The sequence below is a fragment of the Simochromis diagramma genome, unplaced genomic scaffold, assembly GCF_900408965.1.
Source record: "Simochromis diagramma unplaced genomic scaffold, fSimDia1.1 OVJJ01000822.1, whole genome shotgun sequence".
NCBI lineage: Eukaryota > Metazoa > Chordata > Actinopteri > Cichliformes > Cichlidae > Simochromis > Simochromis diagramma.
This window is the reverse complement of record NW_024387520.1, coordinates 6,973,590-7,093,221: the sequence shown is the minus strand read 5'-3', so window position 1 is coordinate 7,093,221 and position 119,632 is coordinate 6,973,590. Positions and strand designations below refer to the sequence as shown.

The 119,632-nt window shown below is 41.1% G+C and overlaps 11 protein-coding genes, 1 long non-coding RNA gene and 1 other non-coding gene across 24 annotated transcripts; 7 read left to right on the top strand and 6 right to left on the bottom strand.

Moving 5' to 3' along the window:
• Positions 1-4,508: 4,508 nt before the first annotated feature.
• elmod3 (ELMO/CED-12 domain containing 3) lies at positions 4,509-13,097 on the bottom strand. Of its 4 annotated transcripts, none has more exons than XM_040019465.1 (13): positions 12,677-13,097; positions 10,840-11,556; positions 10,004-10,075; positions 9,807-9,881; positions 9,655-9,736; positions 9,209-9,277; positions 9,017-9,105; positions 8,686-8,809; positions 6,418-6,540; positions 6,170-6,300; positions 5,961-6,037; positions 5,729-5,856; positions 4,509-5,214 (listed from the first exon to the last, which is right to left on the bottom strand). In XM_040019465.1, the coding sequence occupies exons 2-13, from the start codon at positions 10,939-10,941 to the stop codon at positions 4,964-4,966; spliced, it is 1,323 nt and encodes a 440-aa protein (XP_039875399.1). In that variant the 5' UTR covers positions 10,942-11,556; positions 12,677-13,097; the 3' UTR covers positions 4,509-4,963. The 4 variants fall into 4 exon arrangements, with proteins under 4 accessions (XP_039875399.1, XP_039875398.1, XP_039875401.1 ...); XM_040019464.1 differs by lacking the exon at positions 12,677-13,097 and adding an exon at positions 12,428-12,670; XM_040019467.1 differs by lacking the exon at positions 12,677-13,097 and adding an exon at positions 12,428-12,670 and having other exon boundaries at positions 9,655-9,721.
• Positions 13,098-16,492: 3,395 nt separating this feature from the next.
• star (steroidogenic acute regulatory protein) lies at positions 16,493-19,067 on the bottom strand. The gene is made up of 7 exons (XM_040019474.1): positions 18,930-19,067; positions 18,667-18,774; positions 18,414-18,541; positions 18,150-18,308; positions 17,835-18,019; positions 17,632-17,725; positions 16,493-17,528 (listed from the first exon to the last, which is right to left on the bottom strand). Exons 1-7 carry the CDS (start codon positions 18,991-18,993, stop codon positions 17,409-17,411), a joined length of 858 nt encoding a protein of 285 aa, XP_039875408.1. The 5' UTR covers positions 18,994-19,067; the 3' UTR covers positions 16,493-17,408.
• Positions 19,068-25,131: 6,064 nt separating this feature from the next.
• Positions 25,132-51,467, bottom strand: grk5l (G protein-coupled receptor kinase 5 like). Its single transcript, XM_040019459.1, has 16 exons — positions 50,933-51,467; positions 34,537-34,632; positions 34,303-34,415; positions 29,811-29,888; positions 29,428-29,525; positions 29,191-29,283; positions 27,488-27,551; positions 27,254-27,394; positions 26,984-27,174; positions 26,786-26,823; positions 26,505-26,594; positions 26,214-26,422; positions 25,991-26,128; positions 25,579-25,716; positions 25,336-25,467; positions 25,132-25,248 (listed from the first exon to the last, which is right to left on the bottom strand). The coding sequence occupies exons 1-16, from the start codon at positions 50,982-50,984 to the stop codon at positions 25,165-25,167; spliced, it is 1,755 nt and encodes a 584-aa protein (XP_039875393.1). The 5' UTR covers positions 50,985-51,467; the 3' UTR covers positions 25,132-25,164.
• Positions 51,468-52,540: 1,073 nt separating this feature from the next.
• On the bottom strand, positions 52,541-55,684 carry lsm1 (LSM1, U6 small nuclear RNA associated). Its single transcript, XM_040019479.1, is given in 5 exon segments — positions 52,541-53,647; positions 55,034-55,149; positions 55,294-55,362; positions 55,515-55,539; positions 55,541-55,684. Coding segments are annotated over 5 exon segments (402 nt in total). The 5' UTR covers positions 55,562-55,684; the 3' UTR covers positions 52,541-53,476.
• A 470-nt stretch (positions 55,685-56,154) lies between these two features.
• bag4 (BCL2 associated athanogene 4) lies at positions 56,155-59,842 on the top strand. Of its 2 annotated transcripts, none has more exons than XM_040019473.1 (5): positions 56,155-56,446; positions 56,957-57,076; positions 57,247-57,477; positions 57,667-57,936; positions 58,231-59,842. In XM_040019473.1, exons 1-5 carry the CDS (start codon positions 56,369-56,371, stop codon positions 58,675-58,677), a joined length of 1,146 nt encoding a protein of 381 aa, XP_039875407.1. In that variant the 5' UTR covers positions 56,155-56,368; the 3' UTR covers positions 58,678-59,842. The 2 variants fall into 2 exon arrangements, with proteins under 2 accessions (XP_039875407.1, XP_039875406.1); XM_040019472.1 differs by having other exon boundaries at positions 56,156-56,446; positions 58,222-59,842.
• On the bottom strand, positions 59,302-61,715 carry LOC120726132. The gene is made up of 2 exons (XR_005694280.1): positions 61,625-61,715; positions 59,302-61,459 (listed from the first exon to the last, which is right to left on the bottom strand). It is a non-coding gene; the product is annotated as an uncharacterized LOC120726132 (long non-coding RNA).
• Positions 60,371-62,226, top strand: LOC120726130 (dual specificity protein phosphatase 26-like). Of its 3 annotated transcripts, XM_040019476.1 has the most exons (4): positions 60,371-60,482; positions 60,580-60,766; positions 61,261-61,472; positions 61,563-62,226. In XM_040019476.1, exons 2-4 carry the CDS (start codon positions 60,588-60,590, stop codon positions 61,757-61,759), a joined length of 588 nt encoding a protein of 195 aa, XP_039875410.1. In that variant the 5' UTR covers positions 60,371-60,482; positions 60,580-60,587; the 3' UTR covers positions 61,760-62,226. The 3 variants fall into 3 exon arrangements, with proteins under 3 accessions (XP_039875410.1, XP_039875409.1, XP_039875412.1); XM_040019475.1 differs by lacking the exon at positions 60,371-60,482 and having other exon boundaries at positions 60,539-60,766; XM_040019478.1 differs by lacking the exons at positions 60,371-60,482; positions 60,580-60,766 and adding an exon at positions 61,015-61,104.
• A 1,195-nt stretch (positions 62,227-63,421) lies between these two features.
• Positions 63,422-66,770, top strand: LOC120726126 (serine protease inhibitor A3M-like). The gene is made up of 6 exons (XM_040019471.1): positions 63,422-63,550; positions 63,992-64,607; positions 64,719-64,786; positions 64,883-65,076; positions 66,273-66,420; positions 66,500-66,770. The coding sequence occupies exons 2-6, from the start codon at positions 63,998-64,000 to the stop codon at positions 66,692-66,694; spliced, it is 1,215 nt and encodes a 404-aa protein (XP_039875405.1). The 5' UTR covers positions 63,422-63,550; positions 63,992-63,997; the 3' UTR covers positions 66,695-66,770.
• Positions 66,771-66,897: 127 nt separating this feature from the next.
• On the top strand, positions 66,898-72,106 carry carnmt1 (carnosine N-methyltransferase 1). 3 transcript variants are annotated; one of them, XM_040019469.1, is made up of 9 exons: positions 66,898-67,232; positions 67,514-67,655; positions 68,001-68,196; positions 69,543-69,712; positions 69,895-70,035; positions 70,148-70,326; positions 70,684-70,797; positions 71,186-71,289; positions 71,381-72,106. In XM_040019469.1, exons 2-9 carry the CDS (start codon positions 67,516-67,518, stop codon positions 71,576-71,578), a joined length of 1,242 nt encoding a protein of 413 aa, XP_039875403.1. In that variant the 5' UTR covers positions 66,898-67,232; positions 67,514-67,515; the 3' UTR covers positions 71,579-72,106. The 3 variants fall into 3 exon arrangements, with proteins under 3 accessions (XP_039875403.1, XP_039875404.1, XP_039875402.1); XM_040019470.1 differs by lacking the exon at positions 66,898-67,232 and having other exon boundaries at positions 67,361-67,655; positions 69,546-69,712; XM_040019468.1 differs by lacking the exon at positions 66,898-67,232 and having other exon boundaries at positions 67,362-67,655.
• Positions 72,107-73,187: 1,081 nt separating this feature from the next.
• Positions 73,188-74,757, top strand: wu:fa19b12 (uncharacterized protein LOC560551 homolog). Its single transcript, XM_040019723.1, has 2 exons — positions 73,188-73,724; positions 73,972-74,757. Exons 1-2 carry the CDS (start codon positions 73,356-73,358, stop codon positions 74,131-74,133), a joined length of 531 nt encoding a protein of 176 aa, XP_039875657.1. The 5' UTR covers positions 73,188-73,355; the 3' UTR covers positions 74,134-74,757.
• A 1,512-nt stretch (positions 74,758-76,269) lies between these two features.
• trpm6 (transient receptor potential cation channel, subfamily M, member 6) lies at positions 76,270-96,819 on the top strand. 3 transcript variants are annotated; one of them, XM_040019453.1, is made up of 40 exons: positions 76,270-76,554; positions 77,314-77,393; positions 77,584-77,622; positions 78,242-78,497; positions 78,737-78,950; positions 79,207-79,331; positions 79,463-79,634; positions 79,730-79,904; positions 81,235-81,358; positions 81,440-81,512; positions 81,651-81,751; positions 82,408-82,542; positions 83,178-83,231; positions 83,540-83,674; positions 83,794-83,919; positions 84,069-84,337; positions 85,332-85,560; positions 86,742-86,894; positions 86,995-87,150; positions 87,277-87,405; positions 87,506-87,757; positions 87,869-88,043; positions 89,408-89,522; positions 89,601-89,797; positions 89,898-90,030; positions 91,226-91,664; positions 91,975-92,632; positions 92,937-93,028; positions 93,199-93,301; positions 93,548-93,594; positions 93,712-93,776; positions 93,873-93,898; positions 94,015-94,065; positions 94,208-94,273; positions 94,381-94,679; positions 94,802-94,884; positions 94,959-95,164; positions 95,263-95,314; positions 95,433-95,545; positions 96,225-96,819. In XM_040019453.1, the coding sequence occupies exons 1-40, from the start codon at positions 76,537-76,539 to the stop codon at positions 96,317-96,319; spliced, it is 6,030 nt and encodes a 2,009-aa protein (XP_039875387.1). In that variant the 5' UTR covers positions 76,270-76,536; the 3' UTR covers positions 96,320-96,819. The 3 variants fall into 3 exon arrangements, with proteins under 3 accessions (XP_039875387.1, XP_039875389.1, XP_039875388.1); XM_040019455.1 differs by having other exon boundaries at positions 76,271-76,554; positions 78,242-78,431; XM_040019454.1 differs by lacking the exon at positions 76,270-76,554 and adding an exon at positions 77,114-77,170.
• On the top strand, positions 86,193-86,275 carry trnal-cag. Its single transcript has one exon. It is a non-coding gene; the product is annotated as a tRNA-Leu (tRNA).
• Positions 96,820-98,537: 1,718 nt separating the features above from the next.
• On the bottom strand, positions 98,538-118,879 carry rorb (RAR-related orphan receptor B). Of its 2 annotated transcripts, XM_040019457.1 has the most exons (10): positions 118,573-118,879; positions 104,515-104,600; positions 104,263-104,404; positions 103,638-104,069; positions 103,061-103,182; positions 102,528-102,660; positions 102,272-102,379; positions 102,027-102,137; positions 101,667-101,779; positions 98,538-101,412 (listed from the first exon to the last, which is right to left on the bottom strand). In XM_040019457.1, the coding sequence occupies exons 1-10, from the start codon at positions 118,577-118,579 to the stop codon at positions 101,248-101,250; spliced, it is 1,419 nt and encodes a 472-aa protein (XP_039875391.1). In that variant the 5' UTR covers positions 118,580-118,879; the 3' UTR covers positions 98,538-101,247. The 2 variants fall into 2 exon arrangements, with proteins under 2 accessions (XP_039875391.1, XP_039875390.1); XM_040019456.1 differs by lacking the exon at positions 118,573-118,879 and having other exon boundaries at positions 104,515-105,666.
• Between the last annotated feature and the right edge of the window lie 753 nt (positions 118,880-119,632).

Here is a 119,632-nt window from a genome sequence, read left to right as displayed (position 1 = left end):
TGTGTCTGCTGTGATTCAGCAGATCCACCACATCCCAGTCATCTGGGACTGTGGGACTGGAGCCACAAGTCTGATTAGGCGCAGATGTAGAGCATCCAGTATCAAGATTCCATTGAGGCATCTTTGTTAACTCAGTACAAAAGTCTCTTTCGTTTGATTTACATTTTCAACACACCAGCATGTAAACAAGCCAGTAATTTGCTTATCTTATGAAAGATGAGGGGCCTGCCAATACTGCCGATTCCACCCCACTGAAGGAGCGCTGGGACTTATGAGGCTCACTAAAAACTAAACACTGGAAAGGCAAAATGAATCAAGATCAGGTTTAATTTTAATAGGAGTTCACCGATGTTGTTTTGAAAACTAAAAACACTGACAAGGAATTGGAAAAACAGATCAAACTTCAGCTTATGCAACTGAACAGATTAGTCTTGGCAGACTCGCTCTGTGCGTGAGATTATTTTTGCAGCGCCACAATAAATGAAACACCATGTGAGTCATGTAGCTCTATGGCAGCATGTTAAAAGTGTGCACTCTAGTGGCTGAACTGCAGAAAATGTACTGACGCACTGCAGAGTACAGATAAGAACAGAGTTAAAAACCTCTGCAAAAGAGGAAAAAGTTGCAGGAAAAAATGTGGGAAGAAAATATCCCCTACACCCTTACACCTCCACCACCGTAAGTACTGTAAATGTTAGATATAAAGCAGGATGGCTCCATGCTTTTTCTAACATGTTATCAGTCTTCTGTTGTCCGCTTTTGGTGAGCCTGTGTAATTTGTAGTTTCAATTTCCTGTTCTTGGTTAACAGAAGCAGCCCCTGGTATGGTCTTCTGCTGATGAAGCCCCTCTGCTTCAATGTGCTGCACATTAAGAGTTGCTCTTCTGCATACTTTGGTTGTATCGAGTGGTTATTTCAGTCACTGTTGCCTTCCTCTCAGCTTGAAACACTCTGGCCATTCTTCTCTAACCTCTAGTATCAACAAAGCATTTTCCCTGAGAGCACTGCCACTTACTGGATGTTTTCTCTTGTTCAGACCACTCTTAGTAAACTCCAGATAGTTGTGTTGGGAAAATCCCAGCAGTTTCACAAATATTCAGACCAGCCTGTCTGCCACCAACAAACACACCACACTCAAAGACACTTAAACCAGCTTTCTTCCTCATTCTAATGCTCACTTTGAACTTTAGCAGGTTATCTTTACTGAAAGTTAAGCTTTCCACATACTTGATGGCCACCTTTTTATTTAATTTATAAGATTTAAGAGGAAGTTATGATGACTCAATGATTTCCCAGAGAAACAGTTTTTAAACAGCATTTATTTAGCTTTCTCCATACAATACATTTAATGTACAACAGCACATACTGTATTCTCAAATAACTCTCAGTATAAAATAGGGCTTCTACAATCAAGGTACAGTCATAAAATGCTCTGAGGGACATGATGACAGCAACAGTAAAACACCTTCATATAAAGCGCAGGATATTGAGAGAAGTGATTGTATTTGCCAAGCTGCTGCTGTAGGAAGCAGAACTTCAGACCCCACCTCTCAGAGCATCTGACATCCTGCAAGAACCCGTTTTATGTTTCTCTTGGTTCTGGTTTGTCAACTGAAGCGGCTCCAAATGATGATCAAATCATAAGAACATGATCTATTACTGCTGAAAATACAACTTTTGTTAACATGGGAGGATAAAATCAGGCCTTGTTTGGCTATTATATACACATAGGTGATAATACACCAAAGTCAAAGCGCACTCAGCATTATGACTGATGATCAAGCTTATCTTAACAATCATTTATTGAACTGTTTGTGACTGGAGCTGTAAAAACAGGATTGTTTCTGAGTGTTTCCTGACACAAAACACTGAATTACAGCAAAAGTATACCATACTATCACTGAAGCCACAAGAAAGCGATCTTATTTCAACATTATAAGTAAACATCAGCCAATTATAGAATGTCTTTAAAAGGAATTTTATCTGCAGATGTGCATCGGAGTGCGCGTGGGCCTATATAGCGTCGATAAATGTGTCTTTAAATAGAATACACGTAACACTGACCAGCTTTTGTGTTAGTTTGCTATTACGTAGTGCTTCTGGTGGAGGATATACATTACATATCATATCCAATTAGTATGAGAGAAGGCCTAGATACAAGGAAACGTAAAAATAGAGAGAAAGGAGAGATTTGTCTCAAGTCTTGAGGTAAGCAGTGTGTTTCGATATAATGCCCTACAGACAATCATACAGTTACAATCATTAATTCTCTATATACAAACTTCCTGATTTACATACACTGTACTGCTCCTCAGTTTGTAATTGAATAAAACTAAATATGAGACCATGGTGCAAACTTTTTCAAGCGAGGAGGGGAGTCTGACTTCACAAAGCCCGTTTTCATGATGTGGGTGATAATGAACGTTACAATATGGCTATTGAAGATGGCCTGCTTCCTCTTGCATACGTCACACATACTATCAAATATCTACAACAGTGCAAATTTTCCTGATCGATCAAAACACTTGCAAACAATTGGCAAAACTACATCAGCTCACTTTTGAAGTTGTACGGTGGACGAGAAGAATGCAAGTTGGCGATGGACAATTGTCTGAATAGATGCCGACATCGAAAACTCACATGCCTGTGCATTTAACAGTATATATTAATTAATATGGCATGTTTTAAGGGTAACATTAACTCTGCGTACTGTGTCACACAAATGAATAAAGTCTACCGTGGCACGATGGCTCGAATGAAAGACAAAAGTAAGAGGACAAACCTGCACTCTGCCCCGCATAGCTCTGCTTGGATGTAGGCACCGGGTTTACTATCACCTTCTTAGAAGACAAGTTTGAGCTCAGAAACATATCGAGCCTAGCCCACATCTCTACAAAACACACGCTGTGCCACCTAAATGTGCATCTACTCGAGGAGGCTTTGCAAAAAAAAAAGGGGGAAAAAAAGAAATGTATGTGCTATAGTAATAACAGTTTACGCACTCATTAACACTACAGACTGTAACTGAGACGCGACATCAACAAGCTTTTACGAAGAGGAGGAGGCTATAGGATGCTACAGTACTAGTGCTACCTGAACATGCTACAGATTGAGACTACAAAGATGGAGGACTGTTTCACATTAGCACAAAGCAGGAACCAGCTTTGCTGAGGAGCTCTACCCATTTCAGCCCACAGAGCTGCTTGCAACCAGCTGTGCCTGGAACCAACATTTGATTATTTAAAAACGCAAACCAAAGGTTGTGTGTGTCTGTGTGTCGTTTGTTTTAGGAGAAATATTGTCTTCACAAATGTTATGTACCATTTTTAAAATGACAGAAGTACCATCTATGCAGCTTGATGGATCAAGTACTTAGTAAAGCTGGCTTATTGTGTGCAGAGGAAAGCACCCCATCTGTAGTCAGTTCCTGTCATATGAAACACACATACAAACATACTCACACACATTCGCTTGCACAAGTGCACAAACCCTGAAGTTAGGAACGATTTCTATCATCACACGGCACTAGCGTTTTGATTATCTTAGAGTAAGAGCTGGGATTGCATACTGTAGCATACATCTCCTGGGAGAGGCGCCCTTCATCAATATCAGCTCATTTGTTTTTAACCACACATGCATCCACACCCACAGACAGACACACACACACTCATACACACTGGAATAAATTTTCAAACTAGTCAAAAAAAAAAAAAAAAAAAAAAAAAAAAATTACAATCGCATGCTTTTTAACGGAATGTAAGAAAGCTCAAACCAGACCTTCGGCTACAGCTGGGACCAAGCTGAAGCCAAAGTGTCTCCTTTGCTTTAACCATGAAAAGCAGAGACTTAAGAATTTTGTTCTGGTGGAATTTCATAGTGTTCAAACCGTTCTCACCGTCACCAAGCCATCAGTCTGGTAACACAATTCTGAAGTGCTTTGACACACAACTGTAACGTTATGATTAAAGGGACAGCTGTCCCTTAATAAAGGACTAATATATAGTTTATCTATTTATATAGATAAACACACACATACACTTTATATGTTTTTATATATTATTTAAAATATATTCCCCCATATTAAGTGGGAGCTCTGGACCTAGTCTATTAGACCTCTGGCAACAGACACCCACTTAAAACTGACTACAACCTCACATTTCGACTGATGTCCAAATGACATATGCCATTCACACCAACAGCAAATGCAAGGTGATCAGACCTTTAAAGTAAGCTGCATTCAAAGCCTACAGTGTAGCTGTGAAACCAGTATCTATTAACATTTTCCATCTTCCTATTCCCACTCAAACTAATGGAAAACCTGCTATTGTATTCTCTAAAGCAGGGATTCAGACTAGTTCATTTTATCTTGTATTACCATAATTTCAACAGACCCTTTAACAACATACCAATCATCGCTGCTCTTCAGTTACATTGCATGTGACGGAGCAGTATTTTGGTGCAAAGGAGAATGCCAAGCCTTTGGGGAAAGAAAATAAAAAAAAGACACTCTCTGCCATGCTTCTCTATAACATTTAGATAACCTGGATAAGAGATCCTTGGAGCAAAATTGTGTATATTTTGTACTTTTAGACAGGTAGACTTCAACCACAATAATTTGGCAGCTATTGATTTGGCTACAAAATCCACAGAAAAGTGCAAATATTCACTTTATTTTGTTTTTGTGACATCTTGAGTTTCTGACCTCTTTATATCTGTTCTATGCACCCATGCTTAATAAATAAGTTAATAACAAAACTCAAACATAACTCTGAAAGATCCCCTAGCATAATCTGATCAAAGTGCAGCACCCCAGCAACAACGGAAGGAGTGGAAGTGTTTGATAAGGTTCAGATAGCAGGTTCTAGATCATGGTCTTGTGGGGCTCTTCTTCTAGCTCCGAGTAAGCCACTCGCACATAAAGTAATAGACTCACACACACAGAAACACTCGCATAGAGCCTAGCTTAGATCAGTCTGGCCTCTCCCTCCATGTCTGGCGGTAGATCACACACTCCTGTGAAGTGCATCTCCTTTCCCTTGCGTGCCTGTGCAGTGCCAGCTTTGGCCCCTCGCTCCCCCAGGCTGGGAGAAGGCTGTTGAGCCACAGGGTCTGGCGACGTCCCACGGGGGATTCCACCTGCCCGCCTCTCTTTCAGGAAGACCTCTAGCCGGCGCAGCATCTGCTTGGGGTTCTTTTTGGCAAACAGCTCCACCTCTGAAGGTTACGAAACACAGAAAATGTGAGATTTGCGGAGGAATGGTAATATGTGTTTTTTCCAGTGTGGAATTCAATGGATAGACCCCTAACTTAGACTAAAGGAAGACCCTTGACATTTTGGGAAATCCCATATTTGCTTGGATGCTGAGTGTTGCTTTCAAACAATGATACCAATCACATATTTGTCTCTAAATATGAAGCCAAAAGCTGCAGCTTAGGTAAGAGGAAAACTATCAACGGTGTGTGAAACAGTTCACTAACCAATAACCAATTATTGAAAAAGTTCAATAATCTCAGCTGTGTTAAGGATATGAAAGCAGAAATGTAAAAATCACAGGTTGCCATCTGACAAAAGGCTTTGCAACAGGCTGACCTTGGACCTGTATTTTGTTTTTTTTACTTTGCCCTTTAAAGCAGATTAATTTTCTGATGTTTCCAGTCTTTGTGCCAATTGGCTTCTGACTGCAGCATCACAAGTAAGAGGTAGCATTAGCGTGATTATAAGCACAACCTTTCAGAACAAAGCCAGAGTCAGCGATGGTCTTCTGCTGGGTCTTCCACAGTTGATAAAGGTGCAGATACGTGGCAACGTAGAATTCGTTCAGCACGCCGACCACTTGCTGACGACGATTACACTCCCTGGTATGAACAAAACACAAAGAACAGAGGGTATCGTGACACCCATCAAACACACTTCTGAAAATGGGATAATTAAAAAAAACAAAAACAAATATGAGTCTCACTTGGACAAGGCCTCCTCTCTTAGTACTTGCAGAGCGATGCGGGTCATGTTGATTGACATCACACTAAATGGAAAGTTCTAAAACAGACAAAAACACAAGGAATTATTGTTAAAGCAGTAAGGGACAATCATTAAATCAAATGAACACATTTTCCCACTTTGGCTTGAACAAGCTGCCTTGTGAGAGTAAATTTTACTGCCAGGTAACACCTGTGTCGGGTGTTGTGATAATTTGTAGATGTCTCTGGCCAAGGGTAGAGTCTCTGGGTCCATCACAAAATATAGAGTATGCATCAGTCCCAGGAATCCAGTGCCACGTAGGTCAGTGGCAGGGTCTGTACCTGCAGTAAAGAAAGTAAATAAAGGCAAAGCAGCATGATGTTAGCACAGGAGTGATGTCATATTATTAATTATGAATTGAGAACTACCTTTTTACAACAAAATAGAGAGTGTCTTACCCTGAAAGCCAATGTTTTCCCAGTGTACGCCATACCGTGGACAGTCCAACTTGCTGCCAATCAGCTTCTTATAAATGGTCTGGAGGACACGCATGTGGACCGTTTGGCTGTTGTCAACAGGGCCTGTGTAAAGAAAAGTAAAACACACATGTGCAAAAGACCTAATTTTTGTTTTTGGAAACACTTAAGGAGTTTTAACTACCGTATTTACCGCACTATAAGGCGCACGTAAAATCCTTAAATCTTCACAAAAATCGACAGTGCGCCTTATAATCTGGTGCGCCTTATGTATGAATTTTGGTTTGTGCTTACTGACCTCGAACCGGTTTTATGTGGCACACTATGCTCAAAAATCTGTCAAAAAAAGATTTTTAGTGCCACTTTTTGGAGCATTACAGTTACCGTTGCCAGAATCCTCGCGGAGTAATACGTACTGTGCTCCAACACAACATTACCGTGTTGTGTGTGTATAACGACTCCAAAATGGCACCCGCGAAGAGACACGCTTACGAAGCTGATTTTAAACTTCGAGCAATTAGTTTTGCAGAAGAGAATGGAAATAGAGCAGCTGCCAGACAATTCAGCATTAATGAGTCCATGGTGCACAAGTGGAGGAAGCAAAAAGATGACCTAAAACAAGTAAAGAAGACCAAAAGGAGTTTCCGAGGGAACAAGGCGCGATGGCCGCAGTTAGAGGACAAAATTGAACAGTGGGTTATTGAACAGAGAACAGCAGGTAGAAGTGTCTCTACAATCTCTATTCGACTCAAGGCAACAGCGGTAGCACGTGACATGCAGATCAACGACTTTCGAGGGGGACATTCTTGGTGCTTCCGTTTTATGAAAAGGCATAATCTCTCAATCCGCACAAGAACTACTGTCTCACAGCAACTGCCAAACGATTACAAAGAAAAGTTGGCCATTTTCCGCACGTACTGCCAGAATAAGATCACTGAAAAGAAGATCCGGCCAGAACACATCACTAACATGGACGAGGTCCCCCTCACCTTTGACATCCCCGTGAACCGTACTGTCGAGAAAACAGGGACCAGTACGGTATCTATACGCACCACAGGGAACGAGAAGTCATCCTTCACTAGTTCTGGGCTGCCAAGCTAATGGCCAGAAACTACCACCCATGGTCATTTTCAAGAGGAAGACTTTGCCAAAAGAAAAGTTTCCGGCTGGCGTCATCGTCAAGGCTAACTCAAAGGGCTGGATGGACGAAGAGAAAATGAGCGAGTGGCTGAGGGAAGTTTATGTCAAGAGACCGGATGGCTTTTTCCACAAATCTCCGTCTCTTTTGATCTACGACTCCATGCGCGCCCATCTCACCGAGGCTGTCAAAACCCAAGTGAAGCAAACTAATTCGGAGCTTGCCGTCATTCCGGGTGGATTAACCAAAGAACTCCAACCACTAGATATTGGTATCAACAGGTCGTTCAAAGTTAAATTACGAGCTGCGTGGGAGCATTGGATGACAGAAGGCGAACACACATTCACCAAGACAGGGAGGCAACGCCGAGCGAGTTACGCCACTATCTGCCAATGGATCGTGGCTGCTTGGGCTAAGGTATCAGTCTCAAGTGTCGTCCGAGCTTTCACGAAGGCTGGAATAATCACTGAACAGCTAAGTAACAGCAACGAGACTGATTCGGATAATGATGAGAGGGATCCGGGCATGCTTGATGCCGAAATTGCCCAGCTGTTTAACTCAGACACTGAAGGTGAAGAGTTTGATGGATTTGTGGAAGTTGAATGTACTGGAAATGTAAGTGTATTGTTCAATATTTGATGTTTAACAGCTTAACAATGTTAATAGTTACTGTGAATGAGTTGGTTAAATTTTAACTCATCCGATTGTTTTATTCTGCTGAATGCACTTTAAACTCCTTTTAATCCGGTGTGAGAGGGATCCGGGCATGCTTGATGCCGAAATTGCCCAGCTGTTTACCGTAACTCGGACACGGAAGGTGAAGAGTTTGAGGGAATTGTGGAAGTTGAATGTACCGTACTGGAAAAAGTGTGTATTTTTCAATATTTAATGTGTTACAGCTTAACAGTGTTAAGAGTTACTGTGAATGAGCTTAATAAAGGTCGAGTTATTTTTTGTTTGTCTTAATGCGTCTTATAATATGATGCGCCTTATGTATGAAAACAGAGCCAGTCTTCAACAGTGCGCCTTATAATCTGGTGAGCCTTATAGTGCGGTAAATACGGTACTTGTGTGATGTTTAGACCAAACAGACCCTTCTAACACACACTCACACTGTGCAATGGCAAAGACGAGATCTCTCTCCTCCAGGAGCTCCCTGTGAAGTCGCGGAGGTCCAAAGAGGAAGTGTGTGATCGCAGCCAGACCAGTCCTGCGAATGGTTGGCTGGATGTTCTTCTGCAGGTGGACATTGAGGAAAAATTAAAAAAGTGTACTCATTAAAACAATGTATTTATTTGTTTTCAAATGCATTATCATTCTCATACTTTACAATTCTTTATTTACTACACTAAAGACTAGTGATTTTTATGAATAAGACCTAATTCAGATTTCCTCTGTTTGTCATTCTACTTTCTTTGCAGTTTTGTTTTTAGCATTCCTTACCAGCAAATCCCCAAGGTCTGTGGTCTGAAAGTACTGCAGGGCTTCATTGAAGGAGATAAGTGGGGTTGGGTTAAAGTCCTCAGTGAGAGCTGGAAGATCAATATTACAGTTATATTATTATACCATCAACTAACAGACCAAAAATCAGCAAAGTCATTATCATTCTCCTACAAACAGCAAGATTTATCTGACCTGGCTGGGTGTGCTCTAGAGCCTCCCACTCCTGCCTGGCCTTTTCCAACTCCACATTTTCCTTATCATCTGTAAACAAAACAAAGTTGAAGAAAGAAAACGTGCTAATTCAACAAACAGCTTCATTTGGTTCACAGCTTTAACTTAGCACTCCAACAGGGTGAGCTATTTTGCTATGGTGACGTCCACCCAGTCAATCCCCTGTCATGAATCCTTCTTGTCTAACAGACCTGCACCCTTCAGGGTGTCTCCTGTGCTTCCTAAACCCAGGCAACCATAACTCCTGGGTCAGGTGTTACCTGCAATAATTGCTCTGTATCTAGGACGCACACGCACGCACGCACGCACGCACGCACGCACGCACGCACGCACGCACGCACGCACGCACGCACGCACGCACGCACGAGAAGAGGATGTGAGACAAAAATCAAGGTTTTTCATGTTACCTTCAGGCTTGGGCTGGTCTCCAGCTGCCAGGGTTTGCAGAAGACCATTCTGTTTTAATGCTGAAATCTGGAAAATAAAATACTTGGAGACATTAAATTCAAGGAAGTGGTGTGCTGTTTGAAGTCAGACAGTAACAATAGGCTTTAATTACCGGCAGAGATCTGAGTGGTGCGCTGCCATTGGTGTGGTCTTTGACATTATGACCAATAACCAGTCCATTCATGATCTATAAAGCAAAAAAAAAAAAAAAAAAAAAGAAGACAATATGTAGATTTTTTTAAAAGGACACAACACAAGCAAAATCTAATGAGAATGAATCAATGAGAAGTGATTTTTAAGTGTACTCACAGGCTTATGATTGGAGTGTCCATTGGTTATCTCCTCTAATGGTTTACATTCATGAGACAAACCATTCAGACCCTAACAGCAGAGCAGCAGCAGCAGCACAGAACAGATGCATCAGAAAAACACAATGTAAAAACAGTGCAGCATTCACCCCCTCCATGACAGAGCAACACGTTATTACTGGAGGCCATATGCAATTCCTGAAAACTAATACACATGTGATTAAAAAAAAATTTAAACAGTGAAATATTTAGTATAATAGGCCAAATTAAATAACAGGTATCCTTTTGAAAGTGGCCTGCTTGGAAACATGCCACTTTTACTGGGATGCTTCTTGTGTGAGGCACACTTATGCTTAAAAACTATGAAAATAATTTAAGGGTGCACATCCATTGGGGAAAATGGCAATAACCTGACTTATGTTGCACCGAAATTGCAAACACACTTACTGATCCAACCGTTTACAAATGAAACTGTACACAAGGACAGCAAAGAGGCCAGGGAGTTAGAGGTAATGTTTTGGCTAGGAAACCAAGCTGGGGATAAAGGAAATGCGCTGTCAGCTGCCACTGATAACAGAAAGGACCTTGACCTTAGACCTTAGGTTAAACACATAAGGACTTAAAGCACATCATGTGACATTAAACAAAAGTGCAGGGCAGGAAGGGAAAAATGATTCCTCTGAGAACAATAAAAATCTCCGTAGCAACAATGGTCAGACGGCAGTAGTTCTGTTTTGTTGACCAACACGGCAGGTGCTGCTTTCGGTTTTAATGGTTTTAAGTTCCTGTAAATCTAAACACTGGAATGAGATTAAAACAAAGGTCAAATAAGGTTACCTCAATGCGGGAGGCGACATCAATGTCTTCTTCCATTGCATGTGAGCGCGTTGTCTGCTGAACTTGTTTCTGATCCTGGCCTCTAAAGACTTCTGAAGTCATAAACTGAGATTGGCTGATGAGTTGATGCAAGGGCCACCATGGCTTCAGCTGCACACACTTGTAGCTACTGCAAGTATCTATGTGTTTATCATTTTCCCCTCATATATGTAGACAACACGACATCCACAGTCACCAGGTCGATTTTAGAAAGGAGTCGCCGGCAGGAAAAAAAAGTGTTGTTTGAACATCATATTCACGCAAGAGCAATAGTTGTGTGGTTTTCGATGCCAGTCTAACCACGAGTATGGATGCTGACAGGAATCTACAGATATCAGTCCACGAGAGCTGACTGGAGGAAATGGCTACCCATCAATACACAAGTTGCCTGGAAACCTGCCTCTTTTCTCTCCACCACTGACCAGCCCTGCTCTCTTTAGCCCCTCCAGAGGTGCCCGAAACCTGAATAATGACATTCCTGTTCAGGGCTGGGCTCTCCCTGTCCGAGACACTTCATCACTTTGGCACTTAAGATAAATCCAAAGTATCCCAGGCAGTATTCACAAGCACCGAAGCAGCCCTACGTCTCTGGCCTCACGTGAAATGGCATCAAACATCCGAACTCCAGCTGTGCAACGAGATGTGGGGTCATGAAGAGTTGTTGTATGGCAGGAGACACTGTGTGAAAGGCAGTGGTTTAAAAACGCAAAGTTAATAAATGGCTACACAAAAGTAACAGAAAAACCAACCAACAGGCGACAAAGACACAGAATTATGGGTTCTTCCCAGCACGTTTGGCTCAACATATCAAAAACAATAAAACAAGCAAAGGTTCATCACGTATCCTTTAAGTCACAATACATCACAACACCTGGAACAAAAATAGTTCCCTTATGCGTTTACCTGTTAGGATGGGCCAAATTATTTTGCTGTGAAAAAAAAATCTAATACCTGAACTGAAGACCCTGTTTCTTCCAATGTTGTCTCGGTGTGGGAGGGTCAGAGTATATTGCGTGGTGTAAAATAAATACCTCCTCCCAAGCACTGGTTTTCATACTTATATCTCAAGAACATTTTCAATGCATGACTTTAACTAGTCTTTTCTTTTTTCCTTCCTTCTTTTTGTTTTCTTTTTTACAACGTAATATTGCTACTTTTACTAAAGCAAAAGCTCTGCACACTTTCCCATCCGTTTAAAAAAAAAAAAAAAAAAAAAAAAAAAAAATCACAGCAATTTTAAAATAAAAGGATAGTACTACAGAAATCAAACACACAGCCGCGACAAAAAACAAACAAACAAAAAACTAGCGAATAAGTTCAGCTTAGTGAGGTGACAGCTGCCTACAGTAACGCTCCGCCGCTCTGACAGCTACCATTATCTGTAGCAACCGAAAAGCTAGCATTATGTCAGCTAGCAACCCCGCAGGCACAAAGACGCAGCTACAGCTTCACCTCAAACGGAGAATGCCACGGCGCATATACTGCATGCAAGTCCGCCGAAATTTACAGCAAACACCACAACATTTTAATTCGTATATAAAACAATCACCTGCATTTAAGGACTCCAGTCCTAGTTAGGTTTTGACACACGAAAAGCCAGCTGCCAGGCTAACTAACGGGCTAGCAGTAGCTCTGCTGAACTGTAACAGGGATGAAGGGGGGGGGGTCTGTCCCCAAATCCAACAGCAACACGCGAATAAATCTGCTTTTGTCTCCAAGTTCGGGCAAATGCAGCAGAAACATTGCGTCCCGCGGCCTGTCTGAAAATATTACGTGATATGAAGCATTTTAAAAGTACCTCAGTTTATGATTGTTTCTCCCTCCAATCTCAGCTTCCCTTCCCCCTGTTGTGCCCAAAAGTGATTGTCTGCCAGAAAGTGATTGCCGTCCGCGGGAGCGCGCGCAGCTGCTTAAAGCTGCAGCGCCCGGATTACTTGCGTTGCCAGCTACTTCCGTGCAACTGATATAAGGTGGGGGAAAAACCCCCAAACACATTTATGCCTTTGTTATTAGGCAAAGGTATGCAATTATGGAGCTTTAACGTTTCTTGTAACCGAATTGTGACGCTTATCAGAAGGTTGCTTTCAGTGTGTAGCGCAGTCACGAATGACTACACGCATCACGATGGAATAATTAATGCCTACAGGTTTAGTATGTCTACTCTCGTTGTTCATATTTGTTATAAGACCGTCGAATAGTAGTTAAAACAATAAAGACCTATTGTGCCAGTATCACCATGACTCTTTCTTGTTTGTTCAGAATAACGACTGAACATGGCATTTTAGCGCTACCAAAAGTGATTGTGGCCTATAACTTGTCACTGAAACAATATTTCGGCTTCAAACTTGTTGGATATATTCCAGAAGGGTTACATGTGATATATTATATCCCAAAAACTCTCCAAGAACTGCTGAATAACTTGTACAGGAACAATAAAACTGATAATATGCAATCTCCAAGCTGCCAAAAAGTGATTGTGGCCTATATCTTGTCACTGAAACAATGTTTCTGCTTCAAACTTGGTGGATGTCATTCAGAAGGGTTACATGTGATATATTATATCCCAAACACTCTCCAAGAACTGCTGAATAACTTTTAAAAGAACATTAATACCGATAATATGCCATTTCCAGCCTGCCAAAAAGTGATTGTGGACTATATCTTGTCACTGAAAAAATGTTTCTGCTTCAAAATTGTTGGGTATCATCCAGAAGGGTTACATGTGATATATTATATCCCAAACACTCTCCAAGAACTGCTGAATAACTTTTAAAAGAACATTAATACCGATAATATGTCATTTTCAACCTGCCAAAAAGTGATTGTGGCCTATAACTTGTCACTGAAATACTATTTCTGCTTCAAACTTGCTGCATGTCATTCAGAAGGGTCCTATGTGACATATTATATCTCAAACAGTCCCTTAGAACTGCTGAATAACCATTAAGGGAACGATAAAACTGATAATATGCAATTTCCAAACTGCCAAAAAGTGATTGCCGCCTATCCAAAAATTCTGAAGCAGAAACATTGTTTCAGTGACAAGATATAGGTGGCAATCACTTTTTGGCATGCTGAAAATGGCATATTATGGGTATTAATGATCCTTTAAAAGTTATTCAGCATTTCTTAGAGACTGTTTGGGATATGATGTGCCACATATCATCCTTTTGGATGATACCCAACAAGTTTGAAGCAGAAATATTGTTTCAGTGACAAGATATAGGCCACAATCGCTTTTTGGCAGGCTGAAAATGGCATATTATCAATGTTAATGTTCCTTTACAGGTTATCCAGCAGTTCTAAGGGACTGTTTGAGATGTAATATTTGACATATGACCCTTCTGAATGACATCTACCAAGTTTGAAGCAGAAATATTGTTTCAGTGACAAGTTATAGACCACAATCACTTTTTGGCAGCTTGGAAATTGCATATTATCAGTTTTATTGTTCCTGTACAAGTTATTCAGCAGTTCTTGGAGAGTTTTTGGGATATAATATATCACATGTAACCCTTCTGGAATATATCCAACAAGTTTGAAGCCGAAATATTGTTTCAGTGACAAGTTATAGGCCACAATCACGTTTGGTAGCGCTAAAATGCCATGTTCAGTCGTTATTCTGAACAAACAAGAAAGAGTCATGGTGATACTGGCACAATAGGTCTTTATTGTTTTAACTACTATTCGACGGTCTTATAACAAATATGAACAACGAGAGTAGACATACTAAACCTGTAGGCATTAATTATTCCATCGTGATGCGTGTAGTCATTCGTGACTGCGCTACACACTGAAAGCAACCTTCTGATAAGCGTCATAATTCGGTTACAAGAAACGTTAAAGCTCCATAATTGCATACCTTTGCCTAATAACAAAGGCATAAATGTGTTTGGGGTTGTTTTTCCCCCCACGTTATATCAGTTGCACGGAAGTAGCTGGCAACGCAAGTAATCCGGGCGCTGCAGCTTTAAGCAGATGCGCGCGCTCCCGCGGACGGCAATCACTTTCTGGCAGACAATCACTTTTGGGCACAACACCCCGTCCAGTGGCCACGGTAATTTCGAGTGCATCTTGGGAATTGTGGTTTCCTGTCCGACTCTATCTTCATTACGTCATCGGATTCTCGAGCTCAGGTATACAGGAGCTGTGGGAGATCGAGACGCCTTCCGTTACCTTTGATTCTCTCTCCTTTTTCTTGCTAAATATGTAGTAAAAAATAAAAATAAAAATCTATTCCGAAAAGAAATAAAAAGGAAAAACGAAAACAGAAATAATAAAATAAGGTTCTGAAAAATTCTAATTTACTTTTGACTTGGCACTTTCTCCCTTTCTATAAGATCAAAGAATGCGCCTAAAATTCAGACTTCAATTTAGACCATACGAGGGCACACAGATGGAAATGGGTTTGAAAAAAAAAATCAAGGCTGTCAGTGCCAAGGAGATATTTTTTTCTTTTTTTAGTCTTCCTGGTTACACAGCTTATCTGCACTGGATAATTTCCTCTTTCCTATCCAAGAATCCAAGAATTTTTTCTTTTTAGTGAAAGACTATCTCTAAATGGCTACAACTCACATTACATCTACTTACCCCCGGAAAATCCTTTGGTATGCGTTAAACAAGCTGCACTTGGGGATGCTATGCTTTAAAAATTTAAGTGCATGCAGTTATATGCAACCAAACTGGACCCCCGGATTTCTCAAAAAGCCCTATGGGGGAATTTGAAAATGGCTTCCATTTGACCTCACACTCTAGACTAAGGCTTTAGTGGCATGACATAACTGCATCATCCCGAGTAGCACAGGTTAATATATTTATTATTAGAAATGGGAAGTCAGACCTATACTCTGCAATTAAACTAATCCAGGTCCCTGCTATCTGCCCTGCCAAGAAAATGAGCAGTTACAAAACATTTTGGATCAACTAAAACTACACAGAATAGGCAAAATGTTACACAACTGGCAGTAATGGAGGAGAGATTTCCTGTTTGGGCTGAAATCCACTGTTACTTGATCTTGGGGAATGTGCTGCTGGCTCGCATAGGACTGCTAGCTGCTGGACTCCTTACATTTCGGAGTGGCCAAACACCTGCTTGTTCTGGCAATCGCTCAGCCTGAAAACTCATCAAGGGATAGGAAGACATTTTTCATGAGCTACATTCATCACGGGTTTAAAAAGAGCCTCTAAATCCATCCATCGCCTCCCCGTCAAAGAGGAATAATTCTTATCATTATTGCTGTGCTATTTAAAAGAGGAGTTTTAGTTTCATGTTGAGCTTGGTGTTTTACTTGTGTGTGTTTTTTCCGTCACTGGGATTTGAATTTCTGTCATTTTTTAAAAATCTCTGTGATCAAATAAAAAAGTCAAGCAAATGGCACTTAAAATGTTTAATGTTATCTGTTTTTTCCCAACAGGAAAGAGCAGAGAAATCATTCATCAACAGCATAATAAAAAGCACAAAAACACACACACTAATGATTCTGCTGTCATTTATTCAACACCGCTTTATGTTACAATAGCTCATAGCCAAATACATCTGCAAAATATCAATAAATAAAACAATGAAATGTGTGCAATTTCGCAGCAGACGTAGGGGCAATAAATGACTGTTTTCTGCCAAAGTGGGATGATGATGATGATGTATGAATATGTCAGAAAGCATACACTGACTTTTGCAGAAGGTCTTACCAGGACGGTGAGTCATTGAGGCCAGTGAAATTGTGACATGATTATTATTTTTCTATTTCCTTTTACAGTTTTAAATTGTTTTAATATTCATTTTTTACAAGCTTGCTGATGAGTACCTGAATCAGACTTAAAACATTCTGTTCAAGGGGAAATGACTAAATCGTGTTTTCCCAAAAGAGAATTCCAATCTCTGTGACTTTTCAAATTTAACAGATAAATTCTCCAAGCTTGGCCTGATCAAATTTAGAAAAGAAAACAACAAGGAGTGAACAACACCGGAGCCACAGGTGAAAGGTCCAACCCAGACTCTTAAGATCAGTAATCCACAAACCCAACATTGCAGTTTATAGTGGTGTGGTGCTGGATATACATTTTAAATGGCATTCAGTTTCTCTTCACTTTGCAGTTTAGTGTTCACTTTGTGATCAGAACTCTTAAAGGTGTTATTATGTGCTCTAAAAACCCCACAATTTTATTATATGACTGTCGCCTGCCTTTAATCAGTAGCATTATATTTACAGGGCACTTGTTTGAGACTGAATCTCTCTGAAGGATTTTAGCCTAGTTGTTTTAAAACACCCAAACAGGGACCTGAGACACTAAAAGCCAAAGGCGATTCCTAACCTGGTTAAAAACAATGAAAGCACACAGTCTGTAAGACTGGTGTTAGAGACAATCATGGCAGATTTTCTATTTTTTAGGGAAAGAAAAACACACATTTACCGACTGCAGCAGTTTAAGCAGATAAATATGAGTTTTGTTTTGGGTTTTTTCTTTTGTAAATGAGCAGAGGCTACTTTTCTGCCACGTCTCTGGTGCCAAAGCTCAATAGACATCCAGTGTCACCAGGCAGGAGACATCTCCACGGAAACATTGTTAGCCATCCTTTTCCTGAGGTGGCTGGCAAAGTCCACCTGCGTCTGAGCGAGCACTTTGTTTATGATTGTCTTTGGGATCCAGCCCTGCCAATAACAGAGACAAAACCAGTGTCAGTTTGAATCAAATGACGCTTTTACACAAATCTAATACCAGTGAAAGGGAAGATGCAAACTTGATCCTTCATACCTTTAGATCTATACTTAGTAACCAGGTGAATTTGGTCTTATTTGGGTCTTCAGCGCAGGGCTTCATAACTATGCAGGTTGGCCCGTTTTCCGCTCTGAGAAATGTAATGATTAACAGACAGTGTCACTTTAAAATAATCTGCACGCAAACAGTCTGTGCATCCATAAAGTAATGCCCCGGAGTGATGGCTCCCCATTGCTTACCTGACAACACCCCTCTGCTCAGGCATTTTTGGGTGCTGAGTGGACATTCCTGCCAGGAAGCAGGTGGAGCCTCGCCGCTTGGCACATCGGACACTGACAAAGTCCCTGGGTCCCACCACATTGCCGGGGGTCTCTGCAGATACCTCATGGGTGATCATCGTGTCCTGGCCGATCTTTTGGAGAATCTGGAGAATTCCGAAGTAAAGCATCATTAATTAACATTTCTGGATATATTTGTGTAACATGTTGTAAGTGTACGCTTTTAAAATAACAGAATAAAAGAAGCAATAACCATTAATTTTTCAACTTTCTTACTTTGACTTCTTTCACATTTGGGTTCCACTCCCCCATTTGCTCCATATTTCCAACTAGCTCTTTGTAAAGATCATCAGGATGTTGCTCCAGCATCACTTCTAGCTTGAACACCTTCCCGACATGAGGTAGCACTTTGCTCAGGACCTTGTCTCCATTCGCCTGCAGAAGAGAGGGAATGGGGACGAGAAGTGTTAAAATGTGAAGTTTCATAGCGGAGCTAATACAAAAACACTTGACTTTGATGCCAATAATGTATGCACGCACAGCAACAGTTTCAGTGGTCCAGCCGTCCTGCTCGCTGAGGATTCTGATGGCCTTTTGCAGTGCATCTTCACCTTGTTTCAAATAAGACATCTCCTCCTCATTGTAACCCTCTTCTTTAATCTGAGAACCTTAAAACCAAATTGCAATTATCCGAATTATACCTGTTTATGTCTTATTCTATGATTAAAAAAATCTGATCATGCATGACCTTTTTTTTCGCATTACAGTGACTGAAACAATCACAACAACTCACTGAGAAGAGAGCTTCGACGGTGGACTTGGCTGATCCAGTTACTGGGGCCTGGACCTGCCAGCCTGTACAGCTCATGATGAATGGCCACCATGGCATTCTTCCTCAAACCTGGAAAGCGCAGACAGAAAATACTCCGTCATTGTACCAGAACTTCCAGAAGGATTATCGAACAACATCTGTCTTCATTTTTTCTTTACTCATCAGGCTGGCATGTAGACTGAAACTTGGAATTTGTGGATGAATTTGTGGATTCGTTCACTCACCTGTCATATTCCTCATGTGCCGATAGGAGATGCCAGCACACAGTTTAAAAGTAGCAGGCAGCATTTTCAGTTTCGAAGAGCGCTGAGAAAAAACTGGATAAAGGCAAGAAGATTGCGGAGATTCAAACTCTCTCTGAGCTGTGAATGTTCTAAATGGCCCAGCTCCTGGGTCCATATATATAGGAGCACTGCCCACAAGGCCGCCTTGCTATCACTGGGTAGATAAACACACACACATTTCACTGTACAAATGGCCATGCCACCAAGGTTGCATCGCGCACGCAACAAGAATGCCCCACACTCTCACAAACACTCTGTGGGATCGTGTCCAGCATCCAGGCCTCCTCCTCGCTCACTTAAGCAGATGCAGACATTAGTATATCAGTGGGTGACACTGGGAAAAAACAGCCTTTCGTCAGCAATGAAAACACCCAAAAGAGAGGTCAGTGTGAGAGACCCTGAGTGACTCATGCATCCCTTCATGGCCCATTACATGCTAAACACTCTCTGGAATTTGAGGGCAAAAATTTTCCATTCAGTTAGGCTTGTTTCTTCTCCCAGTATGACTGAACCCTGAATGGTACTTGGAAATATAAGTGAGTGAAATGATCAGACATTAACTTTAATGTTGTGCTTGGAGACTTTGGGCTCCCTTTAACAAAAACAACAGCAAAATGTGTTTGAAGATGGCTTTAAATGGACAATGTTCGTAAGACATCTGCTGTAAAGGGTTTTGCTCGTGTTTTTAAGTCTCAGAGACCTTAACTGCAAAGGTTTCAGCTATGGATAAATAGGGTGGATTTTCATAAACTATCTCAGTGGCTATTTCTGAGAATCTTTTTAAGGTTTTTAGGATTTATTGTTGCATATTTTTTCTACAGAAAATGTATATCCCACATTTAGCTATGTCACCATGTGGGGCAGCATTGTTCCTTATCAGTGAGCAAATAAAAGGAAGATGCACAGGCCACGGCCCTGTGTTTCTTCACACTCTACATTACATATTAAATGATTTCCCTTTGGGAATTTTTATTTACGTTAGGGCAAAAGATTAAAAAAAACAACTTTTAAGAACAAAAATGGTTGATTTTGCAACAATATGTGTAAAAAGCAAGCATTAAAACCACATCTATGCACTGAGCTGTAGTTATCCGGAGCAAAAAGTAACCCTGAGGTCGAAGGAAGTACGTAACTGTGGGTGATTCTGCCAAAAATGCATATTCTGAGTGTTTTGACTGTGAAGAAACAGGGAGAGAGTCAAAATGTTTTGTTTTGTTCAAGTGCAAACTGACAGGAAGTATGAATAACAATTTGCTGCTGAGAACTGAACATCCTTAAACATCTTTTTTACATTTACAGTATTTACCACAGCCGATATTCTGACAACAGCTCATACAAAACAGACGTACAGAAGCGTTCCTTATACTAGGAAAACTGACTTTGTATAACATACTTTAGGATTAAACAATAATAAGAGAGCAATAAAATTTTAATGCAAGCAACCAAACTTCACTATGAATCTTTTGCCGCCTGCCCATTACATCACACTTTTCTTGAAAGTTCTTCCTGAAGGCTTGGTTAATCATCAGATGCTGCACCACCATCTGTGAAAAACATATTTTATCAAGCTGCTCACGTGTTTTGTGAACCTTGCTTGCTTCTTCCAAGAAAAACCCTGGCTATCTAACAGAAATATTGCCTCAGTGGGCCCCGCACGTCAAGCATGTGCTCAGAGTCACGGGAACAGAAAGCTGTCAAGTGAGTTGCAGGTCATCTGATTAGTGAACAGGAATGCATGCAGAAAAACACCCCTAAAAAAATCACCACTATCGAATAAATAAATTACCACAAAAGCCTTAACCTACAACCTTGTGTCCCTCTGGCTTGATGACAGGAATCATCTATCAGTCCATTTGGCCTTCTGCAGGGTGACTTCTTTAATTTACCATGGGAACACACACTCCTAGCGTCTTAACCATTTCTGAGCCACAGTGGACACAGTGCAGATTCTAGGCTGGTAAAGGTTAAGGGGTCAGACTCTATGTCTTAAAAGAAGGTACATTTCTGTAAGTGAAATGGTAAATGGCCTGTATTTGTATAGCGCTTTACACTACATTCAGTCATTCACACACATTGATGGCAAGCTACATTGTAGCCACAGCTGCCCTGGGATGCACTGACAGAGGTAAGGCTGCTGGACACTGGTGCCACCGGGCCCTCTGACCACCACCATTAGGCAACAGGTGAAGTGTCTTGCCCAAGGACACAACGACCAAGACTGTCCGAGCCGGGGCTCGAACCGGCAACCTTCCGATTACAAGATGAACTGCCAACTGCCACGATCGCTCCGGTGCTCTAGCTTTTGATCCTGGAACAGGGAGTCATTACTAACTGATGAGGTGTAATGCAGTTTTAACATTTCGGCTTAATATCCTCAACATTTGTTTGACTTGACACTAGGACAATTTTTTCTTCCTTTTCTTTAACTTTCATATCATATGGATTGAATACTTCTGCATAAATAAAGGTATATGAGATACATAAAAGGCTATGCGAAAAGATGTTGTGCTCATTACTCAACCTCCAGCATTAAATTTCTGTTCTTGTGAATTCACAATACTGAATAAAATCAGGACCAAAGTGGTGAATAAAGTAAATATGTGACATGTACTGGATGTACAGTTATTCCCCTAATAGTCTTGGAAAAAATAAAGTTTTCATAGAACATTGTTTATCATTATTACTTGCTTTTATTTAGTTTAATCTCTTTATGCTATTTTAACTTGAATTTTGTTCTTCAAAAGTGTCATATAAATAAACCTTACTTACTCAGTGCTTCTATAGGAATTAAGAGGGAAAGTAACAGCCAGGTGCTGCAAATCAATAAACTTGATTAGCTGGGTATCACAAAGTATGTTACAAGGCTACATCTAAGACTCTGCAGTCCTGAGTAAGCATGTTAAAAATGAAGGTTTATTATTGTACAATTAGAGAAAGATTAAACAAGTATGCTTTTGTCTTGTTTTTTCAGAGGGAAGAACACCGTAGTGTGTAGGGACGGTACCTTGCTCAGGGGTACCTCAGGGTAGCCGTTCAGTGGATTCAAACCCCCGACCACTCTACCTACTGAGATCTCAAGAGAGCTGTGCATAAACAGTTACCTGCAAACCTCAATGAACTGAAGCAATGCTTTAAAGATTGAGCCAAAATGCCTCCACAGTGGAAAATGGAGGCATCCGCAAGGAAATGAAGCTATGATAGAGTGATATTAACACAATGTACGCACTTAAAAACACAAACTCTGGCTATGGATGAGGCCTCATAATGGTTTACAAAATATACTTTTACACATTTTGCCCCTTCATTTTGTACTCACATTTAAACATCTACATGGCCTATGAGAACTTAGTTACTGCACAATGATTCGCTGCATTTATTTGCCTGTAAAATATTACACTATGGGAATGCAATATTGCTGATCATCTGTTTGTAAAGGAAACATTAAAAACAAACCTCAATCAGGGTTGTCAAGCTCATACAGCTGCTTTTATCTTAAGGGGGGCCAGACCATTGAAACTACACGATGAAAGCATAAAATTACAGTCTTTATTATATTTAATATAAACAGTTTTTGTTAATTTACTGTAGACTCACATTGATCTTGTGGAAGAAAAAACAAGAACTTTCCCAGTATTTGATTGTTTACCTGTTAGTTAATTACTGCGCTGGGCAGTCTTAATCAATAACGCACTAAAGCTATAAAAGTTAAAAATCTATGTACTACTTTCCAGCAGTGTCCAGTTGACCAGGTTTGGAGTCTTCGCCTGGCTGATTCTGACCCCTGGCCTTATATTTGACACTGGTGCCCTAAATGACAACATTCTTACAGCATAGTAAAGTTGTACGAATGCAGTATATATCACAAAAAGAAAAAGTCTTTGCAACCAGCACAGAGCAGGCAGGGAAATAAATAGACAAACTGTAGAGTACTCAAACTATAATACAGAGTTTATTGGGAATTGAAGGACACAGTGGGTTTGGCTTTCACATGCACTCAGCACTTTGCTGTATATCACATTTAAGAAGGAAAATTCCCTCATTGATTCACTCCTCTCCATCCTTTTGCTCCTCCTTCCCTTCACTTCCAACAAACCATGTGAGTTTGTGTGTATTGGTGTTGACACGTTCCCCCAGCGAAGCAAACAGAGCTTGACAGTCAGAGAATAAACAAAGTGCTGATATTTGTGTGGGCATTGTCTGAGAGCTCATGCTAACAAGGAGGCACTTCAGTCTGATTCAGATTTTTTTTTTCATATCAAGTACGCAGAGGGGAAAAAAAAGGCTTGTGTGAGATTGGTAAGGACGATTAAAAAGTATTGCATGGACCAGCTTTCACTACCTCAAACAGGGAAAATACTACATTCTTAAATTAACAAGAGCCTGAACTCTTCCTCCCTTTTAACTGGCGGTGCTGCTGCGAGAAGGCCACTTCTATGCGCGGAGATCCTCTGGTGTCTCCCTCTCCTCCTCCTGGCTCTAGCATGACTGAACTGGACTCATTAAGGGAAAAAAAAATCAAAAGGCAAACCTTTCACATAGCTGTGTGTCCAACTGTAATCGAAGACACAGGGTATCAAGAGGAAGACCCTTTAGATTTGTGAGGCATTTTTGAAGAGCGAGTTGAGGGTAGGTGTAAGAGGGCTAAAACATAACATAACCTGAACAGCAAATGTCTATGCAGCAGTATCTTTTTACATGGACAAACAAAAAGGCATAGGGAGAACAAGAACACTTTAGTTTTGGATGTAGAAAAACAAACGTCATGTGACAATATCACGACAATAATGTGCCTTAATGATCAGAGGTAAAACATTTTCATTTGGTAACAAAACAGCATGACATTATTTGAAATTGTGCAACTTGGTCAGGCTGAGTGCATGTGTTCCTCTCCACTCTGTGGGGACTGTGCAGAAAATCTGAGCAAAACCGAACAAAACAAAAACAACAAAAAGAAAAAAAGAAAAAGAAAAGAAGTAGAGTTCTGTTTCTGTACAGCATGTTAATTAGTTTGTCAAACTCCACATAATCTCAAATATAAAGTGACACTGTAAACCGAGGGAGGGGGGGACGTTTGCGTGTATATGATGGTAACATCAGTGGAATGAGGTATGCAAAAGCGAAAGGGATACAGCTGTCCATACTTACACTTGTCCATGCAATGAAAACACAACACGAGTCTCACAATTCTGAGGGTGCGCGTCAATCTGATTGTGTATGTACTGTATGCATGTATGTGTGCTTTAAGCGGTATGATATGTCTGCAGGCTCATATTTAGAGAAAGAAAAGTGTCGAAAAGGGATCACGCATTGTGATCCTCCTGTTGTTCCAAACAACGGCTAAAAAGAAACTAAACAAAAAACCTTCAATAAAACCCCAAAATTCAACAATGACAACAGTATCACAAAACTAAACCGTAATCTTTGGCCTGAGTGTACGCAAGGCAATGTACATTTATGTGTTGAGGTTGTTGAGGTGATGTGTTCTGAATGTTTAGGAGTGATCTGAGGTATGGCAGGTGAAAAAACATGTTAAAGTTGTGCAGATGGCGACACCTGGGGAGGCGGGGGCGGGTGCTGTCGATAGATGGAGAGATATCGGTACGAGATACAGGCCAGAAAGAAAGTACACGACTGAAAGTGACTGGAAAAAAAGATAATCTTTTCTTCTTTTTTTTGTCTCGAAAAACAAATAAACAAATAAACCAAAAAAAAAAAAAAAAAAATTCACCAAGACCCCATCTTCGATTCCCTGTGGTGGTCTTTATTATACAGTGGATCCCCTGAATATTAGCTTGTTTTCTATCCTTTTTTTTGTTGTTTAATTTCATTACTATCAGTGGCTCTGTTCTACAGTCCAACAATCCTGAGGGTAGGTAAGGTTTGTCTAAATATTTCCAAAAGTCTCTGCAACACTGACCATCCTACTTCAAATGCCCAGGACATTAGGGCATGGTCATCCCCCCTCCCCTCCCCATCCCACCCCCCCCTCCCACCCAATGGACTGGCCATCAAGGCTTTTTAGACCGGCTGTCTCCGGCTGCTGCTCAGGGCCCAGCAGTGGACCAGTCAGCAGGAGGGAAGCCCTCGGTAGCTCCTTCCCTTTGCACGGTACATGTGTGTGTGTGTATGTGTTCTGTGTTTGTGTGTGTGGGGAGCCCACACAGCCACGATGCCACTAGGGGGCAGAGTTGGACATGGAGTCCACAGAGTTTACGCTGGAAGACTGCACACGGCTGTTGGAAATGGACACCTCTGGGTGCTGCGGCAGAAAAAGAGAGATAGATTTGCGTGGGTTAATCGAAATTGGCTTTGCCTGCTTTCCAAATGCGCCTGTCCGTTCACTTACATGCCTCCTGAAGATCCTGTCCAGCAGGCTGCGTCGAGGTGGCTCTGGCGGCTGGTTCCAGTCCAAATCTGGAGATCTCATCCCATGTGGCCCAAACACATTCAAATCTCTGAAACACTCGGTTTCTATCATCTGGATAAGATGAGAATAAGAAGCAGAAAGAGGAAAATGTGTGAGCTTTCCCAGCAAGTTACGAGAAGCGCACTGAGCGTTTAAAATGCCGTATGACATGAACGCGCTTACCTCATTCTGCCACGGGATGGAAACGCTGCCTGTAGAGAATTTGGAGTAGAAGTCATTGTCTGTTTGGTCCAAATTGACTCCCTTGACTGTGGAGAACTGCTCTATGTCCAAAACATCCTTACAGTACACTGCCCGAGGCTGAGAGAGGGCAATGACCATGAAAAAGATTGGGTTGAAGGGAAAAACAGAAAACAAGTTTATCTTAATAGATAATTTATCATCATGGAATTTTGCTTGCTGTTTCTGATTTTTTATTTTATTTTTTATGCTGGCTATTTTTGAATATTTCCACTGATATAACAAACTTTAAAAAAAAATGTCCTTACTGACGCAGGAAGTGTCAGTAAGGATACTTGGTTTTAGCAGTGAGTTTGATTTAAACCTCCAGTGCAGAATAATATCAACAACTCACATCAGGCACAAAGGGAGGCTCCACCATTCCAGCCTCCATCCTCTTGAAGTTGATGTTTTTGAAGAACGAGTGGGCCTTGACGCCTGCTGCTCCATCCGCCTTGCACCCCAGCCTCTGCTTAGGGTCTTTGGTGAGCAGCTGGGTGAAGTAGAAGCAGAGATGAATCACTCAATTGTTCATCATTCATCTCTCGCTATACAAACATCTCTCCATCAAGCCTCACCATTCTACAGATGGCCTTGGCGTCCTCTGTAAACTTGTCGTTGTACTCCTCCTCTTCGTCCTGCACCCTCCTCTCCACTTCCTCCCGTTTCACTCGCTCTTTGCGGGCGCGGAAGGGCGATCGCCCGGCGGTCATCTCGTAAATGAGGCAGCCCAGTCCCCACCAATCAGGACTCATGGCGTACTTTTCGTTATTTATCACCTCCGGAGCTGTAGACCCAAGGGAGAAACTTAATGAAACTTGCACATTTTACCCTTCTCCTTTAAAAATGTTGACTACAGTGCTTCTTACCCATGTAGCCTACTGTCCCCACTCTGCCTCTAATGAGTTCTCCATCAGGCACTTTGATAGCCAGCCCCAAGTCAGAAATGCGAATGTGTCCTGCAACACAGAGTGTTAGTGAGGTGAGGTGAGGTAAGGTAGAACTGCTGATGTTATCCACATGTACCTGACAGGATCTTTGTGCAAAACTAGCTGGCTGTAATTTATCATAAGGTAAATGTGCAATTTAACATGCAAAATGCTGCATCGCAATATTTACGAATAAGAACTGCTGAAATTTCAAGACTCACCATTGTCATCTAATAGGATATTCTCAGGTTTCAAATCCCTAAAGATGACACAGCATGCAAGTGTGTTAAAGCATAAAGTATCAGTTCACAACACACATTATTAAACAAAATTTAAAAAAAAAAACATTAACATTCAAAGGCTTTTCTCCTCTGACTGAATTACACCTTAAAATGCATTTAAGATTGTGTGAGATTTACCTGTAGACGATCGATTCCCTGTGCAAATGCTCGAGACCGCAGCAAATTTGAGCAGCGTAAAACTGGACCCTGTCTTTGTCGAAGCCAGGCGTGCCCATGTTGTAGATGTGAAACTTCAGGTCGCCGCCGTTCATGATGGTCAGCACCAGACACAGGGCGTCTTTGGTCTCGTACGCGTACGCTAAGCTCACCTGGTTGAAGACAAGAACATTCATGAAGAAGCCGCAAGGCATCAACACTGCACTTTATTCCTCTTAATTTTCTACTTACGACAAATCTACTGTTGACTTTCTCTAAAATCTGCTTCTCGTTGAGAGCCATGGACTCTCCTTTCCTCTTCTTTATCCTCTTCTTCTCAAGCTTCTTGCAGGCGTACATCTTCCCCGTTGCTCGAACCTGGCAGGCACATACCTGTGGATTAAAGACACCGTGTTATCTCACATTTCACTGTGAAATGGCAATACTTTTAATGTCAACATCAAAATTTATCTCCGGGTCTCTCACCTCTCCAAATCCCCCCTTTCCCAGCACTCGGTACTGTCTGAACGTGTCCTTAGTGATTGGTTGCCTGGAAAAACACAGGCACAGCAAAACCCATTAACAGATGTTCATAGTATTGATTAAGACAGGCATTATGTGCAGAACTCAATACCATTCTGAGTCTGTTTCCTGTATAGATGATGGAACCTCTTGTACATAATTTCACTTTCCAGACACGGATACAATCAAGGCTGCTCTGAAAGCCTGCTGTTTACTTCCAACTGCTGTTTATTTACATGCTATCTGCATAAAATATTATACTGTTTAGAATGAGGTGTAATTCTATCCAAGTCATTTCTTATCTGGAAAATTTACCTTCTTAACTTTTTAAATTATGGTTGTTGGGGCTGTCATGACATCTGACTTTCATTTCATGATTATCACAGAAAGTTCTAGATACAATATTATTGCAATATCATTGTATTCAATTCATGTCTCATTTTATTCATTGTGAAATGACTTTAAAGAAAAAAAATAACAACCCCAAAACCCAAAAGGTTGGGATTTTGTGCAAAATGTAAATAAAAACAGAATGCCACCATTTGGAATTCGGATAAAGCCAAATTTTATTCACAACAGAACACAGAAAACCTATTTGATGGTTAAAATGGAGAAAAAATGGAGCTCGTTTTCAATTTTACTGCAGCAACACGTCATTTTGCAACTAATTAGGTGATGTGGCAACAGGCCAGTAATATGATTGGGTATAAAAAGAGCATCAGTTTCTCAGTAAGTATATATAGGCAGAGGTTCGTTTTTTTGACGATGCTGTTCCCTCATCAGACAATATTCCTCTCTAAAAAGTCCAGCAGCTGCTCTCCTCAACTCCTGAACGTTTACAGGCTGTTGTTAAAAGAAGAGGGGGTGCTACACAGTGGTGAACACGGCCCTGTCCCAACTACATCAACATCAAAAGGAGCCAATAATTTTTCAGTTACATTCAGTTAGAGTTTTTCATTATTTGATATAATTTCTGTGTTCTATTGTCAATAAATTATGGAGTCATGATTTGCTAATCATTTTGTTTTATTTAGATTTTACACAGGATCCCAACTTTTCCCGAATGGTTGCTGCAAAAATACCAAGTCCATAAGCGGTGATGACACAGTTATTTCCCAGACTATCAAATGTCCATTACTAACATAATAGTGATATTTCATTTGCAAATATCACAGTTATAGTCAATACAGACTTTGCATAATGCGGACTTTACTTATGTTGGGTTTTTCATTATTTACCTGTCGCTGGAGTCTATGTTTGTCTCTTTTTAGGTTGTTTCTTTCACTCACTGAATCTTTACCACAACGTGATCTGGAGAACAGACAGCGGCTAATTTTTGTTTTAAAACTGTCAAACTCCACGCCAAAAATAATCAGACAAAAGAAGCACTGAATGAATGTGAGCTTATTTACCGTTATACACATCAACTTTTATCTCGACTTTAATTTTAACCTTGCTGTATTTATAGGACAGTGATCTTTACTAGTCATTTTACAAATAAATGATGTGTAATCCATATTATCCTGATTAATGATTATTCCCCACATTCATATCCCTGACTACAACTACTAAATTACATTTGATAAATGTCTGCATTCAGAATTTCAATGTGGTTTTTTTTTTTACACAGATGAGAAATGGATATAAGCAAACAAAACCCAGCCAACCTCTCCAGCATCTTCCACTGTAGAAAGCGGTCAAAGTACATGCTGTTCTGGTAGTCTGCAAACGGAGCTCCACTCAGGTAGTCATGGACAGCCCTGGTGCAGCGCAAAAAAATAAAAATAAAATTAAAAAAATCAGTTACCAAAACGCACGTTGTGGGATGAAAATGCAGAGACAAGGCAGAGACAAATTAGAGAGAGTCCTGCAAACAGGTGAGCGTGAATGAATGAGGAACTCACTTGCGGCAGTTGCTGAAGATCTCCTTACATGGACTCAGCTCGAGGTTCTCTCTGCACTGGTCTGCAAAAACCTCCGCTATGTCTACACGCTGAGGTGACTACATCAACACATGTAAACAGTAGCACACATACAGGAATGCGTCACTCTTTATTACACACACTACAAATTAAAGAGATAACATAAACGCCTGATCTAATTGACGATGAAGTAACAATACACTGACTTTTTAATGCGTACACTTGATTACTAAACCCATGCAGGCATCTTGGCGAACTTTAATTCTGCCGTCTGCTTGTCTGTTTACAAAGTTTTCTTTTGCAGCAAAGTGTGAAAAAAAAGAAGGCTCGAAAAATTTTAAAATGCATCAAATGAGGAAACTTACATTTTCTGATAGAAAGGCCTTGATGATCTGGCACCCTCTGCTTTTTCTTTTTTCATCAGGTGTTACCTCATAGTCTTCCTAAACAAGAGAACAACTCAGTGTTGTTAACAAAACTCCTGTTGTAGATTTGTGTTACATACTTTTATAGATGTGACAAAAGTATTAACGTGCACTTGATCGTCTGCAGTCAAGTAGTTATTTATCAGTGCCAATTTCAAACAAGGCAACTTATGTAATGAATATTTTCTAGACTATAAACAGTGGCATTTACATCACTTGATCAATTATTGGCTAATTTCAAAGTTCAGATGTAAAAGATGATCTTTAGTTTGTTGTGAAGTTGTGAAACATTTCTTTAGACTTCTATAGATCTCAAATCTACAACAACAGACAGCATTTAGTAATGCAATGATTTATTGGATGGGGTCTTGTGAAACTGTCTTTCAATCTGACCTTTTATTAATTACTTCACTGACATTTGTAACAGCTTGATTGTTGACTTTCTGTAGCAGCAAACCATGACTACATGTTTTATTAACCACAAAGTCCCAGTGGACTTGGAAGACACCCACTATTCTTTTGCAGTTGTTGAATAACAGAATTTATTGGAATGAAAATAATAACTTCTCCCTTCCAGTCAAGCCAAGTCAAACCGGTTTTTATCTCAAGCATCCCAAATCCCAAATTTACATCGACGAGATCTATAATCTGCGCAGGAGATTTGTTTAAAACAAGGAAATAAATTTCCCCTCAAACAAGTGCAGGAGGAAATGATGATAATAGAAAAACTAAACACAACTAAAGTGTTTTATAATCTTTCAACCAGAGAAAGTCAGCTGTGATAAATGACATGTTACTAAAATCCTTTTAAATTACACTGACGATGATTTAGAACTCGGACTAGAAGGCATTCAAACTGGATGCATAACTCCAATAGTGGAAGAAAAAAAAAGCCCCCCCAAAAAACCAAATGTCTCTCGAATTTTTCCTGCTTTTTTCCTTTGAAAGACGAAACAGCTGCTGTGCGGTTACAGAAACACACACCTCTCACTCTCTGTATATCTGTGTTTCCCTGTCACTCTCACATAAACATATGCTGCTCTTGGCTCCGTGTTTGCACACATGCGGCTGATGACACTAACAGGTTGGGTCGTTACGCGGCGGACACACTGGACTTCTCGCAGGGGCAGTGACATGAAAAGCTCGCTGACGCATTTGGAAGCCGGCACTTTTAACCTCTCAAAAACGGGAGGGGGAGGGCAACATGGCATCCATGCGGCACGCTGGCATGGCTGTTTCTATTAGTGGGCTTTTTCCAACATGGCCCTGTGTTGCCTGGCAACCACACAGTAAACACGGTGGGATTCCTTGAGGTCCTGCAGTGTCACAGTGTGTCACACCAGCGTCACCAGCTTTCCACTACAACACACATCAACGTATATATGATATGCACCGCGGAAGCACACATGAGCTCGAAGCTTAAGGAAAAAACTGGCTTTAAAAAACCACAGCATCACAGACACTACAGAATGAAACACGAAGAAGCCAACACTGTACGTAAACATGTAAGATTATGACTAAAAGTCACAGAGAACACAAGAGAGAGCGCTGTGATTGCTGCCAAGTGTTGATTAACTGAGGCTTTGTTATCAGAGGTTTCAGAGAAACACACACACACAGTAAATGAGCTGTCTGACTCCCACCGCTTGCTGGAGGAGCAGGAAAAGGGGGGAGGGGGGTTCAGCCAAAGGGGAAAGAAGACGCCTCCTTAGCCTTTTGGAAGCAGAGTTGATCCAACACATACAAACACCTTCTCATGATGTAAGAGGAACCATTGGAACCACTTAAGTTGCACACACCGAAAAAACACATGCACAAACACTCCCTCCTCCTTTTGAACCGCTGTGCTCATACTTTCACACGGCTTACACGTTTAAAAAAACCATACATAAAAGAACAACAATTACTGTAAATTGTAGATCACACTAATTACTGCACACTAGATTACACAATAACACTGTCTGTTAAACCTCATACCAGCAATGGACTGCAATGTTGTTTAATCACTTGTAATACAACCACCTGCCTGGTTGTAAACACCCTCAGACCTGAGTAATTGTCAAATGGGGTTCATAAAGCTGAGTTTGTCACATGGACTGTAGAATTAGCTCCAACACGTGTTTGGCTTGAGTGTAAGTGCTTTCCCTCTACACAGAGTGGGGGTAGCATGGAGGGGGTGATGGTCACTTTTAGGGCTGGGCAGTTAAAAGTGGGCAGAAAAGTGGAGAGACGGGGGTGTGCTGGGACTGGAAGGGGCTGGCGAGGGAAACAATACGTCCTTTCTGCCCGTCACATGTCCGCTAAGATATTCTGGGCATAGATAGATAAAGACTTAAATGTGTCATGTGGGAGGTATTTTGTCTAGACGTGGACATGGGGTGGTAGGAGGCAAAAAGCTGGATAGATTGGGGATCTGGACGGTTGAATAATCACTACTCCATTTAATTGTGTCCTCTTGCTGTGTGACCCAGCAACACCGGCGTTTTTGCAGCCTGCGCTCTAATCAGAGTGAGTACACTAAAAAAGTTGATGAGTGTGTTTCCAGGACTGCATTTATCCAGCAATAAACACAATTTTTTTCCTCCAGATACTCGCATCTGAGAACATGCTGTCCATTACATAATTGATCACACGCAGGTTACAATAAAAGGGAACTGTACAACTTAACATTTTTAGTCTTTTATTTTAGATGAGCCTTTAATTCCATGCAAAATAATTAAATAAAGGGTGGCGACCAGAAATAACCATTGATTTTTTGGGCTGAAAGATGAATTCAAAATTATAGGTGATTATTTACTTGTAATGACGATTTGTAAGCACAAATCGTCATTACAAGATGATATAAAGTCGAAGTGCAAACTACTTCTCTCAAAACGTCACCTATAAAGTAGATGTAATATAATGCCTTTGACATCCTTTCATGTTTAATAGAGATCTTCTAGGAAGAGAGCGGAATCGGCCATTTTCCAGCATTCCTGACCATGTCCGGTGATACACAGCATGTGGACAGGGTTGCAGGCAAATAGTCAGGTACACACTGTTAGCCGCATGTCGTTAGCGTGAAAGCTCCACTTCCTGTGAGCGGTTATAAAGAGTTTGCCAAAGTAAACTGCAGGAGGACCACAACAAAATTCTAACAAACCTAAACAGAAACTTACCCAGCTGAGCTTGGACATTTTAAAGAAGCTAACAAAATAAAAATGGCTATCCAGCAATCCAGAGCTCAAAGCTAGCCACAAGCTAGCACCCTCAGCATGAGCAAAAGATTAAAGAAGTTACTGGGAAGATTATAGAGACAAGTGAAAAAGGGAAAAAGGTCATTCTCCTGTTATTTGGTGAAGTTAAAAACACAAAGAATTATATGAGCAACTGACATTGGTTTTGTTGCACCTGCTTTTGTTTGGTAAGGTAAAATATATCAGGTAAAGATGGATGTACAACATCTGATTTTTGTTTATTTGTACATCTGTCCAGTAGCAGAGCACTTCACTTTCAGTTGTTTCAGTTTAAGATGATCCTGCAGCTTACCGTGGATTGAGTTATATTGTAAAGTTCAATGATTTCTTCACACTTTCTTCACAATATTGCAATCCGTGCATTTGTAGTTTATGTTTCTGAAAACTTTGTTTTACCTTTACCCATGAAAAGGATGTGACTGATTAGTTTGTCAAATCTAAAATGATCTGAAATGCAGAGACACTTTTCTTATTCTACTCTAATATGAGCTTCCACAAGACTGACTTTTAAAGGCCGGAGTGGATTATTCAAATGTAATTTCATGAAATAACGTAGCACACTAACATTTCACATTATGCTGTTTATTCAGTTCTGTGCAAATTCACACTTTTGAAAAGTTTAAAACTTGCTGTTTGAGAATCCCTCTAGTAAGCACTCCACTCCTAGAAAACTCAAACAACAAAATCATTATTAACATCCTCTGTAGGTGTCATGATGCGTGCTTCTGCCTGGGAAAAAAACAACCAAATAAAACTTGGATTTAACTAGGCAAATAAGTAAGAGCCCTAATGTGTTTCAGATGGCTACAGGCTAAATCTGTAAAACATTGAATGGTGAATGAAGTTCTCCAAAAAAAGTCTTTAAAGCAAAATATTTCTAGGTGGGATCCTAGTGTTGGAATTCAGATCCCAACTGTATCAATGCAATGACACTGGATGTGTAAGTCAAAGCTTTAAATTGTGTTTCAAAGACACTCTGTGCAGCGGTAAGATGACAAAAACAACAAAAGCACACGTCAGACTGAAATCCTGTTGCGATCAGGTTCAGTTACAATCACTGGTTGAGGGTTGGTGTGATCTGTCACAAGGAGTTGATGGTTGACTTTTCTATTCCTTAGTTTAAAAAAAAAAGAAGACATTTTTAATGCAAATATAAAAAAGGGGTCGATGTAAGTCGTGTGTGCGTGCATGTTTACCATTGCATCCAGCAGCTGGATGCATCGCTGGAGTTTCGGTCTGGTCTCGCAGAAAAGACGGAAGAGAAGTCGTCCGATAGGCTGTTTCTCACAGATGCTGAAATATTCCCTGTCTGCAAAAGAAAAACAAACAAACAAAAAAAACATAAAATAAACACAGACTTTAAATCGCAGCCTTGCCAACAAACAGTCAAACACACTCTCTTTAGATGAAGGAAGTGCACAAACACGTACCGATGCTGTTTCCCAGTTCAGTACACTGGCTTATATGGGGAAAACGAAGGATCTCCTTCCATTTTTTGCTCCTTCCTTTCCTTTTCCCTCCTCCACCTGTGGTGACAGGTAAAACAAGAGGTAAAAATGTTCAACTGAAAGAAATTAATAAAGTTGTCCACATTTATTTTCGTCAGTGAGGAGAAAATGAAGGCCCAATGGCTAAAAGAGAGGGGGAAGAGGGGGGGTTGTGTGTGGGCTCTCCCCTGAATGAAATCATAGTCTCAGCGTGTATATATAATTCATAGATTACGTCTCACTTCCTCCGTAACGCTCTCCTCTCTCCACTGACTTTCTTGCTCACTTTTCATGTGAGTGGCTTCGCTGGAAGTGGAACAGTGTGTGTGTGTGTTTAATATGAGTGTGTGTGTTTTTGTGTCCACACAGACAGAAAGCCTATTCTGACCGGCTCAGTTCCCATCAGAACCCAGACTGGATTCCACTGCACTGAATAATCATGCATCAGCTTCCTGCAGCTACGTAACACCATCACGAACAAAAACCACTTAGATCTACATCGCCTACTTAGATTTCTGAAGAAATTTTACTGTGCAGTCATCGACGGAGCTGATTATTTTGCCTCTTAACTTTGACCGCTTTCCCATTATTCATCAAAGCCATGTCTAAATCACCTTTGGCGTTTTCTCACAGTATCCACCAGATGCGATTAAACGCAACTTTTAACCTCATACTTCTACCACAGCCCGCTTTGCCCTTACACCATGTTCGTCTCAAAGTTATTTTTTCTTAATATGTTACGACTGCTCTAATGAAATGACAGGGATTTCCTTTAACCACTCTGTGCAGTGGAAATTTGCTGCAAGCAGCTCACCCAATGTGAGAGGCATTGAGAGCAATGACAAGCAGACATCTTTAAGTAATAACACAGGAATGCGAGAGGCCCTACGTCATTGTGGAGGCTCTGAGTGAAAGCTTTTAGCAGTTTTCCCATCAATCCTGCTGCATTACTGTCTCATCCTTTCCTCCTGCTCTGCAGTCTGTTCTGCGTCTCACTGTTGCCTTTGCAATATTATATAATTTACTTGCCAAGAAAATTAAATTGCACTCAACAAGGGGAAGATTAGTCTCAAATTAGAATGTTTTGGTGTGATATTAGACCATAGCTGGGAAACTTTCTTCCCCAGAAAGCCATAAACTGACTAAGATAAAGTAAGCCAACGGTCAAACAAGTGAACCATAGCAGACTTAGTGCTGACTGCTGAATTACGTTACACATGAATGTTGGTATAGACAGAACATACATACATACATACATCACTGACTAAGGAAATGTTTACTCTGTATTTACTATATGTAATATTTAATCTAACAGCAAATACATTATCTTATACATGAATACATTCATTCATGTTTTTGTCACTCTCTCTGCAAGATCATAAGTGTGCTACAATGTCTGATACTGAAATATCGTGCACCCAGAATGGATGTTCTGCTCTATATTAGTGTGCAAAAGTCTTAATCCACGCCTCAGTTCTTTTCCATTTTGCTGGGAAAACAGGAAATAGATGCAGTCATCTGCTGAAACATTTGCAAATATATACGGAAACACAGCATATAATTACCGTACCATTCTTCTTGCCCTTTAGATGGATCAACTGAGGGACAACATACATCTCTCGGGTCCTGTATGAGGTCTACTCAAATTTTTCACATGACTTTCAGATACTCTCCACGTGCTGTAGGCCTGCTACTTTTCCCCCCTCCGCTTGTCTGGTTTCCTCAGGTTTTTAAGGACGCTCTGCACAACATGCTGAGATATGAAGTTTTGAGCTCATAGGTTTTTGGGAACCACTTTGTTGGTGGAAAAATTGATGCCTGTCAGACTGTGTAACCTTTGATAACTTTTAACTATTTTTTGTTGTGAAGCTCTTTGTGATATTTATCTTAAAATGTGCTCTATGAATATTTTTTTATAAAAAAAACGTATTTACTTAATTTACTTACTTTTCACATATTGAACTAAAGAAATGGGAAGAAATTATATGTTTTTGTGACAGGCTGCTGATAACAAAAACAACTCAATTCCAGATTTGTTCTTTGCTAAATTGTCTGTTGTGTGTATGGACAACAGGTACAATTTTACAGCATGAATGATTCATAGGTCAGTGTTAAGTGGCTTAAGAAAAATGATCAGGCTCAAAGACTGGACTAAAAATGATTAACAAAGCAGCCAATGTTGAAAGAAACACTTTGAAAGACCTTCAGAAAGCCTGGAGAACTATTGCTTAAGACCAGTTTCCACTTTTTAAAAAATTACTACAAAATATGAAGAAATGAGGGGTGGCTCAAGACTTTTGCATGGTACAGGTTATTTTGCCCACATAGTACAAAAGTCTCATTTTACACACTTATGCTTATTATTCACTTACCAAGTATGACCCTCGTGTGTCATACTTTCAGGATTACATTGCAACAGCCAGCCATAGCCATACATTATACAGGCACAAAGGGATTTAATTAGAGATCATTTCCATCATTACAAGCTGACATAACATTTTTGAACAGATGATTTCACAGCAAAGTATACAAAAGTCTTTCAATCCACTTCTTACATATTTGAGTCATAAAAAGTTTTACAGGGTTGTACTGACTCTTATTAGAACTGCAGTATTTTTCTTTTTAGGAGGAGGGGTGTTAAAGATAAGGGACCCTACGTCAGCAAAGCTCACATACGGTATTCAGAATGATACTCGTATCACCAAAGACAAACACGAAGCATGAATGTATTAATAACCCGAATAAAAATATCCCCAAAGACAATCATTAACTTCGAGCACCTGCGCCTCATTAACATTACTGTAGATGAAACTATGCTATAAACAGGCGCACTTCCTTATTTGATCGCTTCTGTAAACAGTTCATATGTAAACTTATGCTCCCCACACAAAAATCCAGTGCGTTGCTGTGTGCTCCAGTTTTTGAATCTCCTTTAATGAAAATATGACATCTGCCAAAAAGGCAAAAGAATACAGCGAATGAAGAAGGTCATTCCCCATGGGAGGGACGCCATGCTAAAAATGTATGCACTTGTGCTAGTGTGAGGCATTTGTGGATACAAGCGTCCAACCAAATGGCATAAATTTCCTGTGAAGGGTCAACGCCATGTCAAATAATTGTACCAAACATGGGTGCTCCACCCAGGCATTCAACTTCTACACAATGCTGAGACAACCACAAATAATGCAGTTCCTTCTTTTTCTTTCTGTGTCCTGTTTTCTTTGCCTCTCATTGCTCTCCAAGCCTATTTATTTTTCATTCTCTCTCCCTCCCTGCCTCCCCCCCTTTCCTTTCCTGCTTTTTGGAACTCCTGGCATCACCTTCTGCTCTTCTGCTGCTTCCCTGTGATCCAGTATCTTTTTCCCTTTTCTTCTGACACACTGCTGAAGATTTCCTGTCATCATCACATCAATGTCACCAAGTTTGCTGCCAGCCAATCACTGACCTCATTTGCTATTTCAAGTCTATCAACCCCCTTTTGTTTTAGGACTTTTTTTTAAGGACGTCTACAGCTCCTTGGCCATAAAAATAGAACAGTGCTATAGATGAGTGGTTTGCCTCCTTTTTGGGCTTTTCTACGTGTGGTCTCTTGTCATGCTGTTCATGTTATTTTTATAACCCCTCGATTTCTCTCATTCATCACTGCAAATAAAGCTGCTCGAAAGCATATTTATAATTCGTCCCACTGTAACATTCGAGGCCCGTGTGGTGCAAAGACCAGAACACAGAGCACACCCAAACACTCCCACAAACATGCAAATACAACGAATCAATTATTCCTCATCTGAATGTAACAACAAATAAAGTTCTGTTTAGCCTTAGTGCCCTTTGGCTTCTTTTGTCTGTGGGCTCAAGAAAGCACAGCCTAACAGAGGTTAAAAAAATTGTCTGACACGTTGCTGTTACACGGCTTTACGAAATGTTCTGGCAGGATTTGAGGAAAGTTTACAACAGTATTAGATATACAAAGATGAAAGCAAGTGCTAACTTTTTGAAATCATGTTTTGAAGAAGAGAAAAACATTCACATGTTTCGTTTTACGTCCAGATTTGTAACTCTAGGTTCCTGTTTAACAAAACTTGGCTCTTAAAAGTATGAATATCCTCATAAATATCCTCCATAAACCATCTTGTTCACGGCCGTCTGTTTATTTCTTTCGCTATTAAAGCGTTCTCACTCTTATGTGGTCTGTCACTTACACACGAGCTGAAATATGTGCTGTGGCGTGGATTTGCTGCACACAGGAACTTGTCAGTCTAATTTGTTCCATGTGGGCAGTGTGGTCGCCACCCTTTATTTATGCTCATGCTTAGGAGCTCTGACATCATCAAGGCATGTCAAGTAAAGCAAAAAGAAGGTCAGAGACGAAACGTCAACCGTCTGGCGTAACACCAGGGGGTTACCCGAATCCCAAACATTTGTGTGTGTGTGTGTGTGTGTGTGTGCACGCACAATGTCACTACTGTGAGCTCTCTCTAGTGTTGTCCTCATGCTCAATTTAATCAACTCGTGGCAATCCTGCAGGCCCCATCCATCCACACCTTCGAAAACAGCCCTGCTTAGATTTGAGGTTATACGCACAAAGTGCTGACACTCAAAAGAACCCAAGCCATTAACATCTAGTGCCTGACACACACACACACGTGCACACACATCATCTCTGAGGTCTCGAACACCTCCACTTACAATCTCACTCCAAACATGAAGTTAGATGTGCTGTGGACAACCAGCTGAAACCACATCCTGACTGTCACACTGTGCATCTGGCATATATGCAATAACATCTGCAACAGAATGTGATGTTAAGAGCACGAGTGTGAGCAGAGCCGAGCGTTCTGAATATGTGCTATTTTCTACACCTACACTGTGTAAAAAAGTGTGCAAGATTTGAGTAGGTTTCAGTGACTCTTCACTCTCATCTCCTGGCTGCACTGACCCTCTTTGTTCACAAACAACTCACTATCCCTTTCTGATTATCTAACTCTCGCTTATTCCCACATCACCTCCTTTGTCTGATCTGTTAAATGTCGGCCTCGCGGTTGAGTCATACTGTGGTGGTCAGCGAGTTACAAATACATTGTGGCCGACCAGCACCAGACTATGATGCAAATGCCTTTGTTCCCCTCGGTCCATCCCTCCCGGCACATCCAACCGTTCGGTGATCGGGATTTATTTGCATGAGAGCTCCAGGTAAGGGCCAATGGTCTTGTGCATGCAAAACACAAGTGGTAAACACCCAGCAAGCATATTATTGAAGGAAGACGGGAGCTTTGCATTTGCAAAACATCCTCTTTGTGCTTCTTCGGGCGCTGTAAAGTGATTCGTAGCAACGTACGGGTTTGCTTTATCACGGGAAATGTGATTAAATCATACTAGATATCTATCTGCTGCAAAGACAGAAGAGGAGCAAAAAGAGCAAAAAACATACCTTGGCACACTGCTTTTTTTGGGGGGGGGGGGGCATCACGCCATGTGTGAATGTTGCTCCTATATATGCAGTATAAACAGGAATGTAGACATAAATAAAGATTTAAGGTACTACACTGCATACCAGTTTATTAAAAATATAAGCATATATGCATGCGCATGCCTATCAGGTCAAGCCAGCAGCACTGAAAGCAAACCAAAACAAGATGTGAAAGACTCATTATTGAAGATTTAATCCACATATTAAAAGTGCGTGTGTGTGTGTGTGTGTATGCCACAGGAAGGCAGGGGAAACACTGCCCAGACCTGAGCAGCAGGGGTGGACTATAGCAGGAAGACGGTCTTTGTTGGTCTGTTCCACCATGATGTCATGTCGGTGCCTCTGTTCTTATTACCATCCTAAATGAGCTCCCGTGTCCACATATATCACAATAATAACAACTGGATGGTCCGTCTGTAACATCTGCTGAAATGCTCGAAGCAAACATTGATGACGTGCACCTTTTTACCTGGCAACACACTCGGCTTCTTTTGGCCGCTGTGAGGGTCACATGTTGAACCGCTTAATGAGGGGTCATAAACTCAAAATCAGTCATAGACAATAAAACAGAGATCTTATCAGCAACAGTATTGGCGTTCTATTCAGCTGTGTCCCAACAACCTAGCGAGCTGTGTGCTGAAAACAACAACCAAATCTAGCTTGACCTAAGGAAGTAGCTGCATTCGACACGCGTTTAAGATTGAGACATAAATTCCAGGTTTAACCTTTTGCCAACAGCTACTTTTGCACAAAGAGTTGAGGGGAAAAAACACACACAACACTGCCCATTTCCCCGTCTTTATGTCCTTGTAAACATTACTGCTATTAATAGAGACCAGCCCAAGGGCAGCAGCAATGTGTTAATACAAACTGAGATGGTCAAACCAGTCCATGACCTCAGAGCTAGGGCGCTGTGGCAGTTGTCACTAGAGAAGCGGCGCCTGTTAAAGTTCATGTGTTCACGAGCAAAACAGCCACGGTGTAGGAAGACACTCAGTGTCAAAACTTGCATGCAAGGACAGAAATCTGACAAGCGCAGCAGAAGGCAGGGTACATATCCTGTCTGGGAACAGTCAGGTGCCACAAGTTTCCTGTTCTATAAATATATAAAGTATGGAATGTGACGGGGGGGAAAAAGCACGAAAAAACCCTGAAATTATATAACCCACCGTGCTGTCCGATCAAAGGACCACACACAGCGCAGGGCACGCTGGGTAATACTTGCTGTTTGCTCATCCATAAAGATCCAAGAGGACAGAGCATAGTCCACATGAAGCTAGCCGTATAAGGATGCTACTGTGCTCTGACGAGGTATTATAGCATCTGTTTACCTCGATAAATGTTTTGGTAGTGTGAACAGTGTCGCGATACAGTCCTACATCTCTACGAGGAATGATTTTTAGTTTATTCAGAGTAAAAATCAGCAGTTAAGTGAGCAAACACTGAGGAAAGCGCTTGAAAGGCACAGAGCCGACTCATCAGTGTGATAGAACTCATGGGGCACTGTGGACTGACATTACTGGGTGGGTGCTTTCTTTCCTTCTGCGTGAAACACACAGTCTCTTCATAAAGATATTTGTTCCTTGTCCTGCTCCTGTGATGTCCTACCACGAAAACATGCCTCGATTAAAATCTGCTTTGGCCTTAAATGAGCCAAACTCCTTAATGAACTCTTTCAACCTCATTTATAACTCTCTGGAGCTTTACTCAAGATTTATGTTTTTCCAAATATACAAATAAATTAGCTGATTTTACTCTAATGCACTCTAAAGAATCCCCGTGTCATAGGTTCCTATAAATAACAATATGTTATGTATAAATACAAAGCCACACCTCATTTCTTAATATTTTGCTGCCAAGCAGCCAGATTGTTTTGTATTGTTTTTTAAAGTGGTCTTGAGCAATAGTTCTCCAGGCTTTCATTGGACACTGGATGCCTTTTCACTCCAGTCCTTCTACCTGACCATTTTTGTTTGTTTGTTAAGCCACTGACCTATGAATCATTCAAGCATAATAAAGGCAACTAACTCAAGGGACGAACCAGTGTTGTGTCCACACATAACAGACAACTTTGCAAAGAACCAGTTTTAAATTGCAGTCACTTTGTTACTAGCATCATTTGCTCCCATGTCTTTAATTTAATCTGGGAAAAATGCCAAAATACTATTTTGACACCAACAAACTGATTCCTAAAAGGCTACTAGTGGGAAACCTGGCATGGTGTGCCGTGTGTCCTTAAAAATTATAAAGAAACTGGACAAGTCAAGAAAGAAGTGTTAGCACAGATCCATCTGCTGTTCACTGTTCAGAGACATTGATCAGTGAGTCTCTGCAGCCATCCGTAAAACACAGTGGAGGCTCTGTCATGGTTTGGAGTTGCATTTGGAGATTTTGTCAAAATTGATTAGATTACGAATGTAGAACAGTACTGTTAGATTTTGATCTATCATGCACTCCCATCTGGAAAGCATCTGATTGGCAACAGCTTCAGCATGTCAATAATTTTAAACATGCTGCCAATGCAGTAAAAACATGGATCAGTCATGATCGGCCTCCACAGACCTCAACATCCTCACCGACATCCAAAAACATGTTTTAATAAATCCCTGTGCCTTTTTTCCCCCAATTTTTTTTGAATCCGAAGGCTGGATCAGCACTTTTTTACAGTTGTGTATTTCCTCAAACATAAAAGATCCCTCATTTCTTCTTTATGTTTAATTGTCCTGACATTAAAGGAAATAAACAGCCTCATTTAACATCATGTAGGTTCTGAGTGTGTTTGCATTGATGTATACAGTCTGGCATTTAGCTCTTCATCCAGCAGGAGATATCAGAGAGAAAGGTTCAGAAGTTACTGTATAGATTATTGGATTAATGCACATCAAAAATTCATCAGCTGTTCCATTAAAGCAATATGGCAGCAGTGCAGAGCGCAGGAAGCACATGGAGACACGATGAAACAGTACTTAAGTAATCACCTGTGTGTCTGAGAGGCTTCTGACTGCATTCCTGGAATACTTTAATGACAAGCGCTTAAAATTCACATTTTTTCCTCCATCCACTTTCACTCGGCTTACCGAGTCTACTTTTACTTTAGAAAATCATCTCCTGTATTTCCCAGAATTCCACTCAACAACCCCTGGAGAACAGGCGTGAACTTGTTGCATCCAGCTGAGTTACGTATACTGTATGTGTGGGTAGAGGCAGCAATAACAATAGAGATAGTAGGAGCCAGAGAGCTGAATTTTTTTCTACTCAAGAAAAAATGAGTCACACTCCTACTCAAAACACAGCGAGCCTTGTGGCGTGTTGTCGGTGGAGATATGGTATCTCTGCTTCGTCTTTGCTTTATAATCTCAGTGCAAAACTGCTGTTAGAGAATGAAGAGCCAATAAAGGAACCCCTATCCTTGAATTTACAGACAAAAAACAAACTTAAACAGCAAAAACGTTCCAATAATATTAATTGAAATGGTGTGAACTGTACATGCAGGGTCATATATAATACCCCAAATGTAAATGAAGACATGCCGTGCAAGCAGCTCTGCCAGGCTAACAGCGATCTAACTGTCGCTAAAATTTATTTGTCTGGGAATTTACAGACAAATGAAAATGAAAAAAAAAAACAAATGAAAAATTCCTCCTTTAAAATACCTAATGTATCATATTTGACACATGAGGTTTTGTGAGTTGTTGTGACTACATCATCATTGTGATTTTCACCCCTTGGAAAAACCTGGATAAACTGAGCAATGCATTTTAAAGTAATAAATTACAAAATAATAATATTAATATGCTGGATGTAGCAAATATTGTATAAATTAAGACTCATATATGCAAATGGATATTTAATTACTTTTAAAATATTGTCATATGGTTTAGTTAATACTCAATTTAAACAATTGTTTTGTGGTTCAGGCTTTAAAGGGTTCAAATCTGCACACCTGGAGCGCAACAAAAAGTTTTCGAAAGATTTCAAAGAGCTCAAAAAATCACAATTCCCAGCCTGGCACGGCACTAAAGAATAACTAGAGTCAGCAGGCTCCATCTTATGAGGACCGAGAATTTTTTCAAGCTATCTGTAATATACTTTTAACAACATTAGCAGTGATCTCACTTCCAGAAAACACATGATGGAATTCAATGGGATAGTCGGGCATTGCCAGTGTGGTCCCATCCATGTCGTATTCAAATGAATCACCTTTTGTTAATAACACCATAAACAGTCCTGCATGTATACGCAATATATTCTTTTCAGGTCCTCTTTTAAAAAAAAATCTTTTACTTCTTTCCTGTCAGGAGGACCCGATGAGGAAATGAGAGGCTGGTTTCCCTCCAATAAGAGTCTCTACTAAATAAAAGCTGACAGTTTTATTCCTCGGTTCCGTCCTTTCAGACAGGTCCTGAGAGAGGAGCACTCCAGGCAAATGTTTTTGTTTATATGAAAACGGGGCAGAAAGTGCGTAATAGAGACTACAGAGTCTGCAATATAGTGCTCATACTCAGATTACCATTAGCTGGCAGGTGCAAACAACAAAGATCAGTGTTGTGCATTTGATAGTGGAGGGTGCAGCTCATTTCACTACATTTTGCAAGTTGTAACGACAGCAGCTGGACTTGCTTAGGTTTGCTGTTCTATGGAACGCTGAAGCACCCACCCCCGACATCCCTCCAACCTCCTCTCCCACACACACAACCCTCTGTAAATCTCTTGCAAAGACAATAGGCTAACTGTAACTCTCCTAGCAGCAATGACTAATCAGTTCTTATCAGCCAGTAATCTATGTAGAAATAAAATGTCTTCTTAAGAGAACAACTGCAGGAAAAAAACATAAAAAATGTGTAGGGCTGGTTTCAAACGCAATATGCTCCAATCAGAGCTTAGTGCAGGCTGAATCCGGGACTCTGACAAACTTTTGGAGACTTCCAGATATTTAAGACACAGCCATGTTGAGTTAATAATCAAAATAATCAGCGACTGTATATTTAGGGCAATGCAATTTCATACCTGGAATGGTAATTTACACTATATTTTTCTGCTGCTATTATTACTATGCAATATAGTCATTTTTCCTAATATATATAGCAGTTTTTTCCTAACAGCAGTGAATACACACAAATGTCTCTTATATTCTTACGTGTGCATATCCTAGATTCCTTTTTTATACCTTTAGATTTATATTGTACAGTCTGACGGCGAGTAAATGCACAGAAATTTCGTTGTGATGTGCACTAAACTGGATGACACTTAAGTGGCTATTCTATTCTATTCTATTCTATTCTATATCTATCTACACACGCTGTAAATGCTTATTTTTGGTTTAGTTAAGACGATTGTTCTAATGTTTCTTTTTGTAGATTCATTGAGTAAATCTAAAAAAAAAAAGCAATTTTTTTGGTGTTTGCCTAAAAATGTCACAAAAGATTAAATAATTATGTAAATAGCTGATAATGGTAAATGGTCTGTTGTGGTCCTAAGGACCCCAAAGCACTTTACACAATCATCCACCCATTCACACACTGGTGATGGCAAGCTACAGTGTAGCCACAGCCACCCTGGGGCGCACTGACAGAGGCGAGGCTGCCGGACACTGACCAGTAGGCAGCGGGTGAAGTGTCTTGCCTAAGGACACAACAACCGAGACTGTCGGAGCCGGGGCTCGAACTGGCAACCTTCCGATTACAAGACGAACGTCCAACTCTTGAGCCACGATCGCCCGAGAATATCATAACCCTTTTCCTTTCACTCCACCGATTACATATTATTTACTGGCAATTATACGGTAAATTCTAGTGTATTCTAGGGTAATTACCACTGATGATCAGTAGGTAAATACAGTAAATGTACAGCTGAAACACTAAGAAAAAAGAAAAGGTATTACTAACTTTAACTATGATGTATTTGTGACTCTGTTTGCTTTGTAATAAGTCATGTATAATTAGGTACTGTGTAAAAAAGGAGGTCCTCTGACAGACGTCCATTCAAATTACAGCTGTAAATATCCAAATTTTGTCCAACCCAAATTTAACTGTGTACTATCTAGGAATGAAAACAGTACTTTCCAATGAACTGCTTTTTTGTTATGTTGTTTTTCATGGTTATACTTCCTTACAAAAACGTTTCAAACATTTACATTTTTGACAAGGGACTTTTTTTTATACTTAGGTTGAAAAATAACATCAGCACATCTGGTAACACTCTTCAGGAAGTTTTGTGTTACCGGCAGTAGGTCCCCGGGACTGTTTCGCAATCTACTCAGTAAAGCTGTTTTCACACGTTAAATCTAGAAAATTTGAGGTGAATCATGTTTGTCTACTCACTTATGCACAAGCACGATCTATTTTAACCTGCTTATCAAAGTAGGGTCATGGGAGGGGGCTGGAGCCTATCCCAGCTGACACTGGGCAAGAGGCACAGTACACCACAATCACACACCAGTCCATCACAGGCCTAACACCGACAAACGACAACACACTCTCTCACATCCACACCTGCAGCCAATTGAGAATGGCCTGTTAACCTAACAAGCGTGGCTCTCAACAGCGGGAGGAAGCCAGAGTACCCGGAGAACCCACACAGGCATATGGGAGAACATGTAAACTCCACACGGAAAGCTCCCAGCTGGCCGACAGTTTCAAACCAGAAACTGTCTTGGAGAGAGGTGACATTGCTAACCACTGCACCCCTATGCTGCCCTCAACGGCTGCCTTCTCACTACTATAATAACCTGTTTTAGTTATGCGAGGAAGCCGTCTCAGCAGAATGACAAGCGCTTACTAGCCGTGTTTAATGTGCGTTTGCATATGTACATACACCTCGTTTGGGTAATGTTTCGAAAAGTTACCAGTAACCTGAAACTGTGCAATTGCTTGCACTATTATCATGTTCATAACCTTTGCAATAAAACATGCCATCGCCTATTTAACCACAACAAAGTAACTCAGTAAAAAGATGACAATCTACCTAGTGAATAAGCTGAAACTGGACTGTAAAAGTTTTCCGTGGTATTACTTCGCTGTCTTGTCTCAGATGGTGATAGACTGTCCCCCTTTCTATGCAACCAGCATGAACTTGCACCACAGCATGCATGAGATCACACATGAATTTATTGTAAAAGTCAAGTAATGTCGTGGAAAAACTGGGGTTTGTTTTTACTGCAGTTGGGTCGGTAAAGAAATTAGTTTTTCTTCATATTTCAGCTGTAGTTTCTCTGGGTTTACGTAGTAGCTGTTCCTTAGTTATTACCAATGGTAACTTCATAACAATACAAAACATTTACCAGTTCAATTAAGAGGCTACAGAAAGGAGGCTTACTGAGAATTCAGTTCAGTGATGATTAAATAATAAATCCTCGCCTGCTGTATTTCTATCACTTTTAGTCGTCCACAGCACCTCAGCTGCTTTTATTTTTTATATAACGGGAGTTTTACTTATGTAACTACAACATTCAAAAAACGCTGCAGCTCAAATGAGAAAGCCCACAGGCAGCGGAGTGGAATTCTGTCTAGTCGCCCAAACTAAATGCCCGGGCTCTGTTACCACAATTCAAGAAAGGCATCTGGATGCAGCAATGCAGTTTTTCCCCTGCTCTCATTCACTTAAACAACCGATGACGTTCACTCGCCTGGCTTGGAATCTGCGACTGCTGCCAGCAAGAGTTGTGAATGGGGAGGCAGGCAGACAGAGGCTTGTGAACACACACACACACAATAAGCAAAGGGTCTACTGCACCGATGCTGCTCGCGTCACAGTGGCTAAGTTCAGGTTACATTTAAACAAAGGAATTTGCCCCACACCCCTCATCGGCTATCGCACACATAAATCTACAGTATGTTCTGATATTATACCTGCTCGCTCGCTCTGACTGTATGTCAGCTATATGTATAACATTAAAGGCCACAGTGTAACAGATCCCACTGAAACAAAGAGCCCTGTCAGGCCTAAGTGCCTTTGATCTTTTTGATCTGTTGTAAAGCCCCAATTTCCTCAGCTGACAAACTCACACAGACATCACAGCTTTTAAGGCCAGCGCACCAGCGTTTCCCCCTGCTGCTCTGACACAGTAAGCAGTGCTGTCGCTGTCAGATGATACTCAGATGACCATCGAAGTGTTTCATTTCACCGCATACTCATCATCCATAAAGTATCTTCCGCAGAGACCGGAGAGGAGCTCTACAGGAAGATGGAGCTCGGATGGCAGTAGCCCACTCAGTTTGTTATGTAACAATCAATTTGATTAAATAGCTTATGGGCTGCATCAAACTGATAGCGTATTATACCATTGAGCTTTATGTAAGACAGCGGTCACTTAACAAAATGGTCCAATATGGTCAGAGCCCCTCTCTTTAAAAAAAAGAAAAAAAATTCCTCTTGTGGAAATCAAGTTAGGTTTTTTACTGTGATTAAACGGAGCACTCTTTTGATTAGAAATCCTCCATTTCTAAAGTGTTTCCAATCTTCCAGCTAATTACTAATCTCAAAATTATCTCTGAATACTCATAAGCGACGATGAGCCTTCACCAAACTTGGCGGCAAATGCCAGACCAGCACCGTCAGAGCAGCCATTGCTGACACTGAGGAGTCAAAGAGCAACCAGAGGCTGGCACGAGGCCTGTTTTGCCACTCTTGGCCCGGGGATATCAATAGCTTTCTTATTTCTCCTCTTTTCTCCAACTTGCACAGTTTTACTGATCTGGGAGGTGTGAGGATGCTGGCATAAACAAGCCAAAGACTGCAGTGTAAACTGGGCCTTCCTGTTGTCCGTAGCTGGAGAAGTTTAGACAGAGGATGCTTGCCTCTCAGTTCAGGCATGGCTGGAGATATGCTCGCATAAACAAACAGGAAAAAACACTCTTCACTTTGCTCCACTCGCATTCTCTCGCTGTTGCTAGTGCATGATCTAAAATGAGTCTCTGTGTGTACAGTACAGTGCCTTGCTTAAATGCATGCATGCACAGAAAGCAGCAGCATTAACAGCAGCAGACATGGATGTGCATAGCCTTTGGCACTGCATCACGTAATACAAAACCTCTAATGATTTAGACCATTAGAGGATACAACCAATAATGCAACCTGTGAAATTGTTCAGTGTGTGCACTGCACACTCCAATTCAACTGTTGAATCAGTCCCACACAGCTACATTTATAGAGGCATTGATCAAGCTGCTGAGAAAGTCGTGCTTCAGCTATTAACTCAAAGATCCATCTCATCCAATAATTGTATAAGGCCTTATTCTCTCCTCCACACACACGCGCACACACAGTCAGGGCAGATGCACACCATTGGAGCAGCTGGGACAAGCGAGATCTGTCATGGGTCATTAACTGCTCTTATTAATTCATGAAGCTTGATTCACTCGGCCCAGTCGTGTTCTGCTGCCATAAAACAAACGTCCAGTCCAACCCACGGGCGAAGGCATTCTTCGTGTGGATTTTGACAGCATGTCGCCATCCTGGTTCATTTTATTACTCTATTAGTGCCTATGAAACACTTCCAGCTCTATGTGCAAGAAGCCCATTTATTTTAAAAACGTGCCAACGTTGTAACACGCGTGATAGGAGCTGCGAGAGAACCAAAGTCTTTTCCTGCGTCATCTTGCAACTCTGCAGAGGCTTTTGCCACATCAAACTATGAGCTTCCCTGCAACCAGACCTGTGTACACTTGCACTTGTACATACACCGAGTCATTTTAAACTGAAGCAAAAGATTTGATGCATTTACAGAAAGACAGAAAAATGTTGCAACCAGTTCCAAAAAACAAACAAAAAAAAAAGAATAATCATGACAATAAAGTGGGATGAGTGTGAGTGGTGGTTTTTAAACCCTGCTGATTCCCAAAACAGGTTTGGGATTACTGAGGAGAGTTCAAAGGGCATCCCAAAGGGACGCAGGTACACTCAGGACAAAATGTAATCCGTTTTCATTTTGTTTAAGTTTCTGGACATTACCCAGACTGAATAAGGGAAAAGGATGGCAATTTCTCTCAGGATTTATCTTGCTGTTTAAAGCTGCACAACCAAAACACTCCCTAATTTTGGCTTATGAGGCGAAACCTAATGAATTTTGTTTTGTAACTTCCCACAGGCCCCAAACCTGAAATAAAAGTGCCCACATGATCCCAACGACCAAAACGGTCAATGCATCACACAGTGCGCGGCGTTTACCTCCAGGCCTTCCTCGTGCCCTCAGCGCAACCCTGTCTTCCTCAGAATGAACTATTAATGGCACCGTGCGCCTTCATATTTCAGACCGTGCTGTCGGGCTGCAACTGGCCTTTTCAGACATTTGACTCTTTCTACACAGATAACCAGAGTCCGTCTCTCCGCAGGGGCCCTTTACACAGATTTCAACACCAGTCACGTCATCGGATCACCGTTCAAATGTCAGACAGCCTAAGCTTATTTTATTCCCCCTCTAGAAAGAAGTTATTCCCCGTGTCAGTGTTTGCTCCAGCATGCATAACGTTGCGAAAGAGCCGCTTTCATATGCACAGACAGCGAAAGCGGATGTGGGAGGCAGATCACCCTCCCATCCTCCCTCCCCTGCCACCCCGGTCCCCCAACATATATATATTTTTATATATATAATGGGGGGGGGGGGGGCATACAATCTGTCAAAATGTGCAAGGATTTTGGTTGACTCGAGTCTATCACTGATTACAAGACGAGCAGTTTCGCGGTGTTCCGTTGATGTTGTCTGCACTGTCTGCACAGCACCCCCCTCCCGATTTTTTTTCTGTTGCATCTTTAGGATTTACCTGCCGTAATGAGCCACACAGTCTGCAGGCTGCCGTCATCCTTACGATTATTTTTTTTTCTGCACAGCTCAAAATATGACAAAAGCAGGCCCGCTTACTATTTGTGTCAACTTACCCTCTCTGGCTTTTAGCAGTACAGTGTTGGCTACTATGTTCTCCAGCTCCATCAAAAAGAAAAAAAGAGAAAAAGAAAAAAAAAATCCTAAACGTAGAGGTTTCTCGGCACACAAACGTCTGCGGCGAATACAGCGTCCTTCAGCTCTGTGCGATGCGTTTCTTTTTCTTTACTCCTGGTGACTATCCAAGTAAAATTCACTCATATCAAAGTCGTAAAGGATAAAACAGGATGTCATAAATTTGCTTGCAGTGTAAGCTGGGCATGGTTCTTGTTGTGGGCTGGAAGTGCGGCGCTGCATTTCTACTCCAATCCCCCCAAAACCATTCCATGCGTAATTTGGGTAGGAAATCTCCCCGACGCATAAAATAATTATTTCTGGAAGATCCGATGTCTGCAAACCGGGTTCTTTCGGCGGCGGATCCTTAACAAGGGTACACTAGGATACCGCCAGCTTTACCTTACAACAGCAGCAGCAGGGGTTGGCTGAGTGCACGAGAGAGGACATCAGCGGGCCCCCTCCTCCCCTGTTGGTGCGTAATCAAAATAGGCTGGGCCTCTCAGTTAAGCGGCGTCACACAGTGAGCCTCTACCAGAAGTTAGGCCGCGATGTCTGCAAAATAAAAGCACACTACAACTGCCTGGCTCGCTGGAGGAAGCGACACATTTCATAAAATGCTTTTTGTGGATTCTACATTCACATTTTATTTGGTCCCGCACGTTTCACCTCGAGTAGCCATGAATCTCATACCCAAGAGTTTCTACAACTAGTGAGCTTCTATCCGCCAAAGTGATTCCATTTCTGTCCCAGTAACGCAAGCACAGGTGCTCCGACTGTAGTGGCAGTAAAGATTAAAAGGGTAAGAGGTAAAGTCGCCCTCTGGTGTTCAATTTTAAACTACATACGAGAACTGGTGTGCATAACGTTATGGATCACTTTCGCGAATCAACAAAGCTAAACAAGCATTTCACCTTTGAAAATATACAAATACATAACGACTGAATGCCAGGTGATTGGCCGTTTCGCGAGGAATCCAGTAATTTTGTAAGGTAAGGATTTTCAAAGGATTTATGACAGCAAGGAGCAAATCCACATTTTAGAAGGGCTATCTTTGTAATTAAACTGTAATTCTCTCTAAACATCTCCACAGATGAGCTTCTGGCAAATACACTGCCATTTACTGCTCCAAAATAAACGAAAAAGGCCCATTTTAAATCTCATTTTTACTTAAAATAATAACAAATCTGTCAAAGATTTTAAAGCAATGTCCGACAGGACATTGAATCAGAAATATTATTCAAACGTTAACTTATACAGCTCTGTTCATTTCTTACAAATGACTCGCTTCTTCATATTTTTTTTAAAAATTGTTTACATCATCATAAGCGCGCTGTTGCTGTATTATTGTGTTTTTACAACTTTATGAGTGTTTGCTGGTGAAATGGAGGCAGGAGTGTATAAAAGAAAAAAAAAGATCTAGTGAAGAAATCAGGTCGAGTCAGTCCAAATGTCCACTGTAGCGTTTGCTTCGAGATTAACGTTACCGACAAACCTTCATGTGGGGTCCTCTGCCCTCCTCCTGAAGACAAGCACTTTACGCTGAAGTTTCACCGGAAACTGCACTTTATATAATAAGACTTGATATGTGGAAACTTTTTTATGGCTTGCAGGCTGTCAGGCTCTGGGTTCATAGTATAAAATAAAACGAAAGGAAGAAAAATACATTAAACTGCCACCGGAAGTGCTTAATCATGTGGCACGAGGGTAACTCGTTTAGGAGCGAGTACAAGCTCGCGGCTGCCCCGTTTCACAGAAGCCACGATGGATCAGTCAAAACGATTAACAAGCTTATTGACCGCTGAAGGCAGATAGGATCGATTTCTCAGTGTGCGGACGGGCTCTCATTTATATAAACAGGACGTGGGGCAGCCTGATGCACCGATATGCCGCCTGCCTAAGTGCAATTACCACAATGAATTATGGCATTTCCCCACATAACAAATGCACAAGTGCCCGGTTTGATGTCACATTGCAGCGGCTAACGTGATCTGCTTAGTGGTGTCTGTGGCGCCATCATAAAAGAGGGCACCGGGCCCTGATTGACCCAAAGTGATGAGCTTCACATCCCTTTAATGCATGACACCCCTCCCACCCAAGTAGAGCTTCCATCATGAAAAATTAAACTCTTTAATGGGGCAAAGCACATAGTCTCCCCCCCTCTCAATAGCAGTTCCACATTATTTAAACACTCACCACATGATGAAAGAATACAAAGTGCTATTGATGCTTAATTGTCAACATAGTGATTTCAGAGAAAAAAAAAAAAAAAAGATTTTTTTTTTTTTTTAACTTTCTTGACTTGACAGCCCCCCTTACAAAACTCAAATTAAATCGATACAGTACATCACAGTAGATGGACTCCGTATAATGGTATGTTCTCCCCACTTAAAAACAAAAAGTCAGGCTCCCATGCGCTCTCAGGTTCAACTTCAAACTTGTCAGTTCAATGCCAACTGAGAAAGAGGCCCACGGCAACTAGGCTGCTAGTATTCATCTAGGTTGTCAGCTTTGGGTATGGACAGGCCTCGGTCTTTCAGGACCTGCATTTTGACTTTCTCCGTCTCCTGTTTGGCTTGCTGCTGCAGCCGCTGCTCCTCCAAGATCTCTTCAATGGAGACTTGCTGCAGCACCGTGTCACAGGGCTTATCCATGTCCTGCAAAGACAAGAGACCGTGTCACATCTTGCACAGGCCTGAAACACTCCGATAATACTGAACACATTTTAATTGGAATTACTGGGTGTTCTGTAACTTTGAATTGTTACTAATAAAATACCTGATCAAAAATTTGATTATTGACAAACAATCTGATTACACTAATGAAGCAAACAAGTGTCTTTGTCAAACACAAATAATGTAGAAGAATAAAGTGAACCTTTGTGCTTATGACTTCTCCAAAAGCCATTTTCTTTTTCCAGTTAAGGAGGACAGGTTGCACACCTGCCACTTCCTAGAACTAAAGGCATGAAACATCTGCAAATCTTCAAGAAGACTGCATGGTTCATGCCAACCATCAATCACAAACTGCTTTCCGATAATAAGCAGCATAAACAGAAATGCTGTTTATTTATGCTTGACAAACATTTTCTTAAAACTATACATAAATGAATGCGTGCAGAAGATGCCGTATGCTGAGACTATGTGCCTTTTTGTGCGTCAATATAATTTCTGATATGACACAGGATTTGATGTCAGCTTACTGTCATCGTTTGCCAGATGCAAGCTCACCAAAAGGCACCAAGTAGTTAATCACTGCCGTTCCATTTCCATCAGCATTTAAGAACAGAAATAAATTAACAATCAAATGAACCTAATCATCAGGCAAATGTCACAAGAGGCAGCAACATCTTCTAAAGCACTGAGAAGCAGATCAGAGTACAGGTGCTGTCGAGCCTCTGCTATGACTGAAGCAGTTTTAAATCATGACATGCTGTACTGTTACAGCATGATGTGGATCCCTTTAACAGCAGAGTACTGCTGTCAAGCATTAGGTAGGAATAACAGCGCAAGAAGAGTTCATGAATCACTTCTGCTCAGTGTACTGGCCTTGAAGGTCCTGTGTCACAGCAGTGTCCCTGTAATGCGTCACCTTGGCTGTTGACGTACATCAGACAAGCATGATTAAGGAGGGTCAGATGTTAAGGATGCATCAGCAGCTTGCACTGTTGTCTCTTAGGAAGGAGTTTGAGCCCGCCAGTCTTTCTGGCATCAGTTTGTACCAGAAAGACTGGTGAGGGTTCTCCGGCTTCCTATCACAGTCCAAAGATAAGCATGTTAGGTTAATCGGTTATTCTAAATTGGCCCACGAATGGCTGCGCGTCTCTCTGTGAGAAAGGCCAGATCTCAATCTGTGTCAACTGGGATAGGCTCTAGCCCGAGGACCCTTAGCCACCATTTATGTCAACCCCTACTCTCACAACTGTATCAATGCAGTGTGTGAAGGACATAAGGAAATGTAAGTAACAATGTCTACTGAGCCTTACTTTGCATCCTTCTGACCATTTCAAAAACCAAAGTGAAAACGAGATTATGTCTACTTACTATCTCTCCAAGCAGCACCACATTTTCTCCTCTCACGATGAATATTCCTCTGGGGATGTCACCAAACTTTTTTCCCACGTGGATGCGCTCAACTGTCTGGTGAAAAACTAAATTGGCTGGAGGACAAAAGAACCGGGGTAAATAAAGAACAGACCCGATCATGGGAATCATAATGACAGATAAACTGAGCCTGCTGTAACCAATGCAGTGACCCGACTAAGAAAAACAATACTAAAGGTGGATATAATTAAGAGTTTTACCAAACTGATCAATGCTTCTCAGGTAACCAATCAATGTTCTTCCATCTCGGAGCAGCACCAGGTGCTTCTCTGTGGGATACAAACAAGAGGAGCACGTTAAATGACAGTTTAAACCCGCTGCAGATGATCCAGATTGCGTCGGACACGATGCTGCACATCTTGAAACGATTGTTTGATTGAAACGACCAAATCAGCTCCATCAAATCACTCCTCCAACTTACTATCGATGTCGTCAATGAGGCTTGCCTGTCCCTGGTACGTAGTTCATCTTGTGCTGCTGCTTATTTGAGTCTTGTATCTGTATATACCGTCAAGCCATTAATGTTTCAATACATGTTTCTCACAAAATTAGCACAGGAAGCGTCTTTATACACGCCAGGGATGAACTTCCTGTAAGCATTTAACCCTTCGTGTGCTGGCGATTCACTACATTTCTAACACGCAGGAACGGCCCTTTAAAAAATACATCTTTAAATAAATATAACTTCAGGCATCGGTGGGTTTTGAAGATTAAAATAGCAGTTAATGTTTTTAAAATGTTATTTTTATGACCTTTCCCCCCATTGGCTAATAACGTCTACTGGCGCGCATGCGTCGGCAAAGATCGTATTTACACAATATTGGTCACAGAGCCGGAACAATTCAAAACGCCGTACATTATGTAAATACATGTATATTTTTGTTGAAATACGCCCAGAAAATAGACGTTTAACGTCTTGAAATCATATCATAAATTTATAGCTAGTGTAATGATGGTAGACTCTGGCGTTACTTTCTCCGTCCAAACGTTGGTTGTGCCAGAAAAAATCTGGCGGAGTGAGACCTCTGTAGGTTTAGCAGCGCTCGCTATTAAAGGCGCAGCACGGGGGCGCTCACGTCATTCAGTCGTTTCCCGACTTCAACCGAGGGGTCCGCACTTGTATAGGAAAACGACAGCATTGCTGCTGGCGTTTCAGACGACCTGACACATCCGATAAGTAACGCGAGGCTCGCTGCAGATTTGTTCCCCCCCACAATGATAGATGACAGGGCGGCTGCCGGTAAGAGCGCTTAGTCCAAGCATCATCATTATCAAATGCAGTCCAATCTGAAACCCGGCTGGCCCTCGACTTGCAACTCCGGAAATAATCACGGGAACTGGAATAACAGTATGGTAAGTAAGTGGACACTGCTCAGACATATTCTCGTGGTATTCACTCTCTTTTAGTGTCTTTAAACCTTAGAGAAAAGCGTGAATTTGTGGCCGAGATCATTTTCAGCCAGCTCGCACAAAGCCCTGTCTATGCTAGCTGCGTGGCTAACTGAGCTAACTAGCATTATGTAATAGTAACGGCTAAGGACAGAGTTCAGCTGTTTCCCGGGACTTTTACGTTAATCTTGACGTGACGCCACTGTTAATAAGACTCCACGTGTTTGAAAGAATAAGTCAGTATTTCGTGTCTTTCTTGTGACATGTTGGGCCCTTTTATTTCCGGTTAGTTTTTCTTAAGGATTTTGCATAACTGGTTCCGCAGGCAGATGAATCAATGTCCCTGTTTTCACAGTTATTGTTTGTCCTGGGATTGGTTGTGACGTTGAAGGCGTAGTTTTAAAGTTTTGTGTCATACCAATGTCTATTTGTAAGTACTCTGGTGCCAACCATGCTTTGTGACTGTATTTGCAGGATGCTCCTCAGTATCCAGGCTACCCTCCACACTACTGGTATCCTCAGTCTCATTCCACAGGGCACTATGCAAATACCTATCCCTCTGGATCAGATGTTCAACCACAGTACAATCCACAGGTATGGCTATACAGATGCAGCATAACCAGTACCTCTAACTCTAAGGTTGGGTTAGTGGATTTATGCTTACATTTTCATATTAACATCTATCTTGTCAAAGTTGTTGTATCTCTGATGGGTTTATACTTTTTATTTTAAATAACTAGTTCCCCTTCTTGTCTTTCACATAGGTAATGCCTGGTGGTTATCCAAACGGCCATGGAGTCTACAGTCCAGCACAGAGTCAGTATTCAACAAGTGGTTTCCACCCATCCAACCCTTTCTACTGTGCTGACCCTCAAAGACCGGCTCCGGGTTCTTATCCTAACCAAGGCTGCCATGCAGAGCAAAGCAGTGGGTCTTCTGGACAGCCTCATTCTCAACACCAACATCATCACTATCCTGGGCCACACTGCCAAGGGGTTGGTGCATTTAAGCGCACACAATGTTCAAATTTAACAATAGTTTAAATAAAGTCTTACAAATGAGGTATATTATACAGTGTAATTTTATTTATTTATTTATTTATTTAATCTAAAAACAGATGCCTTTTTTAAACTCAAAAGAAACGTTTTCTGAATGTGAGACATTTGTCTTATTTCTGCTCTCAGGGTCCTGGATATCCTCCCGGACCGTACCCTCACTACAATGAGAGTGGCCATGCATTGCCTCCAAATCCCCCATACCCAACTGGCCAGTCACTTCATCCCAGCCAGCAGGCTGATGCATGGGGACACTCTGGTCCATATGTACCCTCACAGCAGCCATGGCCGCCGGGGCAACAGCCTCCACAAAACCATTATGGGAATCCAGTCCGTCCACCACATCCTCCAGCGTGGCCAGGAACTGGAACAGGTGCTCCTCCACCGTACCAGCCCAAGGTAAGCATATTAAGAGATTTTGTTTTGTTTTTTTGTGAAACACAGATGTGCACACAATGTATTACAACTGTCATGATTAACTGTAAAACTAGAACAGCCATTGCACTTTGTTTTCTGTAATCACGCATCTATTCTGGGTGGATAGCATCTGTTTTTGGAGGGATTCGATTTTCTAAAAATTAAATACCAAATTTTTGCTAAGGTATATTTATTTGCGTCAGTTTACAGCCTTGTATTATCAAACATTTTAAACACAATATTTTTCAAACTCTTGTGTTACTGTAGGACCAACAGCACCAACGCGCCCCACCAGTGGGACCTAAACCGAAGCCAGCACCATCCCCGAATCCCCCCAGTGGTAATCCTACTGAAATAAGTTCTCCTCCACAAATGTATAAAACTGGGAGAGGTGATCCTAATGCTTCGCAAGCTGAGGCCCCGCCTTCGGTTCCAGCATCAACTCCAAGTCAGGCTGCACCTCAGCCCCTGAGCGATAACCCCAGTCTGGCTAAGGTCCAGCAGGTCATGGCCAGAGTACTGCTGCTTCAGGAAGACGTTGATGAGTTTGTTGGCAAAAAAACAGACAAGAGTTATCGTTGTCTGGAGGAACTGCTTACCAAAGAGCTGCTGGTGCTAGACTCTGTGGAGACTCAGGGACAGGAGAGTGTCCGGCAAGCCCGAAAAGAGGCTGTACAGAGAATCCAGGCCATTCTGGACCAGCTGGAAAAGAAAGCTTTCTGAGCTGGACTTGTTCTGCTTGTGGGTCACTTTGTTTTCATCTTCCTGATCTTCCATGGACATGTTCAGGTTCTTGTCGTCTTTTGCTGACCAGTGTTGTAGGGATTTTTTTTTTTTTTTTTTTTTTTTTTTTTTTTTTCTCCCCACCACCATGTTACTATAGAACACCTGTGAAAGGTGGCATGGACCAAAGAAAAAGACACAGCAGTTACTGGCACGTGGAATCAAACTTTAAAGCCTAATAATGCTGGTATAAAAGGTATGGTGGTATTAGACGTGAAAGCTCATGGTTATCTGCGTCAGCCTCAGTGAGTGACTCTATCAGCTGCAAAAGCAGGAGCGAGTCACTGGAAGATGAACTTGTGTAGTGCCACATTGCAGCTCTCTGTTGTCTCTGAGTCATGACGCAGATTATCATCACGCTGTCCCTCAGGAATGTGGGTCAGTTTCAGTCTGATCCAAAGCGTATCAGCTCTTGCACTTCTTTAGCAGGCTGTCGTTTCATTTCACGGTCCCTTTGCATGATCAGGAAATTGTGCTTTCACCTAATAGAGTAAATGCATTTTGTCCATAGCTACGTACCTCTCCATGCCTCCGCCTCTGTAGGTGCAGTGATTTCTTTTGTCTTTTCTTTTTTTTTCTCACTCAGTTTAAGCCCTGCATGCACTGTAATGTCAGATAGGCACTTGATACAATCATGATATCTCAGAACTGGGCCTTGAGTGTAGCAGATTAGTGAAAATCCCCCAGAAGATTGCTGTTCCCAATTATTTCATCTTTTTTGATGAAGACCTAGAATCAGACCTACATATGAATGCCATGTGTTTCACTTCACTCACTGATAAAGACTTGATTAAGTATGACTGGACAAGCTGTTCCTTTTCTCCATCTTTGAACATTCAAATATATATAAAACTGAAATCTCTACTTGAACATTTTCAGTCATGTTTTATGCTGAAGGACAAGGTTGGATTAAATGTTTTTCTTTCTGTCCTTTTGGTAATGAGGACAAATCTATGTTTATATCAAACGGATTTTTGTGTGTGCATCACTGTCCATTATCTTGTGTATGTATGTTTTGTTTTTCCCTCCTCAGACATTCTTGATGTGTTTTAGCAAAAAGTGCCATATTTAAGAGGATGGGTTTTATAATTAGGAGAAAAAAAAATATAAAAATATCACAAGGTTTGCATGGAAAAGAAAATCATTTTCTGTGTGTTTATTTCCCCTTCTGCTCAAATGCAGCTCGCTGTGTAGTTTTAGATGTAATGCATGTTTCTAACATAGGATGGGGAATTTTGCCTGATAAACGGTGAAAAGATCACAAGTGAAATGTGGGAGGGGGGCAGAAAAATGATTAAATGTCAGTTTTTTTGTTTTGTTTTTTTTTTTAAAACTCTTGATCAAATTAGTTTTTGCTTTGCCTTTACCAAACACACATGAATATCAGACGGTTTAGTTATCAGTCATACAACATTTCTAAATGTTGTTCTGTTTTAAAAATGGGAAGGCTGCTTATTTTTCTCAAGTAGAAACTGGTGCTTGGAGGTCAAACTGCCTTCAGCTGCAGGCCTGCATTGAGCTCTTTAAATAGACAGCTATTTGGATGCAAAAGCATTAATGTCCGCCCATGAAGGCTCCAAGTGCAGTCTAATTTAATTCAAGGGTCAAATGGCCTGACAACACAGGACACCCTCCGGTGAGTGAATCTGAGCCAAACAAGCCTGCTCCACTTGAGTCACTGGTTACAGACGACCAACTGTGGAATAATCTGTTTGCAGTTTTCTTCATCAGCGAAGCTGTAAAAGGTAGTCTCTGCAAACTCTTCCATAACCTTTTCACCTTTTAAACTTTTTGCCTACCCTTAACAAACCATTACAAAAGATAAAATTGCCATGTCGACAGAAAAAGCGATGTCCTATACATCAAAACTTCCTGTGTGGTGGAATGCAGAGCCGCCTCCGCGGAAATTGGAAATTGACCTGAGTTCACCTGGATTAGCTGTGTTTGAGTTGGAAAAACTCTTGTATACTGGCAAAGCCATAATCAGTCATGCAGATGAAGTGTGGCCTAGGCTGTACATTGGTGACCAGTAAGTAACTCCTCTTTATTTCTTTTGATGAACTCTGACATAATCTAACTGCACCTATTCCTCTAGCGTTAGTATTTACTTATATACAGAAGATTCAAATTGAGATTATGACTCTGAGGAAACTTCCTGACTTCTAAATCTCCAAATGTTTTTCTTGTGTTGAGAGAGTCATCTGATACTTTTAGTAAAAATACTCAAATCAATAAAAGTCCTGGATTCACTCCACATACGTGAAAGAGGAGCTGATCATAAATCTGATTCAAATGCAGAATGAGTAACGTGACACTTGTCCTGCTGCGTTCCACAGTGGGAACTTGCATAAACTACAACAATGCCATGTAAGCGTTTGCACTGATGCCTTGGCATGAAAGCACGTCTCGAATGTTCGAACTCGCATGCTTAAAGTGTTTTTCTAAGGATCAGTTTATCACGATGAAATATTGCATACATGCCGTATAACCTACTGTCTGAATACAGAGTGGTGTGTTTTCCAGACACAGTGCAGAGAACCAGGCTGATTTGTACAAGAATCACATCACTCACATCCTGAACGCAGCTCACAGTAATCGTAAGGGACAACCAGATATCTATGAGGGAATGAAGATCACCTACATGGGCGTAGAGGCTCATGACTCCTGTAACTATGACATGAGTGTCAACTTCCAGGCAGCAGCAGACTTTATCCATAGAGGTCTGAGCAGAGGAGGTAAGAGGAGAAGGTTAAAAATGATATAAATACAGTTCAAAGGCAAATAGATTTGATGTGTGGAATTTAATCTAATATTTCTCTGTGAAGGCAAAGTGCTGGTCCACTGTCATGTAGGAGTGAGCCGCTCTGCCACCCTGGTCCTGGCTTACCTGATGCTGAAGCAGAACCTCACTCTCGTCGAGGCTATTTGTGCTGTGAAAGAGAGCCGTGGTGTGATTCCTAACCGAGGTTTCCTTCGACAGCTCATCAAACTGGACGAGCAGCTCTTTGGCAAACATCGCTGAAACCCGTCTAACAGCATTACTAGTCACCTTTCACGGGTCCAGAAGATTGATCTTTAATGTCAAGATGATGTGTTGCATGAAAGATTTCTTGCGTTTTACTTTGGGGTCTTACAGCATGTGATCCTTTCTTTGGTCTTTATTGTTATGAACGTTAAGATAAAAACATTAAATTTGTACATGTTAAATGGACTGATGTTTTACAAGATGTTTAGCAGTCAGCTTCATTTACATAAATATTGTGGAAAAGTTTTGAGCCACCACTGATTTCTTTATATGCCGCCTTCGAAGAACCAAACCTTTTTCGTAATTTTTAAACGTGGTCTTGATCAATAGTTCTGTAGGCTTTCTGAAGCTCTTTCTTTGGACATTGGCCGCTTCTACCTGACCATTTTCAGAGGAATGTGTTGTTGTTGTTTTTTTCTAATGTTGTTAAGCCATTTAACACTGACTCATGGATCACTTCAGTATAAAAAAGGCACCTAACTCAATGAATGGACCAGTGTGAGAACTAAAGGAGAAGTGCCAGGCCAAAAATACAAAAAGCTATCTACAGCAGATGCAGCATCTGAAAATCATTGTCTGTGGAAAAAGGAACAAATCCTGACCCGATTTATGTTTTGGGCACTTCAGGTGATCCATCTACTATTCGCTGAAGCCTCATCAGAAATGTTCTCATTGGAAGGCTGAGATCTGTTAAGATGCCATTTTTAATTCTTGCCAAATTACTCAAGAGCTGTACTGAATATCAGTGGCAACAAGTCTTATGGAATGAATCCAAACTTGAAATTTTGGGTTCAAATTGTTGCCAGTATGTATGAGGAAGGTCAGGAGAGAGGCACACTAGAGAGCTGAGAAAAACGATGGAGTTGCTGTCATGGTTTGGACATTCATTTAGGACAGTGGTGTTGATGATCTTGTCAAAACCAATGAACACAGAAAAGTGACATCAGATTTTGACCCACTATGTAATATCATCTGGACCTCAACTTTATTGAAGCAGTCTGGGATCATCTTGACAGAGAACAGAACAAAGAAGGTCTTTCAAGAAGCATGAAGAGCTATTCCTGAAGACTACTTACAGAAAACGCAAGAAAGCAGCCTAAGACAGTTCAGGCTGTGTTGAAGAGTAAAGGTAGTCATACCAAATATTAGCATTCAAGCTTTGTTAAGCTCTGTTTTTGCCTTATATAGTGTATTAACATGTATTTTTGCATTTGTTTCAATAACTGTTTTCCTGTTTTCCCAACAAAATACTAAGAAATAATGGGCACCTCAAGACCTTTGCACAGTAATGTGGCTCCATGGTGCCTCCTAATGGCCAAATATTAAATGTGTTTTTCAGCACTGCACTGAAATCAATGCCCGTTTTTAACTCGACCAATAGCTGTTGCATAAATAAAGAAATTAACTTTTCAAAAGTGTTTTAGTGTTTCATTGCACAACAGATAAACATTTCTCTCTGACATCAGTGTTGACAGGGTGATATCAAAGTTCAACTGCTATACTGTACAGCACAGCTGGTGATTAGTGATCACCTATGGCATTTTTTGTACCCCTGCGTTAACAAACAATGGCTTTTCTGTGCATTTTGTGTGAACTCAGTTTGATGCCATGATTACAGGGGAGTCATTGCACAGAACAAATGCAGAGGTTGAGCAAGTAAGAGGCTGAGACAAAGAGCAAACAAAGTCAAAGTTCGGCCTGATCGTCCTCATAAATAGAAGGTCTCCCCCCGTCCAGCTTCACTCTCTGTGGCTGATAATACATACAGTGAGCTCCAACCAGAAGAAGGTAGGCGATATGTTTTTTTTAATAGCATGTTTAACTGTCCCGCCATCAGATGCACGGTTATCTTTAATATGTAACATCTGTAGACTGTAAGTTGTAACTTTGATTTTAAGCTCTTCTTAATGACGCTGAATATTTGCAGCTAATTATCGTGACGTCTATAAACAAATTTAACCAGCCCATACACAAAACAGCCAATTTGGATTTTAATGTAAGTAAATTCTGATAGGCAACATTAGGGATTAAATCTGGCCCCTCTGCTTCAAATGAGTGAGGAGATAAAGAAACACAGAAATTTGTTGGGAATTTAGCAAAAACTGTTGCAGCATAGCGTGTTGGTCAGAAACTCAGTTCACAGTACGAAAGAGCAAAACTGACTGTTTTCAGGAGCAAATATTGCATAACCCACATGAACAAACAATCGATTGTGAACTTTTGTCTCAGTTGACCATGATGCATGCAGCCTTGGCTATCTGGATCTTATCAGTAGTGTTCTGCATGGGTAGAGGCCATCACCATTTGGGCCATGCCAATCAAGACCAAGAAACTGACAGCAGCCTCTCACAGGTGTCCACAGCAAACAAAGAGTTTGCCTTCCGTCTGTACAGAAAGTTAGCAGCTCATCCTGACTTTCAAGGCAAAAACATCTTCTTCTCACCAGTCAGTATTTCTACTGCCTTGGCTGCCTTGTCCGTAGGAGCTCGGGGGGAGACCCACCAGCAGCTTTTCAGTGGTCTAGGTTTCAACAGTTCCCAGCTCATGCAAGCAGATGTAGATCAGTCCTTCCGTATGCTCCTGCAAAACGCAAAGAGTGGTGACACCAGTGAGGGGACTGCCGTGTTCGTGGACAACCGCTTTAAGCCGCAACCCGAGTTCCTGGAGGTGTTGAAGCAGTCCTATTTTGCCGAAGGGTTTAATGTTGACTTCACCCAAGCCACGGAGAGTGTCAATACCATCAACAATTATGTGGCGACCAAGACCAATGGGAAGATTGACAAGCTGGTTGAGAGCCTGGATGTAAACACAGTCATGTATCTCATCAGCTACATATACTTTAAAGGTAAGAGGTCAACTGAGATGAGATTTGGCTGGTCTCTCTTTTATTCCAAGGTTTAAGTTTGATGTGTCATCTGTAACGTGTGATTTATTTCTGCTTATAACCGCAAAACAGGAAAGTGGGAGACTCCGTTTGATCCTCAGCACACCACAAACGACCATTTCCATGCGGAGAACATTCAGGTTCAAGCAGCTGATTCAGAACGGAGATGAGTTGCAATAATTATACATCACTGCGCCTAATTCAACCTGTTTTCCAATAAACTGTCACCTTTCCAGGTTCCAGTCCAGATGATGAATATGGAAAAGGATGTTGATATTTATGATGACAAGCTCATTAACACAACAGTCCTCCACCTCCCCTTCAACGGCACCCACTCCATGCTGCTGATGTTGCCTGAGAATATGGCAACGCTGGAGAACGCCATTAGCCCGGGCCATGTCAACAAATGGCTGAAATGGAAGAAGCAGAGGTTGGGTAGAATTTCAAATCATGCTTAATTTCTTGGTTTAGACACGTTCATCATATTTACATATACTTAAAATTTTTAAGATTAAACAAAGAAAGCTAGAGTAAAAATGAAATGCAGTTTCTAAATGATGATTTCATTTATGAAGTGGAAAAAACTACCGATTCCCACCCATCCCTATGTGAAAACGTAATTCCCCTCTAAACCTAATAACTGCTTGGGCCACCTTTGGCAGCACAAGGTGCAGTCAGGCGTTTGCAGGGATTCTGGCCCACTCTCAAACACATTGGAGGGTTTTTTTTAAAACATGAAATCCTTACTTCAACTTGACCACTCCAAAACCTTTATGTTGTTTTGTGTTTTTTGGAGCCAATCAGAGGTGGATTTGAGTTGGTGTGTTTCAGATGATCGTCTGCTGCATAACTCTTCAGGGTGCAAAACATTGTCCCCCAGACTTTTCTGGTAGAGAGCAGAACTCATGGTTCGACCAATTACAGGAAGTCTCCCAGATGCTGAAACAGGAGAGCAGCTTCAGACCATCACACTGCCACCACCATGTTTCATTGTTGCTATGATATTCTTTTCATGGACACGGTCTTAGTTTTACGCCAGACGTAACAGGACTCAAACCTTCCAAAAACTTCAGCTTTGTCATGTCAGTCCACGTACTGAAATACTTGGGGATCATCAAGATTTATTTACTTTTTGGAAAAACTTTGTAACTATTTCCAGACTGATAGGTGTCACTGACTTAGTTTTCCAGCAGTTTCTTTAGATGATGTATTGCTTTTTGAGATCTTTTAGCTTCACTTTGTCAGACTGTTTTTATTTTAGTGATTTCTTGATTCAACAGGTCTGGCAGTAATCGGGCCTGGCTGTGGCTTATGAAATTGTGTTTAATCGTGTGGTTAATCACAGTAAATTCATGTTTTAACAAGGAGGGGCAGTTTATGACACAGGGGCAGGCAGGTTTGGGTAGCTTTTTTTCTGTTAATAAAAGAAATTATCCTTTAATAACTGCATTTTGCATTCACTCAGGTTATCTTTGTTTGATGTTAAAATTTGTTTGATAATCTGAAACAGAAGTGTGACAAACATGCAAAAACTAAGAATTCAAGAAGAGTAAAAATATTTTGTCATACCCTGAATATGCTTGCCGGATGAATATCAATACTATTGATTCCTTTCACAATTTTTAGGAGATACAACATATATGTGCCAAAGTTCTCCATCAAGACTTCCTACAAACTGAGCAAAGTGCTGACTGAAATGGGAATGGCAGACATGTTTCGTGATAGTGCAAATCTGACCGGTATTTCAGAGGGGCATAAACTGGCAGTCTCAGAGGTAAGGACAGTGTTATTAAACACACATTTCTCCCTTTTATTCAATCCTCTCACATGTTTCTCACTCCACTGCACTGTAGGTGGTACACCAAGCCACCCTGGATGTTGATGAGGCTGGAGCCACAGCAGCAGCTGCTACACGCATCGTTATCATGCTCATGTCCTTCCGGATTGTCCCGGTCTTGAAGTTTAACCGCCCATTTATGGTCATCATCACTGAGCGTAACACAGAAAACATTGTTTTCATGGGAAAGATTATTAACCCAAACATCTGATGGAGGAAATGCTTTGTGTTCTTCCATGGTTGTTGCAGTAAACATAAAATACTCAGAAAAACAAAAACAAAAAACACTCACTTGTCATGTCTCTTCTTTTATGACTGCATGGTTTTAGTATTGTTCTACCTGTTTTTGACAAGTAGAAGATAAAATACAAACAACAGGATTCCCAGCATCAGCTTTTCTCAGGGGTAAACAATAATATAGCATGTTTTCAATCATCTTTATTAATAATGATGCGTTATTGTGTAACATGCATAGATTTTGCACTAACACACCTGGAAACCTCTGGGCCAGGCACATGGAAAACCAAAAAAGGCGTGAGATAAAGATGCATACATCTTAAACTATCAAGTCATGCACTATTGCACTTTATGTCAAAAAAGACTGAAAAGACTAAATAGTCATTTCAATATTTCACATTTAATTTGACTATGAGTACAAATAGCGTTTATTACATGTTATTACATTAAATACATTTTATTTATTCTCTTGAAAGGTGCATGCCAGCAGGGATTAGGCTCTTACTAACAGAGTAAGTTTTCTGAGTTGAGTTCAGAATGCTTTTACTGAGCTGAGTTGCATTATTGTCTCTATTTATTTTATATTTGTATAATATTGTATTTATTTATTGTATTTATGTAAAATAAATTGTTAATTTATAGATTTTTTAAAGACAAAGTAGTGTAGTTTAGTTACCTGACGCTACGTGGCAGCACTGCGCCTCGTAGAGTCTGCTGCGCTGAAAACCAATCAGAAGAAGAAGAAGTTTGCCTCGCTTTGATTGGATGTGAAGGTTTTTTTTTTTTTTTCAAGATATGGCTGAAACAACAGGACAAGAAGGAGCTAAAGGTGGACCACATTATATAAAAGAAAGAATAAAATACAGCCCGGAGGAGGAGGCCAGGCTGGAAAGGAAACATTTCTGGAGAATAATTGATGCTTTTAGATATTACAGGTATGAAAAGGGTTTTTGAAATAAAGACAGGCCGCGGGTGTTTTGTGTCAATACATGGCAGTGTTAGCAAATAATAGCATAGAGAAGAACACCAAGTCTAAAGAGAAAAAAAGGCTTACTGATGTGTTTAAACTGTATTTAAACGTTAAATTGCGACACCTACTTTTGAACCACCTCTGCTCGCTGCATTTGACCTCTTTTGATCAGCCCTTTCTGCCTTTCACACTGCTCACAACACACTTAAATACAGTGAAAGAGAAAAAAAGTGAACCTTGTGCACAGTATGGTTATGGTGATCAGTGTAGCTGGTGAAGCCTGAGTCTCAGCTCTGTGTCTTCCTGCCAGGATCCATGTTCAGGAGCAGGTCAAGCGCGCGGAGCGTCAGTTTCAGAGTCTTCCGCAGCACCACCAGAATCTGCTGCCACACGTTTTGTCCAACCTGGCCCGGATCGGCCAGTGTGCGGACCACAACCAGGAGGTGCTGCAGGCCATCGTCCACCACAGCCTCCACATGTTTGAGAACATGGAATACGGAGAGAGGGTATGACTTAAATCTGCTGTATGAACTGCAATCACAGATCCAGAGCTGGCTATTTCTAGTGTTTTGTCTTTTTCCTGTGATTAGTAAGGCAAAAGTGAGGACAACTATGAAAGAGATGAAGAATAGAAAGGCAGTTTGAGCTGGATGACTTACCTTGGGTGGTATAGAGATGTCTGCAGGAGAGGGCAGTGCACTTTTTAACTCAATCTTTTGAGTGAGAGGATGCCTGAGGAATGAAGAAGTCTACTGCTTCTGATTTTCAAGAACAAGCTATGCAGAGCTGTAGCAACTACAGAGAGATAAAGCCGATGAGCCAGGATATTGGAAAGAGTTGTTGAAGCTAGGTGTGAAGAGATGTGATGATCTGTGAGCAGCAGTATGTCTTCATGGTGAGAAAGTGCACTATGGGTATGATGTTTACTTTGAGAGTGATTGTGGAGAAGGTCAGAAGGAGTTGCACTGTGTCTTTGTGGATCTGGAGAAAGCATATCTCCAGATCCACAAAGTGGTGCCAAGATGGGAGCTGTGACGAGTAGCAGACAAGTATGTGAGCCTGGTGCAGGACATGTATGAGGACAGCAAGACAGTGGTGAGGTTGAGGTAAGAGTTAATGATGGGTTGGAGTTAGGTGTGCCTTTTCTTGTTTGCAGTGATGATGAATAGATGAGGTCAACCAGAAGTTTCCATGAGTTATGATTTATTGCAGACTTCACTGTGATCTGTAGTGAGAGTAGAGAGGAGGAGGAGGAGAGCCTGGAGAGGTGGAGGTATGCTCTGGAGAAAAGAGGAATGAAAGTCAGTAGAAAAGCAAGGCTAACTACATGTGTGTATGAGAGGGAGTTACCTGGAAAGGTGAATCTGAAAGGAGTGGAGGTAGTGAAGGTGGATGCGTTTAAATACCTGGGGTCAACCATCCAAAGCACTGAAAAGTGCAAAAGATACATGGAGAAGAGAGTGCAGGTGGGGTGGAGTGGGTGGAGATGAGGGTCAGGGGTGATTTGTGAAAAGTGTCACCCAGTCCTCACCCAGTGTGGTCTGTAGAACAGCAGCTTGAGTGAAAAGGAAGGCTTACAAGATGGTAGTGAGTCCTGCTGTTATGTATGGTTTGAGCACGGTGGCACTGACAAAAAGACAGGAGGCCAAGCTGGAGATGTTAAGATTTTCATTGAGTGTGACCAGAATGGATAGGATTCATGGATGTAGTGAAGGAGACCATGCAGATGGTTGGTGTGACAGAGGAGGATGCTTGGAATGGGATGAGATGGAGGCACATGATCTTCTGTAGTGACCCCTAAAGGGAGCAGATGAAAAAAGACTGTGACTTAATTATGTCTCCATTCTTTTAGCAGGAGGATCCAAGGAAGATTCGTCCATCCTCTACATTTGACATGGACAAACTTAAGTCCACCATAAAACAGTTTGTGAGAGACTGGAGTGAGTCAGGCCAGGCTGAGAGGGACTCCTGCTATAAGCCCATCATCCAAGAGATCCAAAGACTTTTCCCAAGTGATCAATAGTAAGGAGCTTACATGGTAAATTGGACACACACATGCATGCCAATAAAGAGAAAGTCAGTGTTGCTGAATATGTGCATTCTACTTTTTGCATGCTATAGTTTCAACATCTTGGTGTGATTATGTGACTTACACAGTTTTTTTTCTATGTGATATGTGCATTTTGTGCATTTTATTATATCAGTGATGTGTCTAAGGTGAGCGTGCTGGTTCCGGGTGCTGGGCTTGGCCGTCTAGCCTGGGAGATAGCTCGGCTGGGTTACATGTGCCAGGGAAACGAATGGAGCTTCTTCATGCTCTTCTCCTCAAACTTTGTTCTCAATAGGTAACACTTACACAGAAATGCACAGGCTGAACAGACACCTTAACTAATATTTTCTTTTGCGTCTGTAATCGCTACTCTTACTCTCCTTGTCTATCTTCACTGCTCTATTCAGGTGTGAAAAGGTGAATGCTCTGACACTCTACCCCTGGATCCACCAGTTTAGCAACAACAAGCGATCCTCTGACCAAACACGACCAATCAGATTCCCTGATGTCAACCCTCAGAGCTTGTCACTAAATGCAGACTTCTCCATGGTAGCAGGGGACTTTGTGGAGGTCTACAATGAGCCAGGTAAATAAAATGTATCTTTAACCTATGAGATATTTCTAAAAAGGGGACCAAACTTTACTCATGTAGGTTGAAAGTATACATTTTTACATCTACAAAAAGCACAATATAATTGACTCAAACTTTTCAATGTGGATGTACTATAAAATATTCTCACTGGTCACTTCATTAGGTACATTTTGCTTTTGCTGGTTTGGATTCCCTTTGCCTTCATAACTGCTTTAGTTCTTGATGGCACAGATTTAACAAGGTGCTGGAAACGATGAATACATCTCACTCATGTCCACCTTAGTAATATTAGTAATAAAAAAAATGCATAAAAGTATTAATAAAGATTATTATATTTTGTGTTTCTGGCAGAGTCCTGGGACTGTGTGGCTACCTGCTTCTTCATCGACACGGCTCATAATGTGTTGGAGTATGTGGAAACTATCTGGAAGATTCTTAAGCCTGGTGGAGTGTGGATCAACCTGGGTGAGTGTCCGTATTCAAACTATTAATAACTACTGCAGGTCCTTATTAAGCTAAGCTAGTTATAGTTGCTGCATCTTATCATCCCCCCATTAAGGCCTTATTAGATCTTCTTCACTCACTCTGTAATATCTTTTTATAGGGCTGGATTTTGTTCACATTAGTAATTATTTATGTTGACTATTTTTTTTTTTTGGTTTGTTTAGAAAAAATGAGCCATAATAATAAATAGAGGGGATCTTTATATTTCTTTTTTTTTCTTTTTCAGTTTTAAAACAAAATTGTTTTGATTGAATAGAAAGGAAACACGAGTCTTACTTTCACATGGATGAGATTTTCTCCTCTTAAGTCGGTGAACTTAACAGTGTAAACGTTCTTTAATATTTTCAAGGTCCACTGCTGTATCACTTTGAGAACATGGCCAACGAGCTCTCAGTTGAGCTTAGCTACGAAGACATTAGGACAGCGATGGTCAGATTTGGCTTCCATATCGAGGTACCTGAAGACCTAAATATTACCGCTTCAGCCATACACTTGTCCGAAACCTTGCTCGAGAAGTAAAATCAAATTAAACTTCCTCCCGCAGGTGGAGAAGGAGTCAATGCAGACCACCTACACAGAGAACGACCGGTCGATGCTGAGATACGTTTACGACTGTGCCTACTTTGTTGTGCGGAAGCCTGCAGAGCTGCAGTACTTTAATGGTCAAAACGAAGACCAGCTACAAAACTCTCCACCGGCTGCTAAGTCGCCACGCCGAGAGGGTCCCGACAGCCCGACGTGACAAGATGTCCTTTGACAAAACCAAGTGAAAGCATAAGAGCACAATCCTTGGCTGAAATATGACAACAAAGGAAAAGGAACATTTTCCTTTTGGCCAGATATATTTTTAAAAATGTCTGCCCGAATCCACAAGACCTTGAAGTGGCTCAAAATGGGGACTGTAATATGAAGTAAGGTGATGTGATATGAAGTAAAGTGATCTGTACCATCTGAACAAAAGTCAAAATACTGGGTCTGAGATGAATCACTTACCATTGGCTGCTACTTTGTGTTTGTGGTTTGTGTGTCAGCTGCTGGCCACGAAGACCATCATTTTGTTTTTAGGCTCCGTGTGTGCATGTGATAGGAGAATGTGATAGGAGAATGTGATGTGAATGCCTGCTTTTCCTTTTTTTTTTTTTCCCCTTTTTTTTTTCTTTTATGTGCCAATAACTACATCTAATATTTTTTTTATATTGTTTGTTTTGGACTGTCATCACACTTTGAAATAAAGCCGCACATTTTAAAAATGTGATTCTCCAGTTTTACTTAAACACATTTTCAAATACATTAACACCAACATAACAGAAAAGACGGCAACAGGTCGACGATATCTAGAATCTCTATATACAAGTATCATCTTGTGAATGTTGCCAATAAAAACAAAGGTAGTAGAATTTGAAGAATCATTTTTTTTAATGAAAGTTTGACCTTATTTGAGGTCAAACATAGTTTTAAATAGCTCTATATAGCACTATTATAACCTTCAGATCAATCTATTGACCTTAAAGGAGAGGTCAGAGGTCAAATGTGACATTCTATTTATAATCTTTATAAAGTGTCTCAAAAAGTTGATTCTGTTTTATCTCGATGTAGTATTTTCAGTGTGAGAAAGGTTTTTGTTATTAATCCAAGTGACTTCTTTAGTTCAGCTGACTGCAGGTTTCCCCAACCTTTAAACAGTACATCTCTATAATGACTGAAATTAGCACCAATGACTAACAATATGGTGCATGCTTTCTATATGTCGACAACACACATGACACTTGTCATGTAAAAGGCTTTTCTGTCAGTTTTCGACCAATAATACATTGAGCTAACAGGCAAAAAATTAACCAAAAAGCAGTTTTAAAAAGGTGAGTTTTGAGTTTGTTTTTTTTTAAAAAAACAGCTACTCAGTCCGCAGTTCTTAATGTTTGGGGGAGAGAGTTCCACAGTCTAGGGGCCACAGCTCTATCACCCTTAGTCCTCCTCTTAGTATTTTTTAAAGCAAGTAAGCCCTGATCAGATGACCTCAAAGACCTGCTAGGGACATAGGGTTGTAGCAGATCAGGTAGGCTGGTGCCAGTCCGTGCACAGCTCTGTAGGTCAAGACCAGGATCTTAAAATTGACTCTAAATTTAACAGGAAGCCAGTGTAACTGAGATAACAACGGTGTCACATGTGAGTACTTGGAGGATTTTGTCAAAAGCCTAGCTTTCCTCATCCAGTGTGGTCTGTGTTTTTGTGTCAGTGCACATATTTTCCTGAACCCTGATGTACACAAACCAATGAGTATCAGGCAGTGTTGTAAATTGCAGGAAGTAGATGAGAGTTAAGTGATTGGAGACTGGGTGCTCTGGGCGGGGCTAGAAAGCAGTGCTCTATTCTGATTGGTTCTTTGCAATAATTCTACTACCGGTGCTCATCATTTCGAGATCGTGCATCGCTAAACACGCTCCTGCGCACTTTCGGTGTTATCCAGCAATCACAGGGATTTCAGGTTTTCTGTGCACATCGGTGGCGTACCGGCAGACTGCATGGCAAAGAGGCGCGCCGAGGACACTCTGCTGCACAACTCTCCCTCCAAGAGGTGTTTCCGCTCCCTTTGCGCTGTTGACATACAGGCGGAGAGCATGGCTCCGTCCGGGGGCGTGAGCCCGCCGTCCCTCCTGGCTTTGCTGGGGACCCGCTGCAGAAAGAGGCCGCAATATTTCGATGAAGAAGAGACCGCTTCTTATCGCAAGACTTCACACTACGATGCCAGGAAGCGTGCAGTAAATGTTTCGGCGGTGCAGACGTCTGGAAGTTTCCAAGACCGTCGCAGCTCTTCAGTCACGAGCTCCCAGAAACGACCACGAGAGGACAGCGAGGAGCCAGATACCGCTGTTCCCAAATCTAATGATAAAGTAAGTTATTGAGAATATAACAGAAGTCGGGGATGTTCACTGCAGTTTTAGCGACCATGCAATACAACTGAATTTGGTGTGACTACAGTGAGTGTCCACTAGATGTCACCATTTACACATTCTAGACTTGTTTTTACTGTACTCTGTATATACCAGTGAAAAGGGGACTGATTGGTCAGCAGGTAACAAAATGTTGCCACGTAGTTGCGTTTGGACGTTACATTTCTATCTGTCTGTTCCCTTTCAGGCTGATGAGGACGCAAACACTGAAGACTGCACTTACAACTCCTTCCAGTATTGGAGGGTGCCTTTACCTGAGCTTGACCTTTCACTGCTAGAAGATGCAAGCGCCCACTCAAAAACAAAAGACAAGTCAAAAGCATCTTCTTCTGACGCCATGGAGACTTGAAGATGATTGGTACAGCGAGGCCTATTGAAAGCTGCCTCTTCCCGTTTAAAGCATGGGAACATGATGAGGACAATGTGATGTTCTTCAGCAAATAGAGGCATCAAGAACAGGTTACTTGAAATGCATCAAGGTGAGATGCGATACCGAAACCTGCCAAGGCTGCCCCTGTAGAGCAATACAGGCTTTATTTATTTTATTTTTTCCCCCTTAAGTGGAAAACAGTCTAATGCAAGATTTCACAGACCTAAGTGGAACTTTTTTCAAACCTTTTATAGATCCAGCAGCTTTGTGTGACCAGCATTTAGACAGCCTGATAACAGCAGTGACTGATCTCCCATGTTCAATGCTGAGTCCTTACTTTGCAAACCTACAGTTGAGTAGGATTATATAAATATGTGTCTAACTAATTAGAGATCTAATTAAAAATGTATGCTTGGTCTGCAGATAATAGTTGCCTTTCAGAACAAATTTGGTCCAGTTGTGTAGGGTTGCACTTTTTAAATTGTGTGACTGAACTGTAGATGTTTGTTGGTTGTACATTTATTTTGTACACATCTGATTGCCAGTTAGAGCTGGTTGTTACATGCCTTTGTATTCATTGACAATAAAAATATATATTTGTGACTTTTCTTTTAATTGTTTGGTTTTATTTATGGTTTTATCAACGATAATGCTGACCACCCTCTACACCACATACTGGACAGGAAGCGGAGAACCATCTGTAACACATTCATACCACATGTATTCACATTTTATTAGGTCTGAAGTATTGTGGCCAAAATGATAATCATGATTATTTGTCACGATTATTCAAAGAGTGACAAAAAATTTTTTATTGCACTGTAACAAAAAAAAAAAATGCTTTCACATCTGTTAAGGTTTTTGTGTTAACATTCAGCTGATCCTCAGCTCTCTTTGTATACCATTTCTGTTTGGTAAACATCAGTTGTGCAGGGAACAGCTGTGGTTGGCGTATCCAGGCAGGTGGTCAGATGCTGCATTATAAAGCACTTTGGTTTTAAATTTAAAACAGTGGACCGGGCATCGGATAATTGTGCAGCCATAGGCTGATGTATTCACAATTACAAGAACTGAGCTGAAAATCAGCTGCAATGGCTCTGATGCAGTGATGAATCTTCAGTTGACTGCTCCCTCAAGAGGCCACCACAGTGAAACATCTGCTTCTATCTGACCCCATCAAGAGCATCCTCTTCTGTCGCACCAACCCTGCACGTGCTCCTTCACTACGTCCATGGATCTTCTTCATGGTCTTCTTATGTCTTGCTGCTCCTTTTTCTACATCCTTTGTCCAATGGAGTGAAAAATCAAAATTTTAAATTTTCCGTAGAAATTGCCATGAGAATGCAAAGAGGAGGGCAGGAGAGAGGTGTAAAACATGACCGAGGCTGTGTCATGTTTTGAGCTGCAGTTTAGCCAATGGTGTTGTGGGGGTTGTCAAAACTAATGCAAGTATGAAAGCACAACAGATTTTGATTCACCATATATCACCATTTAGAAAGCATCTGATTGGCAGTGGGTTTATTCTTGCATGATGATAATCTCAAACACATGTCAGTACGGTATAAATATACCTGAAAAGAAACCCACACTGGAACACTATCATTCGTGGATTGGCCTCCTTAGACCCCAGACCTCAACAATACTGAAGCAGTGTGGGATCCTGGTGATAGAGAACAGATCAAAAGGCAGAAACACCTAAAGACCAACTTTGAATGTGCTTCAAGAACCCTGAAGAACTCTTTCTGAAGACTACTTGAAGAAATTACAAGAAAGTTTGCCTAAGAGAGTTTGACTTTGTGTGTTTGGACGTTTCAATAAAACTGAACCTGCACCTATTTCTAAATTTCCTAGCTAAATATAAATATTAGAGGGGTAGCTCAAGATTTATCTATCTGACAGACATCTGCCATATATTATTATTGTTATTATTAATATTAATATTATTATTGCAATGGAAAATTTGCTCTTCTGTCCTGCCCAAGTGTACAACCCTGTTTATTTTACTGCCACTGCAGGTGTTTTGAGCCTCACTGCGCTGTGTGAAACTTTGCTTGAGCCAGAGCTGATGACGACACTTTAGTATGATTTTTGACTCACCAGTGTCCACTTTCACCAGTCACCACATTCCTTCATGAGAAAGAGGGGGAGACACCCTTATTGCCTCAACCAATAAGGGTGTCTCCACTCCTTAAGTTTTCACCTCCTTGACAACTTAAGGAGGTGAAAAACTCCTAACCGAGCTGGAGGGAGGAGGCCATGAACTCCCCAAGGCTTCCTGGAAACCTGCCCTTTGGACCAGCGACTGATTAAAGGGCGCTCAGTCCTTGTCGGGAGAGTAATGATGAAGCGGAGTGTCTTTGCTAGCCTCGAACATGTTTATAAATGAAGTTTGCAGCCATGGTAAGATATATGCTATATATAAATATATATATATATATGTACTAAGTAGGTCAGCTTATTTCCAACAAGTGTACTTTTTACGAAATGTGAACTTGAACTCATGAGAAATTTGAACAATATTTCTCTGTTACCGGTTTGCTAACAGTGATATTAGCAGCGCTTAGCGGTGATTTTAAGTTAGATAAAACGGGTAATAGTAATAAACTTTTAATGAACTAGTGTAGTAACATAACACGGGTGTTCATTGTGCATAAAACGTGTTAAACTGTTGGTCCTGCTGCTGCACAATGGGCGGTTTTATTTAGTGCATATAAAACTGTAACAGTTGTAACTGTTTACTTCGCTAACCGTGTAGACTAATCAGAGGAAGAGGATGTGTAGGTCTGTGTATGTGCTCATGTTTCCTGAAAGCAGTTCTCTCCCTGCAGTGAGGCCATTGTTAAATATTCCTGGGAAACATGAAGGAAAGTTTACTGTGAAGGGGAAGGAGGGGCTGAGTGCTGCAGCTCAGGGTTTTGGTGTTTGCATTTCAGCTTTCTGTGATGGGGAGGGATCTACACTTACTACACTGTTTGCTCAGCATGTGATCGACACTAAAATGAGCTTCACTGAGAAGGTCACTGATAAACGCGCTTTTTATTTCAGGACTAATGTGCTTCCACTTCCTAGAATACGAGTCAATAAAGAAGACAATATAGTGTTTAACAGCTCCAGTATCTGTGTGCTGTAAGTAAATATTTTCTGCTTTTCTTTTTTTAGTCCAGAAAGTGTTGGATTGAGGAAACCTTCTTCAGGAGAGAGTGTGTGAAGTTCATCCCTTCCTCTTGGGATCAGCACAGGTAAACTGGGATCTGATTGCACTGATTAGCTTTTATGATTCTGAGAAGAAACACACAGATTGTAGTATAACATTAACAGCAGCTATTTGAAATAACATTTTTCTGAGAGCAGAACTATTTGGCATGTAGCCCTTACTTCCAGGAATAGCAGCCATGTGGATATTTTGATAACGCTTCCTGTCTCTTTCAGATGTATTCCAGTATGCCACGTTTGCCAAAATTTGATAAGGTATCACTGATGAATATTGTGCTGAAGATGCTGTCCTACCAAACTCTTTCTTATTTTCTTACTACATACTTCTGTATTGTTTTCTCCACCCTCATTCTTTCAGCATTTCATCATGTCCTTTTCTGCCTTTTTTCTCCTACATTTGCACTGCACCGTTATGGGGAAATGGCAGGAAATGTGTGATTTTCATGGTCTGTTAAATGATAACAACAGCCAGACATAGAAATGTGTACTCAAGGGCAAAGGGAGGTGGAGAGGAAGTGTGGGATTTAGAAAATAAATGGAAGAATCACTGAAGGCTGGTTTAAAAAGTCCAGGTGGATTTCTTTCATCTTTTAGGGCTTGTCATGCGCCTGCATATTATTATTGCTTATTAACAACCCTGCCTCTATTTTGAGGAGCTAACATGTAGTCAAGTGGCACTGATAATTTTGTTACTGTTTTTTGGCCTCTTCCCTATTATCTAAAAGCAGACTATCAGAAATAGCTACTTAATTTATTTAAAATCAACAACATTATGCTAAAGTGTTGTAAAAGTATGATTGAAGTTAATCATTCTAAAAAATTACCTTACGATGCTTCTTCCTATGCATCTATGCAATGTCGTTCTATTTGCTAGATGTTGCTGCGGCCACCTGATAGGGGAACACTCTTGGCAAAACTCCCTTCCTCCATTGTCCCTCTGTCCTGGTCCTGGACAGGATGTGGAAGAGGAGTGGTCCATGGAGCGCCACACCAGGGCCAGTCCCACAAATGCCTATGGCACCGTAGACTTTGAAGATACTGCCACACGCGTCTGTCGAGCCAAGGTCTGTGAGTTTACCAGCTCTGTGCGTGTCTCTAGGCCAAAGGAACATTTTTTCAAAAGTAAAATGGTAAATGTACACACACTCAAGAGACTGCTTCAAATATAGAAGCAAATGCTTGCACTCTGTTAATAAGACCTAGATTTTGATGGTTGCGTAAAGTTTGCTTTGCTATGATGTAAGCAGGCTTGGTCGCGATGCATGAAAGCAGAGATGCTATCTAATGTAGTGACAAAACAATCGGCTCAGCAGCACCTCAGAAAAGTACAAAGAGCTTCTCAGTTGGAAACACTTTCATGTTTTTCCAGTATGTTCGTGTTGCTGTCGACTCCAAGCCAGAAGCATTACTCCAGCTGATGTTGAGGGAATGGCAGATGGAAAGACCCAAGCTACTGCTGAGTGTCCACGGAGGCTCCGAAAATTTTACCTTGCCACCTAAAGTCAACCAGGCCTTTAGCAAAGGGCTGATCACTGCTGCCCTCAGCACAGGGGCATGGATTTTCACCGATGGCATTAATACAGGTAAGTTTTACAATTTTTTGTGGAGTATTATTTTCTGCCTATCTCCAGTTAGTGACTGGCAGGAATCTCATTACTTACATCGGAAAAAAAACTACGTTGATCTGTGTTCTGTTTCTAGAAGGTTCAGTTTTGGTTAGTTTCTGTTAGGTTACATTTCTGTATGGCGTGCTGTTGTAAAAGTACCCCTTGGATTTTAGTGCTTTTGTTCTTATTGTGTATTTGCTGTGCATTCAGCTACTATTTGCATGCCCTCCAGGTGTGTCTAAATATGTAGGTGATGCAGTTAAATCCTTTGGAAGCCATGACCTGAGGAAGAGAAACACAGTTGGCATCACACCCTGGGGAGTGATTGACAACAACATGGACCTTATAGGCAGAGATGTCAGTACTGAAACTGTGTTTTTGCACGTTACTTCATTCCTCACCACATTTTTTTGATATATGCAGAGTACCATATCCCACTGCACTGCTTTACTTTGTCTTTGACTGACACTGATTCAACATCGCTTCAGGTTTTCAGGCCTTACCAGCCTCTGGGAAACCCTTTGAGCAAGAGAGCCTGTCTCAATGGTTTCCACTCCCACTTCCTGTTGGTGGATGATGGAACGCTGGGCAAGCATGGCTGTCAGCAAGGCCTCAGGAGGAAGCTGGAGAAGCACATACAACTACAGAAGATACATCTCCGTGGGTGTTTTTGCGCAAAAACTAACAAAAGAAACAAAATAGGAAGCACACAGATTTGACTGAAGTCTTATCATCATCTCTTCTCTTTTTTGCAGGACTGAACCAAGGAGTGCCTGTGGTGTGTGTGGTGGTGGAGGGAGGTCCTTCTGTGGTGTCTACAGTGTTGGACTACGTCAGCACTGTGCCCCCTGTGCCAGTGTTTGTGTTTGAGGGATCAGGCAGGGCTGCTGACCTACTCGCCTTCTTACACAAGCAGACTGCTGTTGACAGGTACAGTACGTAGGCTGGTATAGGCCTGTAGTGGATGCATAGCAGGGTCTTTTTGAGCCAGCTGGTTTAATGAGCAAGCATAATTTATACTTACGGCAAAGTGGAAGTTATAACACCTTCTTCATGAGTATTGGGGCATATTTTAAGGTGAAAAAGAGAAAAATGGGCAAAGGGAGAATCTCCCCTTTACCGTTATATCATTAGAGTGAATAACTGTAAACAGATTTAGCACTTTTTTACTCAATTTGAGCACTCCAAAGTACTTTCCTTACAACAAGCCACATTCACACTCCAGTAGATGGATCGCAGAGTTCAGTATCTTGCTCAAGGATACTTCAGTGTGAAGGCTAGGGGAGTCAGGGATTGAACCACTGACCTTCCAATTAGCAGATACCTCACATTACTGCCGAGCCGCATATGCCAACTATTTGAAAAGGCAGTTAGACCCCAGCCACATTCTTTGTTTTTTCCTCATCTCAGATGAACCCAAACACACAGTTACTAATATGATCCTGTCCTGCTAACTACATTTGAGTGACGTTTATATTTTAGGAAGGGTTACCCAATAGGTGTATATAAAAACTTGAAGATGATGATGCAATTAATTGATTGTAAAATGAGATAGAAAGTAGAAACTAGACAGCAGTGTCCTCTGCAAAAGGCTGCTCTGGTAAGCTCATAAATTAGTTTGTTAGACTCTTATTTTGACTCATTTAACATTTACCAAAAAGACACAGGATTACAAATATTAAATTGTTTCAAATGTACATTATCCTTCCATACATGTACTTATCCTTTCGCCAATTCAGTCTCATGGGGAGTGGAAGCCTAGCTATCATAGGGCGAGAGATGGGGTACACCCTGGACAGGTTGCCAGTCTGATGCAGGACTAACATAGAGGAACAGGCAACCATTTGCCCTCATATTCACACCTGTGCAAAATTTAGAATCACCAATTGACACAACTCCACTAATTTCATGTCTTTAGCCTATGGGAGGAAACCGGAGAACCTGCGCAAACAGGTGAGAACATGACTCCACCTTCTGCGACCTTCTCAGGACCTTCTTGTTGTGAAGCAAAAGCGCTAACATTGTGCTGCCCGGGGGTACACGTTGAACAGCATATTGCAGGCCTAGCACAGAGAGCCAGACAACAATTTGCGATCACATTCACACCTACTGCCAATTTAGGTGGATGACCTAACAAGCTTTGGACTGTAGGAGGAAGCCAGAGCACTATGCAGGGAGAACATGCAATTCCACACGGAAAGGGTCGAGCCGGCCCAAATGTACACTGATTGTGTTTTTATGTTTGTTTGTTTGTTTTCAGACCGTTGGAAGCTGACATTAAAGAGAACTTCCTCACCACGATTGGAGATGTGTTTGGGATGGAGAGGACTGAAGCCAGTGACCTCTATACTCTCCTGCTGCAATGTATGGATCATAGACAGTCTGTGAGTAAAGCAGCCTCTGGGGCATGTGTGTGTTGTGACTGAGGACACTGACTACTAAATCAGCATTTCTTTGAACAACAGATAACCATCTTTGACTCAGAGTCAGATGACCAGATGGCACCAGATGCTGCCATTTTGACCGCTACTCTCAAGGGTACTTGTTTCCTTCTTAATTATCAAACATTTTCTCTCAAGTGACTTTGATTCATTAACGTGGGACTGGAGCGTTTCTCTTAGTAAGTCAGAAAATCTGAATTATGTTATATGTTTTGTTGCTCTGAATCAAAAACAGGCACAAAGGCCAGTCCGTCAGAGCAGCTGAGTATGACTCTGGCGTGGGACAGGGCTGACATTGCACAGAAAGACGTCCTTGTATATGGACAGCATTGGCAGGTGAGAAAGTCAAAAACAAAGGGAGTTGTTAAGAGATATATTCTAAAACACTTCTTCAGCTGAGAATCAGAGAGGAGAAACACACAGTTTTACTTGTTGCTTAGCAAGGGCAGCTCTGAGCTCTCGCACGAGAGTGAGGGCTCAGGGACTCGCAGCTCTGAGACTGCCCTGGTCTTTATTTATACATCAGTGGGTGTTTGTTCCTTACATTGGAATGTGGAGGTGTGTGTGTGTGTGTGTGTGTGTGTGTGCGTGTGTGTGTGTGTGTGTGTGTGTATGTCAGAGTGTGACCCCATAAATGACTTCCCTAAACCTGCTGGTCTGGAAAATCCAACAGTTCATCTATATGTAAAAAAGGCACTTAGACTAAAACTGACATAGCTACGTTTATCCTACCGTAAAACAATAAAAGAAGGTACGACCTTTTCCCATGCTCCCAGGATGTGGGTGTGAATGCCAGAGCACACAAAGCCTTTGCAGACTATTAAGGATCGCACATCCTATCACTACCATATATAAACTTATATTATTAAAAGATTATACTGACTACTAAGTACAATTTTCTATTGACAGGAGTCATTAATGCAAAACTGTAGTGCAATTGTTTTCCATTAAAGCAAAAAAGGAGATATGTAAATTATTTTTTACTTGTGTAGGTGGGCTCCTTGGAGCAAGCCATGCTGGATGCTCTGGTGATGGACCGTGTCAGTTTTGTCAAAATGCTGATTGATAACGGCATGACTATGAGCCGCTTCCTCACAGTCGATCGCCTTGAAGAGCTCTACAACATGGTTACTATAATATCTTAATATATCTGCTTTAAATATTTAAGACACTTCTTTTTTCTTATTTGTTATTCATCATTTTATTAATCAAGGAGAACAGTACAATTAATTCTGTGAAATATATTTTTCAGAAAATAACATTTACTCACTGGAGTACTTTTGATTATCTTGGGGTATTTCCTCTTGCGTTTGGCTTTCACTTTGCTGTGCAAACATACAAAATCCCTTTATGTTTGTTTCTCTTGAATTTCTCTCACAATTCCCAAAGCTGCTTTGATCCAAATCTCAGTCACTGTAAGTGTTTTTGCACCAGGATCTCTTGTGTTTTGTGGTCAGTTGCATCCAAAATATTTTCCCAGTAGTTGGTTTAGGATGCTTCTAAAATCACAGAGCTCTTTGCCATACATTCACCCTCAACTTTCTCTATGTTGTCTTTATATTTGTGTATAAAAGCCTTTTCACTTATTCATAACGCTGGGATAAGTAGTTCCTTAAAGAAACAATTTGATATTTGTGGAGCTGTGCATTATGCAGCCGTTAAAAGTAACTAGTAAATTTGGTTTGCTTTGATTTTGCGCTTTGCATTTTCTCTTAACTGTCATTTTCTTTTTTTATATAATTATACAAAATCCTCCCTGCAGGCACAAGGGCCAACAGCCCGCTTCTTGCACCACCTCGTTGAAGATGCAAAACAGGTGAGTTTTGATATTGAGAGTAGCTGTAGGTACACATCTAGCTTCCCTTTCCCTCCCGAAAAAAGCATTGTCAGCATATGTTGCTCCAAGACCTGTTCAGCATTAAAGAGGCCTTTACAGATGTGCAAGTTTCCCATGTGCACTAATGTTCCTCCATAGCATTGCAAATGCCAGCTTTGGAACTGTGCACTGACAGCAACCTGGGTGGTCTCTCACCTTTTCTGTGTTATAAATACACAGAAAAGCAGCCACATTTACATGTGCACAGTATATGTTTATTTATCGTGTTTGTATGTGTTTGTGGGGAGACATCCCTTCCTGCAGGTTATCGTCTTTCGATCATTGACATGGGCTTGGTGATAGAATATCTCATAGGAGGAGCATACCGCAGCACCTACACACGCAAACAATTCAGAGCTGCGTACAGCCGATTGCACGAAAAAGTGAGCAATGATTGCATTCTTTTTCTTTGCCCGCTGCACCCTGATAAAAGCCATTTAAAAATCCTTTGGTTTAATGACTTTTACAGTTTTCATACAAATGCCTGTTTTGATGCCTGTAGAATGGTAGACGAGACAGTTCAGCCACCTTTTCTAAACTCAGACATGGACTGATGCCAAGCTCTACGAGGAACAGGAGCCTCCAGGACCTGCATTTCTTTAGGACCGCCCAGCCTTACAAACGCAAGGTTGGTTTAGAGTTATTTTTTTAAGATTTAGATTAACAGTTTCTAATTTTTCTATCTGTTTTATGACAAAAAAATCTCACATTCCCATCTATTGTTTTTTCATTTCCTTGTCCCTTATTTTTTTTCATACATCTAACTTTTTCTTCTAGGAGCAAGATGTGTCACCCAGTACCAGTGGGGAGGTGTCTAGTCCAGGCCTTGATGATGCTCCACTGCTGGTTCCTTTCAACTTCAACGACTTGTTTGTGTGGGCAGTCCTTCAGCAAAGGCAGCAAATGGCACTGTTCCTGTGGCAACATGGAGAAGAAGCGCTGGCACGTGCAACGGTGGCCTGCAAGCTTTACCGCTCCATGGCCTTTGAAGCACGTCAAAGCAGCCTGGATGATAACATTATAGAGCGATTCAAGACGTATTCACTGTGAGTGTCATTGAACTGTATGACTTATTTTAAACAAGCAGTGATCCATTGCTTATTAATAGCAGTGATACTCTGAAAAAGTGGCACATAATGGAATACCTTTTGAATTTCCATCTAAGCTCTGGTTTTGTCTCTTTTGCTGAAATATGTGATGTCATCGTGTTAAGATTTAAGTAGCTCTCTAAGCCTGTGTTGTGAGTCTAGCAAGGGATTTAAAATGTCTCCAACTTAGTTGAAATAAATCACTCGAGTATAAGACAGTGGCACCAATTTTAAATGAATGCTAATTTATCCAGGACTGACTGCCCAAGCAAATTCAAGGGTATACTGCATGATGCAAAAATAAATCTCCAACAACTCAAAATGTCATCACAGTGACTGCAGGTAACTCTGGTGTCAAAGTGCCTGCGTCTACAGTTGGATAGATTTTGACATATTTGACCTGCATTTAAGGTGCTGTCTAAGAAGAACATTAGGCAGAACTACAGTTTCCCAGTGAACACAGAGACAGAAGCAACATGTTTGACATAATGTGCTCTGGACATACAAATCAAAGATGGAGTTATTTTTATCGAATTAGAATTTCTTGCGATCTTTGAAGCGTGGTGGAAAGGTTATGCTTTGGGGACTGCCTCGGTCTCACAGCAACTGGGCAGCTTGCAGTCATTGATTCAGCTATGAAGGATATATTAAGGATAAAGTGTGTCTGAAACTTTAGTTTAATTTAAAGCTGACCTTGAATGGAACAGCCTAGGCAATATCCAGACTGGAGTCTCATTGAAATGTTCTTGGAAGATTTGAAATGCAAGAAACCTCCAAACCTTTTATAGCTGTGAAGCACCGTTACCATGCAGTACACTTTTTTCCCCTCAGGACTTCATGTTACTTTGTATATGTGAAGATATGGGTACTTTTTTTTTTTTTTTGTTCTTTTATATTTTTATAATTATCACAGAGTTGACATGCACATATCTCTTCTGTCTTTGTGTGTCAGTGAGTTTGGTAAGCTGGCGGTGGATGTGTTAGATTGTGCGTTTCGTCAGAACGAGCAGATGGCCATGAAGCTGTTGACTTATGAGATGGAGGCATGGAGCCACTTCACCTGTCTGCAGATGGCTGTCTCCTCATGTCACAGACCATTCGTCTCACACTCCTGCACACAGACTCTCCTCACTGATCTCTGGACCGGTCCACTTAACATGAGAAAAAACTCATTCTTGAAGGTAAACCTTGCAGATAAACCAGATAAAATTCATATTTCAGTGTCATTTAATTGCATCACTGCAAAAAGAAAAATAAAGATAGAAGGGTACAGGGTAGGGGTGGGCGATATAGCTTCAAAATTATACAAAAATATTTCAGCAGAATTATAGAAAAAAATTGTGAATATGTCTTATCAGCAATTGCAGCTCACAGGATGCAGCATTTTTAGTCCATGAAGGGCATGTTCCATCTTTCTTTTCCTATTACCTGCTATCATTGATGACTGACTAGCTAATTCAAAGTTTGAATCTCTTGCTACAAGCTGGTAGCAGCAGCAGTATTATAATGTCATAGTGCTGACACAGCATTGTATATAATGACACAGCACAAGTCAAATGTAAGCACAAAACTATCCGAAATTAAGTAGTGCTTATAGCACAACTGCTTAACACTTAAGTTTAACAAAAAAGTAACTTAACCTGTTAACTTGACAGGAGCCTGCACAGTATTGTTGTAAGATTCCACAAAAGCAATTAAATGTGACTGTCTCTGCAAAAGCTTGCCATTATTTCTAATATATTTATTGCAATGTTTCAGTCCTGTTGACCTTCATCAGGTCCCAGATTCTAATTTAGAATCCATTAGTCAGGAAGTCAGGATGGCCGAGCGGTCTAAGGCGCTGCGTTCAGGTCACAGTCTCCCCTGGAGGCGTGGGTTCGAATCCCACTTCTGACATTGTCTGTTTGCATAATTTCCTTAGGGATTGTTAAAGTATTCTGGATTAAACATATTAGCAATAAATGAGGTAGGGTGCTGCAGTTAACTGTTGTCGATTTTGAATTAGCATTTTGTCACATAATGAAGTTCTGCCTGGGATTTGATATCTAGGGTCGAACTTAAAGCCATGTTTTTCCACTCCAAAACCACATCGGTAATTTTCATTCATTGTTACATCTTCCTGTCATGTAGAGTGTAGCTAGGGAGCGCTTCAGCCATTATTTGCTGTTTTCTTTTGGTTCACACATCACCAGCTGCTTTCATCACCCCCATTAAAGCCTGGTTGTGCTAAATGATTGTGTTTTTACCTCAAGTGTTGTTTTATTTTTTTCATATTTTGCAAAGCAGTATGTTTTGTTGGAGGATGTTTAAGTAGTCAGACACGCTCTCCTTTTTTTTTTTTTTTTTTTTTTTTTTTTTAAAGATCATTTTGAGCCTTCTTTTGCCTCCTGCCATCCTACTTCTGGAGTTTAAAAGCAAAGCTGAAATGTGTCACGTACCACAGACACACGAGGCAATGCTGTTTGGACTCGACTCAGTCAAGCCAGCACCAGGCTCCAAGGGCTCTGATCACACGGTACAGTAGGGGTGCAGTACTTTCAAATTTCAACTGGCTAATATCTTACAGTATTTCATAGTATTTCACCTCACTTGTATGGTTTACTCTACCCATGCAGGGTAGTCGTGATGCAGAGCAAGGACTCTCTTTCCAAGACAAACGTGTTGGTCCTGTGTCAGAAATCATGTCCTCTATAACTGTGCGCTGTGTTTCCTGGATCACAACACTCTATGATTTCTACACAGCTCCTGTTGTCAAGTTTTGGTTTCACACAGTAGGTTTTTTATGTTAGTTAACACACAATAAAACATTTCTCTTTCTCAAAGTGCATCATGCAAATGATTATTATACATTGTTCTCATCCTTCTGTCTGAATGTCTTTTCTCTGATTCAACTGTAGATGTCCTACTTGGCCTTTCTGATGTTATTCTCCTATGTTGTCCTGGTGAAGATGGAGGATCAACCCAGTGTTCAGGAGTGGCTGGTTATAGCATACATCTTGTCAACTGCAGCAGAGAAAACCAGAGAGGTCAGAGGTTCAGTTCTTAGCAGAATATATTAAAAAGTGTTACAGGAGAACATAAAATCACAAGTCAGTAGTAATGTAAGTTTCTATCTTTTGTAATTAGATATTAATGTCTGAGGCAACAAAACTGAGCCAGAAGCTGAAGATTTGGTTCTCAGAATACTGGAACATATCAGATTTCATCGCAATTCTGCTTTTCGTGGCCGGACTGGCAATGCGTTGGCACTCTGATCCCTACCGGACAGCAGGGCGCCTCACATACTGCCTGGACATCATCTTCTGGTTTATCAGGGTGATGGATCTGCTGGCCGTTAATCAGCATGCTGGCCCTTACCTCACCATGATCACTAAGATGGTGTGTACAGACTGCACAGCACTCACTGGAAACATAAAAAGTTGAGAAGTGTGTGTGTGTTTTTTATTTATTTATTTTTTTTTAGTAACCTCTCACTCTCTCTGTGCCCAGACCAGAAACATGTTTTACATTGTGGTGATGATGGCAATAGTGCTGCTGACCTACGGAGTATCCAGGAAGGCTGTCCTGTCACCAGACGAGGAGCCATCATGGAGCCTGGCTCGAGACATAGTCTTCCAGCCCTACTGGATGATCTATGGAGAGGTCTATGCATCAGAGATAGACCGTTAGTGGCCCAATAACACTAGATACTTATTAACCAAAGGTTTTTTTTTAAGCAGTAGAATTTAACCTTTATGAATTTTGCATTGCCCTGAGTTCTTGGAAATACTGACTCGAAGATTGCTGCAAGGCTAATTTGTCACTTATCCTATTCCACTTGAATTAAGGTCATTCAAACAGTCTTACCTCACAAGGTGAGCTTTGCTTGACTCACCTTTGTATTGCAGTGCTTGTTATTGACTGCAGCTGAAAGGAGTTCTTTGTTTCAGAATTTAGACAACTTCACTTATTACAGGGGCTGATTCTTCGTGCATAAAAAATATGCTGCAAATAACAAAATCACTTAAAATGTAATTGGTATAAATGACTAAGGGAGTTACAGTACATGTAGGTCCTTTTGCTGCTTTTAGTTGAAGGTGTAACTTAGATTGTTCAAAAAATAAAGTTTGGATGCTTCCAAAGAGAATAAGAATAAGAATAAGAGCTATGTCTGTGTCTTCTATAAGAAGAGCAGTAAACAAATCAGTGCAAGGTCTGTCACACTTTACCCTGTAAACAGTGCCAATTCTCTTACTTTAAGATTTTTTTAATGTACTCTGCTCCAGCGTGGATTTAGGCAATCTCGGTTGCTTCTGATGTCTCAGACCAACTGAGTGATGTTAAAATCTGAGCTCTGTGTCGGCTGTACCATATGTTGCAAGACTCTGTGCCCTTTTCTTGTCCCTGTAGAGTTTTCTATGAATCTGGTTCTAATTTAGCATTCATGATGCAGAAGGAGATTCATACCAAGTCTCTGATAGTTTTTGTATGATGAATAATAGAATAGAATAGAATAGAATTCAACTTTATTGTCATTGCACAGGTACAGGGCAACGAAATGCAGTTTGCATCCATCCAGAAGTGCTTTAGTGATATAGATATATTACAATATATATTAGCAATAATATAGATATGTGAGTATATTACAGAAATGGGTCTATTATGGTATGTTATAATGTACACGGTATGAAGTATGTTGTGAATATTCTATAACTATAGGTATGTACAGGCTGTAGTGAGTACAAGCTATGTACAGGCTATGAACAGGATATAAATATGAAAAACTATACAGAATATGAAATAAATAACTTTACAGAAATCTGAGATATACAGCTATACAGAAATGGGAACTATGCAAGTTGTAAACAGTTGTAGGGTTAAAAATTATCGTATGTACAGAATGATTATTTACAGAGCTATACAGTAGTGCATAAGAATAAAAAAATAAGAATAAGAATAAGAATAAATAAGAATAAGAATAAGAATAAAAAACAAACAAAAAAACTATTGCACTGTGTGTAAGATCTGCGTATTTTTGTGTGTCAACAGCATGTCAGGAAGATGATTCATGTCCTCCTGCATCCTTTCTTGCACCATTTCTCCAGGCTGTGTATATGTTTGTCCAGTATATCATCATGGTCAACATCCTCATCGCATTTTTCAAGTAAGCATATTGAAAAATCTTAGTTTATAGTAATTGTTTGAGGGGCTACCCTTCAATAAACCAAACTCTTGTTAACAGCAACGTCTACTTTGACATGGCATCAACATCCAACAAGCTGTGGAAGTACAACCGGTACCGCTACATTATGACCTATCAAGTGAGACCGTGGCTGCCACCGCCCCTAAACCTCCTCAGTCACATGGACCTGGGTTTGAGAGCTATTTACAAGAAATTTAGTGGCGACGCTGAGCGGGAAGAGAGAGCCTCTGGACTTAGTAAGTACCACAGCATGTTTTCTGGAAAGGAAGAAAATGGTGATAGTTTAGCAGCTATCTCTACACTTGTCACTTCTTCCATCTCACTTGTTTTTACTAGAGCTCTATCTGGGCCACGAGGATCGCAAGAAGCTGCATGAGTTTGAGGAGAGATGTGTGCAGGCCTATTTTCATGAGAAGAGTGAATGCCCGCTCAGCAGTCAAAAGAACAGGATCAAAGTCACAGCTGAGAGGTAGGACTGCAAACAAGGGGCTTCTCATTTCTTTTGTTTTGTCCGATTATTTAAGATGAGCTACCAGCGCTTGTGTGTTTCTGCTGGATCTGTGTCTCGCTCTCCAACTTGCCATATCACTATGGCTGGAAACTTTGTAGCCTTGTAAATTTGTCTTGTTTGGGAGCCATGCACAGGATCATTGCTTTGATGTAGAGTTCCTTTTGTGTCCGATGCAAGAGCCAATAGATTATTTCTTCTATAACACGAACAATCGCTCTGTCTGTCATCACATTGTTAAGTTTAATATTGATAAGTTTGATAAGTATAATAAATAATGAGGTATACATACTGTGCCAAGATGAAAGCAGTTAACTCATGTAACTAGATTTAAATGAAGTATTAGAGGCGCATTAAGATAAAAGATTATTGTTCATTTGCACAATAAAGCCAAACTTTTGAGATTAAACTTATTATTATTTTGAGAATATGTGGAGATTAAAGTTGTCATTTTAAGTCAAACAACTGCGATGGCTGCTGCACCCATTGCAAACATTGCAAATTGCCTTGTGTAGAAGAGTAACTGAAATACCTTGATCAGTTTTCATATCATGTCTTGTGATACAACATAAACCCTCTTTACTGCACAAGGGTGTAACCATTGATTTTCTTGCATCTGTCATTGCCAGCTGTTTCATTTTTGCATAAATCGGGGGTTAAAATCTGGTTTTTCCTTCTGACCAGATGCAGCTTTCTGCGTTAAAACTGCATTTCTGTGCTTATCGCCACACCGTGTTTATGTATTTAAAAATAAATAATTTCCTTGTTACTAAAACCAACTCTGAAGTATGATTTCACTAACTCATCTACACAAGACATTATGTAGAGGGTTTAGCAGCCGTGGCAGTTGTTTGACTTGAAACGATAACTTTAATCTCCATGTTTCAAAGTACTTTTTTAATGTGCCTCCAATGCTCCTTCTTACAAACAAGTAAGTAGGTAGATTCTTAAATGTTTATTTACTTTGTCTCACATACCAGCTTATATATAGCTTGTGCTTGTATTGTGATCCTACTAACACAGGCTTCCTTTGCCTTTTGTGGTGTGAATTTACAGCGGAACATGTGGCTGTGTTTAGTGTACAAAAAGCATTTAACGTCAGTAAATAAATCGTAAAAACGTCATTCACCATTTTTGCTCATATTTGTTCCATCAGAACAGAAGAGATGTGCATGATGGTGGGGGAGGTTTCAGAGAAGGTCAACTTCATTCAGGATAGCCTGTCAGACTTAGACTCTCAGCTCGGTCATCTCCAGGACCTCTCTGCTCTGGCTGTGGACACCCTCACTCTTCTTTCTGCATCCAACAACCTACATCAGGAGGAGACACGCCTGGCTCAGTGTCGGCTCATTACAGCATCCCAGCACGCCATCCCTCACAGCTGGACCCTTCCACACAGAAGTGGAGCAGACGGTGATGCGGCTAATATACAACGATTGGTGGCCAAGCCGTATAAAAGTACCCCGCCTTCATTGCTAAAGGGCTACACCTTAGCAGGAAATAGACGGGAATCACAGGAGTGCCATGTAGGAGTTAGGGGAAGCAGGGGAGGAAGATATGGACACACAGAAGAACCAGAAGAAAGGGCAAGAGAGGTGCTTACTGTTGTCTTCTAGTAATGTTGTTTCACAAGAAGGAAAGAGAATGCACTACTCCCTCACACTAAATACAATGTTTTGATCCTTAAACGTTTGTCATGTTAGACTCTTTGAAAGGAGAGGTAGTTGTTGCAAACCTGAACATGGCCTTTAGGGGGAGACAAGCTAAAAGAGATCCATAAAGTATCCATAAAGTCCTTATTTTAATGTGATGTAATCTCTTCACAGCTTTATGACATTAAAAGTAAATAACCACTGACTTAAAGAATTTAAAATACTTTGTTAATCACTTGTTTTTTTCCCATAGGATCATCCATGTGAGAATCAGCAGGGAGCTTCTGACCCAGGGTCTTGTGCGTCCCTCTCCCACTTTAACAGTGGAGGATTTTCTTCGGTCAGAGATCAGACACCCTGTGAGTCCTGTGAACCATCCCAGTGTGGGTCTCCTCTTTCTCCCAGAGGCTTGGAGTCACTCCATTTTAAATTCTGGACTTGTGAGCCATATTTGTTTACCAGTCAGGAAGAAACATCCATGGAAGAGGAGGATGAAGTAGAGGAAGAAGGAGAAGAGAAAGAGGAGGAAAAGACACAGGAAGAACCACCTAACATAGACGTGCACCGAGCCTCCAGCAGTGCTTTTCTGTTCGACCCACAAGACATCTCAGAGGGTTTGACAAATCCTGCCTTTTCTTGTGATGATAGTCAGCCAACTTCTCGGTCCAGAAATTCCAATCAGTGGAGAAAACCCATAAAATCCCCAAGGTGGGCATGTTTGTCGAGGGACCGTCCGTATGGCTACTGCAGATCTTTGTCATCCAGCATGGAGAATATGACTTTCGCTGGAGCACCCCTCAGCCCAACCAGGGGATCCTTTCCTTCTCTCAATGAATCAATGAACAATGAGAGTTTTCTTGGTAGGAGGGGTTTAAAGAACAATACATCACTAAGATGCAGCAGGAGCCAAGGTATGATAACGCATGGGTTTGAAAATCAAGTTAATCTTTGGACGCTGATGGTTTAAAGCAATGAGTTTGCATGAAGAGCTTTGTGATATGTAGCACATGCAAATCTTAACAATTTTGCAAGTCAGAACCAACAATGTCATAAAAGAACTTTAAGGGTCATTCAGGTCATAAGCAGTCATTTTCTCTGTATCTTGCCCCTGATGAAAATGATCAAAAGGAAATTTTGAAAATCTGTGTGTACCTTGTCTATTTTTTTATCATGCATTTACACACAATAACAGATAATGTACGTCTGTTTCTGCAGAGTGGTCCAAATCATCTGACTTTACTCAGGTCTTGGACAGCAAAGGCAAAAACAAAAAGACCGTGAAGATACGAGAGAGCAATCTAGATTTGGTAATATGAAAAAAGTTGTGCTCCTCATAGCAGAGGATCAGTCAGGTGCAAAACATGGCACAAAGTCATAAAACTAAATCCCTGCTATCTTTGTGAATGGGTTTTTCATTTTCGTTTGGTGGTTCTTTACAGAGAAGCTTTTCCATCTCTTTATTTGTTTTGGAAAATAGAGAGCCATGCATTCCCAGTTGTCTGATGTCAGCTGGGGAAGGCGCCGGAGGTTGATAGGAGAACCCACAAGTCGGTCGGCTTCAACCAGCCTCAGTCAGCTCAGTAAGACCTGCATTTAGATAGAGTACATGTTGTATTCGTACCCAGAGCTTTCAGAGAGCATCTGCTAGTATGCATCACTCTGCTTCCTCTGTATGTATGTACAGTAGAACAAGAAGAACGACAAGGGTTGTTTTTTCATATTAAAAGAAACAAAGTTTGATATGTGTATGTGCGATGTTTAAATTATCAACCACTTGAAGTTTCTTATGTTTTACTTAAAAACTGTTAATATCAATATTTTTTCAGATTTTGAACAACTGGATTTGCTGCAGAAACAGGTCTTTTCGCATCAGGTAAAGATGTGGTAAAGTGTGGTAACAATATTTTGTAATTTGTGGTAACATTAGCGATAGTAATGCTAAAATAATTAGTGTAAAATATGTCAGTGTTCTTGCTTTGATTACTGGTAGGATGTATGGAGCCCCACGCACTCAGCTTGGAACAGCTGGGCCAGGTCCATGAGTCGCAGGTCTTCGTAAGTCTCCTTTCTTTTTTAGCATTCCAGATTTACCCTGAATTTATCAAAACTTTTTACTTAAACGTAACAATGTTTTCTTGATGCCTGTTGCAGAATACAGAGTGGCATTTCAGCTGAAGGTATTTCTGGACGTACAGATTGAATACATTTTCTGTAACATGTGGTCATGTAGTGTCTGTTATAGTGAGATGTATTTGTTTTGTTTTGTAATGCCCTGTAATCTTACCTGCTGTAGCCAAGAACTCCTCATTCCAGTCCACTGACAGTTTGTATCCACACTACTCAGGTATTTACACAATCTGCAGAAAATGATCTAAATTAAATAATAGATCCTGAAAGGATCATCTATTGTGCATCTATTGTTTTTGTGATTTCTCGTACATTAGCTCATCTGTAGTTTTGCCTGTATCGTGCCTGTGTGTTAACAGCTGTGGAGAGAAACAATTTGATGAGACTGGCTCAGACCATCCCTTTCACTCCTGTCTCAATCATGGGTAACTTGCTTGTTTGATTTAGGATTTATTTATTTTTTCATTACTGTTGTTTTACCCCCAAAATCCATTTCTGTGCACTTAATCAAGTTTTTGAACATTCTCTGTAGGAGGTGAAGAAGTGAGCATTTACTCTCTGGAGGAAGTAGCCTCTGATGCTGACCCTGAATCCAGCTCAGTCTCTTCTTGGTCATCACGAGGCCTGTCTGCAATCCTGCAGCCCCTCTTGAGCGAAGAAGGGTCTTTGGATGGGGGCCTCCGGCAGGGCCGCCGGGTTCTCTGTACATGGGCAGAACAGGATGTGCTCAGACCCGGGCTGGTATACGTGGTGAAAGGTTTCAGACCAGAGGTGGTTCGTGTCTGTAAGAAGTACTTCCATGGTAGCACAGCACTGCAGCTTTGTTTAAGGGTAAATCTTTAAAGTAATCAAGGATTCGTCTACATTTGCTGGTTAGCAAATCTTTTACTTTTCACAGTTTTGAATTGAGTTTCAAGTACTTCTAACACTATGATCAATTTTTGTTTGTGAAGGAGATACAGCAGCAGAGAGCGGCCCAGAAGATGATGCAAGTGTTTAACCAAGTCAAACCTGATGATTTGCACCACTCACCAAGGTCACTATTTTATCTTTCCTATGTGTGTGTTAGGTGTGTCCGTGCATTTAATAACTGTCCCTTCTATCCACCAGATTTCTTGATGTGTCACTGGTCCTCTGGCATTCTAATGGTCAGTGGCTGACGATTGAAAGGAACATGTCTGGTGACTTCATGAAATACAACAACAACACGGGAGAAGAGATCACCCCCTGCTGTTCACTGGAAGAAATGCTTCTAGCCTTTTCCCACTGGACCTACGAGTACTCACGCAGAGAGCTGCTGGTGCTCGACATACAAGGCAGATACTTTTACTTTACTTTGCATGTTTGTAGTCGCACATGTGAGATGTTGAGTCTTTTTTTTTTTTTTAATCTGTTCCTTTATTCCTTTTGACAGGAGTGGGAGAGGAGCTGACTGATCCGACAGTCATTATGGCAGAGGACCAGAGGTGCAGTAACCATTTCTGCTATGCGTATAAGTGATATTTATATTCTCTGATTTTAGATATTCACATTTTATCCCATATGTACTGATGAAAGTCTGCACTCTGACTGACTCTGTTGCAGTGTTAGCAGGGGTGAGATGCTTTTTGGACCTGATAATCTTGGAGATGCTGGCATCAATGGTTTCCTGCAGAAACACTCTTGCAGCGCCTGGTGCCACAGACTAGGTCTAAAAGGTCAGAAACATACAAAACCTTGTCTACTGTTTTTTTTCTGATCCAGTGTGTGACATGTGGATTAGCATTTCATTGTATGTACCTGTTTTTGCACATGTGTGCATACATGCCTTTGTATGTCACCTCGGTGTCGTCACTCAGGAGGCCAGCTTGGCTCAGAGAGAAATCCCCAGCAACTTCAAATAAAGACAGCACACACGAACAGCCAGCTAATTAAGCTGCGAGTGTTCGTTTATTTCTATAACAACAGTAGTGTTTGAGGCATGAGGGAGGGCCCGTCTTTGTGCTGAGCGGCCTTTGATTATGTATTAATCATGTCTTTGTGCTGGCGATGTGCTGCTGAGACATTAGCTTTGATTAGCTATTAATTAACGTCTCTGGGTAGACATGATACCGGCATCTAGAGGATAACTGCGCGGAAAGAAACTGTGCTCACAAACAAACAAGCCCAGCAAACAAACACGCAAACACTCAGACACAGTTGTTTTGATATTTCAAAGGTACGTTGTGTTTCCTCTTCCTCTTCTTGTGTCCTCTCCAAGATTTCACCAACAAATCAAACCAAATTATTTATGCTGGATGCGTGGATTTCCTCCCAGGCCTGTCAGTATTCTCTTTCTTGTGGTAATGACTGTGTTATTGGAGCGACATGTCGCTAACTGATGTTTCTGTTGTTCAGATTTAAGAAACCATCCGGACAGCTGCGAGAACAGCACTGATGTGGAGCCAACGTCGGAGACAGAAGAGCAAGAAGACGATGAAACCAGGAAGTGACCTTTGACTCAGGAAGTAGGGAAAAGAAAGCATGGGAACTTTTATAGGTGTCTTCCGTAAACACAAGTTCTGCCTCTTCACAAAAGATCCTTGAGAATACCAAAGATTTTGCACTAAGGATGTTTATAGATTTTCAGGGTTAATGAAGGAAAAGCGGTAATCAGAAAACTTTATATAAAAAGATAAAAATATAACTTGTTATTTAACTGTATGTGATAATTCGTGATAGAAAAAACTGTAAAATAAAATGCAGTTTTTGTACTATTTTTAGTTCAGTATATAACTAATAGCTGTATTTTCTCAGGAGACATTATGGATTAATCTGATATATAATATTATGATTTGTATGTGAGTTAGAAAAATGAAGCAGAATCTCACCCATAAAATTTCTTTTTATTTTTTTTCTTCCCACAACAAAATGTCTACAAAAGCGATAAAATATAGAATTTAACAAAAAAAAAAATCACTTCAGACCTTCACATTGTATATACATCTCAAAGGAGAACTCACTAAGGCCCCTGCATGGCTCTGAACTTCGACCCAGTCTGATCCATCGTTTATGGGCGTGACTCACTTTATTGCAGATGCGTGCTTTTACACACACAGTCACTCTTTCGTTCTCGTCTGAAAATGAAGCGTTGGACAGTAGAGCTCGTGGATTTATGGCAGAGTCAGAGTTCAGAGTCAAGCAGAGTCCTCACCAAATGAAAAAGCATAAAATGTAAAAACGGTTCATCAGCGTAATCACATACAGGTTTTTCCTCAGAGTTCCCCTTTTTTGATTGGTTTCTCAAGTAAACTCACACCGTAAAGCATCTACGCCCCACTCTGCCAATCCTTCCACTCCTCACTAGCTATGGCACTTTGAAAACAAACAAATGTCTCTTTTTTTTTGTATTTTTTCTGTTTTTGTCCTTGTTGTTGTTGTTTTGTTAGTCCTGTGTAAAAGAGGTTCTGTAGCCTAAGTACCTTTTAGGTTTTGGTTACAGATTGCTACATTTTGTTTTATTTGCTCTTGCTGGGATGCAAAGACATTCTAAACAATAAATTAACAAATTTTCAACACTACTCCAATTGCACAAATGTGTAATGCATCAAGAAAGTTTACAAAGCATTGGTAGAGCAGAACATCATCTCACATCTCGTTTTCTTCCTCACACGCACACATTCACGCGCACACAGGTTTTTCTCAGGAAAGGGAGAAGAAGGTTTGGATTGTGTTCGACTAAGTGTAGGAAACATTTCAAACTCAGCATGTTTTAAAAAATTGTCTGCGCAATTTGTCCGAGTCACGCCGAAGAGCCGACGACTGCTCGTTTGTGCGCTCCGTGATGTCATTCTGTGTTGATGGAGTGGTAAAGGCGCATGATGCGTTCAGCCCCTCACACTGAACAAACTACTCCATAACATTCAGAATCGATTATTCTCCCACAGCAGGTTCAAGGGTTATCCGATTCAGTAAGGCCAGTTCAGAAAGGGCCGTTCAACGCACACATTCAGAGGTTGAGAACAAAAAACTCCCCAAAACATTTCAAATCCAGCAACAAATTAAAATTGGTCACGTATAAATTAGAGCATTTATTTAAAAATCCTTTCAGTATGTGAAAAAATTGCTTTGAACCGACTAAATTGATGTGGAATTTGCCCACAACCCATTCCCCACCCTGCCAAAAAAAACCAAAACAAAAGAAAAAATCCTCTCCCACGAAACCCACATTATCATGAGAAGAGAAAACACAATAAGCCCCAAATGTTTCATTGCTCTGAAACATCATGCAAATAGAACAGAACAACAATAGGCTAATAGTAATAGAAGAATAGTAGTCATAATAAGAACAATAATAATAGTAAATAGTAATAAAATAAAAAATAATCTTACAATGCAAACATGACAGTAGTAAATGCCTCCAGTTCTTATTGCTACAGTATCTTACTTACAGTGTTGCGTTGCCACTCGTTCTTGCCGGCACATCCCCACCCCACCTCCCCTTACAGCCCCATCCCAGCCCTCTGATTCACAGTCTAACAAGGGATAATAAAAACGTCACACACAAAAACTTCATAGTCAGAGTTGGAATTCACTGTCCCTGCGGTGTTGTGATGGCGCTTGTGTCACAGCTTACTACTGGACTTCCCTCACTGTCCCAAAAGCAGCAAAAAGAATCAGTAAACATGAGCGTACAGTGGTGAAAAGAGCACACTGATATACAAGTTGTTGTTTTTTTAGTGCTATGTTATTATGATTTTTGCTATATAATCTGGAGTCTAAAGATATTTGGACAGTGAATTCATGCTCTGTACACACACATACACACAGACATACATCTGTCAAAGCCTTGTCTGGGCAGATTTCATTTCTGGCATACACTGGTGGCGTATGCCTTTTTTTTAATCCTAAAAAGTTATTCTTTTATAATTAATCTTTTTTTTTTGTAAATTTGCAAAAATATTAAACCCTCTTAATGCAAAATCTGAAAAAGAGCTGCTCCCTGAGAGATGCTTTGTAGTGCATCAAGCCTTAATGAGCAAGTGATTGTCTTTTAAAGAGTCACTGGCCTATGATCTGTGGTCGGGTCAGGGGTCGGAGGAAAGATGCTGGACTTTCGGGGAACCTTTAAATAGATGCAGCGTGGAACAGATCAGTATAAGCTGATTTTCTAACGTTAACATTGGTACTTGCTCCCTCATTGTTGTTCTCCACGTGGGAAAAAAAAGATGGAAGGATAATAAATGTTAGGCATACCAGCGGGGCTTAAGGGGTACATAACTTTGATGGAAAGTCAAAGATTTGGCCGCTGTGCATTTGCAAAAATCAGAAAAGCTTAATGTTTTAAAATTGCCTAAATAACACTAGATCAGAGTCCATTATTCATAGCATTCAAAACTGAGGTAAAAGTGCGATTTTTAGTCGCTAGTCAGTCCAACATGTCTTCAGGTATTGAAAGTATCATCATCATGCGCTAATGTTCTATCAAGTGTCTCTTTTTTGGGCTCATTTTGAAAGAGAGCTCTTTAGCCGCGCTGCTGAGATTTCACAGCACTTATAACTTTACAGGAGAGATTCACAGAGCATCTTCTAGTTCTAGTGTGTAGAAACCACTGAAACATGTCTACGCAATGAGATTTCAAATTATTCCTTCACCAGAAAAGACCAATTACAACATGCCTGGATAAATACCCAGTGGAGCCAATGTGATTTTTAAAAAGTGGCCAACAAACAACAAAACATAGAAACTAAGACAAAATGTAAGTGCTAAAAATTATGGAATGACTACATAAAAAGCAAAAATTGATTGTCTATCACACTTTCCTTTTTTCAAATTGTTAATGCCATATTGCAGCTTTAAATGGTATTTAGATGATTGGAGGCTATTCTGGATTAATTTATAACTCTAAGTCAATGCTCTCTTTACTGAAAACACTGCAGAGTCTGTGGTGGTGGAATGAGTACCGCCGATGGAAATGACTGTTAGGCATAACCATTAAGTGAAATATAGTGCATTTTAGTTAAAACAGCTACCTTGATCTGAACAACTGAAAACATGAAGAGGAGGAAAGGAATAAGATCAGAAAGGCAGTGTGAAAATTATTGCTCTTTAGACAAAGGGTCCTACATATTCACAGCCCACAGGGTCTTTGTCACCCATGGACTGTAATGATTGTGCAAATAGATTGTAGGGATGAGGCATACAGCACTCATACATGTTTGAGTGACTGGAAATTTGTGAATCCAATTCAGGTTTGTTTCATTTTTCGTTGCCTTTATTTTGGTGGACAGCTATACACGCCTTCACCGTGATTTCTATCCACTTATATCTGCCAGAATTTTACGGACAGGTCCTAATACATGAGAGATAAAGGTCTGGGTACATGGGGAATTTGGGAAGAGATTTGGGGTTCATTGCAAGGTCCTAGTCTCCGATTAGCTGTGTGTGGCTGATTGTTCGAAAGCAGTCCAGCTTTTATTGGACGTAATTATTGCAGCGAGAAATAAACGATTGATAAGATGGCAAATCTGCCAGATTCTTTTTCTTGCAAAATAGAATATTTCTGTATATATCTCCAGCTTGAAAAGTAGCAGTAGCCATTATTATTTTTTAAATCCTTCATATGCTCTCTTTACATTACTATAGGTTCAGAAGGATGTAGTACCTTCTTTACATATGAACAAAATCCAGACAAGGCTTCTATATATCAACAAACCCAAATTGAATCCCGGTTTTTAGCCAGTGTTGTTTTACAAGTCTCAACTTTACAAATTCTGTACACAAGAAACTATCAAATAAAATAAAAACACGTAGACACGGTATAGTCAGCCACAGTGGACTGCTGTATATTTAAATTAAGACTAACTTATTTTAACAGAACAAGAAGTAATACTGGAATCCGCTCTCCACTAGAAGAATATCTACAATAGCTTCTCTAAATCCACAGTTCCCTCCCCCATCCAGCTTCACCATCTTCACATGGAAAATAATTCAAATGATTTTTTCAAAGTTAAATCATTTTAACTTACCAATTTCTTTTTCTTTTTTTTTTTGTTTAAAGATTGACAGCTTAAAATTGTTCCTAGATATTTTAAAGTCTGTACATTACTGGTCAGTTCAGTTCAGTTCAGGAGAAAGGTGGAAGTCCCCGCTCAGGTTGTGGCCTGGGGCACGTTTCATTTGTATATACATTCTTCAGACTGTATCGGTGAACAGAATGGGATAAGTGCTGGACATTCCTAGTATTGTTGTCGGGAACTCTAAGCTGCTAGCAGATGACTCCTCACCCACCAGCTTGAAATGTGCCTGGGGGGGCTCGGAAATATGTGGTTGCCACGATGATGACGTAGTCGACATAGCTGCTTTCGTCTCGTTGGATGCGGCTGTCTTACTTTCTTGGTCCTCTGCTGGCGTCATTTGTTGCATGTGGACCACAGGCAGTCACTTGGGCATGGCCATGGCAGAGTTTGGGTCTGGGTTGAAGAGTTCTTTGTAGAGTGGAGGAAACAGGACATTGACTGTTTCTGGGTGGAGTTGCTGGAAGGCCTGAAGCTCTTCAGTGTGGAGTGTGCACAGGGCTGACAACGTTGGGATTCGGCTGATCAGCTGCCAGACAAGAGAGAGAGATGATCAAAGATGAGGAAATTTAAGGAATGACAAAGTGCAGATGAGGACAAGGCTATAAGTCAGTCTTTGTTCTGCTACTTCTGTTGTGTTTTTTCCCATTGAATCACTCATCCTTCCTACCAAAGGAGATCCTGTCTTCATGTTTGATTTCCCTTTTGGTCTTAGCCTATAGATTCATGCATTTTAGGCCTCTATGCCGTTCTAAGTTCTCTCACCATAAGTTCCAGCCCTACCTTGGCCAGTGCATCTTCATCCATGTGGTTCTTCTGCATAATGTGCTGCAGAGAAAAGTAGATCTTCTCCTGGAGCTTTTGAACTTTCCGAGGCTCCATCAGCCACGGTCGATCTGAAAGAAGAATAGACTTTTTTAATGCCGACAGAGTTGATTGAAGGGCAAAATGTAAAATTGATACGGCTGTGAGGCCACTGTATAAAATGTTACGTGGTGAGAGACTGATTATGCTGCTTGATAGAGAATAATGTAAAGAGAGTCACTACCTTATTTTAAAGTGTTTTTAATTCAAGTCTATGCACATTGCGTCCTGCATTATTATAATATTATAATATATTATTATAAGCAGATTCACACTGACCTGTGGAAATTAGTACAGCTGCTGAGAACAGTGCAATCTCCTCCTCTGTTAGCTGCAGTGAGCACATACTCTTCGCAAAGTCAAACACTGCACTCACTAAGTCATCACAACCTTGGAGGGACGCACAGGGAACGGCAGACAGTAAGAAAAAAAAATTAAATTATCTCTCACTTCTTTTTTTTAATAATATTTGGCTGTACTCCTCGTTCATACCAAGATAAAATGTTTAGCTAGTAATATCTTACCTAGGGCTTTGAACATCTGCATGCCTCCATACTTCCCTTCAAAGAGTACTGTGTTGTTGAGAGGGTTGAATGCCCTGCACATCCGCACCAAGACTACCTCCAAACAACCTGGAGAGAGAGAGTGATAAATTTGAAGTTGATATACTCACTAAAAGCCAACCAGAGTAAGAAGCCACAGGATATTTACTGTCTGCTGACTGACAGTTTGACCTCTGCTTACATAAAGAGATAGGCCTGAACTGCTCACGTGGCTCACCTGACTTTAGAAGAAGGATCTGGTCATTCTGGCACAGTTCCATAAACCCTGAGATGCGCTTGGCGAACTCCACCACGTACTGGATCGCATGGGTGATCTGGATGGCACACTGCTGCCACAGCACGTCACGGGGCTAGAACCAAAGACCCAGGTTATGTTTGTGTACTTTTGTACCTAGTTATTTCATGTGAGGAAATAAAATAAACGACATTTTTATTTCTATGACTGACATGCTCTGTGATTTCAAATGTGTTTCATTTCTATTACTAGTAAAAGAAACCCCACTAACTCAGTAAACTGAGTTTGAATGAAAGTTCAAAGCATTACGGCATTGAAAACTATATATATATATATATATGTGTGTGTGTGTGTGTGTGTGTTCTTAATCCTTTTCAGTACTTTAGAAGTAGCTGTTAATTAAATTAATGTAACTAGAAAGGAAAAAAGACCCAAATATAGGGAGAGTATAAGATATAAGGTACTTTGTAATTGTAAATGTCATGTTTCGATGGCGCCATAAAATCAAACCTCACCTTGCTCTGGTACATCTTGACCTCTTCATAGGAATGTGTCTGCCAGGCTAGCTGCTGCAGCTCATCTGTTGTGTACTGACATGTCTCCAAGTGGGACTTGATGATATTTTGAGCAATACGGTCTGGAAAAGAAGATTATTCATTCATGTTGATTATTCACGTATTCTTTCCCTACACAATGTTACTATATATATAGCATATAGGAGTATATGGAGTGTGTTAGTTTAGGTACAAGCAGACCTGCACATTAATCTGAAGCATTGTGCACATTGGGTGGCAAGTACTATGGGCAATCTATCGTCCTTTTATATTGCTGTACATTTTCTGCTTGATTTTATATTCTCTAGAATCAGCCTGAAGTGCTTAATCTTAAATAAATCTTAACTTGTGCTAGCAGCCTTAGCTGTGCATACGGTAGTATGACACCTTGTCAGCTGTAAATTTAAGCCTGTCTGATCTCCTGTGCGGCTCTCAGATTAGGACCCTGACTCACGCTGCTGAAAGGACTACTTTGTGAGGAGACATGAAGATTTCACGTGGCTAAGTCAGGTTGCTTTGAATGATTTTGCTTTCTTACCCAGCTCTCCCATGCTGACATTATTGGGCCCAAGCTGACTCTCCTGGTAGCCTCCATAGCTGAACAGGTTGGGTACTGGCGTCAGGTCGTACACTGGCTCCTGCTTAATGTGCTTCATGCCCGACATATCCAAACCTGACTGGTCTGGAGACGGCTGGGTGGAATCCATCCCATAGTAACCCCCGGGGACTCCTGCTCCATTACCATGGCCACCTTTGGGTAGCTCAATGACGTGACCATTGGCATAAGTGCCCCCAATTTCATGGTTAAGGGTGGAAAGTCCGTTGGTTAGGCTGGATGAGTAAACGCGCGCCAGAGCTTCTGCTTCGCCTGTCTGCTGTTGCCGCTGCTCCTGCAGCCGTGCCTGGTGCTTCTGCACCTCTGCATACAGGCTGTCACGCTGCTTCTTGGACATGCGGCCAAACTTGACCGCTTTATGAGGACAAAAAATAAAATGAAGGATGAAAAGAAATTGCTCCACTAGCTCAGACTGTATCAGAGAAGATTGCATATGATCCTATTTTTGGCTGTTCTGCACAGAGAGGGTTGCACATGTATTTGTTTGCATATATTTGCCTGCACACTCATGCACCATAGATATAAATATGTATTTACTGGACCTCACCATCTCTGGACATTCCTAGGGCAAGACATTTCTGCAGGCGGCAGTGTTGGCAACGGTTGCGGTTTGTTCTGTCGATGAGGCAGTTCCTCTGGCGGGGGCAGGAGTAGGAGGCGTTGTTCTGCTGACTACGTCTGAAGAAACCCTGGTTACATGTCAGCAGAGAATACAGGCTTCAGGTACCCGTCGAGCATAGACTATATGATGTTTCTGAGCAAATGAATCAGACTTTGATTCAGCCACATAGAGTCTCACCTTACATCCCTCACATGTAATGACGCCATAGTGGATTCCTGATGATTTGTCTCCGCAGATTTTGCATGGTATAACTTCGATTTGGGCTGTAAGAAAAAAAGCGAGAACAAGAAAGACTTGCATTACTAATCAGATGGATACGGCCTAGTTTGGAGTTTCATGAACACCTTGTTGAGTCATCTCACAGATGTCAGACCTCGGCTGGTGGTCTAATTTGATGGTAAATGTACATAACCCAGTTGGGTGTACGACCTCATTGAGATAACAGTGTGCCTGCATACTGCATTTGTGTCACGTTAACTTCAAATTCACAAGGGCACAGTGACATTTGGGCAATTATTATGTGCTTCTAGGAGTTTTCTAATGAATGGGACACCAAGGACTGCATACACACGGTTACACGCACAAAGTAACAAGATTGTGCATGTGTATTCTTTGTGTTACGCTTAAAGGACAGACCCCTGCGGGTTAGAAAGGTTGCCCATAATGAGAAAACACCAAAGGATCACACTTACTCTTCAGCCTTTATCTTTTCTCTCTTTCAAACACACACTCACACGCATTTACAAACACATTTGGTCCACCAACTCAAATGCTGTTAGTGTTTAGCAGCCCTTAATCTACATGTGCACTAACTGAACTACGTTTTGTTCATTTTAGGTTTTACTCACTGTGTATAGGCAGCTCCATGTACAGTCACAACCAAAGGCACTGAATATAAACAACAAAAACTATTTCAACACACACGAGCACCTGTCATGGGTGCCTTTGAACTTAGCGTCCATACTGTATGGAAAGTGAAAGCTGCAGTTCCTGTTAAGAGATATGACATAGGTGTAGAGGTAGGCAGGTATGCTGCTGAGATGGCACAGTCTCTATAAAGAGATTAGACAGCCTATCTAATCCTAAATTATTTCCCGACGAGCTCCTTCCCCTCCTCTGCTGAGCGCTGGCTTAGCCACAGCTGAAATAGCCATTCACATGTAATCTCCTTGCATACTGTGGGAAATTCTGTACATTTTAGGAATCTCCTGAGAAGTTCAGATATAACGTATGTTCGTGTTTGTAAATTTGATTCCTCTCGTGCGTGCCACCAAACCTTTCGTACAACATCGATGGATGTATGTCTAAAGTATGTGTGTGCACACTGAAGAGCTTGTATATATGTATATATGTATGTATGTGTATATATATGTGTAGATATATATATATACATATACATATATATATAGTATATATATATATATATATAGTAGTATAGTATATATATGTATAGATATTATATATGTATAGATACTATTATTATGTATATATATATATAGTATAGTATATAGTATATGAGCTATATATAGTATTGTATATGGTCAATATATGTATTATGTATATATGTATATGTATTGATATGTATATGTATATATATATGTCTCTATCATGTGTGTGTTGTCTATATATATATCATATCTATTATCTATATATGTGTATCTATATGTATATATATGTATATTATCTGGTATATATATTGTAATATGTTTCTATATGTGTATATATATGTATATGTATATATGTATATATGTATGTATATATGTGTATGTATATATATATATGCATGCTAAGTGTCTGGCAGAATGAGTTTGCAGTATACATAATTAGATAATCTCTTGTCAGGATCAATGGAAGCAGTTTTCTGTCTAGCAACTGCGCAGGTACAATCACTTCAATGTAATCCCCCTGCCCTTCAGTGTTACTTCTTGTACGGGGCGACCGTGGCTCAGGGGGTTCGATCCCCGGGCTCTCTGTCCTGGTCGTTGTGTCCTTGGGCAAGACACTTTACCCTACCGCCTACTGGTGTTGGATGGCGCTTCTGTCAGTCTACCCCAGGGCAGTGTGTGAATGAATAGTGGTATTGTAAAGCGCTTTGGGTGCCTTGAAAAGCGCTATATAAATCCAATCCATTATTATTATCTGTTTCAGGAGCACAAAAAAAACAACAACTTTCAAATGTCTTAAAAATTTCCAGAAAGTGAAACGTTACTCTGCTTTCTCTCAGTTTTAGGTGTGGAAAGCTGTGGAAAACAGAGCCAGGATTAAACACTGACATCTGCTATAAAAAAAGCAAAAATAACCCAAACATATTTGCATATTCATAGTAATTTTTTTAACAGGGCATAGGAGTAGATCTACCCAGGTAATTGATTTTTCTCTCTTTAATTAGAATGAAACAGCATCTTTATATATGTATGAATAAATATCTAAATGTATATATTCATTTTTGCCTATCCGCCCCCTGGTGGCCACTGAGAGACATGAAACGTTTTTTACATGCTGCCGTGATCCTGGACTATGTACTCTGATTCAAGATGTATTGTTACACATATCTCCATAGTTATAACTGATGATGTAAAAGGGCCTTTAATTCCCTTATCTATCCCTAGTAGCTCCTGATCCGTCTCAGGAGACCACCCATGACAGCCCTAGCAACAAAATGACACACTGTTTAAATGTGTGCTTAAGGTATCACAGGTATACTCTGAGTTCTGGTGCAGCCCAAGATGTGACCCATTTCCACCAATTCTCGGCCAGCTCGCCAAACTGGGTCACAGAAAGGCACTGGAAAGGGATGACACACAGACTACATACACAGAGCTGTCAATGAACGCGGCCTGTGCGCCCCTATTTTTAGTCTGTAAAACAGGTCAGTTGCACCCAGGACATGGCCGGTATCAACAGACCACATTTTGCGTATAACCAGAAGACAGTACAACAGTGCATCAGCCATGCTTCTAATCATTCTTTGCGCTCGCAATCCTCTTATTCTTTCCGGTTGGCACTGTTAGTCCCATACTTTTAGTCAAACTCTTTGATCAAAATGTTAATCGTGAAGCAAGTTAATCTCCGTGGGTTTAGACAATCTGAATGCGTTCAGCCCACACCTGCTGCTGTCTGATGTGGATATACGGCGTTATTATTTCTGTTGATTTCTCAGAACAAGTGCTTTACATTTTTTCCTCGTCCTCTACACTGATTACATTATATCTTGACTGAATTCCTTTTACCCCATGGGAGATTGTATTTGTCTTTGTATCAAATCATTATGCCCAAAAGAGCATGGGCGTGTGGGCATGTGCATTGTTTCTGTGTGTGTTTCAGGGATGGTTTGAGTGAGCATTTCACTTATAAAAAAAGACTCAGAAAGATAAAGTATGTGCACATGTCTGTGTGTGTTTGGTAAATTGTGTGTGTGTGTGAGTGTATGTGTGGGTGTGTGCATTGTTTACTGTGTCTATGTGTGTGTGTTGTGCTCATTGCCAATGGGGACTGTCAGGTAGGATATAGGGAGACGGTCATGACAGCATAGCTGTTGCCAGGGTGACCACCCACTCGCTGCACTCGTCTGGCTGTCACCACGATGATGTGCTAAGCTGTCACAATCTTAAAGGAAATGATGTCATTGGTGTTTGGAGCCAACTCGGTGTATCATCACCGTTCGTCCTGTCGCCCTCCCTAAGCGGAGGTTTTTTGAATTGTTCACTTAAGGACTCCCACTTCCACAACCAGTCAACAATACAGACTATACTTTAGCTGCAGCAGTGGATTATACATGTAGCAGAATTAAAGACGCGTTTATCTGTTGGCTGTTTAGAAAAAGCTGCGTTCTTATTGTTTTCAAAGTTGGAATGTATGATAATACTTCTTGGGCGTTGGATTTCATGATTTTCCATTACAGAAGCAAACTTAAACCTTAAAAGAAGCGGTGGAAATAAATTTCTAAAGATGAAAGCTTAACATGAACAAGTCTATTGCAGTTCTTCCACTAGCCACTCTTAGAGGAACAAGCCACTCATTTCTGTTTTTGGAGATTGTTTTGCTCCTAGCCACATGCCTTTCTTGAGGGTGGGTGGGACTTTTTTCCAACCGGAGCTGACCCAGTGAGTGACAAGGTCCTCAGCCAGCCGGAGCACGAGCGTTATCCTGAGGTTATTATGTAAGAATGGGACTGCAGCGCTGGCGATTCCTCAGCTAAGAGGAGGATCAGGCCTGCACAATCTCTTGAGAGAGAAAAAGATGGAGCGAACCAACTAGAGATGAATTTCGCTTAAGAATCTGGCAAGGCAAAGATAGTTGCTGTAATGTGAGTCACGCACGTGTGTGAGTGTGTGTTGCTGAGGGTTGTACTGCACCAGCACGTGTGTTGTGATAATTGATTTTTAATGAAGTGAGGATCTCCTGTGAATTTCCTGGGCTGGCCCTTTCCCTAAATAGAGTCCTAATTATCCATATTGCACTACAGGAAAAAAAAAAGCAGCAGCCTTGCACCAATATCTTAGCAATACTTATTTCTAAAGCACATAAGTAGCTCACACACAGGGCTTGCTGAGAGTTAATGCACACGTAGTTGCACAGAGAATGAAGCGGCTATCTGAAAGGAGCTTGTTTATATTGACAATGTAACAGCAAAGTGAGGCCACTAGGTGTTGCTAGACAAGTCTGAGTTGTGTGCATGTGTGTGCAAGTATGGGTGTGTGTTTCCAAAAGGGCAGAATGGACATGCATGTTTCATTCATTTAGCCTGCAGGATGGGTCTACAAGAGAAATGTATTGAAGCAGCACACAATATCACGCAGTTTACAGCGACACAGTGCACACCAGAGACTGGTGTTCACTTTCCTGCCGTAACTTTTGCCAGTGTAAGCCACTTCAGAAATGCAAACATGACTCCTACTGTAGTCCCAGGGGTTGATTTGTTGGGGATGAATGTGGGTGGTATCTCCACTTCATTAAAAAATATGCATAGTTTCTTCCCAGTTAACGTGATATCTTCTGGGAAAATGAAGGAGATCAGCACTTTACCCCCCACCAACACCCCTCCTTGTTAAATCTGAACAGCTCCGGTGCTGGTCTTAGATGTCTATATACTGTGAATTATGCTATCACTTTTCACCATCCACTCCGCTTCAGTCTGTTTGACTTTTTCATTCGTGTGTTCCTCCTCGCTGTAAGTGGCTGTGTGACTGGGAAATCATTTCAGTTTCTGTATTTCATGATCTATTTCCATCTCTCAGTGAAACTCTGTCTCCCTGTCTCACAGAACTTAGAGGAACAAGCGGAGGTTTTTCTCCTCTCTCTCCTTCTCTGCCAATGATGAAAAACACTGAGGAAACTTTTTGGTGGCGTGATCACTGAGCGGATTAATGCACACAGCTGGGAATAGTTTATAGCAGTGCTTCTTGGGTTATCTCCCCTGTGTTTCCTGTCATGTTTCCACATCATACTGTCCCATTAAAATCAATGAAACACTGCCACGGCATATGGTTTCAAACGGACCTCTGCGCTCGTGTGTGCTGTCACACTTTCCCTCTTTCCTGTTTTACTCGTCGCTGTCTGTATTGTCTATTCTCTCCTTAATCCTGACCTTCGAAGTTTAACAATGCTTAGTGCTGTTTTCTCTGGCTTCTGTTTGTTTCTTTGGGACAAAACATATTTAAGGTTCAATACCCAGCTGGGTCTGTTTTTTCTATTCATTTTAAAATAATGTTTAAATCTTAGGTGAAGTTTCACTGATTTCGAGTCAGCTCTGGTGCTTGTAACACTAATTTAGGAACAACTTGCAAAAATCAGAACTGAAACAATTATCCAGCTTCAGCCTTCTAGATGCAAACTGACCTCAGACCTGGCTTGAACTAATAAAGATAATGCTGACATGAAACAGCCTCATTAAAATACTGTAAGTTGGCACAGCCGTGCACCGGTCCCTTCTTTTCCACAGTCTGCTGTGCATTGAGTTTTGGTGATAGATATTGTTGCCAAACATATCTTTGTCCATTTTGTAGTACTTACAGTCATACTGTTGCTGCAAAAGCATGCATTAAATACCCGCCGCCTCTGCTTTTCCCATTGGTATATCGTCATCAACCCCCTTCCTGACCTAATACATAGACACACGCATAAAAGTGTCAGAAAAAAACAGTGCCGCTCTCGCCCTCCCCCCATGCTGTATGTCAGAGGGCATGAGCTTGTCCAGCTTGCCGTGCGGCCCCAAAGCACTCTGGGTAATTGCTCAGATAGCAGGTCTGGGATCAGCTGCAGTTTGCTCATAGAATATTGTACCGTGGTGTGATTGGACGCCGCGGAGAGGGAACAGAAGGGGGCCACTGGCTGTAATCCAGAGCATCGATTCACATGCACAGGCATGAACACACACACACACACACATGCACCCCAACATGCTCCCAGAGACACATTCAGACAGACAGAGACGCACATTGAGACATGCTTGAAAGAACACATTACTGCATACCACTTTCAAAAAAAGCAGACTTTACAGTATGATTTTTATGGTCACACTGCTCCCATCCTAAATCCAATACACGCACAGACATGCACGCACACGCACGCACACACACACACACACACACACACACACACACACACACACACAGTCTCCCATCCAGTGCAGCATGTGTCCTCAAATAGATAAGAAGGAGGCAGAGGTGTGGGAAAAGAATCCACAGGGTAAACTGAACCCCTCTCATGGTCACTGTACACAGGCGTGCACACTCCAACCACCCGGGTGACCTATGAGGCCCTGATAGCCTCTGACCTTTCCTTAAAGACTCAGAAATCAGAGTGGAAGGAACAAGTCCAAGTGTGAGAGGCCTGCATCTGGTCATTACCATTCTAAAATCAGACAGTGATAATATATGCATACACACAGGAAAACACAAGCAAAAAGACTCTTTAGAGTTCAGTCTCTCTCTCTTTTTTCCATTTCATCTCGCACCTTTGCCCTCATGCTAGCAGACACCTATGACGCACACTGAGCTGTGAAACACTGAGCAGTGTTCAAGCTTTGTTTGGGTGAAGCGAGTCGGTGCGAGGAAGAATATGTTTGCACAAACACTGACTAAGAAACCATCGCTTTATTCCTGATATGAGAAAATAACACTATGTTAGCATCGGCCATTCTTGCTTAACCTCACGCTCCTCCTACTATGGTGTTTCTCTTGAGTCTAATTGTAGATGACAGTGTGCGTGTGTGTGTGTGTGTGTGTGTGTGTGTGTCTGAGGGGGAAGGGAGAGAAAAGGTGGCTATCACAGTGTAAGAGAGAAATGGAAAGAGAGGGACATCCATGGAGAGATGGGCAGAAATTGCTCTCACTTCTTACATAAGGCAGAGAAAAATTTTCCCTCAGTTTTGTCAGAGTCGCATCCTTGCTAGTGAGAATCAGTTGACGAGCAGATAAAATCAGGGAAACGGTAGTGTCAAGATGAGAGAGGCTGAATGGACTTTAAAGCATTGACGAGAAGGGGAGCACCTAATGTGACTAGCTAACAATTAGAGTACGGAGAAGAGGATGGAAAACCCGTCTGTGGGACTGTTTTAAATTCAGTTAACAAGGCTTACTTCTGCATCTGATACACTTGTACAGCTTTAATACAGCTTTAATAACTGCATACACATATTCGTCCTACTGTTGAGTAGGGGTGAACAGAAGCTAACAGCATTTATTTAAGCATATGCTTTTAATATAAAGTCTCTGCTATTCTAGAAAATGTGATTTTTACCTTCATTAAATAATCTGACCCTTAAAAGAAGGGTGTACATGGTAAGGCGTTCTTCCATAAGCTAAAATAAAAATACCTGACATTATGTAAAGAGAGACGATGTGATTTAAAACTATGTTTACCCATTATCTTATTAATAATAATGATCAAACAAAAAAATAAATGCTTTCTTAAAGGACCACTCTGGTTTCTGCTCAACATTTCCCAAAGCATTCAACCAAAATGTCCTTTTTTTTCTATTTAAATGTTGCAGTGAAACCTCCAGCTATTACTTGGTGCTTTTTTTTCTTTCTCTCTTTTTTGCATAACACCTTTCAAGACCAGAGAGCCAAAGTGTTGAGTTAGATTCTTGCCCTGCTGCTTGTGAGTCCATGAAACCCCTGGTAGTGAAACAGGCTGTCAGCTTGAGTGTGAACACGAGCATATGAACGAGTTCCCTTTGAGTTTACGCGTGTACTAAAAAGGTTTCAGTGTACTTGTGTTTCAGTGCTCCTGTTTAAGCGAGTGTGTGAGCATGCACATGTGTGCCTATATGTGTGTGTGTCCTCTCCCAGGGATGGCCGCTAATAGCTCGCCTCGGGCAACAATTTAACTCAGTCTAACAAGGTTCTCCCCAAAGTGGCCCCAGGGGCATCTCTCATAGAGGCAAATTGATCACAAAGACTATCACACAACTCAGCTCGGCTCGACCCAGCCTGCTCTGCTCTTTACCTGCTCTCTTTCTCTCTCTCTCTCTCTTTGTCTCTAGCGGGATGATTTAACAGAATGCGTTATGAACATTAAATCTGAGTTAAGTGAGCAAAAGCAGCAACAGCGGCAGCCGTCTTGGTTTCAGAATTGCATTCTCTTTGTGAATGGCAAGATCCCTCACATCAACAGCAAGTGCTGTGGACACACACACACACTCACATATGTGAGCACTCTCACGCACAGAGTTAAGAGAAGTATCTCATGACTTGGACACAGTAACTGAGAGATAGAGAGAGGGAAGAAAGGCAGACCTAATAAGAGTCCCTTCAATGAGATTACAAGCACTAAAACAGGCTAATCTTTCTCATTAAGAAAAGATGCCGCAGTAGGCTAAGTCATATTATAGGCTTATTGCAGCTTTCTGCAGAGAACACCTTCACAGTATAGGGATATAATGTGCCACTTCCTCTGTCATCTTCACATCTTGTCTATAAGTTTGGAGAGCCAGAGTCCACTTTTTGTGCAAAACCTCTTAAAAGTAAGGGCCTTGCAGCACTTCCAAGTAATCAGTGCTGTGCATAATCAAATCATATACGTATATGATTATGCGTAGCGTAGAGGGTAAGCTGACACACACCTTCAGTTTATGGACTAATCTGCTTTGAATGTTAGCTGAAGTGGTTAGCAAGCGTGGACTTTGGATACCTCTATAACAGGTACTGCATGTTATTCATTGCTTCAGGCAGCTAAAATGTGCAAGTGCAATGAGAACAGGATAGCTTGTATCTGTGTGCATTTGCACCAGTATGCATGCAAGAAAATTTAGTTTTGCACTCTAACTCACCATTTCATACAAGCACACACTAATTTGCTTAGGCAAACGCACACAAACATCCACACTTGCACTATTATATAACTCTTAAGTCTCTCTCTCTCTCATACTTCCCCTCTTTTTTTCTTATCTCACTCATTCACTTGCTCATAGTCTCCCTTCTCTCATTCTGTTTGTCTCACCTTTCGTTTTCTGTGTATTCGCCATATAGATTCTTAGCTCGATTCATGGTCTTTAAGCAGATAGAAAAAAGGAAACTTCCTAAAAATGAAATGAATTGATTCATAAAGTGACTAAACTTGAATAAATGACCAAATCTCTACATTGTTCTAGAGTAGCAGAAATCAGAATTTACTGTAAAAGTGTGTGCGCAATGCTCACTGACTTTGGACTATCAGTTGGTGCACTCGATGTCCCTCTCCCCAGAACCTGATTTGTTATGATGATATGATAATTCCCGCTTTTGATGTGAGCATATTTTTCCTATAAAAGGAACCCCTCCAATGATATCTTTGTCATATTTTACTCGCTTTCTGTGTTTTAATAAGCGCAGTCACCCTCTTCCCCCGGTTTTTACTTCAGTGTAAATCAGAGGAAAATGTGAATATTGAATATCATTGTGCGTCCACTGAGACACGCTGCCTTCATGGATGAGTAAAACTGACAAAACAGAAGGAGCTGTCAGAGGACTCTATGACTTCAAGGCAGATTTAGAGTTTAGGAGTGGTTCAGGCAGAAATCCCTCCCGGCTAAGATAAAGTGGAGACACAAACTGAAGCGTGCCGTGTAGCCCACGCTTTGTGTGTGGAAAGATTTAAGAAAGAGGGAGAATTGACTGAGAAGGAAAAACAGTTCGCCTAGGCTCCCCTAGACGGCCGCGGAGGGATAAAACCAACACTGGGTGCATGCTGAGCGCATGCAAAACAAACACAGGCTATGATAGTGGCTCAGTGGGACCGCAGAAGTGCTATCCAGGCAGCACACGCACGCACAAAGCATGGTGGGATGTTTTAAGTAGATGGCTTGAAAAAAAATCTAAAGGTCAGGTAAGACACACTAGGTGAAGAGTAGACTGTGAGTCTTGAATGCAAAATGAGTGTGTAAGTGTGTGTGTCGCAACAACACTCTGGTGCCGGTACCCGTTTCAGTCAGTGGGGCTGTGTTGAGGGATTAACAGTGTGGCCTGCATGAGCTTGGGGTAATCTCTCCTCTCTTCTTACATAACACTAGACCATTACTCAGCACAAACACACAATAAACAACACAATCAACAACACCGAGCTGGACAACAGACCACACATGCAGTGATAACAGTGCAAAGCAAAGATTCACCCAGACCGGGTGCACAAAAAGAGGTTTCATGGTGACAATGGAAAGCAGTGATTTGGTGTAAATTAAGTTTTGGGCTCAGTTTCTAAATCAGTACGAATAATGGCAACTTATATTTTGCATGTTGTTACTCATAGTTGGTACTGAAAGTGAATCACAGGCACAACTTAGCGCCACTGATCTTTAACCTTTACTTTATCCCCCTTAATGGCACATGATACAAATACTGGCAGTTAAATGTAATCACAGTGTAGCTGTGAACATCTGTGTTTATTATTCTGCATCATTTCTATGTATTCACATGAGTCTTCCTGTGTTGTCATCCATGTGCTTGTACATCGGCCTTCCGCTTGTTTGTGCTCAGGAGAAAAACAACAGTAAACACTGAACACTGACAGCCAACAAGCACTAAATGGTGGAGGTGCTTATTTAATAGTTTCTACTGTTATAAAAAAAAAGAAATCATAGGAACAAACATGAAAAAATACAAAAAAAAAGATAGAGATGTTTAGACTCAAGTGTAAACTAAAGCCATTTCAGTTGTGTGCCACGGATTTATCTAAACAGACAACTTCCATTGTCTTTGACTAAAAATTGATCCCGGGATGCTTTTGAACTGGACAAATCAATTCGCAAACGAGTCTCTAAAGCAAAGCAGGATGGGACTAATTCTATTGGCATGAGGCCGTCATGCGTAGTACTGCAGCTGTTTGTGTCAGTGTGCGTTTTCAGAGCTTTCGGATTTTTAATGTGTGCACATGCTGCCTTTCAAGGTAACATAAATAATGCCAGAAATGGAAATGACCATTAATTCTTGTAGATTTGAGATAAATATTTTTAATGACCCCCCCACTCCCACCCACACATTATTCTGGATCTCCTGCCATTATCTTACTACTTTATTGTGCTCTCATACTCTTCCACTTCCTGTCATCCCATCTTATCCCACAGTGTTAGGAGAATGAGAGATGGTGATTGGCGCATACTGCTAACAGAGGAGAAGTGGCCCTGCGAGCCCCTCCTCCACTGTTGCTCCCTCCATCGCTGAACTTGTGGACCTGCCTGACCCGGGTGCATTTGGAAGCTCTTAGGCTTATAACAGTAATAAAAAGGATACACATCCACGGGATAATGTAGACTGTGGGGATCACTGAGTAACACAGGAAGCTACTCACTTGCAGAATACATGTCAGTTCATGCTTGTGTGATGCTGTGTATGTTTCCAAGCACCCATATGCTAATCTCACAGAAGGGCTCTGATCTCTTATTGATTATGGCATTAATAAATGATTTGGTAGGAGGTTGCTGTTGATTAGCTCAGACATTCTTTAGGTTAAACTAATTTCTGTAAAAAATTACTTTAAAAAATCAAACATTCATTTACAATAACTAAAACGATTCATCCAAATAAATAGGGCATAATTACTTAATTATATTTCATTTATTGTCTTATTATAAAGACATAAAAACTAAAACTCTGTTGCCACTTAAACACATATATATGGCCACTTGCCACTGTTTCTAATGTCATTTGATGGGTTTTAATGGAACACCTCTTACAGCAGAGCTTCACCACATTGCTGTTGAAAATACAGAGATAATGAGCCTGTTTACAACATCCTACACAGCACTGAGCCAGCTTCGTTTTCAGAGAAGCAGAAAAGGCCTCTTATGATTATATTATATGTTATTTCTCTGGCTTTTCCAGGCCGGGCGATGGCGTGACATCATCTTCGGTCAGGGCTTCAGGAGCTGTGGCTATTGTTAAATGATAATTACCACGGCTCATGAGGGGCCTCTATTTTTTTAAAACCTTGTGGTTGTGAGCACGTTTCTGTGCAAGGGCAGCCGAGACTCCACACACACAGACGCGCGCACACACAGGTTGGGAGTGGGGGCCGCACGGCCCACACTGATTTAATTCTATCTGACAAAACCCTTTGGGGCGTGCAGAGGGAGAGAGGAAGATGGAGAGCGAGGGAGAAAGAGAGAGATAGACATGGTAAAAAAGGGGTGAGAGAGACGCTTCAGGGGCCTCTTCTGCCAACCATGGCTATTAAGTGAAAGCAGGAGCTTTTGGTATACCCCTCCAAAGCCTCCCATGCACGAGAGTAGTCGCAAGGCACATTAAAATGTAGATAAAATACAAGGTGTGTGACAGAGGAGTTTGCCATGGGATTGCAGAAAGAGAGTAAGAGGAAAAGATGTTTGGCCTCCTGTTTTTTCTTTTTTTTCTTCTTGCCTAAGGTTTGATGGCCTGGAGCTGAGGCAGCAGATAGCTTTACATCTTTACATGACATGGACACATGAATAGATTGATGTTTGACCTTTTTTCTCTAAGTAATAACTGCAATAAAATAATCCGATTACAGAGTATTGTTGTTTATCGTCATAACTAATAAGCAGGTTAAAATAACGGTAACGGAAGTTTGCTTAATAATTATTCTGACCGAACATGCATACAGTGCAAAATATGATAACAATATTGTTCCATGTAAAGAAAAGTAACGAGTATTTTATTTTTAGGCTAAAAGCTATAAGCTATAATTTGACAAATCATAGGCCGTGGATTTCTGTGCCATGCCTTTACTTTGAAGGCGACTTTGTACCCTTGGATCAAAATTTTCCAATAATTTCTCACCTCCAATATAGGAACATTCAGGCATCATAAAGGCCATCTCATAAACGAATTAACTTATTTCTGAGGCCAGTAAGAAGCGGTCCGGCCAGTTAAAACAGATTGGCTTATAAATTAGAGTTCAAATCATCCAGCTGAACGAGTGTTGCAACTTTAGCGCCAGCGGTAATTGCACAACGTCGAGAGTAAATAAAGCGAATTCCAAAACACTAAGCTGATAATAATAAGGTTAAATATTAAAGCCTTCGCGCTGGACTTTTAATGAACTGCAAATAGTCATGAAGGAGAAACGAAAAACGCGCATTTTCTGCTGTTAACGTAATTTAAACGTCGAGCAAAAGGCTAAGGGCAAAATGACCTGTGCGCGAGAGTGTCCCTGTGTATCACCGTGCGCGAGACAGGTCTTGCTTATTGCGTGCGCGTGAGCGTCCAGAGGACGGCATTGATAATGAATTTCAACATTCTCAGCGCGGCGCAGAGAGTCGGGAAAATGGGTTAGTGGAGCGCTTGAAAGTGCACATCCCTGAAGCATTCAATAAAGTTTACCATCAGAACATAACGGAATAAAGTTTTTTTTTCTCCCTTTTTTCTTCTGCACATGGGCTAATCTAATCCGATCTACCACCCTATCCGCAATTTCCGCCGGTGTGGAGTGGAGCTCAAATGATTAAGCTAAATATAATGCGGCACTTTTAATTTCCAATCCCAGACTCCAGTAAAATTTGCAGGAACGCGCGCCTGTTCCACACACACGCTCCTGAGTCAAAACACACACGGAGAGGGATCCAAATAAACTTTACAGACTACTTAAGGTGGCTGACGAGATTGCAGAGAACCCCAAACACACTGCCTTGAGCTTAACATTGAAAAAAAGAGACAAATTCAGATTTTCGCCTAAACCTCCCAGAATAAACTTTCAAAGCTAAATGAGTGATAAAAGCTCGTCGTGCCGCGTGTGACTGTGTGTTGAGTGGGAGAAAGTGCGAGCACAGTGGGATGGTCTTACCTCGCATCGTGTCGGTGTTGCTGGTGCTGAGGCTCGCTTCCCAAAGCAGCAGTCATGAAGAAACAAACACTTAAAATAAAAGAAGGGGCTGCGGGTGGTGGTGGTGGTGAAAGATCCTCGGTTAAAAACAACAACAACGAAAGGAGTGTAGATGATGTGCGTCGACGTCCACTGGCTGCCCTGAGTGGAAGCGTCTCTGCGCTAAAAGCATCCCAGAGCGGGGCGCAGGGAGGCGGGCTGAGGTCGGTTGGTGCGTCGGTCTGTGCGCTCTGGTTGTGTGGCCGCTTTTCTCATGATATCTGCGCTCTCACCTCTATGGGAGGGTTTCACTATTTTCTGCGGGCTGAGGGAGGGAAGAGCGTATAGGAGAGCTTTACCCGGCGGCCCGGATTGGACTGGAGCACTTTCCGCTCCTCCCACTCTCTCCTTCTCAGCCTGCAGCCTGGAACCTGCACACACAAACACACATATGCACAGCCCGAACCCACTCTTAGTGCGAGACACAGGCAGTCTCCGCGAAGTTTTTAACCTCACCTTCCAATTACAACAATCTTATACGATTTAGGCACTTTTCATCTATACACATAAACAGTTAGTCTTTGATCTGGTCTCGTATTTATAGAGATCTAACATTCTGCCCAGCAAGAATAGATCCACTGGTGCTATTTCGTTTTTACTGATTTAATAAAATCCATAGAAACACACACTAACAAAAACACTTTCTCATTATCGGTTGACTAAAGTAATTTACAAGTCAAGGCTTTATAATTCTGCAGAACCTTTCATATTTAAGGCTGCAGAGTAGATTTCACGAATAAAGGTTACTTTTGGCGTGCAAAGCAAACGTTTAAAAAAAAAACATTAAATTTGGTTTAAAAAAAGAAGTACAATTTGTTACTAAATGAGAGATATGCATTTGCCTGATAATGACAAACAATAAAGAAACACATGATTGCACTTAAGTTTAAACCAAATTCTCAAAAAATTCCTTTAAAAATGTTTAAAAGAATTTCTAAATATGAACACACACACACACACACACACACACACACACACACAC

Excerpts from the sequence above, each read along its gene's own strand:
- carnmt1 (XM_040019469.1), top strand. The coding sequence starts at position 67,516 with ATGGCTGAAACAACAGGACAAGAAGGAGCTAAAGGTGGACCACATTAT. Across the intron at positions 70,036-70,147 it reads TCAAACTTTGTTCTCAATAG|GTGTGAAAAGGTGAATGCTC; the intron begins GTAACACTTACA and ends TGCTCTATTCAG. Across the intron at positions 70,798-71,185 it reads TGGAGTGTGGATCAACCTGG|GTCCACTGCTGTATCACTTT; the intron begins GTGAGTGTCCGT and ends AATATTTTCAAG.
- bag4 (XM_040019472.1), top strand. The coding sequence starts at position 56,369 with ATGCAGTCCAATCTGAAACCCGGCTGGCCCTCGACTTGCAACTCCGGA. Across the intron at positions 56,447-56,956 it reads GGAACTGGAATAACAGTATG|GATGCTCCTCAGTATCCAGG; the intron begins GTAAGTAAGTGG and ends CTGTATTTGCAG. Across the intron at positions 57,077-57,246 it reads AACCACAGTACAATCCACAG|GTAATGCCTGGTGGTTATCC; the intron begins GTATGGCTATAC and ends TCTTTCACATAG.
- wu:fa19b12 (XM_040019723.1), top strand. The coding sequence starts at position 73,356 with ATGGCAAAGAGGCGCGCCGAGGACACTCTGCTGCACAACTCTCCCTCC. Across the intron at positions 73,725-73,971 it reads TTCCCAAATCTAATGATAAA|GCTGATGAGGACGCAAACAC; the intron begins GTAAGTTATTGA and ends GTTCCCTTTCAG.
- elmod3 (XM_040019465.1), bottom strand. The coding sequence starts at position 10,941 with ATGACTTCAGAAGTCTTTAGAGGCCAGGATCAGAAACAAGTTCAGCAG. Across the intron at positions 9,737-9,806 it reads CACCACTCAGATCTCTGCCG|TATTTTATTTTCCAGATTTC; the intron begins GTAATTAAAGCC and ends AATGTCTCCAAG. Across the intron at positions 8,810-9,016 it reads CAGACCTTGGGGATTTGCTG|AAGAACATCCAGCCAACCAT; the intron begins GTAAGGAATGCT and ends GTCCACCTGCAG.
- grk5l (XM_040019459.1), bottom strand. The coding sequence starts at position 50,984 with ATGGAGCTGGAGAACATAGTAGCCAACACTGTACTGCTAAAAGCCAGA. Across the intron at positions 29,889-34,302 it reads TCCAGCTGCTGGATGCAATG|GAAGACTATGAGGTAACACC; the intron begins GTAAACATGCAC and ends TCTCTTGTTTAG. Across the intron at positions 27,552-29,190 it reads CAGTGGAAGATGCTGGAGAG|GCAACCAATCACTAAGGACA; the intron begins GTTGGCTGGGTT and ends GTGTTTTTCCAG.
- trpm6 (XM_040019453.1), top strand. Across the intron at positions 93,777-93,872 it reads TCCATGAGTCGCAGGTCTTC|AATACAGAGTGGCATTTCAG; the intron begins GTAAGTCTCCTT and ends TGCCTGTTGCAG. Across the intron at positions 94,680-94,801 it reads CACTGCAGCTTTGTTTAAGG|GAGATACAGCAGCAGAGAGC; the intron begins GTAAATCTTTAA and ends TTGTTTGTGAAG.
- LOC120726130 (XM_040019475.1), top strand. The coding sequence starts at position 60,570 with ATGTCGACAGAAAAAGCGATGTCCTATACATCAAAACTTCCTGTGTGG. Across the intron at positions 60,767-61,260 it reads AGGCTGTACATTGGTGACCA|ACACAGTGCAGAGAACCAGG; the intron begins GTAAGTAACTCC and ends TGTGTTTTCCAG. Across the intron at positions 61,473-61,562 it reads TAGAGGTCTGAGCAGAGGAG|GCAAAGTGCTGGTCCACTGT; the intron begins GTAAGAGGAGAA and ends TTCTCTGTGAAG.
- rorb (XM_040019456.1), bottom strand. The coding sequence starts at position 104,637 with ATGCAAGTCTTTCTTGTTCTCGCTTTTTTTCTTACAGCCCAAATCGAA. Across the intron at positions 104,405-104,514 it reads TTACATGTGAGGGATGTAAG|GGTTTCTTCAGACGTAGTCA; the intron begins GTGAGACTCTAT and ends ACATGTAACCAG. Across the intron at positions 101,780-102,026 it reads AGCTGTACTAATTTCCACAG|ATCGACCGTGGCTGATGGAG; the intron begins GTCAGTGTGAAT and ends TTCTTCTTTCAG.
- star (XM_040019474.1), bottom strand. The coding sequence starts at position 18,993 with ATGCTGCCTGCTACTTTTAAACTGTGTGCTGGCATCTCCTATCGGCAC. Across the intron at positions 18,542-18,666 it reads CCGTCGAAGCTCTCTTCTCA|GTTCTCAGATTAAAGAAGAG; the intron begins GTGAGTTGTTGT and ends TTTGGTTTTAAG. Across the intron at positions 17,529-17,631 it reads TACTAAGTATAGATCTAAAG|GGCTGGATCCCAAAGACAAT; the intron begins GTATGAAGGATC and ends TGTTATTGGCAG.
- LOC120726126 (XM_040019471.1), top strand. The coding sequence starts at position 63,998 with ATGATGCATGCAGCCTTGGCTATCTGGATCTTATCAGTAGTGTTCTGC. Across the intron at positions 64,787-64,882 it reads TCCATGCGGAGAACATTCAG|GTTCCAGTCCAGATGATGAA; the intron begins GTTCAAGCAGCT and ends TCACCTTTCCAG. Across the intron at positions 65,077-66,272 it reads CTGAAATGGAAGAAGCAGAG|GAGATACAACATATATGTGC; the intron begins GTTGGGTAGAAT and ends CACAATTTTTAG.